At 41.5% G+C, this 121,813-nt stretch overlaps 3 protein-coding genes and 1 long non-coding RNA gene across 8 annotated transcripts; 2 read left to right on the forward strand and 2 right to left on the reverse strand.

The window, feature by feature from the left end:
- The first annotated feature begins 1,005 nt into the window (after positions 1 to 1,005).
- LOC107311078 lies at positions 1,006 to 7,895 on the forward strand. Its single transcript, XR_001553852.2, has 2 exons — positions 1,006 to 1,205; positions 6,612 to 7,895. It is a non-coding gene; the product is annotated as an uncharacterized LOC107311078 (long non-coding RNA).
- Positions 7,896 to 9,613: 1,718 nt separating this feature from the next.
- PACC1 (proton activated chloride channel 1) lies at positions 9,614 to 80,618 on the forward strand. Of its 3 annotated transcripts, XM_015857318.2 has the most exons (10): positions 9,614 to 9,706; positions 12,429 to 12,491; positions 47,745 to 47,908; positions 66,830 to 66,926; positions 67,857 to 68,066; positions 70,359 to 70,513; positions 72,016 to 72,158; positions 76,459 to 76,603; positions 79,020 to 79,124; positions 79,893 to 80,618. In XM_015857318.2, the coding sequence occupies exons 4-10, from the start codon at positions 66,887 to 66,889 to the stop codon at positions 80,052 to 80,054; spliced, it is 960 nt and encodes a 319-aa protein (XP_015712804.1). In that variant the 5' UTR covers positions 9,614 to 9,706; positions 12,429 to 12,491; positions 47,745 to 47,908; positions 66,830 to 66,886; the 3' UTR covers positions 80,055 to 80,618. The 3 variants fall into 3 exon arrangements, with proteins under 3 accessions (XP_015712804.1, XP_015712800.2, XP_015712803.1); XM_015857314.2 differs by lacking the exons at positions 9,614 to 9,706; positions 12,429 to 12,491; positions 47,745 to 47,908 and adding an exon at positions 62,741 to 62,888; XM_015857317.1 differs by lacking the exons at positions 9,614 to 9,706; positions 12,429 to 12,491; positions 47,745 to 47,908 and adding an exon at positions 62,774 to 62,888 and having other exon boundaries at positions 66,767 to 66,926.
- On the reverse strand, positions 59,229 to 62,838 carry NENF (neudesin neurotrophic factor). Its single transcript, XM_015857319.2, has 4 exons — positions 62,566 to 62,838; positions 61,992 to 62,052; positions 61,092 to 61,195; positions 59,229 to 60,687 (listed from the first exon to the last, which is right to left on the reverse strand). Exons 1-4 carry the CDS (start codon positions 62,737 to 62,739, stop codon positions 60,511 to 60,513), a joined length of 516 nt encoding a protein of 171 aa, XP_015712805.1. The 5' UTR covers positions 62,740 to 62,838; the 3' UTR covers positions 59,229 to 60,510.
- A 712-nt stretch (positions 80,619 to 81,330) lies between the features above and the next one.
- On the reverse strand, positions 81,331 to 117,458 carry PPP2R5A (protein phosphatase 2 regulatory subunit B'alpha). Of its 3 annotated transcripts, none has more exons than XM_015857311.1 (13): positions 116,566 to 117,458; positions 101,112 to 101,308; positions 96,612 to 96,713; positions 92,546 to 92,638; positions 90,585 to 90,715; positions 90,351 to 90,410; positions 89,128 to 89,236; positions 87,215 to 87,268; positions 85,070 to 85,120; positions 84,552 to 84,671; positions 84,341 to 84,468; positions 83,123 to 83,224; positions 81,331 to 82,509 (listed from the first exon to the last, which is right to left on the reverse strand). In XM_015857311.1, exons 1-13 carry the CDS (start codon positions 116,714 to 116,716, stop codon positions 82,377 to 82,379), a joined length of 1,431 nt encoding a protein of 476 aa, XP_015712797.1. In that variant the 5' UTR covers positions 116,717 to 117,458; the 3' UTR covers positions 81,331 to 82,376. The 3 variants fall into 3 exon arrangements, with proteins under 3 accessions (XP_015712797.1, XP_015712799.1, XP_015712798.1); XM_015857313.2 differs by lacking the exon at positions 116,566 to 117,458 and adding an exon at positions 116,061 to 116,199; XM_015857312.2 differs by lacking the exon at positions 116,566 to 117,458 and adding an exon at positions 116,052 to 116,199.
- Positions 117,459 to 121,813: the final 4,355 nt, after the last annotated feature.

Raw genomic sequence — 121,813 nt, forward strand, 5'->3', positions numbered from 1 at the left:
CACTTTGATGTGTCACCAGTCCTGGGCTTTTGTTGCCTTCTAGGAGCGTTATTATCTGTTCTTACCAATTGCCATATGCATTGCAGCAGCATTTAGCAGCAATAAAAATTCTGAGTGTGTTTCACTCACAAGCGAGAGTTTGATGCTAAGCTCTGAAATGGATGATAGTTCTTCAGCTGCTGAACTGAAGGCCAGGTTCAGCACAGGAATTCAACACACAGCTCAGCAGACTCTGTCCAAAGACCTTGCTCAACTCAGGACTTGCTGTTTAATGAAGAAATAAGAGAGCCTTTATAAATAATACAACTTATTTCTGCTAATGTGTTTTTTTCCAACATGTTTGGGATGATAGTGCCTGATATGGTACAATGTTGTGATCTTTCATTAAGATCATTATTGTGGCCATTTTCTTGTATGTAGGGGTTAACAATTCATATGAAGTATTGCAATTACTACTTCTTTTTTCCACTGAAACTATAAAAGCTTAAAATTTGAGTGGAATCTGAACTATTAAAATAAACCTAATGACCTTAAACCTAATATCCTTAAAGCCTAATAACCTTAAAAAGGCATGGGGAATAAAATTACTGTTTTGTCCGCCTGTTAACACCAACCTCTGGATGCCTTGTGGCTGTTCCAGCAGTGCCTAGCTAGTAAGCATTAGTGTCTACTGTACTGCACAACCAGCTCTAAGATACATTTCCTATTTTCTTTCTAATTCTAATGGACCTGGGATGTAGCAAATCATTGAAAACTACCTTTTTCAGTAAGTTTAGAATTAAAGGCTTCCTGTACTTAACCAGGAATGCAGAGGATTAATTGCACACTCCTTTACACCCAGATGAACCGTGAGCTTTGCTGACTGAAAACTCCTTGGAAGCATTCCACGCTGAATTGATTCTCCCTGAAGCAGCAGCAATAAGAGATGATGACTGATAAGAAAAGCTTTTTCTGGTACTTTAATGATGAGTTGGAAGAGTTTTCATCCCTGTATCTGCACTCTGCTTGTCATTTACTGGCAGGAAATGCCTTTCCCATCAGGCATTTTTACTGTTAAACGCTGGGAAAGCATAAAATATAAAGAATGAAGAGAAAAGGATAATCTCTGCTAAACTCACACTGCAGCAAACAGAAACTGCAGTAAAGGTAGAACCAGGATTGGACCCCAGGCACTGGTAGTGGGACTACAGAGACCAGAACTGGAGGTAGGTGAGCTGCTGTCTAGAAAGTTTGCAAGCTAAAGAAAAAGAGGAAAAAAACTAAGAAATTTCACCCAGGCAGCTGCAGAACAAAAAGGTGTTTTGATGGTTCTGTTCAGCTCTGTGTGAATTACTATATGTTTATAAAGGGTTATTTTGTTCCTTGATCTTCCTCGGTACCATCTCAGGCATTCCAGAGCTTAGATGCAAACTTAGGCAGACTCAGATGATGAAGATGTTAAACTACTGTAAAGAAACACGACAAAGAGGCTGATTTCTTAAGCTATATGTTCTTTTAAAGTAGATAGTATATGCCTTATAACTTCACTATATATTTGTCAGTGCTTCACAGGACTATTCAAACCACAGTTTGCACAAGCATACATCAAAAGATCTAGCTTACGCTACAGCTTCAAGAACCAGGTCAACCAAAGGGTGAATTGGAATATTGGTCAGTGCACGTGAGAGCATTTTGCTAATGATTTCCGGAGACAGAAAACTGTCCCGTGCAAGCAATCTCTAACAGGTACAGCTAGTTTGAGGAATTCTAATTGTTTAATTATTTAATTCTAGTACTTATCAAGACCTTTAAGAAACAATGAGGGAGTTTTTTTCCCTGATACAACTCCTGTGAAGTTCAGCGCAAGGTCAGCCCCAATTAATTTTGCAGGGCTGTGCCTGCAGTGGGAGTGGACTGCTGTCCAGAACTGCTGATTATCAGGTCAAGAGTCTGCTTGCTTTTGCAAATAAACATTGGCAGAGTTTTAGTGACTGTTTGCACATGAACGTGCACGTTAGTTTAAAAACGTAAAGACCTGTTTAACTAAAAATACCACGCTCCCCTTCATGTAGAAAAGAGACTTGGATATGCATTTGTATAGAAAAGAGGCTGTGATATGCCAAAAGGCAGCAAACGCCATGAGAGAGAGTAAAGATATACAAATAAAATACTTGTGGAAAGGGCTGTTGGGACTATTCAGCAGGTTTCACTGTGACTTTCGCTGTGTTCCATACTGGAGTTCAGTACTCTACTGCTCCACATTAAGGGAGGAATTTACAATGTTTAAGGGCTCGGTTTCCCATAAAGAAAAAATATTGTCTGAGTATATTTAAGTATATCAGTTTTTCTCATAAGTGAAAGCCGATCAAAGCAAAACGTGGTTTACCATCCCATTTTAATGATGTAGAGGGAAAGAGGAGGATAGAGGAAAGCATTTCCATACCGCTGCAGTTATTTCCTGCCCTTGTATAAGCCAAGATGTTCCTCTCAGTGTCAGAAAAGTTGTTAAATGTTTCATCAAGTGTGCTCCAAACGACAGCCATGTTGTGGCGTGGGTAGGGAACAGGCAACCACCGGCTCAGCCTGACATGTGCTCCTGAACTGACAGCTTTCATCACCAGGTAGCACGTGTTTCACACACGGCTCTTTTTCCTTTTCAGAATGCCCATTGCATGTATTTTCACAAGAGGTGATGTAAGAGCAGCACTCCTGGCTGCAGCCCAGCTCCCAGGGAGGTGACCGGCACTGCAGAGCAGTGGGTGGCCAGGGCAGGGCTGCCTCAGGAACTGTCAGTACAGGCCTGGGAACTTTTTCTCTATTGAAAGATCGGGCCCTTCAGAAAGTAGACATTTATCAGGGACCATTTTAGGATTCTTCCTTTCCTTTCAGGTTTTCTAGTATGTCATTGGGTTGCACTGGTACTTCAGACACAGCCATAAAGGCAGCAAAGGGGCTGCATGCTCACACCGCTCCTCCGCACTGAGCCCCTATCACAGGCTGTCAGCAGGATGGAGACACCGTCCTGCTCTCTGAACCCACTCCCATGAGCTGTGTGACAAGAGAACCTCTATGCCCTTTGAGTCTCCCACATAGTCTGTTCATTAAGCTGTGCTTCCTTGAAATGTGCTTGTCCCAAGTGGGCTGCTGACAAAGCTGGAGGTGGGAGAGGGTTGTTATAACCACACTTCTTCTGTCATCCCAGCCCAAGGCCTGTCCTTGTCTTTCTCTGCTCCTGCTGAGGCATGGAGCCCAAGAGGAAGATTATATGGTAGTGTTAGTGTTAGTGGCTGTGGTATACATGAGACTGGACGAGATAATGGTCATCAACTATTAGCATCACAGTGACTGTTATCTCAGTCACCTATCCCCCAGATTCCCCTCAGGTTGGCACAAGGGTCTGTCTCTTGGTCTCAGCTAATTCTGGCCCTAATTCTTCTTTCACATCATGGAGTGACTTCACTGGCTTCATTCTGGCTGCACTTAGTTGGCACAAAGAAGAGGGTTGGTCCTTGAGACCAGCTTCTGATAGACCTAGCATTCCAACAGCATATTCATTTATGCGGTAAGACACCTAAATATCTTGTGAGTTAGGAGGTGCAAAGTGTTCTCTCTGAGTTATGCCTCCTTCTACTACAACACAGATTATTTTAGATGTTACACGTATATCGTTTTCTAACTGCAGGCTGCAAGGCCACATTTCGTAAGCATTAAACTGGTAGCAGGGTTAGGGCAGGCCCTAATTATATTACAGTCTAATAGGGAAGCAGGCTGTGTCAAGTGAGAGGTCAGCAACGTATTTCTGGAGCACATCTCAAAGTTCACTCTGTACGCATCCTTTGCTTTTACTAGAACATTCACAGTCTGTTTGTTTCAAACAGGCAGCATCCCTTCTGTGAGCCTTTCCTGAGAGGCCTTTGGGACAAAGATGGTAGGTAGAGCCTCCAAACAGACATCAGCTGCAGAGCAATCTCCTGTTCTTTGTTCTCTCCCTCTCCAGCTCTCCTGCTATGGATTAGGTCAGCAGCTTTAAGGTGGACATGCTGTAGTAACCCAGACAGCAAACATCAAGTTCTAGAAGACCGTATGTGCTGCAGCTAGCAGTCAGAAAGCGATCTCTGTTTAGGCAACCTCCTAGATCAAAATAAATCTAATTTAAACCTTGTTAGACAATCAGTGGGACCTAACCCTGGTCTTACTTCTCCCTATTGAGTGTACAAAATCAGCAGCACCACCTTGTATTTCCATGAGGCTTTGTGAGAAAGGAGTGCTAAGGAAAGGAGCTCAACTGGAGATAAGGAGTCAGAGCCAAGGCAGAGATCTCACGTTTAGGGACCGGAGAGGACAAAGGTGCCCCCTGCAGCCCTGGGGGCTCCCACTGGGGAGCTTGGGCTGCTCCCTGCACACTGCAGGCACTGCTGGGAGCCACTTCGGGGGGAGTGAATAAGCAGAGTTTAGTAAATCTTGTATTCACAAAGCGTACTTCCAACCCAAAGTAAAATACAACTACCACAAAAGACCCTTAAAATAAACATCACTGCCATTTTCTTACGTGAGTATGTGGTTACTAATTCTGTTCTTTCTTTTTAGACTCTGAACTATGGAAAGAAATTGAACATCTTGACCTTGAGACACTTTCACGCATGCTTAATTTTAATTGTGCAAGTAATGGCAGTGGGTCCAGTGCTACTCATGTGTTTAAATTTCAGCACAGGTGCAGGTGCTGGCAGGTCAGGGCTTTAACATGGCAGAAAAACTAATGTCTCATTTTTCAGCATGAAAATGAATACGAGTTTTTAAAGATAAATCCTAAGGAACAGATTATAAAAATGAATCTGTATCTAGCAAACACTTCAACTGATTTATATATCTCGGAGAAATATTTTCATAATTGCAATTCTAAACATCCTGTTAGAGGCTTGGCTTTCCCAGCAGTCATGCAGGAAAAGGGAAATCAGGGATCTCCTCACATAATTAGCATCTATTTTCTGTCACTGAGCCTACGTGCTGCGCCTCCGCATCCTATGGAAACCATTCATGCTCCGGTGCCTTGCCAAATTCAGGCAATAGTAAAGCCCCCCTGTAGTCTTTCTAGAGAGTATAACAACTGCTAAGGCTCGTGCTGGAGATCTGACACACAACCCCATGGAGAGAGGAAGAAACCTACAGAGAGAGGGTTAAAGGAAGGAAAAAATGGGAAAACTCTGTTTTCTCTTCTTTTAGCAGAAGAGTCAGCATTTATTCCATTGAGGCATTTCAGCCCCTGCCCTGCCCCACACGGGTGCCTGGGATCCTCCTTGGCAGCTCTTCTCTTTCCAGCCCACAGACCCAAGAAGGCTGGCTGGCTCCATGCTGAAACAGCCGCTCTTCATCCTTGTTAGCTCGGTGCCTGTTGACACAAGCACTGGGGATACATCGCCATTGCAAACAAAAATATTTGCGGTTCATCTGAGGATTTCCCAGGTATATCCTAGCACATTTTTTTTCCTTTGCCAGGGTGTTGCTCTGATGCCAACAGCAGTGCTCCCAGGGCCTCCCCCAGGGGAGGAATATGGGGAATCTTATTTTGCTGCTGTTGGTGTGGGTATGCAGTCCTCATTCATTCAGCATTCAATTCAGTACTAATTCAGGCTAAGACATTATTGTCAAGATAGCTAATCTTATTATAGGAAACACTGAGCCTCTATGTGGGATCTCTACACCCCAGAAAGTCCAAAAATTAATGAGTTAATTTTTCCCTAACTCAGAAAAGAAACCCAACCTCAATGTTGACTTTTATTTGCTTTTTAAAATGGTAATGATTTTCTATACTGAACGACTGTCTGAATACTTTGATGTGAGCCTGGTTTAAAAATCAAGCTAACAACAACAAAACCCAACCAACCAGTAAGGGCAAGCTGTACTCAACAAGATCTTATCGGTTACTTCCAGCAAACTCCCCTCATCACCTCCTTCGCTCTGCTATTCTAAGTTAATTTGCAAAGCTTCGATAAGGAACAAAGGTTAAATAGTTGGGATTTGCACAGGTTCTGCGGTGCTGCCAAAAGTTGAATAAACATTACAAATAAATGCTAGTTTCTCCAAGAAGGACAAAGGCAGATGGTGGAGGCTTGGGGTGCAGCTGCCCTCAAAACTGTGGTAAGAAAAAATTCCTCTGGAGCCGGTAGCAAAGCAGGAGCTGGAAATGCAGAGAATTGCAGAGGTGCTGCTTTCAAGAGTGCATGATCGGGGGCTCCAGGTAGCTATGGAGCCCAGAACTGTTTTGCAAACAGTTCCTGTTAAAACACAAAGCTGTAACACATGAACCCACTCTGGGAATAATGGAGTATGTTTTTGCAGTCTGGGCTGAGACATAAGTTTTAGTAGCTGGGGATATTACTAATTACAAGTGGTGAAAATGCACATGAAGCCAGCCATTAGATTCAGATGGTGGCACAGCATGTTACGGTGGTGGACATTTATAGTTATAAAACTGTAGCCCTGCATGAGCTTATAGCAAAGGAGAGTCATTTCATGACTGCTAGGTTGTGCTATGGGAAATTATTTCTATCGATGGGACTTGGGTTGTTCTGTTTGTGTATGTTTGCTTTGGTTTCTGCTTAGTAATATTCTCAATATCTGTTAACTTCATTCAGGTTGCTCGTTGTAGTAGCAGCTGCCATTCAAAACCACCTAAACACAGCACACCATAGACCTCCTAGCAAGTAAGAAGAAGGGAAGCTGAAGATGCAGAACGAAGGTCACGGTCCCTAGGTCATACAGCATGGAAACCACTGCAGAGAAAACAGAAAGGCTCCAAGTCTTGGTCAGCTCTTCTGGCAAGTGTCTGGGTGGCATTGTCAGCACAAGATGCCACGGCAACCCTTTCTTCCTTCTGCCTTCTTCAGATACGTACAACTACTTTGTGACCAGTTCTGCTATTCATTCACTCTAAAAATCAGTGATGATAATCAGAGCACTGTTAGTGCCTGGTCATGGCAGAGTTTTGAGAGAAATTAAAATACAGGATGTGTTCGGGAGTTTCTCCCAAATCCTTTGAATCCTCCTGGAAAATAATCTTCCTACCAACAGTTCTGCTGCCAGCATATGCTTTCTGCATTTCACTCTCTTTCCCACTTGTACTACTGTGAACTGTATACTGACTGTGACACTGTACAGGAAAGTGATGAACTATTTTCAGTTTTAGTACCCTATGGACTCGTAGTTCATTTGTGTTGGTATTTCAGAATCAGACTTCTACCTTCACAGGCCAGTCCTGGGAGAAGTCAAGCGTACTCTGCTCTTAGGAAACCTGCGGAGCCGTGTGTGCTCAGCACACAACTAAGGCTGAACGATACCCAGCCTTAGCAAACAACCAGCTGAACAGCAAATGCCCAAATCATTCCAAAAAGGAAACCAAAACAGGCAGGAAAAAGATGGTAACTGTTTCTCCAGCTATTCTAACAAATTATCAGGAAGCCATCACTTCTGAAAACAGCACCTAACTCTTGAAACTAAGCACTAACATTTTCATTCATTCTTACAGTTTCTTTCTTTCTCCTGGCTTATACATTTCCCAAATACTTCTCCTAGCATTTATTCAGAATGCACTCATTGTCATTCTCTGAACCATTATCACCAGCTTTCTGACACGTCTTTCTTAGGAAGGAAGATTTCATCATGGTAACAGTACCCGGCTTTGCCTTATTCTTACTGTTTTCCTTCTTTCGTGTTATTCATGTACACAAGGTCCAAAATATTTGCAATATGATCTCATACTTTTTGTTGCTGTTTCATTTTGATCCTGTTTTCCTGCCTGGAAGGATGTGTGTCACTTGCGTTTTGAAACCAGCTCTGGTAAATACAGCCACTTCTTGAAAAGATCACTGCTTTCATGTGAGCACGACCTTTCCATAAATATACAAGTGGGAAGAAAACCATGAAGACTTCTTGTGTGAACTACCCACAGCGGGGCTCAGTCTGAGCCCCATTACAGCACGCTGCTGTTTCTGGATCCTTCCTCACAGTCCACAACCCATCTTCCAGCTGTGTGCAACATGAGTTCCAAAGAGGGATAATTGTGTTATAAGACTTTTTAATGCCCCAACTTACTTCAGCTGTTATCAGCAGCTGGTTACTTCAGCTAGCTGATATGCCTCGGTGCCTTGTAAACATTCTCTCTAGTATTGCACATTACTCATAGTTTGAAAATCACTTTGACTCCTCTAACATAATTATGTTAATGTCAGATGAGTCACAGAGAAACAGAAAGCCTGCATCAGAGCTGCACCTTAGTGCCAGTTTCTGAAGGCCCTGTTGGCACAGGAGAAGTAGGTTAGGGGGTTCACCGGGAAAAACAACTTTCATTTAATGACTGATGGGAGATGACGATCGTGACTCACCAGGAGGCGGTGTGACAACCAAATTCGGATTCAGAGAAACAAAACCAGAAAGAGAATAGGCTGCATGATTATGTATAAGAGCAAGAATGAAAAGTGCTGCATTTCTAAAGAATGACTTTTCTAGGAAAACGTCACAGATACCTGCTGAGCACAAACAGCTTTTTGACATTCATGACTTAGTATCAACCATAGTGGTTTATTTAAATTTATATTGTAATTAGGCTGCACTTCACAGTCACCCATCTCTAGTGCTCTGTTAGGTCTACCTCCTTGCTGGTTTAGTTAACACGAGTCGTTATTTCGTATCGCAGTGCGAACAGGCAGAAGCTCTTCGAGCAGCCCAGAGGGGCAGCAATGTGCTTTGTCCCACTGCAGGCAGCTGAAGGGACCCTTGGGGCAGGGCTGTCCCAGAGTACGGGATGGGGACACAGCCCTGCGGCAGGGGCCAGCACACTATAACCTCCGGCGCTTTTTGTATGCAATACAGAAGCTGGTTGCTCTGGTATTCCCCTAACAGGTCGGTACACGCTCAAATACCTATCGATATTCATCAGGCTGGCATGTGTGAGTAAGATATATCACCTCAGTGTAAGATAAAGGCTCTTTTATTATTTTTCCATTGATAAGACAGATACACCATTCCCAGAAGAGTTCAGTTCCCAACAGACCCACGGCGCCCTCACAAAACGCAGAGTCCCAGCTGAACGAAAGGCACAAGCTGCAATCAGCGCCCGCTCAGGTGAAGCAGAGGAAGCCTCATTCGGGCAGCGCTCACTCAGCCACAGCCACCTCCATCCCCGCTCGCATCCCCATCCCCATTCAGCAGCTCACAGCACTTACGTTTCCCTCTCGCTCCCTCCCTGAGCACGGCCCGTCGGCTCGCTCCCTCAGCCCCTCTCCCACCCGCCCCGACCCCTCTTATGAAGCTCCATCCCTCGTGCCCCGCTCCGTTACTAAATCGGGCTGGAGGCAGGTCACGCCGCAGGTGACTAACGGCGCCCTGGATGCCGGGTGACCTCAGTGCGGGGCCGCCGCATCCCCTCTCTTCTCCGGGGGGGGGGTCACGGCGCTTCGCTCCCGCCCCCTGCCGGCCGGGCCCCGACGGCTTCCCCCAGTGCAGCGGCTCGGTGCCCGCTCCCAGCCCGCAGCCGATCCCGGCGCTCAGCTGCTCCCATCCGTCACGGGCGGGGCGGGGCCGGGGGGCGCCGTCCCTTTAAGGCAGCGAAGCGTTCCGACCGCATCTCCCCCCCGACGGCACGGCCGCGTCATCGTTCCGGGAAGCAGATGGCGTCATGCCGTGCTCCCGTAGCGCGGGGCGGGGACTTGAAACAAAGGAACAGAAATAGAAGGTGAGGCCCGGGGCACGGCGGCCAAGCAGTGACGTCGTAGCTGAGCTCGGCCCGCCCCTCTCCCTCTCTCCCTCCCTCCCCCCGTACGTATCATAAAATAGGAGGCGTTACATTTGCAGCAACCCTTATGTAATAACGGTTGTGTATGTGAAAGAGTGCTGGGCCACATGCGGGTTTTTAATAGGCTTGGGTAGACAATACTTACTCGCTACTGTATTTCTGTGTGTCAAAGGCAGCTGTTACAATGATGCTTGGACCTTCTACCAGGCAAGAGATAGCTCTTTAGCTCGCCAAGGCTTGTGTCAGATGGTTTGAGCTCAAGGAGAATGTGACAGGCCTCATGAAACAGAGTCAGAACTCCACCATCAGTAAGTAGCCTCTGGGCCTTGGCTGGCTGAGGAACAGTGAGCAAGTGAAAGACCTGAGAATATGGTCAATTAGACAGTAAGTACCAATAGCCATGTCTATGGAAGAGCCTGAAAGTAGGTTAAAACTGCTTGAGTGTTCTGACTTCTGTCCAGTTAGGCTGGTTGCTCCTCTGTTCTTCAGTTGGAGGCAGACCTGGGAAGAAGGAGGAGAATGGTGGGGGTTGGAGTCAAATGATCTTGAAGTTCCCTTCCAATCCAAGCCGTTCTATGAGTCTTTTTTTGTATTTAAAAAAAATGCTCTTCTTAAAATTAGGGTTAGAAAATGGTTCTCTGTCAAACACCTGGATTGCTTCATCAGTTTCGGTGACAGACACGCAATAGCTGCTGGTTTTTCATTAAGCTGTTTCTGGTGACATGCTGCTATGAACACACCTCTCCAACAGAAAGCTGTTTGGTACACACGCAGTTGCACAGTTGCTCTATGTGCAAGAAAATGGCCCCAGGATGTACTGTTAGCTCTGCACTGCTCCCAGTGGGCACCTGCAATGCCTGCCTCTTACAAGGATGACTGTATGCCAACAAGGAAAGTCTTAGGAATGAGCTACCAGAACATCACTGCGAAGCTTACTGTAATTCTGAACTAACCTGCACTGACTGTACATCCCTGGCTGTGATGCGGTATCCTATTACTGGAACCTCTCTGGAAAATGGTTAAATAATCACCTTATCCTGGCATAAGTCCCGTACTGAGAAATGAAGTTTTCCTGAATTTTCCCATTTGCTTTCAGGCAGTGCTGCAGCCTTACCATTAGGAGCCACCTTCCTGGAAGCCCTTGAGCACCATGCGCTGTGCACGTCTTGCATAATAAATGTCCTCTGCAGCAGAACCACCGTGATTTATGGATCCTACTCATTTGCATTCCAAAATGTGACGTACTTGCTCAGTATTCTGAATGTCCTGATGGAGGTTAGTGAGGTGAACCCAGGCTGCCTCCAGGCATTTAGTGCTGCCTGTCACAAGCTGAAGGACAGAGATGCCAGGTCAGCAGCTGGAGGACATTGTCATAGAACAGTCCAAGGAGACCATTGGAGTGTCCCTAAAACACAGGCGCCATGTTTGTGGATGCCAGAAAGCATAGCTACAACAGGAACTTAAATTCAATATTTAGTTCTGTTAATAGTCTTCCTACCAGCCTTTTTGCTTTCCCGCAGGCAATAAATAGCAGCTGTTCTTTAAGTTCCACGGTGATTGAAGCTTCTCCTCACTTTTTAGTGCTAATCGCTCTTTTCTCCAGAAATATGTACTGTTTTCACAAAATCAGAGTGATTACGTGAAAAGTCTCTTTTGTGAGAGCCCGCCTTTCTCTGATCCAATTAAACAAGACATTTTTGATTGCATTCTCCACCCTTGCTTGCTATGTTTCCATGCCTTCTGAGTCTGGAGTCCATTTTCAAGGCAGACTCTGAGGAGCTTCTGGTGGAATTTAAGAAAGACTCGACAGGGCTCTTTGTTTTCAAGGAAGAGAAACCAAGAGGATCTCTTTTGAGTTTCCTTTAATTACAGGCCTGAGGGTAGAGGTAAAGGAGCAATCATTTTTGTTTCTCAATGTGATGTTTGTGATTTAGTTCTGCCTGGAGGAGTTGCTGATTTGTTGCTACACTGTAACTGCAACTTCCCTGCAGCTATAGGGTTTTGGCTGTGTTGCACTTCTGATTTGAGGTTGTCTTCCCTTTTCTGTGGGAGCCCTCCAGAAGGCACAGGGAGTTGTATCTGTGACTTAAACATTCATCGGTGCACTTCTCGCTCATAAGGATTTCTTTTTGGTCTGATCCAGAGCTGAACGTCAAGTCGGTTCTTGTGGTTTGGCTTTTTCATTCTAGAGAAAACATGATACGTTTGAAAGCATTTGAAATACCGTTTTCTCATTAGATCGTTAGGTTATGCAAGGTGGAGGACGGCAGTTACCCTTTAAGCTATTTATTAAGTTGTGGTTGTGAATCTAATGAGGGAAGATGAGATTCAAGAAAGGACATGATGAAAGTTTTGGTAGAAGTGGATACAGTCAGGGTGATGAAGGTGGGAGAGAAAGTTAATGTCAAAAAAAGGTTCACAAATCCTTTGGTGTGTGCGTTTCTGCTGTTGTGTGAGGGGCCCTTGATCAGGCAGAGGTACTAAGTCAGTACTCTGTAGTTTCCTTCTTTATGGCAGTCTTCTTCCAACAGCTCCAAATTCAGGAGTTTGTGACTTTTTGAGAAGTGTGGGAATTATTTATTCCATCCCTTTTGCGATAAGTTCTTGCCTTCAAGCAAGTGTAATCAGAACCATCAGTGATCCTGAGCGCTTTTCTTTACAGGTAGGAAGAGCAGTTAATTGGGAGCAAGGGTCTCACAAAACAGTCCACCACGGTTTGATTTAGGTAAGTCATTTAATACCTTCTGACAAATGGAAATGATGTTTTGTACCTTATAGCAATGTGGTGAGCATATCATTTAGAATGTTTATAATGTAAACAATGAAGATAAATAGAGATTGCACTTAAAAGGCCTTTTACTGCTTTTGACAGAGCAGATACTGCATCTGTGCAAAGTAAAACAATACAGCTATTCATAGAAGCTGCTGTAATCTCTCAAATAAATTTATGAAGCTTCCATATTGGAATTTGAATAACTGTTGAAAATAAGTCCCTTTTTGACCTCTGCCTTCAAAACTTGGTCAGATTTCAGAGTAATCAGCTACTGTAAATTAATCATGAACTGAAACGCACAAAGATATCATAACTTCTCATTTAACAATTTACACTCTGTAGTTCCATTTGAACATCTAGTCCATTCATAGGGTGAGTGTAGAGTTGTTGTCTGTATTTTTCAAGAGAGAATGAATTATAGAATTCATGAATGTTTTCTTGTTGCAGCTGCTCTCTGCCAACAGCATAAATCAAAAATTTATATCAAATATGACTCTTGATGCTCAGGAATAGATCAAGCACCACTGCTGCATTCTCTGTTCTAATCCTTCCTGTCCTTACCTCCATCCCTACCCTTAAAACAGTGTTTCCAGTAGTGCAGAGTGAAAATATTTCACTTAAATCTTGGTGCACTTCAGTACTTCCCTATTTCTTCCAAAACTCGCCATGTCACATTGCCCATTTCCACTCATTCATATTTTGTTTGCTCTGGCATGATATTTAGATTTATCTAACATTTCTAGTGGTTTGGAACTCTTTGTTTTCAACTCAAAGATGTGGATAATTTCATTACATTTATACAGAGACAAACGTAGCACACTGTGAACTGCAGTGGGAAACTTATTTTGCAAAGCAGGAACAGTTGTGTAAAGAAGTTTAAAACCAGTTAAAAACCCCTTTGTTTTTCCCCAGAGGCTCCTGTTTTTATAACTCTAGATTCACACATTCTTGGAACTTACCTCAATGCAACGTACTTGGCTTTGGGATGCCCTACCAAATGTAAGGAGTCTGAGACAGACTCTGTAGATCATGCCTGCCATTTTGAAACATCCATAATCAGTAGGGCACACTGTGTACTGTGAAACATCTGTCTTCAGTGAGCACCTTGCTTACATATCCTTCAGCTGTTACCCACTCACTTGTGTGTGCAGCAGCAAAACCATGCATGAGCTGATCTATGAAGGCGGCATATTTCAATATTACCAGCAGTAGTGCAGCATGTGGCTGATGCTGGAGGTGACAGTTGTTGCTCTGTGGGAATTTCACCTTTCTTTTTGTTAACTAACGATTCTGTGATGTGTCTTCCCTCTGCTCTAACATTAAAAGCAGTACAAATAATATAAAGCTGTCTTCCAAGTTGGGTGTGATTCTTTCCCTCTTGAGCAAGTGTCAGACTTCTCGCTCATTGGAGCGATGCAGGACCAGGTGTGTAGGTTTCTGTGATGGAGAGGGTGGTTTGTTTGTTCTTGGCTTCCTTTCTGCTTATGGGTTGATGTGTGAGCAAAAGCCACAGGTTTGGCTGCTAAAACACACAGCCTACACTGCTAAAAGTGAAGATCGTTGTAGAATTTGTTTGATTCCCTTTCAGTAACTATTTTTATGATAAACAAAATCTGTAAATTGAGATTATTGTCTGCTGCTTTTTTCTCCTAGTACCAGGGATGCAAATTCTATTTCTGGCCCATTGATTTCTGTTTGAACTTGACTGGCTTCTTCAAGCTGTGCTATCAAGCAGGGTCTTGTAAGGTTTTGTGGTAATGCTGTCTGATTTTGCATACTTTGTGTGACTGGGAGAATTCCCACAAGAGCTTTTTTCCTTCCTTCCTTTTCCCATTAAAGTCATTAATATGCTTTTGAAAATACCTTTCAATGATACTTGTCCAATTGTAAGTTTTCTAGCTTTTAAAGTTGCTTTCTCTCCTAAATAATAGTATTTTTAAGGAGAAAGCTGTATACTCCATAAATGTTATTCAGAGTCCTACTGCCAACTGTTTTTTGTTCCACTGTCACTTAGTCTATCGTGGTTTCAGTTGTGTCTTTAGAACACTGGATTGCACTGACTCTTAGTAGTATCACATGTGATACAAGCTCCTTGAAACTCAGAAGAAGAATATTCTCTAACAGTTATGCTGCGCCAAACGCAATATTAAGAAAATAAGTCTTGCTGTATAGAAGTTTTGCTTTAGCCTCTGTAATTCAGATTGGTTTTAATAACTTACAGCATAGTATCTTGCCTGCCTCCTGGGCAGTTCTGCCATCATTGATGCAGCCTTTGACAGCTTGAAAATGCAGGTAAAGAAATGAAGATTTTATTCTTTTGCCCTTTCATAACTGCTTTAGAGCCCTGCAGTTCATGATTGCCGTCCTGCTCAAATGCCAGTTTGTTCAGTGCTGAAAAGAAGCAGTCTTCAGCTGTTGAAAATAAACATGCATCTGCATTACAGCTTATTGTGATTCATTTTTGAGCTTGTTGTCAGCTCTTTGAAAAATATCTTTTCAAATGTAAAAAGATAGATCCTTGTTTATTTAACGATCCATTAGAATATGTTCCCGTGTCACTGAAACAGTGATAATGGAAAGAAGGAAAAACTGATGATTAAAGGCAAGATTTTAAATTTAAAGTTCATTGAGAGTGTTTTAGCATTAGCGGATCACATTCTGCGTCCAGTGAAGTAGAGATTACCAAGTACTTCTGAGGGAGTTTAGGAGAAGCTAAATGTGCTGAAATGGTCTGTTTTCACTCAGACTTGCAATACAAGGATTACATGTTGACGTGCATTTAAACCAATCTGGTGTGAATACTGAGCAGATGTTTCATGGGAACGTTGCTTCTAATAGATTTGAGCCATAAAACACAAGGTGACACTTCCTTAATCAGCATTTCTGATTTCTGCGTTGAGGACGTGTACATTCTCACAGATACAGTGCTCAGTGTTATTGTGCAGATTCTTGTTTGGTTACAAACTATAGTGATCTTGTGCAATGTTAAGTGCTGCAATGAAAATCTAGATACAAAATAGAGTGGTCATTTGTACGAGAGAAAATAAATCATGTTGACCTAAACTAAATAAGTTCTCTAGCTAAAATGACTTTCAGAAAGTTTTACAAACTGGGTTAAGTCTTGGTTTCTGTCCATTCTCACTGAGCATGAGGCCAGCAGCACACAGTTGATATGTCTGATGCAGAGTTCAAGAGTGACAGGGGAGAAAATGTAAGTCCCCCGATCCTTTTTTCCCCTCATGGAGGAGCTTTCAGAGGTGGGACAGTGCTGTTCCAATGTTAACCCCAGTGTACCAGTGTCAGATAGCCACACCTAGAGACACAGCTGGGAGATCATCATCTTCATATTGGAGGGCATTACTGTTGTAGGTGCTGGCTTTTATTATTTCTACTAAAAGGAGTAAAGGAAGTTCTACCTTCCCTCCACCCCCCACTTAATGCTTGACTATTCTACTGAAATCCTCTAGCACTGATAATGAACTTACCACATTCTTGTTAAAAACAGAAAATCCACAGAGTCTGGACAATTGATGACTATACATTTTCTCTTCAATATGAAGTAATGTTACCTCTTCAGTCATTCAATCACAGGAGTTTTGCTGTAGCTGTGTCTGGAAAAATGACTTTCTCCCAGTCTTTGCTTGGCTCTTAGATCTACTCAGGACCTCTTATTTCTCAGAGAATTGGATCATACATTTACTACAGAGTGTAGTAAATTAAAAGGGAACAGTTGCACATACGCAGAAATATTTTCTGTTCTCCCTTTGTTTGCATTAAATGATTCATGTAGAAAACATACTGAAAGCCACTTGTATCCTTTCTTGTATATCTTTGCATGCCTTTTCTCCAAAACCTGATGGTTTAGAGGAAGTCTTATAACATCTGACACTAAGGATGACCTTGAGGTTTTGCAAGATGTGCTGACAATTCTGAGTTAACGTTTTGCGTAACATTTCAATAACACAGTATGTCTTTCCTGCTTGCATCTGCTTTCAGAAAACTTCTGTTTCAGCATGTTGGAGTAGTTAACTTTCTTGTGAGTGGCAGTGTTCTAACAGGATATACATTGTGCATAGTGTTTCACTGTGTGCAGATGGATGCAGCTGGGAACCAATTTTACAGCGATCAGATTAGACTATTTCTGAAATACACAATGCAGGTATATACTATCTAGTAGTAGCAGCGTGCAGGCAGGGGTATGTAAGTTAGTTCTGTAGGAGCTCATGGTATATGTACATCATGGTATGATGTACATATACCATGTATATGTTTTTTGATATATCAGGTTTTTGATGTGGTGCAGTGCTGCTGTGGATAGCTGAGTTCATTTTAGAACTATGCCCAGACAATATACAAGCTCATATTAGATACTGTAAACTTATCTCTTACTTCTGAAACTGCAGAGTTCTGGGTTAGGAGAGGATAGAGGCAAAGAACACTTTGTACAATAAGTTTGCATTGTTCCATTGAGGTAACTTTGGTATGAATATAAGCAGGTTGTAGAAGTATAACAATAACTTGACTTTGTACACTGAGTCATAAATATGTAAGATGTAGAATAAAAATTGTACTTATGTGCTTGCATAGCTGTGCCTATGGTTCAGCTGCAAAAGGATATGTTAATTTAGTTAATGTTTGAGGCTGCTTTTTGTTAATATTTGCTTATGCATTCTTTTGTCTAACTGCCAGTGATGCCAGCCACTTGCAGAAGGACAATAGCATCTTAATTGACATCAGCTGGGTGGGTGAATTCCCAAGGTAATAATAGGTCAGCTGTCATATACAAATCTTCAGCGATGATGAAGGCTTTTAGCGCAGTGAGGCCTGGTGTATAAATTCTTACTAATGTGAAGCTGCAACAGCTGCTAGATTTCTTGGCTCTTGACTTTGTTTGTAGGTGTTCAGAAGTCTGGGAACCTGATCATTCTGACTGTGGATCAGCCTGGAACCTTAGTTCATTCATCTTTACTTAGCACCTACCCAAGTGTTCAATAGCAACTGTTCTGAGGTTGTTGGTGTTTTTTGTTGTTTATTTCATTTTGTGTCATGGCTTCTTTGATCCAAATGCTCTCAAAAGCAGCATAAGACCCTCATTACTATGATTAGCTGGCCATCACATGATATAATAGCAAGCAAATATTGATTAATTCTCTTTAGTTCCTAACAGACACCCACACATGGAGAACCATGAATGGCCATTGTCTCTGTTACTCACTTTCCTTCCAGTAATATCTCATTTTCAGTATGAAACCCTTGTTCCTTCACAGTATTACAAGTAAGTCACATAAATAAAAAGATCTTGCCACATAACTGGAGTAGTAGGGCTGGTATTTTCTAAACTTGGAACTTTCCCAAAATCTTGGTCACTGATCCGTGTGACATGTTACAAAAGTTGCTGATATCATTGTTTGGTTTTTTAAGCATGACTTTCAACTTGTAGATGGCTGAAGGCTGCCGCAGTCTGTAGGCGGAAGGGCACAAAGGACAATGTATTACATAGTGAAATGGAACTGTGACTCAGCTTTTGCCTGAAAACAACACTCAGTTTATTCCTCTTCTTCCTGGTTATCAAGAAATACCTCACAGCACTGGAACAAGGGAACGTTCTGCCTATTTATATGATACTTTCAAAACTTGCTGAAAATAGTGAGTCACAGAAAAGTGAAACAGTAACTAACAGTAGCAGTGTTGCTTTCTCAGCTATGAAATTTGTAGTAAGTACAGAGCAATTCCTCATCTTAGGGGCAAAGTGTCTCATTCTGCGTACACATGGTGCAAAACATTGGACAGAGGTGAAAACTTAACATTAAGTTTTCCTCTGATATAATACTGAAGGATAGCAGTAGTATATATGTTTTGGGAAGACCTAAGAAGTTCTGGTAATGGCAAGTGTTTTTCACACTTGGTTTGTGTTACCTCAAGTATCAGGAATGTAAGAACACCAGTTCTCATCAGCATCAAAGAAACATCTGCATGAGGCACAGTACCCATTCGACAACAGGACACAATGGGTCATCTAATGCAGTCCTATCGCTGCATCTTTCTGAGGAAAAAAAATGATTGTATCTTCTCTACATACTTCCATTAGGTCATGAAAGACTGCAATGATCTTCTCTTGTTAAAACCATATAAGCCTGTTCAGAGTGCTGCTTTGGCGCAGTTTAACTTCCCTCTGTAAGACTGAAGTACATGTCTTGGAGAAAGAGAAGGTTTCTTCATCTTCAAGGCCTTTCTATATGAGTCCCAGAATGGTAGGTGAAGAATCAGTAAAAAAAGCCTGAAGACAGAAAAATACATAAATATATTTTGCAATGAAGTGCCTGACCTTTACAGTATGGAATAAGAAAAAGAGTCAAAAGATGCTTCCCAGTATTGTATTGCCACAAACAGTATCGGTGCTGTTGTCTATCATTACAGCCAGACATGGTAACTTAACAAAGTCACTTGAAGCTCCACACATACAACCCTCCACTTCCCCTTTTATTAATCTCTAACACCTCTTTGGGTACCTCTCCTGCTAGAGATTCATCTGGCAGAATTTGTTCTATGAAGGAAAAGAAGTCATTTCTGGTGTTTCCCTTGTTATGTATCGAAGTACTCTTCCCAGCATGTAGCTATCCCCTGGGTAGTCCTTTCCTTTTGATTCCAGTACCACTACAGATTGATGTGTAGACTGGAAAACCCTGGTGTCATTTTTCTTTGAAGCAAGCGCCCACATTGACACTGCAATCACTACTGATGTTGGAAGCAACTTCAAACTGGTTCAAACACCATCCTCTTTTTACTCTTTTTGATAGGTCCTCACCTGTGCCAGCAAACTGCTTACGCCCACAGCTAAATTCCAGATCTGGTAGAAACACTGCATGAGGTAGATCCAGGAGCAGTTCTCACATGTTTTCTCTGCTATACCCTAACCTTCCTCTTGGCTGTAAAAATATTTTCTTGAGGTAGTGTGAGCAGAACTGGTCAAATAAGAGGTTGGAAATGTCTCTAGAGTGCCCTCTGGTGAAACTGGGGTGCCTCTCCCTCACACAGGATAAGGGTGGCTGCTAGGGGCTTCAGATATCAGCATGGTGCCTTTGGGCATCCTGTCTTACTCTGTGTGGCTGCCATCCATCATTAATCTCACAGGACAGAAAGGAAGACACATCAAAGTGGTGTGTTCTGAGCATTCTGGTCAAAAGCACAAAAAAAGATTTTACATCCCACTCAAGGACAAATTCTGAATGCAGCGCTCAGGAGTTGCCTCAGCTATGAGTGGAAGAGCTGTATCTATTTTGAGAACAGGATATGAAAAGGTGAACAGTTTTTCTCTTCTACATAGCACACATCCCTTGCCATCTAATATTTTGGAAATTTCTATTGCTCACTGAAAATAAAAGTGAGTCTAAGGAAACATTACATTATATATATATTAATATAACTGCGCATCTGTGACTTTTTCTGTAGTAGCAATACTTAGTATCTCTTGGATTAGTGTTTCTGTTGTCTTCAAGCCTAGGATAGGAAGTGCCTTGGAGTAGACTTTAGAGCACATTTTTGTTCTGTGCATTAATGTTGTTTTATTTCTCTGCAGGAGGCATGTAGAGAACAAAGCATGTTTTACAATGTTCTAGTGACACCTCAACTTGACAATTAAGTTTCTAAGAATTCCTAATGGAGTGAACTTTTTAATCTTCTTAGGTTTTAGTGTTTTTCTGGATTACGGTCAGCCTCATTTCCTAGCTGAGAAAAAAAGAAATTGGTAATAACTCTTAACAGAGATAAAAAAAAGGGACAAGAGCAGAAAGGTCTTCTCTTACTCCCTGTGTTCTCTGTCTCGTCTCATAGACAGCATAGCATCCTGCCTCTACATTCCTGATTCCTGGATGCAATTTGAGCACAGCAGTCATCAGAAGGGAGGTACAGTCAGAATGCTTTTCTGTAGAGATATCTACCTCTCTGGTAATATTTTTAAGGGCTGCATTATGTGCATGAGCTGGGAAATATGGAGAACTGCCCTAAGTTGTGCTACAGGCTGTACATGGCTCTGCCTGTTTCTCACATACGAAGATACAAACCACCTCTCTTAGATCCTTGTACCCTGTGCTGGCAGAAGAACGTGGATCAATCTGAGTTGGTGTGGAAAACTCAGGTATAGTGAGCAACCAAATATGAATTTGTTGTCTCCATGTGATAGGCTTTGCTGCTCTTAGAATTACAAGTAGGTCGTTTATTCTGAAGACTCGGGTGTGACTGTGAAAATCTGTGAAGCATTGATAGTGTATGAGCATTGTAAGCAAATGCCCACACTTCAAAGTGATGGTGTTAACAACAGCTGAGTTGTGTATATTGACTTCTGCCTGTCCTTTAATTTCCCAGTGCCATATCAAGCTATGTTTTTTATATACAGGTAAGACTTAAATTACTGTCAATATTTAACTTACAACTTGAACTAAGATTACAGCAAAACCAAATTTAGTATCAAAGAAGCCTGCAGGAGTGGCTCCTGGATCAAAATAATAGCTGATCCGACATGCCAATCTCATGTATGGGCCTTCTGAAGAACAAAACTCTTCTGAATTCTTATAAATACAAAGACAAACCCTAGGGAAGTGAGGTCACTTTTCATCTAAGCATGTAGATTGAATCAAGGGCTTCAGGAGACCTAGTTATAAATTTGATTTGCTTATCTTGTGTGCAAATTACTCTCTTTATTGCTATTGCTAAGTTTTCAATACCAGCGAGCTTCTGACCGCCTGAAGTAGACCATTTTGCCAACCATTGCTGAGCTCTGTGCTGCTCCACCTAGTTTGCTGCAAGTATCCTAGGAAATTGTTCCAAAGCTAGAACAGGCATGTCTAGGTGATACTGCAGCCACTGTTATGACTGCATTTTTAATTACTGGGAATTAATGTAATTTTTTCCTTTATGAGGACAACTCTTGGAGACACTACTCTTTTTCTTTGAATTTATTGTTTCTGTTGGTTGAAGATAAAAGCTACTTACACTAAAAAAGGACACAAGTCTTTTTTTTAACTAATAAATGATATATGCCAGTGTGAACACATCTTATATGAAAAAAAACAGTGTCGGTTGTACTTCACGCTTCTAGAACTCTTAAGAAATGAGGTACTCAGAAGGTCTTAAAGCAACTTTAAACAGTACATTGTGATGCATCTATCTTGAGTAATTCAGGATCTCTAAAAGCAAATATTTTTTTGTCAGATTATCTTACGCATACGTAGGTTTAGCCATGCGTAGATGAACTATTTAGTCATGTTGAGATGGACTATGGATAATTACACAGATGTTTTGTGGTAGAGAAGGGATAAAGTTAGCAACACAGAATATAAGAGTGGAATGGATCATTGAATTAATCTTCAAGGTATGACTTAAATTGATGAAAGATTTAGTTAAATCCTTAAATTCACTCATTTGCAACAGGTAACAGCAGAAAAAAAATAAAAAAAGGGTTAATAGAGTACTACATCATCTGAAATTTTCTAGTCTGAATGTAATCCGATCTAAAGACACGGTGACTCAGAAAAGTTTTATGTTAATTGAAACCATATACTCAGACATCACTTATCTGAGATACAATGTGTTTAGTGAATAGCCAATTTAAAGCCAATATAAATGACCACCAGAAAACAAAATAAGAAAACAAACCAACTGTTGAATGATGACAGCAGTTCTGCTTTATAAAGAGTGCTCTGCTGGGAACCAGTGGTATGGTAAATTTCCATTTGTTTCCCATGTGAAGAGAATCTTTTCCATTCCTTCTTAGTTGCTCATGTAGAGCCACTGTCTTCTATGTATGTCTCGTTTTAGCTCCTGGTAGCATGCACTGAGAGGTCTCACTTGCATAACTGAAATATAACTATGATGTACTGGAAAACTGTGATTTCTGGATTCTTTTTATGCCCTGTATTGGATGTGTCATGCATGTCACAGAATCACAGAATCATAGAACGGCTTGGGTTGGAAGGGACTTCAAGGATCATGAAGCTCCAACCCCCCTGCCTCAGGCAGGACTACCAACCTCCATATCTAATACTAGACCAGGTTGCACAGGGCCCCATCCAGCCTGGTCTTGAACACCTCCAGGTATGGGGCATCCACAGCCTGTCTGGGCAGCCTGTTCCAGCACCTCACCACTTCCACAGTAAAGAACTTCTCTATGACATCCAACCTAAATCTTCCCTCCCTCAGCTTAAAACAATTTCCCCTTGTCCTTTCATTGCTCTGAATGCTGAACAGACTATCCTCTGAAATGTTAATCCTGTACAGATAGCTCTTTCTCCTAGGTCAGCAGGACAGTTCTTAGAAGGACTTGATGTCATTATTCATTTTCTTTTTCAGCCTACTATTGAAATGGCCATGAAAGTGGGAATTTTTCATATGAAATGAGACAATTCTGTTCCACTTGACATCATCAGTTTAGATTTATTTTTAATTAATGCAGTTTTGTATGTGTTATCCCTATTTGTAAAATATAGTTAATTTGTCAGGTACAGTTCAGTGTACGTACAGGGCTATATTCAGGATAACTATCTTGGAACACATTATGTGTGTCTATAGTAACCCATAATTTTATCTCTTCTGCCAAGTTCTTCACAAAGTAATGTCAAGTTCATCATATTTTGCTCATCGAGGTTGCTTGACTTGTTAATGCACAAAGTGTAGCTAGCTTTGTTTTAATGTGTGCTGGTAAGACCCTCCACATGATACAGGGCTATCAGTGGGAGTGCTATTGATAGAATAGGATCAGATACTCTATAATAAATCATAGAAGTGTCTATATAGGCTGGGTACAAATTCCATATTCTAATCTCCATGTTTCAATGTTCGTATGTAATAGTGTACCTTGATATACAATCCTCTGTATTCATTTAGAAAAATTACAGTTTACATCCAATTTTAATTTCCTGCTATTCCAATGGATATTTATCTTTTTTTTTGTTAGTGTTAAATTAATTTCTCTAGTTTAATATTTTCTGTATGACTTTCTAACCAACAGTTGTATCATAAAGAAACCAAGGAAAAATACTGAAACCTACCTGGCACAGATAATGCATTTAGATTTCCCTGCAGATTGATCCATATTGTCACATGCAGACAAAACCTTTTTACAACTGATTTTTTTAAAATCAATATTTGCTAATATTACAGAACATGTTGCAAAAAGAGCAGTCATTTACAATAAATCTTTAGTTTTCAATCTTGTGTTCTAGTAAGACTCTTTGGAATGTATTGGGATTTTGTGTGACTCATTATGGTAGGGAATTCTTAATCTCAAATATACATTCTATGGTCCTTGGAAAGTACACTGTTGATTGCATAGGAGATGTCTGAGTTGCTTAATATATTACCAAACACTCGATTACTAAATAGTGCTTTATATAAATGAATTTTGCTTACAGAGAAATTCCATGCTAGATACAATTTACCACGGACTTAGAAGTCAAAGAGAAGACGTGTTCAAGGCCAGGTTGGATGGGGCCCTGAGTAGCCTGATGTAGTGTCTGATTTAGTTGTTGGCAACCCTCACAGAGAGGTTAGAACTACATGATCTTCAGTGTCCCTTCCAAGCCAAGCCAATGGTTCTGTATTTTATTTTTCTCAAATCTGTGACCTGAAATGACAGCAGAGGAGGGAGATACACTGTGCCAGAAGCACTTGTTAAAATCCAAAACCCACACAGAATAAATCTAGTTTCATATTTTGTTATGTGCTCTGTATGGGAGTTAGGCTTGTCATTCATGCTTGCAAATCAAGCATGTTACTATTATTTCTATTTTATGTGTCCCAGTCAGAAAGCTTGTGCTAACCACTGTAAAAACTGAGGAGATAAATCCAATGTCAAAATAGTACACAATTAACAAAATGACATGATTTTGCAGCAAGACCAGGAGAAACTGAATTATTCAGAGTTGGAATTGTGAATGGCTTTTTTTGTTTGTTTGTTTTTGTTTTCTATAGAACTTGATGAAGCAGAAGGTCTGGATTTGGAATGACACTTACATTAGATTTTGTAAACTAGCTCAATCTATTTCCTCTCATTACCAACCACTCTTATACCATGTCTTCCAAACTCAACAAGCAATCTGGATTGCATATGAATGCTTATGTCCAGCTACGCAGCTATGAATTAATCAGCTCCTGTTATCCCCAGTAACACTAGCATCAGCACAGTTCTTCAGCATAGAAGATTCCATGAGGGTATTATTTTAAGCCAGGCCTTAATTTGTTTGTAACATTTAAAATTGTCGCTGCTCTTTACAGTGATGTTGGTCTGAGGGTTTGTTTGTTTTCCAAGTTAATGAACTGAATGCATTCTTAAAGGTTACTGGGTTTAATGTTAGTTTTTGTATTTCTCATGTGTTTTCTTTATATAAATTATTCCTCCTCCTATAATCCATATATTTGGTAGTTAACTGTAGAAACCTTTGCTAAACTTTCTGTAGTGTGACTTTCTTTGCTGAAGTCACACCTCATATTTAGTTGCTAACTTCATTGTGCTTACTTTCCTGAATGCTTTGCTATGTTGGCTTAAGGATTTAATCCATTACCACACTGAAGTACTGCATTACATACGTAAGTTAAAAGACAAAGACCAATCTGGATAACGGTATGGTCCCAAACACCGAGTTCACCTGATGAGAACTGTGAGTTAATGGTGGTTCTCTGTGACAAGTTAATTTTCCCTCCCCGCTGCATTTCTTTCAGCCTTTGGAAGTTTGGACTTTTTAGGAAAGGAGCTAAAAACAGAGTCATTCTCTGAAGTACGTTCACTGAAGCACAGTGCTTGAGGTACTTGAGATTGAGGCTACACCAGTGCAGAGTAGACTGGGATGGTCTTCCTTCCATCAGCAAGCAATGTATATCTTATATATATATATATGTCATCTATAGAGCTGTATATCACTAAGCTTTTTGTTACCCGGGCTTTCCAAAAGATTTCCATGTTGCAGTGAGCTTACTGTCAGGGCTGACAAAATTCAGGAAATGTCTTCAGCCACATTTGTTAATTCTAGAGAATATCAGTGGTAGTTGGTGGGTGAAGTCTAACACTCAGGGCATTAATGTTTCTCTGCCAATAGTGCCTTATTGTTTAATAGAGCCGTACTGCTTCTTCCAAAACTTCAAGGAATGCTGTTGTTGCTGCTTTAAAATTTCCAATCGTAGCACCGTGGAGCATTTCTAGGTGACCAAGTGAAGAACATCAGGAGCCCACGCATCGGGCAGGAGAGCAGGGGCTTGTAGGGAAGGAAGGACAAAAAGTGGGGGAAGTTATGATTAGTGAAATAGATGGAGTTAGGATTGGTGAAATGACAATTCCGGTGGGATTTTTGTTTTCAGAAGCATTTTTCTTTATTTTTTTTTTTTTCAAATCCAGAATGTTCTGTTAGAATGAACAGGGTTTTTTTTGTTGCTGAGAGGCAGATGAGCTGCTCAATTTTTCCAGTTTTACAGCCAAGCAAGAACGAGCCTGAGGGAAGCGAGATTTACCGTTATGTCATTTACTAAACTGCAGTTATTAGTTCTGTATTTTCAAGGCTCCCTTGTTCAGGGAGTTTCCAGATCTGGAGATCAACATTCTCAAACTGATAAAAATATTCCAATCATAAAGTCTTGTAACATCTTGTACAAAGACCCTTGGAATTTACCGATTTACATGCTGCTCCATATGCACAGTTTAATTTTGCCAGTGAACTGTGGGAAGAAATACTGCCATTAGAAAAGCTTTGTTTGACTGGGGAGGAATACACTTAGCCACTAACAGATGGATCAAATACTTGTCGAGTGAATGCCTTGTCAATAACCATTCTATTATTTTAGCCTTTTGTTAAAAATTACTATTATTTTTTGTTTTTTAATTCTGGTGGCTCTATAGATAGACTGATTTACCAATAAGAATGTTCGTTTCTTCGGTTGCATTTCATATGTAACATTATTGTTTACTTTTGGAAACGGTCCATTTCTGACTTGTTGGCTGGAATGAATTGCACTGTTGAAAAATGTGAGTTGCCTCTGGCTTCATTACAGCAGGCTTGTGTAACCATGATCATGATGGCACCTCCATTCCATTTAACCTCCATCAATTTAAGCAAGGAATTCCGAGACTTGGTAAGCTGGAAAATGTGGTTATTCCTTCCATGGTCTTTTTAAATATTACCAGTTTGCCTTTTACATGTATAAAATATTTCTTAAGGATGGTTTATTAATTACATGTAGCTTAAAAGTAAGGACATGATATGATTACTTCCTGTTTCAGCACTTCACAGTGCAATAGTAATACACTGAGTACTGAAGGAAAATTTACAGCAAATTAACTGTACAATTATTCCTTAATGTATATGTTAACAGAAATTAAAAGGAAAAAATAAGTCATTCAGCCTCGCTTTAGGTTATGGTGCATATAATTTACTGATCAGGTTTACTTGGTTTTTATCACTATGCTTTGATTTTATCACATTTTGTGAGTCAGTGTCCATTAGCTTTGATGAAAACTTGGATTAGAAACATCCACTGAGCATATTTGTGTTCTAGGGATTGCTATTAAAAAATCCATATTTGGAATTCATACTTCTAGGAAAGTGGAGTTGAATGCTATGATATAGAGGTATCTTTTGGAAAGAAAAACCATTTGTGGTCAGCAGGACCATACCACTTCTTTTCAAGGCTGTAAATTTCAGCATTCTTAAATCATGTGTATATAGCTGACTAATTATTTCTGAACTTTCACAAACAAAATGATTGTGTAACACTGATGTGCAGTTAAACAGCTATTATATTTTGCCTCACAGGTGCCTATGTTTCAGTTTTAGTGAAGTAATTTCTGGATACCTTCTAAGTCAGTTGCAATGGTTGAATTTTTTGTATGCATGTATGTTTGAATATTGAATAGGTTTTTGACACTGCCTCCAAAAATATCCTCATAGGTAAGCTTAGGAACTTTGGAATAGATGAGTGGACAGTGAGATGTACTTAGAATGGACTGTCTGGCAGAGCTCGGAGGGCTGTGATCAGTGGCACAGCCAAACTGGAGGCCTGTAGATAGTGGTTGGTTCCCCAGGGCTTGGTACTGGGTCCCATCTTGTTCAACAACTTTGTCAATCCTAGAATCACAGAATCACAGAATGGCTTGGGTTGGAAGGGGCCTCAAGGATCATCAAGTTCCAACCCCTCTGACACAGGCAAGATTGTCAACTAGATCAAGCACTAGATTAGGTTGCCCAGGCCCCCATCCATTGTAGCACTGAACACCTCCAGGGATGGGGCATCCACAACCTCTTTGTGCCAGCACCTCGCTACCCTCTCAGTGAAGAACTTCACCCTTACATCTGATCTAAATCTTCCCTTCATGAATTTAAAACCATTCGCCCTTGTTCTATCACTATCAACCTATGTAAAAAGTTTTCCCTTGTGTTTTTGTCTCCCTTTAAATATTGGAAGGCCATAATGAGGTCTCCCCCAGCTCCTTCAGCCTTTCCTCATAGGAGAGGTGCTCTAGCCTTCTGATAATCGTCATGGCCCTCCTTTGGGCCCTCTCCAAAAGTATGACATCTTTCCTGTGTTGGGGGCCCCAGACCTAGACACAATACTCCACATGGGGCTTCAAGAGGATGGGATAGAGAGGGATGGTCCCTTCCCTCACTCTGCTGGCCACCCCTCTATTTTAGCCAGGATCATTTTCACTGCCCATGAGGAAGAACACTCCTGCAGTGTGCATTTTAAAGTTCTCTTTTAATGGAGAATTATTTTGTTCTTTGCTATGCTTTTTGTTTTATGGGTTGCAGAGCTTAATGGGATGTCTTGTGTTGGGATTCTAACATTAGCGTTATATGATTGCATAAAACTGTGCAGTGTTACAATCCTTGTTTTTGTAACACTAAGTATTCCTGAAAGCATAGGTTTCAACTGCAACCTGTGAAAACTCTTCTTCACTTAGAGGCACTAAAATTTCTATGTTTCTTTTTTGTTTGTTTGTTTGCATACAAATAATCATTGGTGTTCTGTGTCATTCCACAATTGTCAAATTTCTTCCCACTTCTTATTATGATGTGTGGCTGAGTTGAAAATAAGAACCCATGTCCTCTTCTGGGGTTGGAACAGAGGCTTCTTTATCATACTGTCAGCTGTTTACCTGAAGTTGTAACTCGGTTCCTTTAAATCCCAGCACTATGATGCAGCAATCTGAGTGCCGGAGATTCTGCTTCATTTTTGTCATAAAAAAATTGGATTTGGCATTTTTCTGTGACTGGAACTGTTTTAAGACATAATTTCTTTTTGTATTTAGACTTTCTGTAAAACACTTCATATGCTGTAAAAGATGTATCATCACAGAATTGAGTCACGTCTTTAATTGCAAATGACTTGAGCTTACTGCATTTTAGTGTAATTCCGTGATGTCCTCACCAAAGAAACAGCACATGATTATTTGTAAGCTTGCCATATCTGGAAGGAAATTTGATAAGGCTTTCAGAATCTGCATTGTAAGGCTTGTAATTGCCATGATCCAATAAGGGAGCCCTCGGTGGTGGCATCACTAGAGAGAGTAAGTGTGGTGTGACTGCTGCTGGCTTCTTGGATCACACTATCTAATGAAAGATTCATAAGATGATGCTTTGTAACAAGCATCTAATACTGCCACCAGGTCACAAGCTTGATTTCAGCCAATCAATAGAGTTCATCCTCCTAAAGGTAGCTAATGACAGCATGCTTATGAGAAATGAAATGCCCTGGAATCTAAGACAGCCTGCAGGTTCCTATTGTGTCAGCTTTAAAGAAACAGTATTCATTTTGTTAGGTCACCTAAACCTTGGAAAGAAAGAAGAAGCAGGGAGAAACTGCCAAGAAAACTTGTTAAAATTCTGAAACTCAAGACAACTGAACTAAGGGAATCCTGAAGTTAAAAAGAAATTGTAATTAAAGCTCTCTGGAATATAAAGGAAATAGAAAAAAACCTCGTCATGTATTCTTAGTGCTAATAGTATCTGAAATAGAAACAAGTATTTAATTTGACTTCAGGGTTCAAGGATCAGATGTACATGAATGTCTGGATTCTTAGTCCTAGCAACGGCTCACTGGCCCATGAAAGGCAGGGGGTCATGTCCACTTCTGTGTCATACTGACCCATCTGAGAAGAGATGAAAAGAGACTCCTGTTCTTGCACTTACAGAGAGACAGATAATTTTCTGTAACTTAAATGAGTCTCCAATTCATTTATTTAAGTATTTTTAAGCATTCTGCCCTCAGATGTGATCCCGTTAGAGACCAGGCAGTCTGAGAGCTGGGGAGCAAAATGATGAAACAAAAGCCAAGATTTTCTTCTGAAGTTCTCAGTAAAACCTTGCACCCATCAGTGAATCTTGCATCCATACTCCAATCTGAGCAGTATTGTACTGTGCAAGTGTTGGCAATGAGTTGTTTTAACTACATATGGAATAAGGGATGGTAATATATGAATAATGGAGCTTGACTTCTGAGTGATGGATTATTAGACCTCAGTTTTCCAAGCTGAAGAGTGGGAGATCCTTACTTTTCTAATTAAAAATCTATTCAAATTGTATAATGAAAGATTCTGATTTTCATAGCAATATAGTATTGTCCTCTGTGCATATATGGGACCATACTGACCTGGCTCCAGTTTGTACCTTAGGTACAAAATAGCATTACAAAATATGACAGTTTATTTCCAAATTGAAAATAGTATTTGTTTAAAATTTAGGATACTTGCTCTGCGTAGTAATTTCTTTCTTCTTAGCTAAGTAACATAATAAGGTCTACGAGTCCTAACGTTGTTTTAATTAACAATGTTGTGTTCCTTATACCTGGAACAGCTTGAAATTTGTCACAAATATCTTCATGATAGACAAAAATATAAATATCTATATACATAATATCAAAATATCTATACAGGATCTAGAGAGGCCAGTAGAATCCAGGAGAATATCTGTGCCAAAATCATTTTCCAGGAGCGCAGGTGCATCAGAACTCTCCCTGGCAGTGAGTAAGCAGTCTGTTTGGTGAGTAAGCCACTTTTAAAGCACTGAACAGCAATACTAAGAACAATTTCAGACCACTTTTGCGCTGTTGTAAGAAAGCTGTATGTTGTCATTAGATGATGTTTCTTAATGTTTGTCTTTCTAGTTTCTTGCAGTAGAGGTGGGAACAAATTAATCACCTCTAACTGCAATTTGAGCTTACGGTCAGATCTTTGCTTCAGAAAGTAACAAGTTATTTTTTTCCCTTTATATTGATTGCGTTTTGCTTCCAGGCTGCACTCTGATCTATTGCTCTCATGTTTCTTGGATTAACTCAGATTTCTCATGCTTTCTAATTCCGTTTCCTTTTCCCTGTTCTGGTAAATGCTTTAAAGTTTTAAATGTTTAAATAGAAGCTTTTTCCCATAAGGCTTGGAATTTGCCAGGATCCTTTCCTAGAAGAGCATCATGACCTGTTAGTCGGCACAAACACACAGGAGATGGATGCTGCTGTGTTCTTATCCTATTTGACTTACATTTGTGGCCTTGGGCAAGTCTCTAAACTACCTACTGGGGACCTATGAGGGTTTATTAAACAAGCTAGTGTGCCACGTAATGCTTAACATGGTCTGACTTGAGGATTACAGTACATTCACTGTAGGCCTTGAATATGGACAGTTTGGGGAAATTGTACTTTTTCAGTGATCTTGCCTAAAGAGCAATATTCAGATTCCTGATTCCAACAAAATGAGCGTTGTTTTCATGAAGCAACCAAATTCTGTCATTTCTGCCTCCCTTTAGTGGATGATGATGTTGCTTAAGTTTCCTATAAATCTTTCAGTATAAGTGAAGTTTATCTACATTTGTGAGGATCCATATTGACATAAATTTCATATCCATGGTCCTGGAATAGAAGATGGATAAAAGAGATTTCCAGAATACAAATGTGCTAAAACTGATGTCTGGAGAAAGTAGTACATAATGGTGGTTATATAAATTGTAATTATTTACTCATAAAGGATATTATAAAGGAAATATTAAAAGCACTGATTTTATTTAGCTTGTCAATAGTTTGATCAGACATTTTTCTTTCATAAGGCATTTTATCTACATCTTCAGCATCTATCTTATTAGTGTTTTGCTTGGGAGTTCAGTTCAGATTTTTTCCTGTAATTTCTCTGTTTTGATTTAATTTAATTTTTTTCTTGAATATTGATGAAAAGATCTTACACGCAGTACCTTTATTCTGATTAGCTCTTTGCATCCTGACAGAATATTTTAGTGCCACATCACAGTGATGGCTCATAGTCATCCTCTGGTGGATCTAATATATCCTATTCTTTTTCCTTATTTGTTATCTCCGGCTTGTCACAGGAATTCATAACCTTATGTGTATGACTATGCACTTCATCTAATTCCACTTTTTTTTTTGTCACTGCAGAGTTCCTCATTCTCTTTTGGTGTGGAACACAGTCTTTCTTTGTATTAACAGCTTATTATAGACGTAGCTTCTGTGCCAAGGTCACAAGGGAAAATATTAAGCATGTCCCAAGACTCAAGGAATTATCCCAGTAGTTTCTCTTCAGCCTGATGTTTTTTCTGTTTCCTCTTCAGCCAAGCTACAGAAATACCAGGGCATATATTCCAAATTTACCTGTTAACTTTATAAAAGAGCCTGAGGCATACAACCCATACTTAAGTGTGAAAATGGATCCTCCATCAGTGGTCAGAAAAGTCTCAGGTTCCAGAGATTCTTCAGGCATCTGTAGAGCAGTTCCACTCAGACCACAGTGCCATCACTACATTTTCCAAGCCAAACAGCACATTTGAATTGAACTTCTCCTAGCACAAACTGAGGCGATTCCCTCCCATCCTGTTGCTGTTACCTGGGAGCAGAGGCTGACGGCCACTTTGCTATAGCCTCTTTTCAGGGCAGTTGTAGAGAGCAACGAGGTCTCCCCTGAACCACTTCACCAGACTGAACAATCCCAGCTTCCTCAACTGCTTGTCATAAGACTCATGTTCCAGACCCTTCACAGCTTCATTGCCCTTCTCTGGATGTGCTCCAGGACCTTGATGTCTTTCTTGTAGTGAGGCCACCTGGGCACACTGCTGGCTCACGTTCAGCTGAACATTAGTCAATACCCACAGGTCCATTTCTTCCACACAGTCTTCTACACACTGCCCCAAGCCTGTAGCGTTGCCTGGTGTTATTTTGACCAAAGTGCAGGACCAGATACTTAGTCTTGTTAAACTTCATTCCATTGGTCTCTACTCCAGAGTTACAGCCTCTCCAGATCCCTCTGCAGGGCCTTCCTTTCCTCCCAGCCTGGTGTCACCTGCAGACTTACTGAGGGTGCACTCAATTCCCTCATCCAAATAATCAGTAAAGATATTAAAGAGTATGGGCCTTGATACCAAGCCCTGAGGGACAACACACGTGACCAGCCACAAACAGGATTTAACTCCATTCATCACCACTCTCTGGACTGGGTCCTCCAGTCAGCTTTTACACAGCAGAGTGTATCTGTCCAAACAACGGACTGCCATCTTCTCCAGGAGAACACTGTGGGAGGCAGTTTCAAAGGCTTTGCTCTTCTTCTTCCATGGTATATTGTCAGGTGGTTCCCAGAGGAATCAATAATGTTGCATTCTTAGTACAGAATGTCTCTTGTCTGTCTTACAGAGGAGACAAGATAGCCAGTTAAGTTTGTGCAGTTGGGCTGTGGAAAGGGTAAAAAATAATTCATCATTTTTATGAATTGTTGGAACTAAAGCCAATGATCAAGAATTGCAATGTTAACATAGCAGATGGTGTGACTTCTTAAAAGCCCGTTTGACACATTTTTGGCATGGCTAAGTTTCTAGTTGAGAAATTTTTGAAGCTCTTGAAGCATTAAAGCTGTCAGCTGGATTAAATGGCTGTTTAATGTTTTTAAAGAATAGTACTTTATCATAGAGATGCCTTTCCCTCCCTATGATTAATGATAAGTGAGCTGCTCCGGGAGAATACTGTGGTGACAACGTCAAAGGCTTTGCTGAAATCTAGACTGACTCTTTCAACAGCCTTTCCCTCAATCCATATGGCAAGTCACCTGGTCATGAAAGAAGATGAGGTTAAATATGCATGTGCTCAGGGTTTTATTGTGTCAAATCTTGATCTGCTAAGGATAGAGACTGCAGAACCTCTTTGGGCAACTTATGCCAGTGCTTGGCTGGTGGAAAACTTTGTTATTTCAAATTGGAACCTTTGTTTCAATGAGTAGTTTTCCTCTTATCCTTCTGCCATGCAACACTGCCATTAGATGCTCCCAAACCACCTCTTCTCCAGGCTGAACAAGTCCATTTCCTCTCTCCTCACTAAGCCTGTACTTCAGCCCATGACCATCTTGGTCACCTCTCAGTGAATTCAGTGCAGTTGATCAACACCATTTTCATGCTGGAATGGCCCAAAGTGGTTGCAGCATTCTCAGTGCTATTTCAAATGTGCTGAAATAAGGGGAATAACCACTTCTTAACCCTCTGGCCATGTGTGTGGTGATACAACCCATCCAAGTAGTTTTTTAACGATTATATCAATTCATCAGTAAATCTCTATTTTTTTTTTTTTTTTTTTAATTCAGTTAATACATCAAGTAACATTTTGTCATAGAAATGCATTTAAACCATGATACTTAGAGACCAGAATAGTCTGGAGGAAAGAAAGGTATGGATAATACTACAGCTTTTAAACCTGAATTTATTTCATTTATTCTTGACTGATTCTGAGATAAGAAAACTCTAAAACTGGGTGCTCAGTGGAACACTGTGTTGATGCTCCCAAGTTGGTGCTTTATAATGATGTCTCGAATCTAGGGAGCTTTGCTAACTCAGATGGAGTGCCTTGGGAGCCATGTCCTTTTTGAGCTCAGGTTTGCCTGAGAATCCAGTGCTCATACTTGTGTGCTGTTGCTTAGGTTTGGTGGACTTCAGCTAGCGGGTATGTTGGTTACCCTATTAAGTATCTCTGCACCTGTGTTCTGACTTATCTGCGGAGTAGGTAGACCACCCAAGAATGTGACAGAGTTATTGGCTTTGCACTGACAATAGTGTCTCACTAACTAGGTGGTTCAGCCTGAACATGTGTTTTTAGTTAATATTTTCCAAGGCAACCTCCTATTTGTATTTTGCAAGTGATTTGGCAAATAAAAATTGAGTCATTTGGTAAAGTTTTCTATCTGATGTCATTCACAAATTAAGCAGATGTTTAAATGACCCCGTTTACGTTTATAGTTATTTGCAATTGTAAAAATAAATGGGGAGGCAGGAATCCTTTTAAAACTAGGTCCTGAACATTTTGGTCTTGATTTTGCTTTGGTTGAAACTTCTGAAGAGCTGATTGCTAGTGTCAGTGGGAACAAGGTGGGGTGTGTTTATAGGATATAGACATCACATGACTGGTAGTGATGCAATGTTTTATATCACTCAATGTTAAATGGCTTGTCTAGAATCACTTTCAATATTATTTCTTGTTCTCTATATAGTTAAGTATGTTATTAGGGAATGTGTTATACAGCAAACTCAGTTTCAAAAATTCATTTTTAAAGCATAGAAGAAGCAGTGACTAAAGTCCTGTCAGACTCTATTGAATACTCACATGTATTTTATTGCAAACATAATATGATTATGCTGTATGTTGTCATAATAATTGGCAATGGTATGGAAGTCAGTCACTGAGTGCTTCGTTCATGTGGTAAAAGATGACAAGGGTTCCAGTGTTTGTTGGAAGAAAACCTGTTTTGCTTTGTGTTTTTTCTAAGTAAATTGGTTTTAAAATAATTTTCTGGGATGTATTTTTAAACCAACTATCTTAGGATCCAGATGGATTTATCTCTTTTTAATAAGATTTGGGACATTCTCCTTAAAAGTGCTGTTTGCTCAGAGCTGTCACAAAGACTGTGTTTTTTCCTTAAAACTTGATGCTAGAACAATGGTGGTAGGGGATACTAAGTAGTGATCAGCAGCACAGAAGGATATGTTAATTCAGATTAATTAGAATCCAGAGCTGAAGGGCAGTATGAGTCAAGAGTGAGTACATGAAAACTGAGTCTAGGTGCCAGCAAATAGTTTTAGGGTACTGAGGAGCAACAGCTTACCTGCTCATCCACATAGGTTTGGTGTCCTAATCCTACCTCATGCAGGCCATGTTGCCAGGCCCAAGGGCTGCCATGTGGCCAGAGCTGGTTGTTGTGTGTGAGTGGGGCAAAACTTACACTGCTTATGGCAGTGACCTCCCAAAGGGCAGGCAGGGTAGGTAACAGGAAAGGGGTATTTCTTCTGCTGCAACTTCAAGACATTTCTTACTGACCAAATTGCCAGTGTCATAGAGGACAAGACCCTCTTGAACAGCTTTTTTTCAAGGTCCAGACTGTATAAACCGTCGTGCTCTGCAGGATCCTGAGAGAGAATTTTTTGATGGCTGGTGCGCTCACAGTAGGTATGCATTTGCGTTATGATGGAATGAATTTCACCTCATACCACCTCATACAAACTCAACAGCTGAAAAAATGTTGCCTGTACCAACTTTTCATCTTCCATCAAATTCATATTGTAAGGCTCAACTACTTAGCTTCAGATTCCTGCCAAATCAGCACCAACACACACATACACACCCTATTCATCACCATTCTTTCACCTTTACATATATCCTACACTTTTGCCAGTTTGAGTCCCAATCCAGCCCTTGCTGACTTCATAGTACGTGTTATTGCCATGTGCTTCCTGCCTTCCCAGGCCTCCATGGCTTCTCTCATACTGTTTATGTGTCTGTCCTGTCTGTCTCTGTGCCAGTCATTTTCCATTTCCTCACTTGAGGCTACACTGCAAAGTCTCTACTTACCTGCTGTGGTATCATCTAGCGTATGATGAAATTGCTGCTGTCTTTCCTTACCAAGACACAGTGATATGTGCATGTGTATATATTCTAATACACAGTAAATTCTTAATTCATGTGTTAGAGTCACTGCAAACTGTGGATGTTCCAAGTGCTTTTCTCCTTAATATTCCAATTGCTATCTATATAGCTAATCATCATTTAGAAACAAAGTTGTACATGAAGACTCTGTTTACCCTTTGAGGTCTTGCTAAACAATAAAAGATGCATTAGCTGTAATGACCAAACAAAATTAGAGAAGGGAAGTTTTAGTAGAATACAAGGTATCTGAAAATTTGTTTTTTTTTAAACTTCTCTGAATTTATCTCAGTGTAATTTACACACTGGGATGGGAAATCTATTCATACAGCAGTGCCCTGTGCTGAAATTGGGACTGATTTACCTTGTAATTTAAACATTTATAAAGAATCCTAAGGTCTCCACCATCTCTTGTGACTTTTATCCACTCTGCTGCTTTAGCATTTGAGCATTTTTAGCCATGAAAATCTTGAAGATACAGCTGTACTTTGCCACATCTCTTTCTCTATGGGGAATAATAGAATGGGAGAGAAAAGATTTCCTGTACCAAAACCATTAATCAGAAATTGGGCCTTTTTGTATCCTCTACAGTGAAAAAAAAAATGAAAAGGGTAGTCTTCACATTTCTGGTATTGTAGGGTAATATGCTTGAAGGCACACAGCAGCCTAGCCTTAGGAAAATACACTCTTCAAATGTTCACAGCCCTTTTATGCCTGGTATCGGAGAAGGAAAAGAGCACGCAGAGATAGCTCTTCCTTCATGGGTCATTTTATTCCTTACAGCTCCCCCTTTGATACAGTTTTGCAAAGAGACTTAAAACTGTCTTCCTCAAAGTAACATAGCTTGTCAGAAATCTGAGAGATCGTAAGTTAGCTTCTGCTTCTTGCACACTGAAAAATGTTCAAAGGACAGATGCAAGGTCTGTGAACTTGGGTGTTGCACTGCTTCAGAGTCACGCTAAACTCTGTGCTGAAGACAATAATGCCATGCCCTTTCAACAGGCATTGTGGAAAGCGCTGGCCATCATCCTTCAAACACTATGGTGTTTGCATTTCTGTTGATCGTCTGTCCCAGAGCAAAGTTCAGTGGGTTGAGGAAGTATTGTTTAAGTGCAGTTGATCTAAAAATATATCAAAAGGAAACAATTGTATATGAACAAACTATGGAAAGTCTTTATATAATTCTGTTGATGTCTGTAAATATGTAAACAAGGAAGCAAGACCTCATGACATGGTTATTTCTGGAAAAGCGGAAGGTCTGACTGTGTTATTGCTGCACCATGCACAGAGCCAGGCGGTTGCTCTTGAAGAAATTGAGTGGAATTAAGTACCCCAAAATTAGAACTGTTACTTCATTCTTAGGAACTCGTTGCTCTGGGTCTCACCTCCATGCACATAAATGGCAGATCACATATGAATCTGTTTGATCGAGCTTAAGATCTCTGCTTCCCTCCCCACTCCCTTTTTAATCCAAATCCATTTCCTTTCCTTTCCTGTTCTGATCACAAGCCTGAGGATATGGTACTCTTCAGTGATTTATGGCAGATCTCAACAGAGCATATTCTAAGGCCAGTGATCTCTGCTGACTTCCAAAGAAGAAAGAGTGAAATGTACTTACTGCATATGCAGAGATAAATAAATCTGGAAGGGTCTACTAAGTCAGTTAACCTGCTTCCTGTGTTGTAGGTTATTATTACATAGTAGCCCCTGTACAGAATATTTGGTGTTCAATTGCAGCAATAAGCATCTACATATGTGTGCTGCTGCAGCCCTCAAAGCAGCATCCAGGCTTGAAAACCTCAAGAACTAAAGATGCTATGGAAAATTTGTGTGGCAATTGAAGTTATAGATAACTTGTTATTTAATATGCCTTATTTCACACCTGAACTTTGTGTTTACTCAAGGGCCCTCTCAGTGCCTGTATTTCTGTGACATATTAAGTCAAACTTGTTAATTTTTGTAACAAATGGACTGTAAATCGTCCAACATCTCACTGTAAAACATTTTCTCTTCATTTTGTATACTTTTTATATTCTATTTTGAAAAAACTAAGATGTGAAACTTGATGTGGTGTTTCTCTGTGTGTTTTACTGGTGTAACATGTAGTCGTATACATCTGTTTTTCTGTTCACCACTTATCTGTAATAGCAGCAGCATCTGAGATCTTTTATGCTACAAGATCAGCTGATTGTCACCTCTAATACTAAATACTTTCCAGACCATGTGTTTTTGAGAGAGGAGACTTGCCTGTGGTGGAGCTTTTAGGTCTGATTTCTGTGTTTGGTCGTAGTAGTGTGTGCTTAATTTGAGTGGCCTTCATTTAACTGATCCAGATCATTCTGCATGACTATTTTCTGCCCTTGTCTTCACTTATATTTTAATTAACCTCACAAATCTTATTATTATAGATGTAGGTTTTTATTTCCAAGTCACTGATGAAAATGTTAAGCACTAAAGCACGTTCATATTACTAGTCTTTGTTCATTATTACTTTTCTGCCTGTTTCTGTTGTTAGTCCATTGACTGTATTTTCTTCACGTTGTGTCACACTAATTTTCATGACTGGAATGTTGTACCCTGTTGAGTCAAGCACACTCCACAAATACACTACATCTATACTGTTACTTCTTTCTCATCAAACAGTGTAATAACTTTATGTTACAACATATGTTTGCCACACAACTTGTGACTGATATCATTTATATTCCCATACTTTATTTCTTTATGAAAATGATTTCATAATGGCTTTCCCATTTTATTACCTGGAAGTAGTGTCAGACTAACTGGCTATCAGCTCTGAGTCATCCTGCCAGCTTTCTTTGTGTTGGCACAAATGTGAGCTCTTTTCCAGGGAAATGGAATTTCTCTAGAATGCCTCAACTTATTAAAATAAAACGTGATTAGTTCAAGGCCTTTTACTCTTATTTCTCAGGTGTAAGGTGGATGGATTGGCTGATTTTGGAATGCTTGTTTCTAGTACCTGTTGTATAACATCCTGCTTGGTTAATAAGTGACTGGATAATTCTTTGTCATCACCATGTGACATGAGAACTTCTTTCCAAATACAGCATGGAAATATTTCTAATAGTTTTTTGTATTTTCTGCATCACTTTTAAGAATTTTTATCATTTCCATCTGGCAAAGGGGTTTGTGTTACTGCTACAAACTTGATAAGACTTTAAAAATCTTTCATACTGCATTGGTACTGTCAGCTATGGCCTTTTTGCTCATGTTTCTGGATTGTCTTGTCAATTCTTGCTCTTCGTGACTCCTAATTCATATGGATTATTGCTGTTTCTTTTTAATCTTCATTTATTATGTAGTATTTTTATTACTACCACTGGCACTTGGGTAGTGAAACAGGACACCATTTGTAGCCAAAATTATTCTGTCCTTAGCAACAATTTTGTGACCATCCTAAGAATTCTCCCTAAATAAACAACAGTAACAGAAAAACAACTGGCTTGATTTTTCCACTTGAGTTTAAGTCATCATTGTAACTTCTCTGCTAGGATACTTTAGTTGCAAGTTACTGACAGCTGTATCTCATGTACCACACTCATGGCTTTATGCTGGAGTGTCTCTGGTCTCTCCTACTTATTCTGCCCCTTCTCTGATGGGATTTTTTATTTTTTCTTCTTTCTCTCCTTTTCTTTTTTTCTTTAGTCTTTTTAAAAAAAAATTATTTTTATTAAAATCAGTTTCATCATTGTGTAATGTTCACTAATGATAATGGCATCGTACTGCCATTCTTTTCCACTAGTGATAATTCAATTTATTACCTCTTCCAGTCTCAATATGTAAAGCCTTGAAAAATGTCATCTTCTAGTACTTCTTACCACAATAATTCAGTGTCTTTGAGGGATGCTGGAGCACGCACTGTGTTTGCCTACTTACCATCTTGCTCAGGGGCTGCCACTTTAACATTCTCCAGCTTATCTCCAGCTCAGATTGGATACCCATGGTATGCTCCTATCCTCCAGGGCATTTCAGTCAGGCCACCAAGCCATCAATGTCACACCATGCTAACAGCTCACCTGTTTGCTGCCAGTGTTTTCCAACTGTATGGGAGCAATGTAGTATGCCAGGGGTGTGGAGAAAGAGGTAGTACTTGCACCATTCTCATTTAGAAAATTTATTTTATAGATATTCCTGCTTAAACCTGCTGCTAGCATGGGCTAAAGAGGAATCCAGAAGAAAAGAGTTATTTCTTTCTGTAGGTTTTAATCTCTAGAGAGCAGAAATACTGATAGATGATGAGCAGAGAGGAAGAGAGCTAAGAAATTTTTCCTGCACCTATTCCTTTATGGGCTTTCAATCTATTTTGTAATGAGGAAGGAGAAGAATACTAACTAAAAGAAAGAAGAATGTACTAATAACCTTAAATCTGGGCTTTTCTCTTCCAAATTCATAGTGTAGTACTCTGTTTAACTGGGCCTCTTATTGTACCTAATATTTTCCAGTGACAGATTCAAAACCCAGTGATGACTGAGTGTCATGCATTTAACCTGTGGCCTTGGAATGATTTAGTCCAGGTCATGCTGCTAAAGAAATCTTCAGATCTTATGAGTTCATAAGAACATTTATTTCCTTTCTGAATAAAGATCACAGAAGCACTTTGTGTAAAAACAAGTACAGTCCAACTGTAGCAGCAGTATTTTACTTGACATGATAAATACAGAAAAAGTGCTAAGAAAGAGTCACAGTGATGGAGCTGCAGTTTTTCTGAATCCAGACTTGTTTGGATGTTTTGAAAGAGAAAATGAAATTGTCACATGGCTGCTGATTACATAGTGAGTGAATTGTTTCTAACTGTGTGTGCTTGGGGAGATAGACTGTGCAGCTGGGAAATCCCCAGCATGTGACTGGTACAGCTGTGCTTGATAGCATGATTCAGCTTCACTGTAGACCTGAGTATTTCACCACATTGCATCTGTACCTGTGGGTGTCTGCTTGTTGCAGCATTCCAGTAACTGCCAAATATTTCTGGTCTTTCAAAGTTTGCATCAGTATTTGAACACCCAAGGTTCTTGAACTGTGTTAATCTTTCTTTTGTTGATAACAAATGAGTAAATAGAGTCCCAAGTGCAGCGAAGAAGAAATTTTTCTTTAATAGTGAATACAGTATTTTTAAGTCATTTGTACCTTGCTGACAAAGAACAGAAATAAACAGTTGGGAGAAGCAGAAGCTAGGACTTCTGCTTTTCTCCAAGCTGTTTTCATGCTTATCCATCCACATCTTGTTCCTGTGTTTTCTCCCCCTGTGACATCTTGTCAGCAATTGAGCAGGCGAGTCCTTTGGGATTGGAGCTCTTTGTTACTTGCTGGTACAATGCCAAGGTTAACAGGACTCAATTCCTTATTGGGTTTATAAGTTTTTTTGTAATACAAATTTTCTATTTCAGCTCCTGGTTTGTTGGATGACTCATCCTACCCTAGCATGTTACTGTGTGTGTCACAGCTGGAGGCACTTGGTCGTGCAAAGTGTCCCATATTCATCCAGGAAAAGAGAGATACTCCATGGCTTTGATGTGACCCCTGTTAGGGCTGCAGAGCTGCCATCCAGCTGCACAGTAGGAGGTTTGGTTCATTAATAATTGCAAAGCATCACTGTGATGACTTCGTCTGTTTTGTAGTCAAACTCTTTCACAATTCTGCTGTTTTCTGGAGGGTTTTTAACACACTGTGTGCTTCTGTTATTCTCCCAGCTATGAACCCATAACCCAACCTGATAGTGAGCAGTCATAATTGTGATGTTGCATGAAATCTCCTCTCCTTGGATTAGAAAATCAGTTATATGGTTTCTAAAATACTCTACTGTACAAAGAAACGCCACTTAGAAAAAATGCAGAGCTAGATTCTTTGTAGATCATTATATTCTATATTCATATATCATTTCCTTCTTTTTATATTTAACATAACTATCCCTTTATGAGACCTTTAGTGGACTGATACTTCAGCATTCCAAAGAATTCTCTTCTGTCAGTCATTTCGTAATGAAGAATAACATATGCCTTAGTTGATCTGTTTAACTAGTCAAAGATAGCAAGAAATGGCACAAATGTTCGGTAGAGCACGTAGTAAGCATTAGCACTGCAGCAAGAAGATCACGAGCTATTATTATTCCACCGATTTGTTGCTTTCTATTTTCTGTATGCTATATATTTCTCTGTACTCTTTGAGGAAGTAGTCAGATAAAAGGTCACACTGGCTTTATGGAAGTGAATCATACACTTAATCACTGTATGCGGTGTGTGTTCTGTGTATTTGGATTGTGCCTTCCTCCTTTAGTTTGCTGTCTGTTCTGCTGTGGGAACCAGACTTAGATGAATTGGGATGTAAATCAGTTAAGTAGGTATGGTGTTGCAACATAACTTTACGGACTTGAGTGGAAAATGATATAGTTTGTTTAATTTCCACAGATAAACCATAATTCACTGTTAACTTACGCCATAACACCAAAACCTGTGAGATGGGACTGAGATGAGGAGAGACTTGCTTGACAAAAAGTAGAATGCAGGGACTGTGCCCATCACTTTCTTGTCATAGGATGGAGAGCACACTCTGTTTCCAGATTTCCATGACTGTTTGCAAGTGTCAGAGTTTCAGGACGTGATACTTCCCCAGACTCACATTAAAATATGTAGAATGGAGTTGGGGTTGGGAACGGGGCCTTTGTGACAACCCACAAGAGCCAGAGAAGCAGCTTCTCTCACACTAGGTTCATTCGCTAGGTTTGGCAAAGCAGCCACAGCTGGGGCTTGGGGAGAGCAAGCAGGGAAAAACACATCCCAGGTAGAATTCTGAAGCAAAGTAAGTCACCAGAAATTTTGATCAGGATGGTGCAAGAGTCTGGTTTGGTTTTTTTTCGTTTGTTTGTTTGTTTGCTTTCCACAGCAAAGCTGACATAGTTGTGCATGCTGCATTCTGCTTAGTCGTTTGGCTAACGTTTCTTGTTCTCCATGGCCACCATATTGCATAACGTAGAGGCGTTTAACCAACCTCACATGCTTCACCACAGTGTGATAGGTCACTTGACATTATGAGGAACATTGCATAGTAATTGGGGACCTTTTCTTTCTTCTTCCCCCCAAAAGTAGACAGTTCCATGCTTGTGGTATCATGTTAGCAGTTCAGGGAAGTGATGCTTTCTTTTTGCCCCCAGAGCAGATACAACAAGTACTGTTATTCTGCAGGCTTTCATCATGCTGCCATGTCAGCATCCCAATTCTCACTTGGAAATGCAACTTTTAGGGCTGAAAAAAGCAACTTAGGCCAGCTTGGGTTCATTGTTCATTGTTACTGAACATTCTGGCTGAGCTAACAAAACATTAAAGCTAGAGAATTCCCCAAAAATTCCACTAGAGCAGACAATCTTGAGATATCAATACTGATGCCAGTGTGATCTTTATCTGCTAAAGGTTCTGCTTGGTACATGAGACAGCCAACAACTTTCATATAAATCATGTAGACCAAACCTTTAAAGCTGTGATCTAGCAAGGGCACTGTGCAGGCATGAAGCATCGCACATCTGGGTGCTGTTGTTGGGTATGAAGGAGGGAGACAGTCCTATTAGCAACACCTGTTATTCCTCTTAAAAGTAGTTGGAAACCAAAGCCTACCAAGGAAAAGTACCACTGAACTTTTCTCTGATTCTTACCAACAGAAAGCTCACCAGTTTCATTGATGCATTTCTGGTCTGAGGCACCTCGGGTTTTTTCTAATGACAAGTATAGGTACAGGTCCTCTGACCTTTAGCTGGCTTAATACCAGCATCCAGGCTTGAAAGTTGTGTGCTGTGCTAAGGGAGTTTGAGTTCAGTTTTCTCTTACTTAGTACACCTACAAGTGGAATGCCAGTCTGATGTGCTCAGTAATGAAAATAAACACTGAGTCGAACAAATCGAAGCACTGTTGGACACAAGGGCTCAGTTTAACTTTGGCGTCATAACTTTGTTCTTACAATGCCATCTTGAAGGTGTTTTTCAAAATGGAAGAAATCTGTTTTCCAGCCTTTCTTCTTCAGATAAAACAAGAAGCACAGAGTAAGTAGGAAGTTTATCTTGATATGCATAGAGAAAAGCTGAGTGAGAGTGTAGGTCTGTAACCCACTTTACCAGCTGGGGGCTCTTGTAAGCCATCTCATTTGTTTGGTTCCTACACAGCTGGAAAGAATCAAGCTCAGTAAAAGGAGTTGTTAGTTTTATCCTGAGAGCATAGCTGATAAATAAATTGGAGGGAAAAGAAGAAAAACAAACAAAGTGTAAAGTCAGTTCTAGTTTCTGCCTTCTCTCTGTGGGAGGTTTCTAGCCCTTCAGCTAGAGTGCAAGTACTCAAACAAGTTGAGTGCCTGTCTTTGGTACAGCTGTGAGCCCGGAGCTGTGGTGAGGAGCACATCCTGCAAACAAGAGTTAGAAATCTAAAACTGATCTAGCATCAACAGAGGAGGTTTCTGTGCTCCTAGCAGCAGAGCTGCAGGGGATGTTTTGCACTCCTTGCCTGGCTGCCCCATTCTGTTCCCTCTGTGGCAGAGGCTGAGCCAAGAGTCCCTGTGGTGTGCTGCAGGTGGTGAGGCAAGGACAGTGAGCAGGGTGAGCACAGGTTGGAATGATGATCATTAACAGTAGTCACTGAAGCTGGTAATAAAAGCTAATGATTATTTGTGAAACTGGGAATAGTTAAACGAGTTACTACATTTAATTAAAAATCTATGCTAGTGTCTTCTAACTGGAAAGACCTCCAGAACTCTTTATTTTGCTTAGGTGTCCAGGTAAAAGCGATAAGAGCTGAACAATTCAGATGGCACCAACGTTTAAATGTGTGCTGGCAGTGATTAAGGATCATGTTCAGCTTCTCCCTGGGGTGTGGATTCACAAATACTTCCTTCTCACAGTAGTGCCATCCACTAGCTGGTCCTTCTTGCTTGCTTCCCACCCTTACCTGCATGTTGTTTTGTCCCAATTTGTGTGACTGCGCAGTGATTTAGACAGGAAATAAATTCAACTTGAATTTATTCATTCATCTACTTATTGAGGAGTTATTTTCCTCACTACAATTTAGTTTGTGCGCATACCAGCGGCTATCCTGGCATAAGTAAGGCTGTGGTGTAAGGCAGAAATAAGCTGGAGGGAATGAGCTGTTAAAGCCAATACTGTTGCTGAAAGAGATGTTTGTGAGAATGCACCTTGTTTTGGTGCAGAGCAGCCAGAAAGAGGGTGTAACTGACTTCCCTAGGAACTGCTGGGTTACGTGTGGTCACTTGCTCAGAACAGAGACCTGAATTTGAGTGCCTGTGAACCTCCATTCTTTTCTGTAGTGGACTAAATATAGATCTCATTGCCTCTAAATTCTGTTCTGTTCTGGAGTTCAGTCCTAGGCTGAAGTGGATGTAAATCAATTCACAGATAGAAGGGAAAAAACAACCCCAAACTCACACTGAAACGTTCAGTGTGATGCTGCTGTTCCTCAGTGCAGTCATCTCATCCTTTTCCCCATTGTGCCCTGGGCACTGTTGCAAAGGGAGATGCTGCTAATGGCCCCTCGTGCTGCACAGATGTAAATCCCTTCTAGGTATTCACCTCCAATCTTCTGTTTCTTGTACTGTAAGTCACAGCACTTGTGAGCTTTGACAGCTGTGACACTGCCCATTCCCTCCTTTCCTGTGTGCATCTCATCTTTCCCAGAGCTGTAGTTCCCTTTCCCTCAGGTAAAGACATTTCTTGCCTTGCTTTTTTGAGGTATAATGCTGGAAGATTTTGCTCTTTATCAGGTGCTCACTCCTTACAGTTCTCACGGTGACTTTGTCATTTCTTATACAGAAGAATAGACATAGATGAACAGATTGACCAAGTACCTTGACCTCCATCAGAGCTCAGAATAGTTCAATAGCTCTCCTCACTTGAGGCCATTGCCCGAGTCATCCACATCTTAGCATGGGACTATTCCTTCTATAAACATCATTTGCTTGTTTTTACCCGTTTATGTTATACCTCTGTGGTACATATTTTTATTAATTCGGGCTAATTTGTTCCTTTAATACAATTACCATTTTTTTTCTTTTGATCTTGCCACATTCCTCTTTTTACGGATAGTCCTATTTCTCTGCCCACTGCTGCATTTCCAGTTGGTTACATTGTACTGCTCTCTAGTGGTAAAACACTGTTAGCTCGTATCAGAAGCAGGAAGCTTTCAGGCACTTCTTTATATTCATCACGCGTTAACGCTATTCCAGAAGAACCGTCGTGCTTTGAGAAGGTTGCTTAATGATAACAAGCATTTAGGAAGAAGTTTTTTAATCAAAGGAACTTTGTAACAAAATCGATTTTAACTGTGATAGTGTTACTTTGCTAATGCAATTTGGTTTCAGGTTTAGTTCTAAATTTTGTTTCACTTCCTCAGCCATTCTTCAGTGCTGTTTCTTGAACTTGCAGGTGGAAGAATATTTGTTGGAAAAGCACGAAACATCAAGTTAGATTTTAGATATTAAGAAGAAAGTGAGGCACTGGCACAGCTGCCCAGAGAAGCTGTGATGCAGATCCTTGCAGGCATTCCAGGCCAGGTTGGATGGGGCCCGGGGCAGCTGAGCTGGGGATGGCAGAGTGGGCTTTAAGGTCCTTTCCAACCCAAATCTTTGTGATTCTAAGTCGATAGATTTGAGTTGTTGCTTTTTTCAACTCTATAAAGTTTTGGCAAAATATTCAACATAATTTTTCCCTACTGCTTTCTGTATGGAGAGGGGAATGAGACTCTACTAATCATGGTGTTTGCATGCTATTGATGGAATCAAGATCCTAAACACAAATAACTTGCTATGTAGAAAATAGTACTGTATCACCACTTGTCAGAGAACCCTGTCTCAGAGATGGTATTTTTATATGTTTGCATAAAATCAGGGTGAGTTCTTACCATATGTAAATAACACAGGATTGTAACTTTTCCCTCACTGAATTACTACCTGTGATAATAGACTTCAAAGTACTTGGGGAGCTAAGGGGAATAAAATACAACACTAAAACTGATTTCAAACTTACTTTATTTTTTTGTATACATAAACTAGAATGTTTTGTTGATACATTTGGGCCTACATTAATAAATCATTTATTAATTAGTGTTTAATTGCTGATTTAACCTTTAAATTAAAACAAAACAAAAACAAAATCAAAACCTGATCTAAAAAGTAATGATAATTTCTAGTTTCTGGTGTCCATGTAAGTTTAATAATATACAAAACTAGGTGAAAATTCCATGAATTACTATGTTGATAATTAACCTTTTTTCCTAATAGGAAAAAATTCACATGGATTTTTATGCACTCCTTCTGCAAGAATAAACATAGGAAGAAAGAAACTCTCATGAAACCAAGTGCTAACTTCAGCCAGCATCACTTTTATCCTCCCAGTGGGGCAGAAATCTGAAGGACTTTTCATATCCAGAGTACAGCTCAATTAGGTAAGAACTGATGATTTTCACGAGTCCAAGACTGATCACAAGGTGTCATTGTTGTACAGTTACACTGCTAACTCTTAGATTACAGCTCAGTTACACTGCTAACTCTTAGATTACAGCTCAGAGCAAGCCAGTTTTGTTTAAACTTGAACACGAATTGCCAGTGACCATCAAGACAGATCAGTAGGAACGCAGTTGCCATTTGCCTTTCACTTACCTGACCCAAAATCTTACTGTAGACAAAAACACCTCTGGGCAGGCAAATTCTGAGCTGCATGGTCTTTATGTAGGTTCCCCACCAGGGCTGTAGTATGCCACGGCTTTATGCATTATTGAATTGCCCAGCTAGGCCCACTTGTTGCTACAGAGCTATTCTGGCATATAACAGCACATGTCATAAAATGGAGATCTGTTATCTCGTAGTGCCTGACTGACAGTGATGTAGCTTTCTTTCACGAATGGACAAGAAGACTGGGATTTACCTTTAAATGCTTTGAAGCAAGTGTTTTTGTCTCTGCTTTCTGATACCACTATCCTAGACTTGACAGATGGACAGGTCCTCGAGCTAGGTTGTTCTGAGGCAGCTGGGCAGTTAATATAACACTGCTTAAATCTAATTTGGGAGGTAGCCATGGTGCTAGGTGGGCTGCAGCTCAATATATCACAGCGTAGTGCTGTGTAAGTGTAAGTGAAGTGCTGTGGAAGAAATAGGAGTAATGGAAGTAACATAGTAAATTGCTGTTTGCTGAAGTGGGTTGCTTTGGATGCAACACAACTTGCTGATATACAGGCTTTTCAGATACTGATGGTCCACCACCACGAGGTGAAGATCAAGCCACTTAATATCAGTGTTTACTACAACGATTCTCTGGACTTCTCTGGTATCAGTAATGGCTAGAAAATCAATTTACTGTGCAAATGAAAATAAGTAGTACAGAATTGGAGAAAATATTTGAATAAAAGGTGGTAGATGTGAAAAGCACCCGTAGGCATGATGAGATGTTTAGAGTCAGATTCTGGACTGACAGAAACTGCTATAGTTCCATGGAATTTAAGATCAGTTCCATCAACTGAGAATCAAAATAACGAAGGAAGCTTATGAGAAAAAGTAAGAATCACACTTAGCATGCACGGAGACTGTCTGCAGGTGGCAGGAGGAATACTCAGCACTGGTGGCAGGAGTAGTTTCCTCTGGTTGTGTATCTCTTACAGTTGGTATAGGGATAGCTTCTTATATAGGCATGAGCATGGAGTATGCCAGAAAATCAGAGTTTGTCTCGTTAGATTAAAAATGCACTTAGGCGATCCAGCCACTGGATGTCTCTCTTGTTCTCCTTACAAGCATGAAGAGGGGCTCTCAGAACCAAGAATGTCAGAGATAAATGGGCCACTGTGGGAAAACCAGCTGTCAGAGATGCCCAGCTGACTGCAGTGACACAATGCCAGGCCTGGACTTGCCAACTTACAGTGTGTGAGGCTGTAACAGTAAGATATAAGCAAGAACAAGAGCTGAGAAATGCATTTTTCTTGTGTTACAACTGCGCGTCTTACCAGCCCCTTCTTTTCCAGTGTTCATCGCGACTGCATTAAGCATGCTGCTGCCAACAACTGAATATTATTTGAGAAAACAAGTTGAAATCAATTCTGTCTTTCTCAGTAGTTAAGATATATAAGCAAATACTTTGTTAGGCTGAAATAGTAAAATGCACCAGAGATGTTTTCTTTTTTCCTGCCAGGTTTTTTGTTCAAGTGGGTTGAAGTTGGCAGTAACTTCAGCTAGACAAGAACCAGATTTCCTTTTTTTCTGGAGGAGTGGATTCTATTTATTTCTCTGTTCTGAAAGAGAATTAGAAGAGACACATTCAGAGCTTCCCATGAAATTCTGTTCTGGAAAAATAAACATTAGCAAAGGCTTTTTTTAACCTGCGTGAGTGGAGGTACAGGTTCAGCTTCTTGTTTTGCTTAGCTGCATTTGAGCAAGGGAGATCTTTCTGTATGCACACTGTCTTGTTCATTTGAGCATCCTAAGGTGTCAGGAATTAATGAATGTGGGAATGGGTGTAAGAAATCCTTCTGAGGTTAGGAACCTCAAGATCTCTGGCTTCTATTCACACTGAATCAGGTAGTTCCATGTGGCATCAGAGCACACAGCATATAGTGTTCCAGAGCTCTAAGGAACAGGGAAGGACAGAGTCAGGCCTTAGGCAGTGATTTCAGGGCAGATGAACCTGAGTGCTGGGAGCATAGGGTTTCAGTGCTTCACACAAGATAACACAGGAATTTGGGAATTGGGAGAACTAGGTCACTTTCTCCATTCTTCCCATCTTCACACTTTTTTCTGTTTCATCAGTATGTTTTACATATTCTCTCCTCCTTATACATTAATACTATGTTTTACTTAAAAACAGAATAAAATCCTCGGTTACAAATTCTGAATGAGGAGAGCCTGATGTCTGTAGGAATTTTGCTGGATTTTTTTACTTTTCAGTATACATGAAGTGAGTTATGTAACTTTTTGCCTTGGTTGTTGGCCAGTGTGTGAGATCTATGGTTTATTTCTGTCAAAATATTGGTAGGAAGTGATCTGTCTTTGTGGACGTGTGTTGTAACCAAAACGGGATTATACTGCAGTCCTGTTTGCCTGAATGAAGCAGGAAAATAGACAAAAGGAAACAGCTCCTTTGGTGGTAATCCAAGCCTCTCAGGTCAGGCAGAACTCGGAAAACTCTCTCCTGTTCTCTCCTCATGTGTGTTCAAGATCATTCTACAGAATGTCTCATTGATTTCCATCTTTGCCTGCATTTGGTCTTCAGATGGGTTTTGCTGCCTTCTGTCTCAGTGGAGTTACAAGGGTAATGGAAGCACCTTTTAACAGCCCAAATTAAGCCTTAAACAGTGGATATAGCAAGTGTCATTTCTTACTGTCTGATGTAGGCAAACCTGTGTTTTGCTATACTGAACATTTTAACTCCTGGATTCCAGCATTTTCCAGTTAGTAATCCCTAATCCTCATCGTGCATCTGAACACCATAATCTGAAGTGGGCATTTAGTTCAAGAACCAGACTGTATGGCTCTTACCTCTGGCAGGGAAAGCCCTGGAGAGCTGCTTACTTTTGCCTCTTACCATGCAATTGGAAAATAAGCGTTCATTGCACCCCCAGAAATCAAGAATAAGCATCATCATAATATGTGATTTCTTTTTATAGCCTTCCACTAGATTTGGCAATATCTTCAGTGTTCATTATTTATCCTATACTGCATCTTGCAATGATATTTGAGCTGCTGTTGTTAAAACTTCTTGTAGCATGTATCTATAAAATCTCTGCAAAAGAAACTGTGAAGGGAAAGCAATAATGATGTATGCAGATGACTGCAGCAGGGCACTGAAGTTCCAGTGTGTTTTTATTCAAAAGCAAATGTCTAATTCAAAAATTGTGGATGGAAACTGCATCTGTAATTATGCTCACAAATTGAGAGGTCTGCTTTCGGAGCTTAATCTAAACAATATAGAGAATGTAGGTTTCTGAATGCTATAGGAAACATCAAAGCTGACCACACAGATTATGGTGGTCTAGGAAAAGGAGGAGGGATTGGGTTCTGAGGCAGTGAACATCAGCATAGCTCAGTTGAAGTTTTTTATTGATGTTCACAAGTTGAAAATGTTTTATGGCTTCAAGTTGCATAGAAACAAACCAAACCAAAGAAACTGTTATGAAAGCAACCGTCCAGGAAAGCATGGGGAAAGGGGAGTACAGTGAAAACAGAACTCTTTCTAAATTAAATTGACTTATTAAATGTAATAAAGTTTCCTACTGGGGAGTTTCTGGGAAACGTAGATTGAAATGTGAAGGAAGCTTTGATTGCTCTTTCAGCTGCCTTGATGGTATACTTACAGCAACAAATATATTTCATTTTTGTACTGCTTCTAAAAAAGCTTTCTAGATAAAAATGCCTGTGCTTCACAACCACCTTAAGAAGCATTTGTTGCGATTGTTGCTAAAGGAACAACTTAATAGTTCCATAAATACCAGAGCTAACAGGCTTCTAAAAAGAAGCAAAATTGCCTGTAGGTGATTTCCATTTATACAGAAATAGTTACTCTCTCAGCTTAAACTTTCCCTAAACTTTCTCCCTGGGCCTGTTACTTATTAGTGCATACTTTACTGTCCTGTCCCTGGTTCCTTTAGCTGTTTTGAATTAACTGTGGGTAGAAGCAATACTTAAAAGTACTCAAGGGAAAAACCTGATCTGACAAATTACAGAAGATAAACAACATTATGGATAGCTTGTGACTGTGATGGGATGAGAAACAGGCTGATGGGAAATGCTTCCTTTTGAAAAAGCAATGGCTGTGCCACATCATCATAAAGCTTGTGACTGATGTTAGAGAAAAGGGGAGATCTTCCAGCAAAGTGGCTTCCAGAGTAAAGTCTGAGGAGAAAGAGGCTTTGATTGTTATTATTTCTTTTGTTGAGCTGCTAATTGATATTCATTAGGAGGTGCTCCTCCCTTATTTTTGCTGTCCACCTGGAAAATGTATAACTCCTTAGAAAAGATGAGATGTTATGGTCTGGACTGAAGAGTGAGTTTGTAATCCCCTGATCTGCTGGCTTTTTTGGCAAATCCCCGATGCTTCACTGCAAGACACTAAAGAAAATAATTTCTTTCTCCTTCAGGAAGTACATAAGCTTTCCCACTTTTGAACTGTGATTAAACAAAACCATCACAGAAATGTAGATGGACAAATAAAATGTGGAATATTGGTCACAATATAAAATATAAATAAATCTCCAAGTTTTCTCTTTAAAATGTGTGCTGCCTTTCCCCACTACACTGGGCTGAAATAAGGAGGCAGGACCCAACTAGGTAATAAAGGCTGGCTCTGATCTTCTCTTATTCCCCTGTGACTGTTGGCATCCAAATTCCTACTACCTCTCTTGCTTAATTTGAGGTATTCTTCTCTACATTCATTCTCTTTCTCCCACTGATCTTTCCTGATTCTGTCAGCTTTTCAGTTTGTTCCATGATGGCGGGGTTGGACCTACTGTATATTTTGTACTGTGTGACAGGAGGAGCTGAAGTTCATCTTCCCCTGGATTTCTCAGGTGCTGTGTGATGGAATCATCTGGAGTGTTAATTCTGACTTGACTGTTCTGACATTCTTGATGAAAAACATGCACATTAAGATCATAATGTAATTATGGATTTTGCTTTTAGCACGAATATATTTCTTCTCAGTGACACTGAAAATGTTTGGTGCTCCCAATATCTGTATATTATTTTGACAAACAGGCAGAGAGCTATGTGTAATTTTAAGGTGGCAGTTTGTTCTGTGCAGCTTTAAAAGCAAGGATTTTCCTCCTCCCCTTTTTCCCCATCACATTGTATTATTAATGGATGCATGTGAATTGCCAGCTTTCCTGAAGCTTTGGCATACATGCTGGAAGAATAATTAACTGATCAGATTAATTTAATTGCTTAACCACATCATTGACTATCTGGGAGCACTGAATTCTCCCTTGCTCTTGCTTTATCTTTTCTCTAGCAGCTCTCCTTCTGTCTTTTACTTCATCCTGATAGTTTAAACAACAGAGCCTCTACTGTGGAAAACGCAGCATTCCAGGGGTTGTGTGTTTATGAATTAACTTCAGGCATTGTCAGGAGGCAGGATGCTAAGGCTGGCAGGTTAGTGATGGTTGTCATGAATATTAAATGAAAGAACTGAAAGCTCCAGAGAGATGCTTCACACAAATGTGATGTACGGACACAGCCAGCACAGACAGCTGGCTCTCTGTAGTCTGTCTCAAAAGGAAACAGCACTGAGACATATCAGGATAAGTTTTATAAACCTGAAGGCCAACTTGTAATGTATTGTTTGAAAGTTAGAGGTATTAATGATAGCTGGAAGCAGAAGTCTGCTTTCTGAAGTACACGTAGATAAATGACAGGTAAATGCTATCTGTGCTGTTCTCTTATTAGCTGTTTCAAAACATCTTTGAGCTTAGCACTTGCTAAGAGTCTTTAGAGGGGGGTAACCCTCAGTGTTGACATTTGTATCAACTCACTTGCACAGCTGCATTCCTGCTCCTTCCTCAGCAGTTCCTCCATTTCCTCCTTTGTTGTCTTCCTCTCTGAAAAGATCACATTGCAGGACATAGCACTGTGAATTACAGTTGTGACTATTCCCTGACAGGACAGCGGCTTGCTATTCGAAGTGTGCTTCCTCAGCTCCAGAGGGGTAAAAATGACTCTTGCTACATAGAAGAACTACTCCAGAACAGGAATAAATAATATTCAGAAAGTTTTGATTGAAGTAATAGTAGCATAGGTCTGGGGTGGTTCTGCTAACAGCACTGCAGTTACGTTATGTTTCTAAGAGGATAAAAGACTTCTGTAAGTGCAACATTCTGTACAGCTTAAAGAGTAGTATTTCTACTACACTGTAAGTTGGGGTGAAGTTCTTGACTGGTAGTTTTGCACATAAGAGCCATAATGGCTATGGTTATGTAAATTTATATCAACTTGATATGTGGTTCTCTGATTTTTTTCAGACACCAAAACGAACGAGCTGAAATAGCAAAGTAGATTTTCTCAGATAACTGCATGTTGGTGTGATCCATTTTGTGCTGCTTGTCTGAGTTTAAAAACATAAAGAAAATCTAAACTATTTTTAGGTGCAGTGAGTCAGTCTAAGTGCATTGATGGAAAATGATATAAATGAAAGGACAGTCCAGTTAGAGGAAGTTATGAAATGTAATGATTTTATATAAACATTTTGCAGAACTGATCTGGCTTTCCAAACAGTGCTTTGCAGTGGCTCATGGAGACTTCGCCACTCACATAGTGCTTCCTGTCTCTGCTGTCAGTTCAGATGCATTAAATGCAGAATGTATTTTTAATATAGAATTGTAGATGTATTTATGTAAGTAATCAGTGCAGTTCTTACACTGTTATGTGAATATGAATGGTGTGCAATTGGAAATAGAAGAGGCCAGCAGGTTTCTATCTGTGGGGGGAAAAAAAGCATCTGGTGAGATATTTTTTTCAGTTAGCATCAGGGCAACCCCTTGATTTATTTCTGCTGCTGTTGTATCGAACAGGAGTGGGAGTGACTTTAAGGGTAACATAAGCCAGATTCATTTAAAAAACTCAAAGATTGCTTTTGGTTTTCACAGTCATGAGAAACTTACACCCAAGCTCTCCGACACAGCATGCAGTGTTGCATGCTACAATACTCTGGAGTAATTGTTTGCAGCTATTTCCCTATGTATTAAATGTTCTCATAAATATATATTAGTTTGTTTAGCAGATACAGCTAACATAATATTCAGATAAGGGAGTAAATTCTTTAGCACGTTTTTGTTTCCAAGCAGAAAAGCTCCTTTAGATGCTCATAGAAGTTCATGTTAGTTTATCTTCATCTGCAAAGGCCACAAACTCTGGTTTGAGGGTTGGAGGCCCATTTCTTATTTATCTGAAATACCTCATTTATTTTAAAATAAAACAGCTAACCCTAGAAGATGAGAAGTTTACCTCTCACTTTCAGCTGCAGCTTCATTTGCTTCATTTTGCACATTCTGAATGTGTGATTATGCATCTTGGCAATGTTATGAAATACCTTCTATACAGTATCTTTAAGCATCTGAGTCAGAAGTACTGTTGGGGTTATCGTTCTTCCTACCAGTATTCCAACAACTGTCTGATGGGCATGGGCAAATTCCAAGTGATGACAGATGTGGATGAACATGAGCCCCGGTATCCAAACAACATTACCTTCTTCAAATGGCAGAAAGTTCCAGTATGGATAAAAGGTGAAGGGAATTCAAGGGAAGCATGAGATCATTTAACAGACAGGAAACCTGCAACTTGCAAAGCTGTAATGGAGCACTGCACTTTGATCTCTGTGTCCCTGCTCAGGAGAACTGCAGCCTTCTTTCTTAAACTAAGTGTCTTCTGGAGATGAAAGAACTGCAAGTTATGGGCTGAATAGCACTAGTATTTTGTATATTGATATATATTATCAATATTGTATATTGATATATAATATAGTATATTGATACCTGCAAGGTATCAAAGCCATATGCCTCTGTATTTTTGGAAATGAGACTGAGGATGTCAAGCAAGGAGCCAGCAGCCACAAACTGCTGAATCTCCCAGAGCTGTATCTGAGGAGGATGTCACACTTTTCCATTCTGAAGTTCAACCTTTTCTGTGAGTGCATCAGCAGGTTTCACCACTTCTGAACCTGTGCTCTCATGTGAGTTATTTATAACCTCCTGCTGCTTTCTGTAAGTAGAATTTTGCTCACCTGCTGAGGATTGTTCTATCCCACTGCTGTGCTGCTGCATCACATATTAACCTTTCAACAGCCTATTTTCTTCCAGCTCCAAGACATACTAGTCTTAAAGTTTGAGACCTCCCAGTGAATTGGGAAGGAAGTATTTAATCCTTGGCAGCAGCAACTTAATGACATATGTGGTATTCAGTATATAGAATCACAGAAGCTTATTACATACTCCTAAAACATCCCTGCAAAGCATTCCTTTTTAAAGTACGTCTAGGAGATGTACAGCTGAACAGTGGTGCTGTTCAAAGCAAACACTTTCCATTTTGTGTAACAATGTTTAGTCTTGAGCTTAGCTCAAACATAAAAATTAACAAAGGGCTAAATGTAATGAATGAAATTTCTCAGCATTTATCTGTGATAGTTACTAAAAGAAACTTTCAATTTAAAGTAAAGGGTAGATAGCTGCAGCCTCCTACATTGCTCTTGATCTGCCACAGCTCCTTTTGACCAGTTATGAGTTTAATCTATTAAGTTAGCATTCAGGCACAGTGGCTTGGTAACTACACTCCGGCATATCCAACACTACTGAATTTACTGTTTCTGCAAAAGAGCATAGAACAAAATGTAGGGACATTTTCACTTTAATCACCACCTACATCAGTTTGCCTGAGTACCGGAAAAGATGCCCTTTCCTTTATGGATTGAAGCAAATGGTACCTGTAGGCCTTTTTTATTCAAAGACTCTCCTGTCTAGAAAAGTAGTGCTGCAAGGCTTTAAGTTCAGCTTTACCTTCAAGCATTCCTATACATTAGGACTGTTTGAATTCAGTACATGTGACTGTTTATCATCAGTGTACTACTGGTGCCATTATAATCTCTTAAAGCCCAAGGAGAAATGCCAAGAAGTATAACCATCTCATATTCTGATTTTCTTGGATGGCTTATCTCTAACATGGCTTTTACCCAGATTTTTCTAAACTTTTAACTTCTCAGAAGGATCGTGTTTCCTGTCAGAAAGGTTAAGCCTCATGTCAAGCTCAAGACAGTGAACAGTAACCTGAAATATTCATTACAGGGCAGAATTTCTGATTGCAACAGCTACAAATAACCTATGGGAAACAGTAACAAGAATTGTTTATTCAGGAGTATATCCTGTGGCTCTGCAGTTAATCCAGCTGCAGAGCTCTATTTTTAATAGAAAATTATTGTGGATTTCTTGTCAACAGCCAAGCCAAGAAGATCTGAGCATATGTTTTGTAAACTAGTAAATTAGGACTTGCACCTTTGACTGAAAAGGAAGAAAAAACAAAGGAAACTATGTAAATATCAATAGACAAGGAAGGCTATGAGCTTACATTGTTATCACTGACCACGTTTGACTGAAATCAAAATGGAAAGCCCTGTTACCAGATTTGCATGTACTGCTTTGCCAAATCTACCTTACCAGTATAAATTGTCTTGTACCATCCTAAGACGTCTTCTTACTTTAGGTCTTCTGTGTAAGAGTTCTGACTGTTGTGTTTTGTTTTCTGTATGTTTTGTCACACCAAGATCAAAATCATGCCTATGCTATTAGAGTAGTTCTAGCAGCGATGTTTACCTATCATACACTTTGAGGCTGTTGATATGAGTGAAGGAAAAAAGACATTTTGATATAGCATTGTTTTTTTTTATTTTTTTCCCCTCAAAGTTGTCAGATACATCCTATATTACGTCTGCACCTCTCAGCATTCACAGATAGGGTTCTGAGTCAAATACTTTCTACAGATTTGACTACTAAAGGTCTTTCTTTGCTTTAATCAAGTCATTCACAGGCAAAGTCTTTGAAACTATCAGTTCCTCAGACAGTGTAAGTAGCTTTCAAGTTATGGATTCACATGCATTTTATTTTATCAGAGTATTCTTTGTGTTGCATCCATCTGTCATCTGAGTTGTGTGGCTCTATAGTATTTCCTGAATGGACATGAGCTTTAAGCAATAGTATACACGGATGATGGACAGCAAAGTGTGTAACTGTTACCATTACAGCAGTTCTAGGAATTTGAAAGTATTCCTGAGAATATCCAGTATTCATTTGAGAATATGCAAATACGAATCACCATGACTTGCACATCTTACAGATATGCAGCTTAATCCTGCTGAATGGCTGTAGGTGACAATCCCATTTCATAATTATGAATGTTCTGAAAAGCAGACTATTGTTTGTTAATGACTGAAATAAGGTATTTTGGTGCAGCTGTCCATTAAAACCTCAGATCATTCCAACACCCATGTTAAATCAGCAAGGTGCAGGTTAGAAGCACTGCAGCAAAAATACTGGTATTTGCAACGGAAGAAATGCAAGAAATTAATCACCCTCCAATGGAGCTGTGGGGTAGTAACTACATTACAGCAGGGCTTTACACAGTGAGCTTGTTTTGACTGCAATTTACAGATAGTGGGGGCAGTTGTCTTACTGGAATAATATGGAGGTCAGGGAAATGCAATTGACTGCACAACCAGTTTGCTTGTAAGCAAAAGAAATTTCAGAGTGCTGGCAAGTAACAACCTTGAGAAATCAAAGCATTGTCAGATTAACACTGAAAGAAATATTATGGAAATCTGAATACATACTCTTTATTTACAAAATTAAGGAAATGCTGGTGGATAAAGCAATAATGTGATAGTAATCACAGCAGCCCAATTACTGCAGCCTACCCCATAAGTAAAATGGAAGGGGAAGATCTGCTGGCAAGAGAACAGCAGTCATTATCAGCGAGTTGATGTGCACTGCCATAAGAAGAGCAGATATTAGATCAAGGAGCCAAATTCCAGCTACTGCTGGTGGTGTATAATCAAAAGGTTAGCAGTTATAATAATGACAGTAAAACAAAACCAATCATCTGAAGTGGTATTAATTTCATAAGTGCAAACTAACTTTTTTCACCCCAGAGCACCAACAAACAGAAGGGCCTCTGTAGAACCCTTCGGAGGGCTTCATAACTGGTGTAACGATAACATACAAAACAAGAGTAAAATCAGTAGCACTGTGAAAATAAGAATAAATATATAAAAAGTGTTTATTTTTTTTAAACTGGCAGCCAGCAGATCCTTTGTCAGAGTACAACATCCAAATCCTAAAGTGGAGAATCATGTATATACATTTCTTTCAAACAACAGCCAAAATGCTAAAGAAATAGAACAAAATATCTTTGAGGAAGTGGGAGCAGATGCTCAGTTTTACCATGACAAGTCAACCTGCTGCAGTGATTGAAAAAAATCCATGTGACAATTCACATTCCTCTTCATTACTCTAGGAGTCAGTGGTCAGCAGCAATTTATATAGTGCACACTTGTACTGTCCTCTTGCTTTACTGCATTTTTGCCCTTGGGGACCTGGAGGCTTATTTTAGATTAGAAGGAGAAACAACACATGAATGCTTTATCTCATTGCAACAACAACGATGACAAAGACAGAGTAAAAACAAAGGAAAACTAACAGAAATTAAAAATGAGACTTGAAATTGTCAGTATGAAGATGCTACGAATATACGTAGGATTCTAAAACACTGTAACAAACAGCTGCAAGAGTATGTGGTAAACAGAAGGTGATTTCCTTTTCTTTTTGCCCCAGAGAAAGAGTGGAGGAAGCTAAAAGGAAATCATATTGATCTAATATAGATGATATACTTGACTTGCTTTTTCAAAATCATAATAATAATAATAATAGAGTATCACAGTAGTTCTCGTGAAAACACCTATTTTTCCTGTAGGCTTTACACAAATATTCTACTGTAACTATGTTTTGAGAGCAAGTGTTTTTATATCCAGTGTTCTCAAACCTATCAAACAGTAAAGCCACGATGCCTTTTCAAGTACAAGCATCCATTACACCTCCTTATACACAGGGGGCCAATACTCACATGAAGCAGAGAATTGATGTTAGCTCATCCAGATAATTCATTACTTTTCCAAAGAATGAAAAGCAATTTGGGATTCACAAAAAGACCATTCATGTTTCAACCCTTAAAGGCTTTCTTTTTCTGCTAAGAAATGTAATTTTACGTAATGTACTTGCAAACAAAGAAATACAGGCAGAAAGAACATTCAAAAACATCCAAAAATTCCCATCATTCAGAGCAAAGATCCTGTGTATATGCCACTAATACTGTTTTCTTTCATATTTTCAGGAATTTGTTACAAAAACTAGCTATCAGCAATCAGCTTTCGGTTTAGGCAATATAGATGTGTACACACATATACAGTACATTGTGTTTTGCCTTTCAGGAAAGTATCTCATGCTTGTCCCCAGGCATTTTCCAGGTACAAAAACATTTATCAAAATTCATCTCTAATGTTGAAGTGTGGCTGATCTTCAGGCTTAAATTCTAGATTGGGGCTGCCATCCTCATTCAGAATTCTTCGAGATGTATAGCCAACAATTGGATATTTGGCTTTGTAAACATTATTGAAGACCTCATCCAGTGACTTCAGTTCCTCTTCTGTGAGTCCTGTCTAAATGAGATTGGGTCAAAGAAATAAAAATGAATGAATTTTTCCTCTTCTTTTGACTATTGTGAATCTGAATGTCAGCTTTTGGATTTATTTTGCAGAGCACAATTAACTGAATTGCTAGATTAACCTGTAATTTCTTTCTCCTTGTTCAACCCTACAGAACTTTAACATATTCAGCTCAAACAAAATGTTAGTTACCTTTCTTTTTTCTTTTTTCTTTTTTTTTTTTTGAAAAAGTAAATCAGATGTAAAATGAGCAACAGCCCACTGTCCCTTCCAACCACACTGCTCCATTCTCATACCAGCTAATTGAATGTTCTCATTCATCATCCTTCTGAGCTTCTCACGGACACCAACCAGCAGCACACAAAGCTAAAGAATGAAATTAATAGTCAGTTTCTTACTATGTCATGAGTAAGATCCGCTGGATCCAGAGACATCTTTGCAACTCCCCTTGTTGAATCTTTCCCAACCAAAGCATTGTATGGGGCTCCTTTTCCATAGAATTCTGTCAAACAATAACAAAACAAACATAAAACCCTGCAAAGTGATGATCTGATCAGCCTGTAATTTTCACCAGCCTATTTCACTTGTTAGTGGATTGAAACCATCACCTCAGGTCTAAGATTCCTCCTTCTAAAACTCATGTTTGTTTATCTCAGTCCTCAGAAAGCAGAGGATGGAGTTTAACACAACCGCTGAATTCCAGCACTTTAGGGAGCAATGCTTTATTTTCTTACAGACTGTTTGCAGACTCCACAATCTGCAGCAGCAAGCCTCATCTCGCTTAGGATCTGAGGATCATCAGATGCGTATACCCAAACAAGGCATATAATGAGCTTAGGACAAGCACAGCAGCAAGCCATGAAGGCTTGTTATGGCGTTAAGTTCAGTGGCCAGGAACTCTTGGTGCCTTCAAACATCAGTCTGTGATACATGTGATACATGCAGTGTGATACAGGCACATCCAAGTTCGCCTTGATCTGGCCAGTTCATGTGCCCAGAGTAATAAGACAGCAAGGACATGGGGAGCCTGGTAGATGTGTCCAGCAATTCTGCCATCAGCCTCAGCTGCCTGCACTAAGCTGTGGGTATGCAGTAACTGCAAAACAAAGCACATCCTGCAAACAACCTTAGTGTGGGAGGTGCCAGCAGAGGAAAGCTGAGTTCTTTTTAAAATGGAACACATATCTTCTTTTTGTTGCAATTGAACCATGGGTTTTTAACAGTCTGGAGATGTTTGAAAACAAATGACTGAATAACAGCACAAAAACAAGCAGGAGGGAGAGGAAAACCCAACTTGCCTTTTCCAGAGGTGACATCAAATACTACCCCCTTCACTGCCAGGTAAATGGGCTGTCCTTCCTGAAAGAAAGAAGTTGGTATGTCCTCAGTTCTTAACGGCAGGCAAAAGTTAATTACTTTAACCCCTGAAATCTGTACTTTCCATCCTTAGGAGAGGGTAAAATGCTCATTTGTTGGTTCTCAAGGGGCAGTCAACAACCTGGTACAAATGGCACATCTGTGTGTACGTGGGCAATGAGGTGCGTGGTATTTTCATACCTGGCCACTCTGAAGGCTCTCAGATACCACCTACTCGTGCATCCTTGTGTCAGCTACTGTCCATATGCAGCAGAATGAAAAGAAACAACAATGAAAATAGCGTCAGGAACTAGAAAGGAGGCAAAGAAAGGCTGCAAACTCCTATATCACAAGCAACTCCCTGCAAAATAAAAATAATTATTTCTCATCTTGAAGTTTTGCCAACTCCTCTACCCGACAAAGCGTTGCTAACGTGAAGTTCAACGACCTCGTTATGTGCACGGAGCAAGCAAGTCTCCCGTGCTCACAGCAGAGCTCCGCCAGGCCCGGCCCTACCTGCTGCCCGTCGTATCTGGCCAGCTCGTGCTCGGTGAACAGCCGCACCGGCACCTCGGTGCGCGGCGGCGCCTTGAAGCGCAGCTCCCGCTCGGCCGCAGCCAGCCCCGCCAGCACCAGCACCGCCATCAGCACGGATGCGCACAGCGGCCGCTCCGCCCCGCCGCCCGCCATGCTCACAGCCCCTCCTACGCTCCACACACCGCACTGCGCCTCCCAGCAGCGCTGTGGGGGCCGTCCCGGCGCCTGCGCGGCCCGGCTCGGTCAGGGCGGCGGGGATCCGTGCCATGCTGAGGCCGGAGCTGGCTGCGTCCTACACCGAGGTACGGCGCGGGGTGAGGCGGGGCGGGGAGCCGGCTCCTTGCAGCGGGGGCTCTGGCCGTGGGGTTCCTGCGGCATCCTGCGGGGTAAAGCAGCGCGGTGTGTCGGTGCTCGGAGGGCTGCTGAGGCGGGGCTGCGGCTGTTGGTCTCGGTGCCGCTCGTTCGGGTTCGGCTGTGGCTGTTGGTGTCGGAGCAGGAGGCGTTAGGAGGTGATGAATCGGTTGTCCGGCAGCAGGCCTGCAGGGACAGGTGCTTGTGTTGTTTAGGAGGGTTTTATCGAGCAGGAAGGCCTCGTATTGTAATTATCGGGATGACGTTAGCAACCATTAAGGTTGGAAAAGACCACCGAGATCACCTATTCTAACACCAGCCCACCCCCACCGTGCCCACCGACCACATCCCTCAGTGCCACATCTCCACGTTTCCTGAGCACCTCCAGGGATGGTGCCTCCACCGCCTCCCTGGGCAGCCTGTGCCGCTGCCTCAGTGCTATCTCTGAGAGGAAATGCGTCCTAATATCCAACCTGAACCTCCCATGGTGTAACTTGAGGCCATTCCCTCCCATCCTATCACTGTTACCCGGGAGAAGAGGCCACCACTTGCTTTCAGGTGGTTGTAAAGCACAGTGAGGTCTCCTTCCCCTAAGCCTCCAGACCGAACAATCCCAGTTCCCTCAGCTGCTCCCATGGGACTTGTGCTCCAGACCCTCACAGCTCCATTACCATCCTCTGGACATCTTCCAGGGCCTCATGGTGTGTAACGCAAGTAAGAGTTTAACTCATGTAAAAGCTTGTATTCAGGGGAGTGCTTGAGACAGTCACTGACATCACAGACACCTGAAAGCAGACTGAACTATGTGTACTGCCCTATGTGTCAGTCACCACCACCCAGCTCTGCTCCATGTGCCATGTCCCCAGCTCCAAAGTACCCATCTGGGCAGTGAGCGTTGTGCCTGCCCTAGCAAGGAGGGTGATGTAGCTGGAGTTATCTTCTCTGCATTTGTTTGTCCAGTGTGTGGGATGGGCGAGGAACTGCTGGGTCACCAGCCGGCTCCTGCCATTGTTTCTCAGTCAGCTGCATGTGCTGAGCACAGAGGATTGCTGAACAAAGCTCCGTTTCATGCCCTTCCTGCTCTCAATATCGTATCTCCCTGTCCTCTTGTAAGCTTAACTGCCCTGTGAGTTGTGTTCACTGTATGTTAGCACCATGCTTCACCTCCTTAACAAAAATAGCAGAGGAAAAGCCAGCCTGTGGGAGTAAACAAAAGAAAGTAACACCCCCGACGCCTGATAACTTCACTGATGTCAACTGCTGCAGCCTGGGGATTCTGTCCAGCTGCATGCAGTACTGCTGTGCTGGCTTCTCTGCAGCTCTGCGTGTGTTTCTGTGCTGTGGGGCCACAAGTAGTGCTAGCTTCTAGTTGGGCTTACTTAGCTCTGCTTCTTCTGAAGGCAGGTGTTTGGGATTTGCAGTGGAGATCAGTTGGTTAAGGAGAGGCTTTTGTGTCAGCTCAACTTACTAAGTACACCTGTGGCAGTGTGAGTTCTGCCTGCTTTTGACTATCTGTACTTCACTGGTGCTCCATGTGAAAGACAATAGCAGGACACGGGGAAATGGTTTTAAGTTAAAAGAGGGGAGATTTAGGTTGGATGTTAGGGGGAAGTTCTTCATTAGGAGAGTGGTTAGGCCCTGGAACAGGATGCCCAGGGAGGTGGTGGGTGCCCCGTCCTTAGAGATGTTCGAGGTCAGGTTGGACGGTGCCCTGGGCAACCTGATCTAGTAAATGTGTATGTTTGGTGGCCCTGCCAGGCAGGGGGGTTGGAACTACATGATCCTTGAGGTCCCTTCCAACCCGGGTCATTCTGTGATTCTGTGAAAGACGTCCATCTTAAGTAGAGATCATAAAAAATATGGTCGCTTACTGGTTTTCCTGTTTGTTTCTAAGTTAGAAGTTCTAAGCTTCTCCTCCTCCTTATTAGAATCAAGAGGATCTCTCTTGAGGTGTGACAATAAGTGTCGCCTGCTGCGTTCTTGTTTAAACCCACGTTGAGATCTTGCTGTTAGGAATAGAGCCTGCTTAACCCCCTACATGATGACAGCTGGTGAGGTGCGGGTGTCAGGGAACCCAGCTGGAGAGGTACGGGAGTCAGCTGAGACACTGCATGGACTTTGTAACTCCTGGTAATCTGTTTGGGTCAAGAATTTCCGTCAGTGTAATTCAGAGTAGCTTTTCAGCTGATGTAGCTAAAGTGGTGCAAAAGGCTCCGTGAATATTCTTCCTATGCCACAAGAGCTTATTTTAGATAAGGTAAACAAGTATTTTAGATAAGGTAAACAAGTAGAACTGACGTGGCCCTGCATAAAGGGGCAGTCCTGAGTTTCATTGATTTTACAGAGATTATTGGACAAAATATCTTCAGTCATACCCAGGTAAGTCTCCTTTAAAGGAGCTGAGTGTAGCCTATGATTTACCTGTGTATCCCGTACCTAATGCCAACATAAATTGTGCTTTGTTTTAAATGCTTAGCACGTGAATAACTGGTGAATGCTTCCAGCTCTCTTTGTATGGTGGAAACAAATAGAGAAATGCGTCAGGAGGTGATGGAGGCTTTGCATCAGCCTTCCGAGATGTGAAATTAATGGATTCTTTCCTCATAAATGCAAATGATGAACTATTAATGATGCAATGATGATAATTTTAGTACTGGAGTTGCACAAAAGAAAAGCACTTTATGGATACAGGCAGTTACTGTTCAGTTGGGGGTGTAAGGTTTGTTAGCATTCAGTGTGGTTACTGCATCAAGCGTGCACCCTTTTTCCTTGAAACAGGAACAAAGCTCATCTCCCTGAATTAGATATTTGATGCTGAGTGTTCAGCTGGGATGGGCACTGTGCACAGCATGATGTGCTATAAGCTCAGGACTCAGTTTATCGTGCTGCAGATTGTGTTGTTCCCTCCCATGAAAGACAGACAGGCGAGGTATACTTTTAACACACAGGAGGGGGACCAAAAAGATGTCAATTGTTTCCTAATCCCATGTGATCTTCTGATGTGAGGAGCTTCTGACTGATGGAGACGACGTAGCTGTTGGGACCCAGAGCTCTGAATAGCAAAACAAGGAAACATCAGGTCTCTGCTGGTGTGGAAACACTGGAAGGCCAATTAGTTGCATCACCACTAACGTAGAATAGTATTTACAGAGAGCTCAAAGAAACATCAAGGGTGTCTTAATGTCTTTTAATGACCCACTCAACTACCTACATAGCTGGGACTGCATCCGAGTTATTTGTCCTAATATCTGTCAAAATTCTATTTGCTTTTTACATACTTCTCTATATTAAGGGCTGCTGATGCTCTGTTTGTTAGTCTGTTGTGGTTTCTTTATGCCTACAATATGTTACTGAGTAACAGAACAGAGTTCCTGCCTATTTCAGAAGGCATCCCCTTAATTGGGGGTTCTTTGTGAGCTGAAACTGCCAGGGAAACAATTGTGTCCATCCTGAAGGTCGAGGTGATGTTATTCTTGAGGCAGCTGGATAGAAGTAGGTTAAATGCGGTGTGGAATAGGCTGCTCAGGGAGGTTGTGGATGCCCCGTCCTTGGAGGTGTTCAAGACCAGGTTGGGCAGGGCTCTGGGCAACCTGATCTAGTAAAGGTGTATGTTTGGTGGCCCTGCCAGGCAGGGGGTTGGAACTACATGATCCTTGAGGTCCCTTCCAACCCGGGTTATTCTGTGATTCTGCATGGCACTTAATTCTCAGCTCTAGATCTAAGCAGATGTGACTCCTGTGAAGAACTGGAACAGACACTGCGTGCTGTTGGACTGGGGGCATGGTTTTGTGTGTTTGGTTAGTTGGAGCCTCTCTTATTTGTACCATAGAAATTCCAGCAATTGCAAGTTGAGAGCATGTTTGGAAATTGAACCACTGTTTTAACTACACAGCTGAGTGAAGATGTGGAACGAGTATCTGAAAACCCAACGGATGAAGGAGAGGGAGAAATGGGAGTTGATGAAGATACCAGCTCTGCTATTTTACCAGGTAAGAACTGCTGACCCCAATATTCTGAGTTTCTGTGCCTGGGAAGCTGTGTCTGTGCAAGGTTGTGGGGTTTTTTGTTGGATTGTTTTGAATAAATGGGCCGATGCAGGCCAGATTTGAACATTAAGGTATGCCAACCTGAAATGAATATCCCCTAAATGTTTTGCAGCTGCTCAAGACAGACTTTTTGTTAATAGTGCAATTTGATGCATATTAATGACCTAATTTCCTTGGCTGACATTTTCTGGCAATGAAGTTTGGAACACTTGTGTGGCCAGGGACCTTTGTATGTGGTTGTGCGTTCAGTAGGAGCTACAAAAAGGCCAGTGTTTGCTGTGGTAAGGAGCAAACAGCAAACCCTGCCATTATAGCTGAAGGGCAGAGCGTGGCATGGCCTAAAAGGGCCTGGCTCATTAAATTACACCACACAGAAAAGTCATTTTAAAATGTGCCTATTTATTTCCTTCCACGGGTTTGGGTTTTATGTTTATTTTGCATGTTCAGCTTTATATCGCTCACAATCAAAATAGGAAGGTGTAACTTCAGTACATGAATTGTTTTCTTACGAGTACTGCCAAAAGAAGCTGAGAATGCAAAGGAGTGTGGAGTACGCGGTGTTTGTGTAGCTCTGGGTGTGTAAGTGGGACTAGCATGAAGATCTTCAGAGAATAAGCTTTGAAGGCGAGAAGGAAGGAATTGGGTCTGTTGTTTTTTCCGAGATGTAATTGGAAGGAGACTTTTTTTGTGAAATGTGAACTATGTAAGAGCACTGTTAGAATATTAGGGCTCTCTGCCGACATATATGCTTAAATCAAAGTGAGCTTAGGGTATATTTTCCTCTCAAGTGACTGATTTTTAAACAAACATTATGTAAATTCAGCCCCCAAATCTGCATTTCAAAGTTCTAATTTGTGTTCTGTTTGGTTCCAGATAGTGAACTGGGTACCAGTGCCCCTTCCTTGCGTTTCAGCAAGACCTGCCTGAAGAATGTGTTTTCAGTAATTCTTCTGTTCATTTATTTGCTGCTTATGGCTGTAGCTGTATTCCTTGTCTACCAAACCATCAGCGACTTCAGGGAGAAGCTCAAGCACCCTGTGATGTCTGTCTCTTACAAGGAAGTGTCCTTGTACGACGCACCTGGTAAGACTGGTAGCTAATAGAGTGGACAAAATTGTTCATATTTGTCTTGCGCTGTTTTACATTTTACTCAGCATTGATTATTTGGACCCTGAGTGTGTGCAATGCTTTGACACAGAACTTTGGGTTGCAGTTTTTTCATTGTGATTGACATTACATGGAAATGTTAATATTGTAGGTCAGATCTGGGGGGAAATATATGCGTGCCAGTGACATGGTATAATAACAGGGACAGTGGCTGTGGATGGTCACGCAACATTTGATAGACAGGAAGTGTTTGCACACTCTGGAATGGGCTCTCTTAGGGAAAGAAGATAGTTTCTGCCTAGAGAAGAGAAGGTTGCGGGGTGACCTCATTGCAGCCTTTCAATACCTGAAGGGAACTTACTCCCAGGAGGGGAGTAAACTCTTCAAAAGGGCTGACAATAGCAGAACACGGGGAAATGGTTTTAAGTTAAAAGAGGGAAGATTTAGGTTGGATGTTAGGGGGAAGCTCTTTACTAGGAGAGTGGTTAGGCCCTGGAACAGGCTGCCCAGGGAGGTTGTGGATGCCCCGTCCTTGGAGGTGTTCAAGACCAGGTTGGACGGGGCCCTGGGCAACCTGATCTAGTAAAGGTGTATGTTTGGTGGCCCTGCCAGGCAGGGGGGTTGGAACTACATGATCCTTGAGGTCCCTTCCAACCCGGGTCATTCTGTGATTCTGTGATTTCTCATGGAAGTGCTCCCCATACAGCACTACTTAGGCAGTGGAGCACACAGGATCCGTTCCAGGTTCCAGGATCTCACTCCTGCACTGAAATGTAGTAAAGAAGGGTTTTCCAAACCAACAGCAATAAAACAACAATAATAACAACAAAAATCAACCAAACAACCAAAAAAAAAAAACCCCAAACCTCCAAACCAACAAACCCAGAAGCAGTGCCACTTCCTACGTCTGTTCTGAATATTTTACCACTTGGAGGTACATCAGAAGGCAGTGACAGTGTGATGGCACTGCAGAGAACAGTGTTGGCATAAAAATGTCATGTGGCATCAGGAAACTGTATTGCAGTTTGCAGGAGGGATTCCTGCACAGAAGCATTTTTGGATCGTGAGTTCTATAATTGCTTTTAAAAATTATCTGGTAGCCATTTGCAAATAGAGCTGTGGTAGCAAGTGCAGCTCAGGCAGCATTGGAAGCCTTTTGTATGTTAGTTAGTTAGTGAGAGTAACATTCCTGTTTGAAGTGTTACCACGTCTTAAATATCACAGTTCCAGTAATTGTAGTTGTGAGGTGTTTCATGTTGTCTTTATTCTTACAGGTTTTTGTGGAATTAATGTAGCCTTTTGCTAATCTGCACATTAATGTTGCCTTCATTGCTCTGTTAAGGTAACAAGTTTCATGCGTGGAGCACTGAAGGAAGGAATAAAGCATTTTTAGGCTGATGTGTTCTGACTACTCTGACATCTCGCATTTTGGTGGACAGGTCATCTCAGTTGTGTGAGTTAATTGCACAACTCATAAATCATACTTTATTTTTTGTAGTTGGTCTAGATTAGCTTCAGGCAAGTTTGTTTCCAGTACTGAACGTGGCATAACAAGACATTTGGTTTGGGGCCTTGTATTTTGCTAGGTTTCTACAGCTGAGGTATTTGAGGTCTGAAACCTCTGCTCGCTGTTGGGTTGCAGACACAGATTTGTGGTATATACAAGTACATGGATTCACATAGAGGTGAAGTAGTAGCTGGTCAACTGAGCAATAAAAGTAATAAGGGATTGGTTGTCGTAACGTTATATTTTATGAATAGAAGATGCTAGATGTTTTGAAGAACATCTTTTCACTTTCATGAGATTAGTTGGTGGGCTTTATCTCACATATATAGCACATATGTTTTTTCCTTTTCGAATATCATGTACTAAATGGTAACATCTGAGTACATACGTGTTGAAGCACTTTGTGTCCCATCTAACTTCAGTAATCTCCTAGCTTACTTTGTGCTTTCCTCTTATCCAGGGCTGGAGGGACTGATTCCTTAGCTGCTTGTTAAGGAGCATGAGGGAAGCTTTGTAACTTCTGTGAGCTTTGAATTGCAGTAATTCAAAAGAAACCTGGATTTTCTTCAGTGCATTGCAGGACTTCTGTCCTGATGAGTGCAGCTGCCATTATTGTCCTGCTCCAAAAAAAATACTCAAGCACAATTTAATTTGATTGTGCTGCTGGATCTTGGCAGGACAGCTCAGTGTCCTGTGGGATTAAATCCAGAGTGAAAATCTATGAATGTCAGCTCTCTTCAATGTTTTCTCTCTTCAAACAGGTATTGCCTTTTACCCAGGAAAGGCTCAGCTGCTTAGCTGCAAGCATCATTACTATGATCACATTCTGCCTCTGATAAATCCAGGTCAGCCAGGAGAAATTGATTGCACCACGCAGAGAATCAACTACACGGATCCTTTTACTAATCAAACGATGGTAATAATACAACAGAATAAAGCTTATTCAGTGGGGTGTGGGGGAGTTCTGCTTGCAGTAGGGGAATTTGAGAGTAGAAATGTTTACGAAATGCTGAAAAATATCCTTGCTTCTAGGGTTGTTTTTTTTTTTTTCCTATTACTAAGTTTTCTTTTTTCCTCCAAACCGTCCCTTTATAGTTTTGGAAATGTAAAATACCCCAATCAGTTTGTGTACATGTTATCGATGATCAGCTGTCTGTGGCGCTGTATAACAAGCAAACCTGAACGGAACAGAAGTCTTGCTTTGCACAATTAAACTCACTTAATTCACCCTCTGAATGCGAGCACGTTCCTTGATATAGTAAACGTAATGCTGGAAGCAGTAGCAGTTTTGTCTTTTTTGTCACACTTGACAAATTCTTAGTTAGGCAACTGAGCATTTTATTGTATTTTAGCTCCATGTGCCAATAAGATAAGACGGTACATTAAATGGCAGTCTAAATTCCCCTTAAAAATGCAGGGATTCTGGCTTCTGTACAGATAAATGTTCAGAAAATGAAAGTATGAAGTGGGATCACTTGTGTCTAATCTGAAGTTATTGCAGCTTGTTCCTAAGAAAAACAGACACGAACAAAGAGTTTAGTTACCCCTTTGGTCACCTTTTTTTCATCCTCATGTTTTTCCTTCTGTCTAGTGACCAGTTCTGTCTGGGAAGAAGCTCCCAGCACGTTTTAAAACAACGTGCCAAGTCTAAATATTTAATGTATTTCGTTTCATTCTCTACTATTATTATTATTTCTCTCTTCATATTTTAATAACCTAAGGACCTGTATTTTATGCTGCGTGGTAAATTTGTTCACAAGCTTGCAGTCCTCCTATTGAATGGAGAAGCATTGAGGCAGACCTCTGAGCCATGCAGCGCCATGTTTGAATTGGTAGAGTGATTTTGCAAGTAACAACTTGCTGTCCAGTGTAATTCCTGCACTTTAAGCAGTAATCTGCCTGCTAGCTACCTTTTTTTTTTTTCGTTCCCTCCCTCCTTAGCAGCTTGCTAGAGGGCCATGAAACTGTGCCTCTTTCTCAAGGACAAGCCTGATATTCTCTACATCAGACTCCAAATGAAAATTGTTTTATGTCAAGAGCTGAAAGTTCCTGGACTGTAATGCCAAGAACTGTCTTGATTGTCCTTCTGCAGAATGCAAACTGCAGAGCCTTAGCTGGTAATTCCACATGAGCCCAAATAACAGTGATGGAAGTGGTGCAGACTGATGGAACTCGTGCAGATTTCTTAGCAACACTCTGAATTTTGACTTAGGGACTTCATTTTCTACCAGGAGCTGGAATTCTCATTTGCTTGGCAGGTGTTGTTTTTGGAAGTCTTAACCGGTCTGCTTACTAGAGATGAGGAGAAGCTCATTCTGTATTAGATTTCTGTAGAGTATCAGTGACAGGTGGCAAATTCATAAACAGAAATGAGGATTCCTCCTCTCCTACTCTCATTGTCTCTCTGTCTGCTTATAGAAGTATGCTTTGATTGTTCAAGGCCCTCGTGATGTGAAGAAGAAGGAGCTGGTGTTCTTGCAGTTTCACTTAAATGGAACAGACCAAGATTTTAATGCCATTGACTACCTTCTGTTTTCTTCTTTCCAAGAGTTTGTCAACAGGTATGTGGAGGGATGAGCCTGTAACTGCATTGAACTGTTATAGCTGGGGGTTTCAATAATGCTTTGTGTTGATTTGATGTCAGTGCCATTGAAGTGACTGATCAACCTTTTGGTTATTTTAATAGGGGTGGAATTAATCCTTGCTTGAACATTCTTGAAAGCCCTAACCCTTTTCCCACCTCGTGAGAAGCTTGATTTTAGCTTTTAATTTAAATTTGAGTTCTGATTTTCCTGCTGTGGTCCAGATGAAAAATCAGTCAAGACCCATTAGGCACAGTTGTACCTAGTAAGGAGCCTTAATTTGTTAATGGCCAGATGTAGAGTGGTAAAGGGCCTATGCAGAGAGAAATAAGGTGACGGACAGGAAGAAAAATAACCCATTATTGTAATGAAGCCCTTTTGAAGGCTTGGGCATATTCATCCTGGTGTATTTCCAACAGAGGAGCAAAGCCTGAAAGCACTCACTCACGGTGTTTCTGGATGGCTGAAGACCAGTTATATGAATTTGCTTTTTAGAAAGCATTTCTACTTCAATGAAAGAGACAAATATTAAGCTTAGGTTTTCTGGTACTTCCTGTAAATGCACGAAGATGCATCTGAACAGTGCGAATGTTCCAGGTATTTTGGGCAGTCAGTAGCAGGAATGGTGGGACTGATTCCAGCAAAGCGCACAGTTATTTCCGTGCTTTAAGACGTGACTGAGTGTCTGAGACCATCCCCAGTGGCTGACGATCAGAAGGGGTGGTTGTGTGGGGTCTGGTTGCTGTCTCTGTGCAGAATGAGGTATCTTACAAAGACACAAACTGGCCTGTGCAGACCCGAGTTCTGGAAGCTACCGTCCTGTTCTCATTGTATCAGTTTGCAGATAAGCCATTCTGAAGAGCTGTTTGTTTCCCACTTAAAGCCTGCATGTCCTGGTTAAGGTAACAATATGCAAAGGGTCTGCCTGCAGACAAGTCCTTCTGCTGCTTTCTGAAATGCTTGTATCGTATGTTATGCAGAGGTGGGTTAGATATGAAAAACAATGTTAAATGGTATTGCCAAGGTCCTAGCTTGACATCTGTAGTTGAGCCAGAGTGGATGAATCAGTAAGAAACATCTGTGAGCTGCCTGAAGAAACCGGGGATTGCAACATCCTTACTCCAGGTTTCCCAGATCAGACGAGTTAGATGGCAGAACTGATCCCTGAAGAGAAAGGGAAATGATGCTCTGTTCCTAAAGCTGCCGCCTTGTCTCTGCTGGGAGAGTGAAGACTGAGCCCGAGTTATGCTTGATGCAAAGGAAAAAGGTAGGAAATGGTGTTGTCTTTATGAAGGTGCATCCTTCGTGCCTGTTTGTGCACATAATAGGAATGTAGGTTAAGGGTGGTTTTGAACTAATCCAGATAATGGTAAAATTGGCAAAGGCACGGAGGCCTCCAAGTGTGCTGGTAAATGATCTGATTATCCAGTTGAAATAGAGAATCAGTTGTGCACAAGATGTTTGATACTGTCTCTCTTAAGGCATTCTCCAAAGCTTAGTACAAACCGTATGTCTTTGTCTTGTTCAGTATTGTGTATTGCCCTCTTGGTGTCCCAGGGCGCAAACAGGGCAGGTTCAGGACAGGCTGAAAACTGATCTTTTCTCCTGACTATAAACTGTAGGTGAAACGTCTTGCATTTGTGGGATCTGCTTCTTCTATTCAGCTTCTAGCAGGAGGGAAGATAGAAATGGCTTCTGGTTCCTCAGCTGATTCTTATGATGGGAAGTCTGGACTGATATCCTCAGAAACTGTTGTGTATTGACAATGTACCTTTGTCCTTTCATAGACTCTAAAAGAACTTCAAATACTGACCAGTATTTGGCTGTTGTTAATTACTTTTCCTGACCACGTCTCACTCATGGGTTACAAGAGCTTGTTGTTAGCACTGTGTCCAGCAGTGAATGTAAAGTGCTGTAGCGTTCCTGAAGATGTTGAGATGCTGTAGTTCTTCAGATATCATCATTACTAAAATGCACATGTTGGATGTTTGATCATAAATCGTAACCTGAACAACTGCCCTCTTTAAAATCGATGGGAAGAGTCCAGCTGTATCTGCGCCACCACAACTTCTCTGTGGGTATTATTATGTGCAGCCCATCTTTGCGCTATATAATAGTAACCACTGAAGACTGCTGCAAGCATCAGCTGTAAGCAATACTAACAATGGCCTCTATGCTCTTGTGCTTTAAGAATTTGTTGAGTGGCGAGGACTCAAGCAAGGCCCAGTTGTTTCTGTCAAGGGGTTTTATTTTTTGCAGCTCTCATGTTAAAACTGGATCACCAGCCTGTATGAAACCGGCCGTGTGTGCTGGCTTTGTTTTGGCCTCCACAGAACACTGCAGAATTGTGTGCTGTTGTCGGACTGTGTTGGAGGAATTACTGCCAATGGATTTTCTTCTTTTGTGTTTTTCTCTTTTCTTGAAGGCAGTGGCAGCTGCTGTGTGAACCACGTTGATCGGAGAAAGGGAAATAATGAAGCCCTTGCATGTTACCAAAAATGGGTAGCTAAGTATGCAAGTTCCTTTCCTGAACTGTCATTAGTGTAATACATGGGTTTAAGATGAAAATCCTCTAAAGATATTACTGTCAAAAGTACCGTTATTTGAGCATGTCAAATAACTTATGTGAGATGACGAATACCAGTCAGAACGGGGCAGAGATTATTTAAGGGTCTAAACAGAGCTTCGTGTTCACTTTTCTGTATTGCTGTGTGCAAAGAAATACGTGGTAATGAAGAAGAGCCAAGGCTTTAATAGCAGAACATCTGACCCTGTGTTACATCCCGTGTAATGGCGGAGAGTTTCCAGTTCCCCAGCAGAGGGGAACTCGGGCATTATCTGCCCTCTGCTATTATTCATGCACAGCTTCTGCATCTCTGCGCTGTCCTCCCTCCTTTGTTTTTGTCCTGACTCGATGGCAGTGGTGTTGGTTGTTGGCACACACAGGGAGATGCCTTCTCAGATCACTTCTTCACAGCTTCTCTTCAGATATCTATCTTTCAAGCCTACAATTACCATTGAAGGCAAAGTGTACTATTGCTGCCTGCTTACAGTGTGAGCTGTGGCTGTGATGTTCCACTCTGAGTCCTGACTTCCTGCCTCAATTTTCCATGTTGGTTTGGAAAGCTTTTCAGGGGTGCCATACTGAGTCATGTACTGGGCACATGACCGGCTGGCACAGTGCTAATGATGTGTGTTTCTCTGAGTGGCAAAATGCCACGCTATTCCTGGCTGCTGCTCTTCCTGAATATTGAGAGGGGCTGAAGTGGTTTGTCACTGGTTTGCATGGCACAGAGCAGTCAGGCATTGGCCTTTCCTCTCGTGTTTTGGCTACATCTTCACTATGGGTTTGGAGAGCTGCATCTAATGTTACAGAGAGATGAATATCTCCTAAATGGCGGAAGCACTCTGCAGTATCTCGATGGTTAGCAGAGCACTGTTTTTTCTTTCTGGAAACGCTTCTCCTTTCTATTTCTGTGTGTGGTGGAGTTCTGTGTTTGAGCCCTCCACCCAAAGCCCTGAGCTGACAGCAGTGTCATGAAAGTGGCTAAAATGACAGTACCAAGAAGCTCCAAGTAAATGGAATGGTTAATTCAGGGTGTCCTGTGCATTTAATAGAGACGGGGCATGTCTGGTTCCTACCCTAGAGCAACCTCGTTACTACTTGCAGGGTGAGGGATACTGGGAGATTTAAGATGGCGGAAAGTCACAGTATTACGAAAAGATATAAACCAATCCTGTTATTCCAGGGCTGCAGATATCTGTGATTGTGTATTGGGAAAACAGCTGTATTGCAGATAGGAGCAATTATGTTGTTCCTAAATTAATAGAAATATATTAAATGTGAATTTCATGGCATGTTGTCTTCATTGCAACCAGTTTATTTGCTCCCCACAAATGGGATGAAGCAGCTTGCTTCGGCCTGAGGTTATTCCTTCCATCTCTTGCTTCTTTGCATTGTGGTGAGTTGATAGCTGGGGTCCTGGCTCTCTTCCTCCCTCTTCCAGTGGAGACACATGAGCAGAACAAAGCTCCCCTGAAAAGCAGCACAGTCTGCAGGGGGAGGTGGAACTGCAGGGTAGCAAGGCAGCAGGTAAGTGCTAATATTAATCAAAACTTTCCTGCTAACAGTGTTTTAAATATGCTGAATTATAGCAGTTGATATTTCAGAGGAGTTTTAAACTCATGTTGAAGAGCTTGTGGGCTTGAGGTTCTGCTGCTGCAGTGTTCTGGCACTGCTCTGAGCGTGGTCAGCAGAGTAACATTCTTTCTTCTTTAGTCCAGAAAAGGCCGAATTCATGAAGGACTGTGAAAGTTCCTACTCCAGCTGGAAGTTTTCTGGAGGCTTTCGAACTTGGGTCAAGATGTCCTTGGTGAAAACAAAGGAAGAGGATGGCAGAGAGACTGTGGAATTCAAACAGGAGGTAAGCAAGCAAAGAAAAAAATCCATAGAGATGCTGGGGCGTTATGTGATTAAAAAGCTGGTTGCTGTCAAAGAGCAGGGTGCTTCTAGTCACAATTGGCCAACAAGCCAGTGCTTGGAGCAGGTAGCACTGTGAGCTGGAGGAAGAGGTGGGTGTGTTGGTTGGTTGTTTGAAGTGAAATGCCAGGAGACCGGCTTCTGTTAATGGCATCTGCTGAGCGGTCAGTCATCTGAACCGTCTCTGCAGTTACTGGAGTTCTTTCAGTGTGGAGAAGTTGTGTAAAGCTGGAGCTGATGAGCTCTGCTCTTGGTATGGAGGCACGTCTCAGGAAAAGCATCTCCTAACAGACAGGTGAGAAGTTTGAGGCCTTGACTGTGTCATAAGTGACACCTGTATCCAACACATGGGTCTGAAGAGACTGAGCAGCCTTATTTCGAGGTAGAGGAATTGAAAATGGAAAGCAGTACTGTTTAGGTTGCTACAAGGACTGATGTTAAAATGAAGACATAAACATAAGCTGAGTATTGATTATAACACTGCCATATCTGCTTTTTGTTTGGGATTGGGATTTTGATCTGTTAATTACCCTTAAGAACCTGGAGTAACTCAACTTCTTGCAGTATCTCGAGCTAGAAAGTATGCAGGTGGAAGATGCAAACTTAGAAATGAAATAAGTCTTGACTGCTCACAGTGATAGACAGGAGTGTGTTCTGAGTCTGCTACCTTGTGCCTGGTGTTGATGGGAGAGGCCTTCTATGGCAGAGCCTTGATGGATGATGTGACTGTGGGTGGGTAACCTCAGCTCTGCTGTGGGAGGGTAGGAGAATCGTGAAGTCCTGCAGTGTGGGCCTTAGTCTGGAGGAAAGGATGTCCCAGCCAGCTGATGTCTTACAAGCACTGACAGCAGCTGTCTGCCCTTCGTCATCTGCAGCCCTGTTTCACTTGCCACTTGTGGTATTTATGTAACGTTGGGTTTTATTATTTTTGTAAGTCTTTGCTGTGTGCCCATGTCTGAAGCATCTTGAAGTAGAAACAAAAGACTGACCCAGAATCAGGGGTGAGCTGTTTGTTACCACAAGCATCCATTTAGTCCGGCAGGTGGCTGAGCTTCCCAATCATCTGTGTGGGCTGTTTGTTTTATTAAGAAAACAAGGATGTAGGAATTGGTACAAATGTAAATTTCACGTTTCAGTTACCTATTAATAAATACAGCAGAGGTTGAAATAGTTCAGACTAATTGCACTCGCTGTTTGACAGCACAGTGTCTGCTCAGATGGAATAAGGAAGTTCATTGGCCTGTTAAATCTAAAACGGGGAGGCAGCGTACCAGAAAGCTGGATACAAATACTGGGTCAAACAGCTAGTCGGTCTGTGAGTAGAGCAGCAGCCATTACTCGGTGTTTTCTGCCTTCCCCACTGCCTTTAGTTAGCTCTGTGACCTGGTTTCCTATTGTGCAGTTTTCCTGAGTGAGTGTAGCTGGGTTGTTGTGTGCTGCAATAACTAAATGAGCCATAGAAGTGTAGGCTGAATGTTCAGCAAAGGGGTTTGACTAGAAAACACACGGCTGTTGAGACCCAATGCCTTCATTTCCCAGTTGTCACTCTTTAGCCTAGAGCTCCACGTGGCTGCAGCATCTCTGTGGTCCCCTAAGCTGTACATGTCACAGCTGCTGGGAGGTGTCACACAGCTCTGCACCACTCAGTGGTCGTTTCAAACAGGGGGAAAGCTTTATTCTGACAAGGGTGCTGTATGAGGGCATTTCCAAAGCAATTACTGTGCTGTGCAGTGGGTGGTAACTGGATGCTGCTGCAGCAAAGGGCTCTCAGTAGCTGTGTGTGCAGCTGTGCTCCAGGTGAAGGCTTTCATCTGCAATCTCTCACTCTTGAATGTTACCATACCTCCTTCTGCCCTCCTGCAGGCAGGAATAAATGAACAGAGCAGTCAGGCTCTGCTTCTGTTTTGCCGCTTGGATTTTTAAAGAGAATACGGACCTGTAAGCACATGGGGACAGAAGTGATCACCGACACCGATGGTGAATGGAGTGAGGCTTCCTATGCTGGTACATACCATACCAGCTCAGAGCTGTGCTGCAGCTGCAGCGTGTGCTATGGCCGTACCTTTGCTTGCTGACACAGCACAATATCAAGTAGGAACAGTGAAGCACTGCTATATATAACAGACGCCTTGGCTGCCTGTCTGAAATGGCAGTGTTGTATTAGGTGAGAAACAGGAAGTGAATGTCATCATGAAACACATGGAGGAAACTGACGTTCTGTGCTCTGAAAGCCTGACACTGCAGGCAGAGGAAGGCAGAACAGCTCTCATCACATTAGACGCCTTTTCTGGTGCACCGAAGACTGGATTGTACAACTGTCATCTGCGCCTTCTTCACCTTTCTCTTTTCTCCCTCCCCAGACCAGCGTGGTGAACTACATTGACCAACGGACTAAGCTGAGAAATGACCAGCTGTTTTTTGTGGTGTTTGAATGGAAGGACCCTTTTATACAGACCGTTCAGGATGTAAGTGAACAGCCTTGCACTTGATTTTCTTGCCTGACGTGCTGATGGTGTGTGTTTGTGTGTGTGATACCTCGGAGCTTCTGCATGGACTGAGGTAACAGAGTGAAGTTGGTTTTGAGATCTCACTCTGTGGGGCTTTGTTGTGTTTTTTATACATTTAGTAATAAATTGCCTGTGGGGCTTGAGAGCATCAGCTTCCTTCCTTGGCTCAGTGACCCCGCATTACCTTTGCAGCCAGAGGTGTGTGTAGCTAAGAGAAAGCACCTGCAGCTGTGGGATGGGCTGTGTGCCCCCACCTCCTTCCAGCTGGGAGGATGGCAGTGTTTACTTCCTCCTGCTGACACTGCAGCAGTCCGTGCTGCTGTGCTGGGTGGATCTATAATAGGGGCAACCTGGTTGCAAACCCTGTGGCTCAGCTTGTGACCCCGTGCTGCCGCCTCTGTGCTGTCAGTGTCTGGTACACGCAGCAAATCTGAAAGCTGTGTCACTTTATTGATGCTTAAACCTAAGTCCGCTGGCTGCATTCTGAGGTCCCAGGAGTCACCATTGTGCCCCGAGGTGCCAGAATTGCAAACTGTAAATAAGATTAACTACTCCTAAACCAAGCGTAGATAAAAACAGAAACTGAGATACTTGCTGTAGTTCTACAGAATCAGTTGCTGCTGTCAGAATGTGCGCTGCCAAACTCTTCCGTTTGAAGATGTTGGTTAATGTACAGGTAGGACGCACGCCAAGGCGGTTGAGAATAATATTTTCAATCTCTTCCAGATAATAACAGCAAATCCTTGGAACACGATTGCTCTTCTCTGTGGTATCTTTTTGGCTCTGTTCAAGGCTGCAGACTTTGCTAAGTTAAGTGTGAAGTGGATGATCAAAATCCGAAAGAGGCATCTGAAGAGGAAAAGTCAAGTAATGAACCACATAAGCTGAGACTCAAACTGCCCTGTAACCATCTGCAGCAGGAGGGACGGAGCAGAGCTGGAATAAGCTTCCATGGCAATGCAGCCAGCAGGTATGTTTCCTTCAGGAAAAACAGCTGCTGAAAGGAACAGCCTCGTGAACTGACGTCTGAACTTGTGGGGAGAGCTTAATTCTAGGAACGCTAGGAACAGCTCTAACAAACTCATCCTTTTCTATTCCAGATTTAACGAGTTGACCTCGTGTGTGGGGGGAGCGAAGGGGGTTTGCTAATGTAGCAGTTAAGATTCCTTAAAACAAACAAACAAAGGAACTGTTTTGGATGATGCTCAGAACAGCAGGCTGTGAAAGTGCTGCCTGAGCTCTGAACCCATATCCTCTACCAGAGTGCAGTTACTTCCTTGACTGTACTTAGTGGAAGGTAAAACCCAAACAACAAAACAGTCCGGCCTCCCCTCTCCAAAGAATGTTTAAAACAAACAAAATACACTGGAATTTCTACTACAGCATTTTTCATTTGAAGTGTATTGACTTGACTATTGAAAACAAATAAAGTAAGATTGAAACGAGCTGTCACATCCTTCTCTGAAGCTGCCTGCTCTCAGAGGAGCTGGGCTTTTACAGGAGGTACCGATCTGGACAGGAGTATTAACACAAGATGTTGGAGTTTAGCCTTATTTATGTATTTCTATCAGTCTACCTCAGGCAACTCAATAGTTTCAGAGAGAGACTTGGGCTGCTGCTCCTCCCTGCTTCTTGCAGTCTTTGCTAAGGTATTAATGGAGCCTTTCATCGGCCTGGCACTTAAATGTGATTCTCTGTTCTAAAGAGAATGTGCAGTAATGAGCTGTGCTGGGGCGGCAGAGTCCTTTTCTTCCTTATAAGTCCCTTGCTGGTCAGACGCCTGACGACTCGGAGCTGTGCAGTCTGCAGGGCAGCAGTGCTCCACTCACCACTGTGTTTGCTCTGAAAGGTCTGTTGCAAGAAGGGAAGCACGCTGTGTCATATTTTGCTTCTTCCATCCTCCACTAATGGCTTGGTTATTAAGTGGTAAGTAAGTGTACTCCCAATTTTTTTTTCCTCTTTGCCTTCTAAGGAAGTGTTCTGGGACAAAATGTACTAATTTACTTTCAGGTGATTCCCAGAGCAAAATCGAGGCACACACTGAGGTTTAGAAGCCACACTCTAAGTGCCTTGATGCTGCCAAGAGTGGTACAGGCCAAGGGTCGTTGGTAAGGGCCGTTCTAACACTCTGGTCTGTATGAGCACAAAGATGTGATTACAGCACTAAATACAAACATAAAGACTTTATTGAATGCTGCTCAGTTCCCCAAAGATCTTTCATTACAAAAGTTTTCCACACAACTGCAATTGATGAGATTGGAATGGTACTCTGATAAAAGATGTGAAAGGTACTTGATCAGGTGACAGACAAGACTTCCAAAGTCAACTCCCCACGAGGTGGGCTGCATTTTCTTTAAATAAAACAAGGACCTGGTTACTGACAGCCCTTCCTCCTTACTGAAAGGCAAAAAGCCCCTTTTTAGTATTGCTCATCCATCCACCAGGTGCTCCACCAGATTCTCCATCCAGGAGAACTGCGCTATTCCGCAGCCCTCTGTGGGCTGAGCAGGGCAATCACCGATGGGCTCTGTAAGCAAAGCTCCATCCTCAGCTGCAGCAGGGGGAAATTTTAAGTAGAGGCACTCACTGTGTGTAACCAAGTGCGTGGGCCATCCTGCCCTGTTGAAGCTGAGCTTCTCTCCCTGTTCTGTCTCACACTAAGTGAAATTATGCAAAAGTTACACGTGAATTCAGTCAGGAATTCATGCACAGCACCACCTGAGAGATCCTTCCAGTGCTGCGAGGGACGCTCTGTGTCTCGTGCTACTGGTAACGGACCTTGGTTTTATCTGAGAAAATACAGCACCGCTAGAAGCCTCCTCTATCATCTTCACCAAGGTATGCAGCGATGTGAAAAGCACATATAAAACAAGGAAAAAATGTACATAGCAAACTATACCACCTATGTGCAACACAATCAAAAATTCAAGTCATAATTCTCACCACTCCCGTAATTATTTCACTCATTAAGGATGATAATTCAGTTCTATGAAACTGCTGGAAGTGACAGATATCGATAATGAGACAGATGTACAATATGCCATGGTACTGACATCACTTAAATGCTGAATTGAAATTCCAATCTTCTCATTTACATTTAGCCAGAGGAAAGTCGGCTGTTCCTACTGCACTGATGAGGTTTATCTTGCAAAGTTGTACGTATCTCAAAAGGGTACAAAAAGGTGTTTGCCGAGTGGAGGCTCATTTCTTTTATTTGGCACTTGGATTGTGTGCATTGAGCACATTGTGAGTGCTGTTCTGATTCTCTGCCATCGCCTTCTTCAGCTTTAACTCCTCGAGCTTTCTCCACAGCTCCTCACGTTCCAATTCTTTCTTCTTCTCTCTGTGGAAAAGAGTCAAGTATCCATTTCAGGTGCGTCTTTAAGCGCAGTGTGTCAAAGCAGGTACCAAAACAACTGTAGCCTACACCCAGTAATCTGCAGCTTAAGGATTTTTCCCCAAAGCTATGTTCAGAGGCGTTCCATTTCATCCATTAAAAGCAAGCATACAGATTAGTAAAGATGAGCAGTAAAACACTAACTGTGCTCTGCCGTGAGTGTCAGCTGATCGCTGTAGTGTGGTTTTGCAGTTAGGAAACAAGAAAGATACTGAGCGCTTCGAGCCAGTGTAAGTACAACTGCTGGAAGGAGCCTTAGCTGCCAGCACAGCTCCAGCAGCGCTGCTGGGTGGCTGGTGGGATAACGGGTGTTTGAGCAGTGAGGTATTTTCCAGCCAACAGCCCCTGAAGCAGAGCCAGCACCAGGTGGCCCCTGCAGCACCTGAGCCCACTTCTCTCCCACCAGGTGCCACCCACAGCAGCAGTATCCACTGTGTGCTTCTACAGAACCCCGCAGCCTCAGCAGCTCAGTGCTAGATTTCAGCTGGCACATTGTAGGCATGGATTCATCATCACCAACCTTTTGGACAAGCAAAGAAAACAAAACAAACCCCGTTACCTTTGCCTTTCTGCTTTATAGGAGCTGGTAAGCTCATCGAAAAGCTGGCCGTTCATTTCCATCAGTGTTTTCAGCACATTATAGACCAGTGCCACGATGGTTCTAGAATGGAAGGAGCACAGCCATCAGAATCAGCAAATACTTCACTAAGCAACCGTTTGGTTTCCTTTTTGGACCCTGCGCTTTGTATTTAAGGTGCTGCTGTAAAGCCCAGTTTGTGAAAGAAAATTTTGTCCTGCAGTTCCCTCCATTAACAAACAAACAAGTATTTAACTTGAAACTCCCAGCTCCGGTCATCACCTAATGTATAACTGCTGGTACTGTGACAGCACTAGAAAGCCAATCAGTTCTGTCAGAAATGCCCACACCATCTGAATGCTGACCATCTCATGGTTTGAAGACAAAAGCTTACTTAGGTTACTGGTTTTCTGAGAGGAAAAGCCTGATCCTAAGTGAACAATTAAGATGACACTGGGCAGGTAGATAGAAATAAATCAGCTTCTCTGTCTGTTAAAATCAGAATAAAACCACAGGGCTGTACTTGCTTCCTGAACTTCCTGCCTTTAAAGGGTACAGTTAAGTCGTGTCTTTCACACCCTTCCTAAAGTACAGAGCACCTTCTGGCTGCAGCAGGGGGAAGAGGGTCACAGTTTGGAGCTGTTGAGGCCCACAGGCACTACTAAGGCTCCAAGAGTCAGGTGTCCTGTAGTTCCATTCAGGCTCAGCTGGTAGGTTTGCACTGACACAGACCACCTGGATCCATTCAGAATCATCTCAGTCTCTGAGGGCTCTCATTTGCTTAGACTGCATAAAGCTCCTGCCTCCTTGGGCTTCTGCCTGTAGAAAGCTCTCTGTGTTCTACAGATTGACTCAGTTGGGGGCACTGAGCACGGCCAAACTTTGCATTACTTTCAGATTTCAGTGTCATTATTTTGTCTTGCAAGTATGAAAAAAAACAAGTAGGAAATGTAATAACCAACACCTGAGATGCACCATCATTAGAACATCCCAATTCCCTCATTTTTGGAGTGGATTCCAGTCCTCCATCATAATGAGAACAGTGACACATGACATTGCTGACAATGACATCCATTTTAGCAGGTGTCATCCAGTCCCAAGGCAGACATGCAGACGTGTCTACAAGGGTATGGGCTCAGCTCAGAGCAGTGGGCTCAGTGCTGTGCACTCCCAGTACTGCAGACAGTGAGAGTTACTTACGGGTTCCAGTGTTCTTTGGAGATCTTGTACAAACTACCAAACATAATTGGTAGAATTTTATCGATGTTCTCCTCAATCAGACTAAGGATATATTCGTTATTCCAGAAGTACAAAGCTCTTTCTGCAACCTGAAATGCAAAGCTCAGGGGTCAGCAACCAGGAAACAAATTAATGCAGTTGATTTTGTGATTTATTATTATTATTATTTTACCTGAAAATGTGAACTTGACACACACTTGGATATTTGCTTAAATAAAGGCTCCTCTATTTTTTTGAATTGTGTCGGCTCTATTACATCTAAGATTTCTTCAATTTCACCTAAAAACATCACCTGTTTGTATGAAAGAAAAGACATCAACAAGTATGAGGATGGTTTATATTGACAGTGTGAACAGAAACAAAACACGGCTTAAACACAAGGATGCGCACAGGGCAGCGCCTGGGGATCCACAGGCTTTTCTGCAGGCTGAAAGAAGGCAGCCCATGGTGCCAGTGGGCTGGATGCTCAAAAATCCATTGCTCTATATGGTATCTTAATTGGAATGCACATCTAGCACAGTTTTAACTCCACTGAGTAGCATGACAAAGAGGAGCGCTCTATAAAGTTTCAAGAGCTGCAAGTCTTGCAAGATCTCTTGAGAAGCGCAGCAGAGATGTGGAGCACAGCCCGGCCGCACTGCAGTGTGCAGCACAGCTCAAGAAACAGAAGAGAGAGAAGACAAAACCAACCTCTTTCTGACTGCAAGTCTTGGGCCAAAATTTGAGCAGTCCTCTGATTACCTGTATGAGAAACGAGCAAGTTAAACCAGAGCACGTTTCTGTTACAGATCTGATAAGACGGAGGAGAAAAAGAACAAGTCTGTTTTTCCCTCCAGATGGTCAATAGAAACTGAATAAGGCTAAAAGCAATTCCATGAAAATACTTTGTCTCATTTCAATGTTTACCTTTTGCTTTTGTTACCTACTCCCACTGCACCACGTACACTCACTGATAGCGTGTCGATATCATCCAAGCACCCCAAAATGAAGCTCATCTCCCTGTACGCAGACTGCCTGTTCTCTTACTTGTTCCCTCCTGACACACTCTGCAGAGCACTGCACCCTGTGGGCTTTGCAGGACAACAGAGAGCAGTGCACAGACTGCACTAACAGCAAACAGGAGCCCTGGCTTCCACCGTACCCCTTTTTCTTCTATGATTTGAAGTGTCAAAGGCTGGAAATGATGGGAATTTACAAAGAAATTTATTTCAGTATCTACACTGGAAACTACCTCATGTAAGACTGCAAAAACCCTTTGGGAAATGTAATTGGAAAGCACGGCCCCTCAGAGGGGCAAGAGAAGAGGGAAATCACCTCTAGCAAAAGGAGCAGCAGCTGTTCCCCAGAACAGACACCTGACCCAGCACCCGGCCTGAAGCACCAGCACTGGCTGAAGAAAACCCAAACTGTGTGTTTCAGACCCAGAAACCACCTTCAAGCACTGAAGAAAGACCTCAGCTTTTTTGGGACAGCAGCACTTAACAGATCGTCCCCAACTGCACAGCTTCACCTACTACGTGAATGCCTTCCACAATGCCATTTTCCCATGGTGTTTTGCCTTCCCAGCTGGCTGTTTGGCTCCCAGCTGTGCGTACTGCCACAGGTGATGTGCTGACAGGGAGTTAATGATGTCAGGTCTCACCAGATTATATCCTGGGATATGCAAACTACAAGTCTGGCTGTCAGTTCAGATGGAACTCTGCACATGAGGACTTCATATTTTATATTTCTGAAGAACAAGTTGGTACACGTATGGTCTGCCAGCACCTTCCCTTCCTCCAGACAACACCAGGAAGCCAAAATCATTTCAGATGGGTTCATCTTCCAAAGAAAAGCTACTAGAACCGAACATCTCTGTAACCTGGAGCACGAATGTAGTGGTATTGAAGGCACAGAGCTGGGTCAGCTGCAACAGTCCGGTTTCCAACAGTGGGCAATGGGTGCTGAATACACTTCATTCCCTACATGGACCCACGTTCTCAGCTTGACAAAGTAACGATATGTTACTGCTATAAAGTACACGCCTCCACAACGTACCTATTCCTCGCTCATTAGAGGGAGTATCAGTTTCCAACTTGACCACGCTCTTACACTGAAAAGCTGGTATGTGCACATTGAAGTTCAAAGCCTTTTTTCCCAGTACTGCACAAACGTCGATCTGAATTCGTACTGTTCTCACAGCACAAAATACACACGCTCAACACTCCTCCCAGGGCTACGAGGTTCCCATAAAGCTGACTTACACCAGCAGGCACCTGCTACACAACTTCCGCACAAGGGCTGCACATTCAGCTTGATTCTCATGACATGAAATCCCATCCATGTACAGGCTGTGGCACTCAGCAGGGTTAGGTAATGAGCTCCTGTCAGCTCTGCACACATCAAGACCATCCTAAGGCAGACTATAAGCCATAGCTACATGAGCTCGGAACACACGTCCTCTGCACTGACCCCGAGAGACAGTTCCTGCCAGAAAAATGACAGGGAGGCGCTCATGGAGCCTTTGGATGGACTTAAAATACTGCTTCACCTACAGCCCAACAAAAATCCATGTGCTATTTCATCAGTGGCCCTATCAAGTTTTAACATCTACATTTCAAGCACTTCCAGTTTCTTACACCTTCACTTACTACTTGCTTTATAAAAGAAGTCTAAGTGAACAGAAACCACACTTTCAAACCTGGGACTTTTTCCTACACTTTTCTTCTCCCCTAAAAAACACCTATGGATCATAATGAAGATATCAGATAGCGCTGCTCTGCAGCTCCAGTGACCTGCACTGAAATACGAAGTTGAAATTAAAACCAGAAAAACATGTGACTGAAAAACACTTACAGGCTCTGTTAGAGTTGTGTCTTTCTCCAGGAACTGTACAACACAATAGGCGAGCTAGAAGGTAAGTCACACAGTTATTTAAACAGACACTGGTTGACACTGCAGCATAACTAAACAGCACAGCTTATCATGACAGCATTCAGAGCATGAACAAATAAGAAAGGATAAAACCCCAACGCTGTGTTCTTCCCCCTCCCCCCCCCTGCCCAGTGACTGCTGCCCAAGGGCCTGAGGAGTGATACTGCACATTCTATACTCACTTAGTGACACACTGGTTAGTTGCTTGGCACACAGTTAAGTGACAAACGACCATAGTTCTGCCATGTACAGAAGCCACACAATGATGGTTACACTTCTGAATTCTATCCAGATTGATTTTGAGAAATCACGGTGTGCTTCATCTCACAATGTGACCCAGACACAGAATTATTTCTGTGCATTACATGCCTGCTGCCAAACCTGAAATCAAGAGTTACCTTCTTTTCTTTCCTTTCTGAATCTGTTATCCTAAAACAGGCCATTACAATAAGCCTAACTTCCTGCTGCTGCTCATAAGGATAAGGACATGTATGTGGATTCAAAAAACAGTACGGCACACACAGACTCCACAAATTCCCATTAAGGCATTGCCGTGCCACTTATCCACTGTTCAAAGACACCAAAGGCTCAAACTGAAGCCAGCTTTAAGACTTCATCTTTTAAGGGCAGGCTCCTTGTGCTGTAGAAACACAGCAGTGAGGTTACACCTGCCAGACTGTGCTGGTTTGAGCATAACATGAAGGCAGAAACACAGCGATGGTTCTGCTCCTTCATTGCCAAGTGCTGCTTTAGTACAAAGCACTGCTGCTTTGTGGGATAGGCAAGCAGCCTGCTCAACAAACCAAATGCTGCTTTCCAGTATCCAGTACAGCTGAATTTAGAGCATCCTTGTAGGTACCAATGGACGAGATTCAACATCACAGAAAATGGACAGCTTGCAGTGATGATCTATCAAGGAGACAGGTACCTTTGGCACGTGACCAGCTCCTTCATTTCACATGGCAGCCTATCACACAGTAATAAACCTCAGAGACAAGTGATCTAATTAACTCCCAATTCTCATATACAGACTTAACTGAGCTCTCAATCCTGTTTGTACTCTATACAGTCATAATGATTTTGCTTTAATTAGAAACTCATTTCCTCATTTTGTCTATAAAGGAGCTGTATTAGCAGGCAGACTAAGTTAACAAAGCTATTTTTTAATTAGCCAAACTGAATTACTTGTAAGTTTACATCAAATGTATTCAATGTTTAAGTGCCGTTTGTCTGGCAAGAATATACATTATTCCTCCAACAAGATGAAAGGCCGCACTAAGCATGAGAATGGAAGTCAAATGAATAACTGCTGCATTCTGACAGCATGTCACGGATCTACATAATTTCTAGCTGAGCCATTGTGCATTTCTGCTGTTTCTACCCAACACCCTTCCCCCCCTCGCAATCAATAAAATAAAAATAAAATAAAAATAAAATAAAAATAAAAATAAAATAAAGCACTTCTGAAATAAGCACCTGGCCATGCTCAGGGTTCCTTGATACACAGCATGTAGGCTACATTTAAAAAGTGATAAGAGCACAGAACAAAGGCCTGGGATTAAATGAAGCTCAGTGTGACAGACCGCCAAACAAAAAGCTTCCCACTTCAGCTGATGTGAGTTCAAATCACTGTTATGTTCCTTCACTTTTAATACACGCTAAGCATTATCTCAAAATTAATGTTTATAAACAAGATCTGCATGATGTTAAAAAGCAAATACATTTACAAATAGCTCCAGATGCTGACACTGTAACGCACACTGCTTCAAACTTCCATTAGTTTAAAATGCAAATACAAAGAAAAGCACTACTCTTAAAAACAGGTGAAAGCTTACCTGTGCGTGAAACAAAGCTAGTCCCTTTGCAGTATGCATGGGAATCAGAACTTTCATAAGGAACTGTTTGTGTTCCGCTTTCAGTGGCAGTGCAAAACCATTGATAATACTGAAAACGTGAATAAGCAGGATTTACTTTTATGAAGAACTCAAAACAAAAACAAGATTTTCTTAGCAAGAAGTAAAGAATTCCTGTACATTCAGAAATGCCATTTCTGATTCTATTTCTAACCCCGGTAATTATGAAGCCATAAAATAACTTCACATATGCACAGCCTCTAAAGGTTTGGTATCGTGGCAGCCAGCTGAGAGAAGCAGAGTGGCAGCCCACTGACACTCAGGAGAGGACTTTCACCATCACCTCCTTCAGGTAAAATTATCTAAAGTAGGTTGCTGCCTAAGGATAAAGCTCATACACATCAGGAAGCTGATCCCTTTCATGCCGAATCACTTAAACACAACTTGCAGAGGAACAAAATAGATGGCATATAATTTAATTATTACAACAGCGCAGTTTGAAAATACGTTTTAAGTTTTCCCCCTAGAAAAAAAGCTTCCAAGTGGTCGTTGATTCAATAACCTTGTTGTGAGAGTCAGCCACAGAACGACAGCCCTTCGGGAAGGCCTTAGGTTTTGTTCCCCAGATTTTAGATAAACCTGAGCAAATGGAATCCCGTTTGCTTGGTTTCCATGATGACCGATCCCTTTCACAATCTGTTAAGCCACTTGTGGTTATAGTTTTCTACCATAAAACACACCTGTGTCAGCTTTGGAAAATTACTAAAAAGACACCATAAACAGCTTCCAAAGTAAGAATTAAATAACTGAATTAGTGACAAAAATAGTAACTGAGATACTTTCAAGGCTTTCATGAACACACTCTGAACAAAGTCAGCCTGCTGAAGTAAAGCATTGTGTTCAACTTGAGAGCTGAAGTTAACATTCATTTTCCAAAGCAAAGAAAAACTCTGATATATTCCTCAACAAGGGAGGACTCCTGAGAAATATTTTGCCTGCCATCTCTAAAACACACACTGAAAAAGAAGGATTTAGACTCGATATCCTAATTAGATGTTCACATGGTAACCCAGACAGGATTCAATTACATCAGTGGCTGCACTTCATCACTCATTACTGTAACAGTCTTCCCATTCCCAAAGCAAGGAAACCAAAGCGAGCATTGCCCACAGTATTTTGTATCTTTTCTGTCAGTTCAAACTTACCTTCCTAATATCTCAAGAAGTTCAGCAACACCATTGAAGTGCTCTGTTTCATATATAAACCTATCACAAAGAAAGACAAAAATGGAAGCAGATTCCAAGTAAATAATCTCTAACAAATTTTAGATATTTGAAAGGCAATCACAGATCCAACCCAGCTCTTTCAGTGCAGTCACAGACTACAAAGGGAAAAGTAGAATATTACTCGACCTGCACAGACATACAGACAGAGCATACCTGAGGAAAATGTTATTGATCTGTTTCCTGATGAATGCTCTTAAGCCAAGGAATTTGCCATAAATTCGATGAAGAACCGTCTTCAGGAAATCACGTTCTCGTGGGTCTTCACTGTCAAAGAGCTCCAATAACTTCAAAAATTAAATTGAAATGTATTACATTAGGAAGACTTACATTTTGTCATGCTCCTAATCGAGCTCAGCTTCATCTTTAACTTACAAAGTCTGCATTAGAAAAAACAGAACTGGTCTGACTTAATATTTTATTTAGATATCCAATGTTATTTTCAAAATCAGATTTTGAATAAAGCTGAGTTTTTAAGTGCACCCAGCAGTTTCACTTCTTTCATATTGAAAAGTCTGCATAGAGCAGACATCAACAAAGCCATTCCAACCATTACCCTGTCAAAATAATGATGAAATTTTAAGAAGGATATTATCAAATTTGGGGTAAGTGGTTTGTACTCAGCCTTCAAGAAATTAGAATGAAGCAAATTTGTGTCATACATTTATGATTTCTTAATTGAAATCTTGTTCTACCCATTTCGATATGCTACTCATGCCTTCAAGGTTAAACACAAGCATAATTCTCTGCAGAATCGTTTTGCGAGACAAGTCTATGATAAGAATCATGCACATTTCCTTGGGGGACAGAGAGGGAGACAGATGTTTAACAGAATGCAAATGCACTAAGAACGAGCTGGGGAGGGGAGGGAAATCACCAAGTACAAGTTTCTTCATTTCTGTCTGGCTCTAATGGCAGCATTTCCCCCAACCTGTTTGGTTTTGTTAAATACATTTTCCTCCCCACAGGAACTTAGCTCCAGCAATCACTACAGCCTCCTGCTTAGTCCAGATCTGCAAGCTCTCCAACACCTACACCAAGCACAGCAGGGACTGGGAAGTGCTGTTTAAGAATTGTGCTCATTTCATTTCCATATTCAGAAGGAATTTCTCAGGGTCACCACTGCACTTTCTCCCCACAGACAGCTTGGTGTATTTTGCACCATCTTTACATGAAACATCAGGAGCTAAAATACTGCAACACAGCTCTGAAGAACTGTACGCCAGTCGGTGACTTGGACACGCACATACCAATGCTCAGCAGCAGATTCAGGTTAGAATTTTGTATGAAAGTTGAACAAAACAGAGAAGAAGGGAACACCTACAAACAAGAACAGCAAACCCAAAGAAGCAAGCATATAAGCAGTCACTGAAGGCAGCAAGTGGAAGCATTCATCTACGTTTTCACTTCTCACTGCTGTACTGTGACAGCCTCTTCACACTCAAGCTTTAAAAAATGAGCATTTGGGCACAGTAAAAATCCCCAGTGAGGTAACCTTGGACAAGAAATGTTAGAGTATCACCCAGCCCAATGTGAGGTGTGACATCCTACTTCATTTTTCTTCATAGTTACTTCGTGCGGTGAATCAACTTTACACTATTTTCTCATGAGCTTTCTCATTTAATTTTCCTTCTGCATATAATACACCACAAGATGAGAATGACACCATCCAGTAATAACTCAGCACATGTTGGAACACATTTCACGTACATTCAGCTACTTATTCATCGGAAAAACAATTTTGCTGTAAGATTTCCCATCGTAAATCTCCACGAAGAAAACAAACATGAAAGCACTACACCAGTGCCATTGGCACGCTGCTGATTTGACTGGAGGTAAGTTACTAATCATTAAAACACAGCTTACATTAACAAAAAATAAAAATCTTGCATTGCAAAGCAAAGATGCTAATACCTGAAAACAAAGCGTTTCTGCAGTTGCTAATTACTAATTATTGTCTGCGCAGCAGACATTGTTTGGCAGAAATCACTGTTGAAACAACTGGAATTGAACCCTCTGTCAGAGTGAAAGCTTTTTAGTATCGCCTCATCTGAACAACCAGCAGTTATGCCTGAGAGGCAATCTTTAACTCTGAGGTAGGAAACCTGGCTACTTACCTGCTGTACAAATTTCTGGTCAATGAATCTCTTTGCAATGCTGGGCTGAAAATCCGGGCTTTCCAAAAATCTTAGGAAAAATTCATACACCAACTGCAAAGAGCAAAGTGAGAATTTTGAACAAGTCAGTAAGTGCACCGTGGTGTGGATCTTATCCCCTACTCGAGTCACTGGGGCTGTTCACGTACTTAACATCTACGCATGAAAACCGTCATGGCCTCTAGTGCAATTTACTGTAAGCACCAAATGCATTTTAATTCCCAGAAGATTCTAAGCTTAATAAATCAATAACCGAAAATACCACTCCACAGCAAAGTAGAAGTATTACACAAATTCACATTTCCTACTGCATTAAGAGTGCATTACGTAGAAATAAGTTACCAAACACTTCTAAACAGAGGGTAAAATTAAGTGTTCTAACAGCATCTAACTCCCTAAAATCAGATTCAGAAAAGTTTGCTCGGTGCTCCTGAAGACAGGCTTCAGATTTAAGCAACTAAAATGGTCACACTGATAAAGCTGAAGAAATACATACAAACTGTAGTGCTTAGCACGGCATTACATATTCTGTATTCTATACTCCAGGCACTCCATTCAAACAGTAAGACCTCCTGCAGATTTACCTTCAATATCCTGTATATTCTGCAGTATATTCTTTCTATTGACTTCAAGTCCCCAGTTCACTATGATCCCATACAGACCACAGACAGAGAGGAGATGGAGGCAGCAAAGGCCTGAAGCAGCAGAGCGAGGCACAAAAATGGCAGAGCACAAGTCCCACACTATTGGATTCAACACAAGTCCAAGACAAACTTGTGTATCCATAACAGTGGCAGGTGGGAGAGAACACATGCAACCTTCCAACTTATAAAACATAGTTCAGGCATCTCATAAGGAAAGATATCTTCAGATTAGCTGCATTCAGGGCCTCATGTTTTCAATGCCTATTTCTCAACTCAGGAATAGTTAAATTGTAAGCAATAATAGTAAAGCACACTTTAAATAAATACAAACATACTGCCTGGACTGCAGAGGTAACAGATAGAGGCACGTATTTCAACAATTTTCACTTAGAAGAGGTACTAAACCACAGCTAATCCATCTCTTTCAAGCTAGAAATTCGATAAATGTGTCAGTGGTTTGTACTGAAATGGGACACATGACCGGAAGGAGGTTAACAGGGTACCATGGGAATTCATGCTGGAATTAAATTTCATTGTGTATTGAATTTGTACAGTTCATCTTTCTATCAACGAACACAACAAGAATAGTTAACTGAAAGCTGCTGGAATGGAGCCACAATATTGGAAGCTATTGCTTGATTTAAAAAAAATAAAATAAAAAAGAACGAACATCAGGTTATCAGTAAGAAAAGGACAAGGTAGATACAGGATGAAACTAAATGACTACAAAGTCAGTCAAAGAGATAAGAAAAAGCTCTACTAAGGAACAGCAAGCTTTGAAGGTGAGAGAAGGATCGGATACTAGTTCTGATTATTAGAATGACAAAGTTTCGCAGCTACACAGCAAAGCCACAGCAATGACAAATGAAATGCTGGGATTTTCCAATAAGATAATGACAAAACACAGAGAGATGTGAAGTACCATACATGCTAGAGAAAACATTCAGACCTGAAAGGATACAGAGGAGCCACAAGAATGGCCATGGGCCAGAGTACCAATTGTTATGAGCCAAGACTAAATAGGTCTGTTTTGTTTACCCTAAAGGAAGGCAGGGAGGGAGGACAATTATGGCTCCTTTCCATAAATAGATATGGGAACTGGGATAAACACCCAGCAGAAGAACAAGGCTAAAGCATAATGCCCTAGCAGAGCCATGGAATAAATCAATATTAATGCCAGATTCTCAATATCTGATGACATGGCATCTCTCATTTCGAGTACAGAGAAGATCCATCAGTAACCATGTGAATGCTCTGAATAATCCAGGCAACTCCGGAAGCACCACTGTTGCTACCGTACTTAAAGAGAGAACTTTCAGAAAAAAACAAAACATTTAATGCTCAAAAAGCCACATACAGTTACTCAAACCACACTTAAAAATGTACAGATAGTAAAAGGAAGCAAAAAATCTTGAGATTCCTTGGGAAATTTAGGAAACTATCCATAGTGTCACAAGCTGTAATAGCCATTTCTGGATAACTCAGCCTCTTCCTTTTCCCCTACAGTAGTGCTTGAAAACAGAAGCACAATCCTAAGTACCAGTAAGGGGAACAAGGATGGGTTCTAGACACAACAGATACTGGCTACTTCAACCTTGGAAAAAAACAAACAAACCAACCAAATAAAGAGACCGGTGTGTTTAACCTTCCTGAGCACAACTGAAATGTTACCATTTGGAATACTAAATCATGGGGAGAATTGCTGGATTTAGTAGTTTCAGTTCTCCCAGTCGGTCTGTTTGGGTAAAAGAATTATGACAAATAACCTGTTCTATTTCAGTGATTCGCTGTTCATTGTTGTAGAGACCACTAGAACACTATTGCTTTGAGCTAACAATTCCACCATCTACCTACAGCTCCCTAAGCCCAGAAACACAGGGTGGTTCTAATGCCACCTTGTTCAGTCTAGGCTGGTTGCTACAGACACCTTGAATGTAACTTTAAAGCTTCGTCTTTCAAGTGACTCTAGTTTTTACTCAAGGTCTATGCTCTTTTGTAGTGACTACACTTGCTGCTAGTAACTAACTACGTTATTATCTGTAATGTTATGTTACAGTGAAATAACAAATTCAAGAAGACAGAGAACAGTAGAGCCAGAAAACTGGCTATGTGACAGACAACAATTCTACTGTTCCAGGATGGAGAACTGAAGGAGAACTAATAGAGAGAAAAACACAAGCTACTTCCATTGTGCTGCACTGAGCAAATCTATTCCGAGGACCAGAATGATCAACTGCAGGAGCAGGAAATCCACAATCAGCAATCAGATAGCCTGGCCAAAACTCATTTAGAAAAGGGCAGAGGAAAAAGCCAAAAATAAAATTTCAAATGATAACAAACACCACAGAACTCTTCCACTTTCTCATAGATGAACCTAAAGCACAAAGTGAAACGGTCACAGAAACAACAAGACTTTTCCCCTGTAAGAACTATAGTTCACTCATGTCCTAAAATGAACTGAGCAAACATTTACAAATTTTATTCCTGGGAGACAGGAGCATTTGGAAGTCAAATGACGCCTCTCCAGACTTCAGGAGATATTTGCATAGCCTTTGCGCAACATCCCCCCCACAGGGGATACACATGCCCCATGTAAGGACATAAAATATCTTCATGCAGTATTTTAAGGACAGAGGGTAGCAGACAGCATATGGATACTTAGCAACTATTGATCTACTCTCTATTAGAAGTTGCTACACATCTGAGTACCCGATATCTGAACATGGATGATGACATGTGATTTAGGATTGTTCAGCTTTTAACAGATAATTGAGAAAAAATATCACCAGTAAATCTATCATTGATACAGAGATGCCATAAAAATCACAAGATTGATAGAGGAGAACAACAATAGAATAACTAACCTTCTGTTAGCAAACAATGCCTATATTGTAAAGATCTTGAACAGAGGGAGTGAAGAATGAGGAGATATCTAATTCTTGCTCAAAAGACAAATAAAAGCTACTGCTCTGTTTTTGTTATTGTGACGACAAACTGAATTGTTTACATTCACTTAATATTTTATTGAAACCATACAAAAATTCATCAGGTGCAGAAAACAAACCTCCTAAATAAAGAACATAATTACCCAGAACATCCATACATATCCATATATCTTTAAGACATATAGATACACACACCACACTTTAACACTACATATCACTCAAAACAAGGAAGAGTGTTTAAACAATTTGGAATGCTTGTGTTTTGCCATATTCCTGCAAGTAAGAAAAACACATTTTTCCCTTTTCCAAGTATAAAAACCTCAGTTATGTTTTTATAAAACCACTTCTGACTTTTGGTACCAAAGGTACAAAATTATTCAGATATCTATTCACAGTTTGTGCCTTAAAAGGAGGCTTGACAATCAAGGAATCCCATACCTGTATGTGGGGCCATGAGGCTTCAAGAGTTGGCTCATCTTCTTCTGGATCAAAATCTGGGTTATCACTAGGTGGAAGTGTTCTGAAAATATTAGAACTAATCTGAAATAGAAAAAAATACATATTAGTGGAATCAATTCTTCGCTTCCACAGACCACACAGAGTAAGGTACTGCCTTTGTCTTAAAATTACACAAAGTAACACCAGCTAAAGAAAAAAAAAATGACCAACCTTTCTTTACACTCAAGATGTTCTTCACTCTTAAGAAAAAACATAAGAATTGCTTACAGTTTTTTACCTTCAATAATTTCAAGAAAATTCAAGGTTTTGGGAAGTCAAGCGTAGCTAACAATTGTAACCTTTTGATCTAGCAAAGTAACTTTGAAAAACTAACAAAGATGGCTACCACGTTGCTTTAAGTATGACCTAGTCATGTCAAATCAATTTCAAGGGAACTGATTTAAAAGGAGGTTTTTTAACTGTACGCAGGTCTGGATAGAAGACCCATCTTTCAGATGTCAAAAGAAAAATAAATGTCATGTCATCTGCCAAACGCAACACACTGGATTTTAAATCATTTCAACATGAACAATAGAGAACACAAAGTTAATTTCATTTCTGCATTTTCCGCAGTTCTCTCAGGAACACATTTAGCCCAGTTTTTCCAATTAAATTTCAAACTCATTAGCCTTTTCAATCAAATCTGTTTCAAATAGCTGCTATCCACCCAACCCTACTAAACACAAAAGAAAGAGCATTTGACAGTTTGCAGCAAATGCTACTGCACAGCTTCCATGGAGTCTCCAAAGTGTTTGAAGGATCTTGCAAAAGGACACAAAAAGATCCAGAAGTCACCCAGCTGGCTCTGCACAGAAGAATCAGCTGCTTCATTAAACAAAATACAAAGCTATTGCATACACTGACTTCTCAATTCTTCCTATGCCCTTCATTCCATTCCCTGTTACTGTCTCCTGCTGGCACACATTAAAGCTGCAGACACTGCAGCTCTAGACTAGAAGGTCAGTGATGTTCTGTATGGATGGGCATCGGAACGCCATCTCCTCACAGCTCTCCGCACAGCAGGAAAGAAACACTGCAGTTTGTTGTGTGGTCTTGTAAAACATAAGGGACACGAGTAAAATTGGCTGGGGTGGGAGAAAATGGGAGCCTGAGAGAATGCGGATTTTCATCAAACCCAAAAACCAAGTCTTGGTTCTGTTACTTGACAATGACTACTCCTATCAGATATGCAAGAAGGTAACCACGAAAAACATTCAAACCAATCCCCTACCAAGGCTCACCTACATCTGCCTGCAAGACTTCTGGTAATGTCTCTTGAAAATGCACCTGTTATTTCTAGATACATCCTGCCAGACGGAATCGGTTAACCTTTTAGCACAGAGCTTCAGTTTCCATACAGAATACAACAATTTTGAGACACAGAGTAACAATTACCAAACATGTCTATGTTGCAGAAAAATAGCAACTTCTATTATTTAAAACAGCCCTTCTCATTCCTAAGTAAGGGGAGGGTATTATCCCAAAACAGTGATTTTAAACACACAAACCATAACAGAGTTCTACAGGCTTTTCTAGCTCCATCAGCTTTTACAGAACCCCAGCAACCTCAGAAACTACTGTAAAGTGGCCTCTGAAAATGTACCAGTTGAAGCATTAAGATAAAGCATTTTTTTATTATTATTATCAGCTCTGAAATAGAAAAGAATCTCCTACTTCCCACTGCTTCCCAAAGAAGCGATCATCTGGAGAGACACCAGATTCAGTTCTCATTTCACAGCATGCAGATAGTGATATGTGATACCTTTTGAAATTCGGAATACACTGCTGCTAGGATAATCCATAATCCATTTACATTAGATTTCTATGTGCTGGTGTAGAATGAAGGGAGGTTGGTAGACAAACGAGAATGAAGCAGAAATGGGGGCTGGAGGGATGTTTCTGCTGTGCTCCCAAACTCACTATGTTTTAGAGCTTTCCAAGTTCCCACTGATTTAAAACTCATAGAAAGATTCATTATGCTAAACTCTAATTTGCTGTTATCTTCAGAGTACTACCAAGAATGTCCAAACTGAGAAGCTGCTAGTTTTAGACAACCTAGCAGGGAGCTGTGCTACCCCTTCTAAACTACCTGCATGCAAAATTCTTCCTCACATCTTAAACCAAAGACTTCAGAAACAGAATTTACATAAAAGTCAGGCTGCCAGGGACACCAAAAAATAACTGACAGCATATGCCCTGCACATCTGGCTAAACAGATATACATCATTCAGACCTTGCTCCATCCTTGGCAGCCTGAAAAGATACCGCTATCATTTCAACCAGTGCTCTGCACCTCAGAGCAGAGTAGGGTCACTTTCACAAGGCACAAGTGTGGGGTGCTGGCTAAGCAGCTGTCACAGTACCAGAGTTCATGCCGAGACAAGGAATGCTAGGAGACCTCCTCACCTGCACAGATCTCAGCTCTGGATACCTGTAAGGGATTACTGACTTTGCCTCACCAAAACACAGGTAATTCCAATGAAATTACCTTCACCTCTGCTCCTGCAGCTGACTCATCGCTCACCTCAGATGGTTCAGAGAATCAGAGATTCAGGCTGTGATTAACAGTTTCCCATACACCTTCAAACTATGCAAAAACCTCCAATTCTTTTTCTTTTAATGCATTAACACTGAAAACAAATGCTCGACAAAAATAAAGATACTTTTTTTTTTTTTTCAAATCTCATAGAAGCTACAAAGAAAGGCCTCAAACTTGACACACATGTTATTTGTAGATTGGGATAGACCCATCCAGGGCTCTTTCAGAAAGCTGGTACTTAGTCCTAATTCATAGCAAAGACCTTTTCTGCTGCCAGTTGCCAGGGAGACTAGAAATACTGTTCAGGCTTGGAGAGGTCTTTTGTCTCAAGCTCTGAAAAAGCTCTCATTGAGCATTTAAGGCCTTCTTCATTTTCTGTCATTTTAAGAGAGAAAAGGAGATGGAAATTTCTTGGAAGGAAGAATAAGCATCCACAGAGCCCAGTCATTTGCACAGCAACAATAACCTCAAAAGAACAGCCTAACACAGTATCTCCAAGAAAGGGAAACAACTCCAGTATAAAAGGAAATCTCTTCACCCTTCAGCAAGTATGATAGGCTAGTTAGTGTACTCTTTCTTCTAACAAGAGGCTGAAGAGGACACAGGCAGAAAAGGGTTCAGGCTTGGTGCCACCAGCAGTGGGAAAAGAAGAAAAAAAAAGAAAAGCCAAGAAATAGGTGGACATTCTCTGTCCCCTACAGTCTTGGATAAAAACCATTTAGTATGGAAACACAGCACCTCTTTAAAAACAATACTACACACACACAAAAAAGCGTCCTAGATCTTTTGTAAAGCTTAACAAGTATCCTGTGAAACAGCCAAAACAATCAGCAGAGTTTCAATAATCTGTTTCAACAGTCTTAGCCCTTCATTATAATGGTACAGTTCCTGTGCTTACTTATAGTAAAGACCGTCCTGCTGCTCACAGAAAGAAAAAAGCATTGAGGGAAAAAACCAACATGCTTCAATGCTTCAGCATATAGAAAATGATAAAAGCTGCAGGCGGTGTGCTTGAAACTGTTCTGCTTACCTACTCCACAGTTACTTCTGAGGTCAGCAACGTGCACATGTAAGCTTAACCAAAGTTTACACAACTGTGAGCCTAAGCACAAGGGGGATTCAACACGTCCTTTTTTAAGTTCAGATCTTTAGACAAATCCATTCTGGCAATATTCTGAAACATTTTTCAAGTCCTTCAGTTGTGTTCCCTGCACTCATAGTATACATACACATAGTAAAATGACCTCAGTAGCATTTTAAAACGTGTATTAAAAATCTAGCAATGTCAGCAGATAATGGGCACATATTTTGTTGCTTATTCAACAAACCATTTGCTAAAATGCCACAGTACAAGTCATTCTGTAGTTTACAACTCAAAAGAAGCACTTAAGCTTATCCAGCGCAGCTCTCTAAGGCCCAAACAGTACTAACAAACAGCCACAGTGTGTATTTACTATATACAGACAGTTTCTCACACTGATAAACCCTTCTGTCAACATTAGCACCCACAAGAATCCTTACCAGAAGACTTCATGCTACCATTCCACTGAGATTCTTAAGTAAACAAGGACAGGTAGCACTGAAATATTTCCATTTTCTGAATGAGAATGACTTCAAAGCATACACAAAATGCAAACACCTGCAATATACCAATTCCTTCATTTTAATTACCCTAGAAGCATCGTACATAAGCTAATAAATAAAACATTCAAGTTGTGTTGCTTTTTAATTTTGTTACTTTTTACGAGCCTTTCTAAATAATCCTGTAAACCAAGATGCCATTAACAAATGATACTGTGTTTTATAAGCAGAAAAAACCGACAGCAACTCTGAGTTAGATGCCATCACAACTGTAAACCGGTTCATTGAGGACACTTCATTCAGTTCCAGACTCTACTTACCATTTTCACTATGTCAGCATAAGCTGATTCAACAATCACCCCACGATTCGTTGAAACATATTCAACTAGTTCATTCAGTGTCGCTCTCTTAATTTCTTTGCCTCTCAGGTCTGAAACAGAGTCCATGAAGTCAAAGACGACGCAACACTGCTGCAACTTCTGACAAAAAAGATCTTGCTGTTCATTGGAGGTGGCATCTGTAGAAAACCAAAAAACAACAAACACTGAGGTCCACAAAAGGAAATTCAGTTCACTAAAATTTGCATAATCTGTCAGATTTGCATAACCTGTCAGATTTGCATAACCTGTCAGTATGTTGTACAACCAGTGAATTAATAAGCGAAGCAATACTGTGAAAAGAGAAAGACACTCAAAGTATCTGTTTAAGTATGTTACAATGGCTCATCATTCCAAACTTGTATTTCATGGAATCCCAAATGAATGCAAGGCAGTAAATGTATATATAGAAAACAAGTGAATTAACTTTATTTGAAATGCACAGGCTTCAGTAAGTACCAGCTCTCCCTCACCAAAAGTCACATACACAAGCAGTGCATCATACTAACCTCTCATTCATCCGATTTATCTCATTCTGTTCCCTAATCCTTTATTATATAACCTGCTTAAACGCTGTAAAATCAGCTTTGAAGGAACTTTGTCTTTTTTTTTGTAACCCCGATGCAACATACTTCACATACTTTTGATACCATGTGATGAATGTTTCCCTTGAGAATCAACTCCAATATCTCAAAAGGATTAACCCCAAATTTTGACATTTCGGTCTAAGTTATTTATTACAGTCTTAGTCATGTAAGGTTCTACAGCTTCTTTTGGCCTATTAGAGCAATGTGTTTGTCTACAACTTGGCATTTTCATTTTATAGTGTGGGTTCTCTAATAGCCAATAAGCAAAATTCCTCCATTAGTATTTCACGCTAGCTGTACATCAGCTAGATTACTGAGTAATGTGTACTATATAAAATATAACAAACCCTGACAATGTTTGAAGGCAGCCATGGCTTTAACTGAGAGATCAGATGAATGTCACAGTGCCCAGGACAATGCTGAGAACCCAGGTGCCCTTTGTCTGGCTTTCTTTTTTTTTGAGTTCCTTGAACTGTCAGGCTTCTTCTCAGCCACTCCAGCAACACAGCACCACCTCATCTATCAGTCATTGGGATTCCACTTGTTCTGGTGGAAAAAAAAAATGTATTCCCTATTTAATCTGGGAGTAAGGAATGCTTTTCCCCCATAAAATGTCCAAGACCTGCCTACATGCAGACAACCTAATCCCTTAGTTTCATTCATCCCCTGTAGTATTTGTTTTAGCACTGCCGCTTCATCAGAATGAAGAAGACAAGGAAAAGACAACAGCCCTGTAACACCACTGAAAATCTTAAGCCTCATTTTAAAGGTTGGCAAAACACAGAAGGATCTCATGCTTCTCTTTACCATTCTAGGATTATTCTAAATTAGCAAGCTTTAAAATTTGTAAGTTTAGTGACTCAAACACGTTTTGCTGATGTCAGTTCCTCAAGTTTCTCAGCAATCACCTTCCATTTCCAACAGTCAGCAATGGTTTTCACATTCACATCTGATAGAATCCTTTCATTTCCTTGCAAAAAAAGAAGTTATCGCTAAAATAGACTAAATGCAAAATCCCAAGTGCTTGCTGTGTTCCACCATCAGAGCACTGTACTGTCTTCCCCTTTGCCATCTGACAGTGAGAGTCCTATTACCTGAGCACAACAGCTTCAGGGATCTTATAAGAAAGCTGACGGTTATTATTCACTCGTAAAGAACAATCCATATTATTGTACAGTAATTCTGATACTTGGACCATTTCTTCCGGAGAAAAACTTGCAAAAGATGCTTGTTGCTCACAGATATCAACAGTTCACACGAAAGAAAAGATGTGAATCGTTCCTCTGTGCAAAATAATGAGCATCAGCTGTAAAAACATTTGTAAGTTACATAACATTTCAGCTCAGATCTTCTAATATTCTGCAGCAGATTGCATGAGTAAGTGCTGTATCATAGCAACAAAGCAATAACAGTGACATGCCGAGGAGAAAATCCAAAAAGCTGAGCTAAAGGAACCGACACAGGACGCGTTTATTTCTGATAGTAACCCCAAGCACACAGCCAGCCTCAGGACTCACATCTCCTCTAACTCTGCCTCACTACAAACCCAGCTGTATTCCACATTACAAAAGCCCAGCAGCAAGAGGCAGCACGTGTTGCATTTGGTTGATGGTCAATAAAATGAAGCCTTATTCAAAAACCAGTAGATGTCACCTGAATACTTGCAATAGTGGTAAAAGCAAATTCAAGTCCTAACGCTGAAATCAACTAACAGGAATTCAGGAAAAATAATAAAATCACTTATTAATTTCCCTTGAATAGCAAAGAAATCTCCATATTAGGCACTTTAATTTAGATATTAGAGAAACAGGGATTGTATCTCTCTGACCACACACCAGTCCATTCCATTAGCAATCCAATCTAGCTTAGCTAGACATTTCTCCAGATGAAAAACCGATTCATTAATCAGTTTTGTTCCTTGTGCCACTCAGAACCAAACTGAAGGAGGTATTTCCTTCTACACATCTATTTTCCACAATGACACGGGGAAATCATATAAAAGTGACTTCTGCAAGAGATAAAAACGATGTGCAACCACCATAATCAATAAAGTAAGATGACAGGCAGCTCTGCTGGATCAGCACTACTTGCCTCCAGTGCAGGACCTGCTTGACACACAGCACACCTATGCCAGGAATGTTAGGAGAGGTGCAGCACAGCACACATATCCCAAGAATGTTAGAAGAGATGCCCTGGTAAGCCCCTGGGATGTGGGAAAGCTCCTTTGTCAGATAGCCTTCTGACCTCCTAACGCCTTGTCCTGAACTCTGTTTGACTATCAGCACAAGAGAATCTAGGCACTACCACAGTAAAGTCATGTTGCAATAGTGTATTCCAGTTCTGTGAATGAAAACCTGCGCCACCTAACTTCAACACCACCAGAGCTTGTAGCTTTAGTAGTTTAACAACCGGCAGGGTGATTTTTAAACTAGTTTCATTTTAAATTCTGTGTAGATTTATACCATCCATCTGAAGTCAAAGACAGCTGCTTACCCTAAATAGCATGAGGGCCATACACTACAATGCAGGTTCAAAGCAGGCAGTGGATGCTTCAAGAAAACAGCCTTGTTGGCAGGCTGTACTTTGAAGTGACAAAATACAACAAACCCTGAATTCTATTACCAGCACGTTCCGAAATTGCTGTATGTTGTTGGAAAAGTCACTTAAAAGAAGGGCAGGGAGGAGAGAAGGAAGAAAACAAAACACAGGGAAGTCTAAAGCACAAAAACAGAGCAAAGACATTTAATCCTGCTTGGAAGTGTGTCATGACACATACATTAATAATAAAAACCAGAAAATGGCCTACACAACATCTGATCCAGGTGATCAAAATCCAATTGCCTCGGCTTTGTTTTCTAGAGGCTGCATGGTAGAAGCACAAGTCAGGAAATTCTTTAAATCTATTCCTATATCCGTTGAAAGGCTGTTAGTAGATCTCAGGTACTTGGGAAGGCAGTAATGAAATTTTAGGCAATTTGATTACAGACAGTAGCCATGATATCAATAAACTAAGTGTGTTAATACTTGTGAGGTTAGCAATCTAAGTCTGAGCAAAGTACTGAAAAGTTAAATATATTCATTTATATTTAAGGAGGATACAACAAAAATATAGATAGGGACTTGACAATCGCTGACCTACCTCAGCAGCACTTAACTGGAGACAACACGAATGTATCAGTAGCCAGGAGCTACAGTGACATCTTCTCACAGTATGTTTATTTCATATGTTTACAGGCACTTCTCTTGGAAGGAAAAGAAGGATACTTCTCCTTTCTAAATGTAATTGTTTACCCAAGACCTCCTGTGCAAAGCCGCAGAACTTAACACAACCCTCGCTGCAGCAGAAGCAGGATCTAAACCCACAAACGCTGCCCTCCCAACTACACAAATTGGAAATTCAAAAACTTACCTTCCCCAGCAGTGCAGAATTAACTCACTATGTGCAGCTGTACTGAATAGTGGAGGGATTTGCAAACAAAGAATGAAGCCTTAATGATAATACAGCAAGAGAAGCACATGTACTATGGAACATGGTGCTTGTTTTTATTTTATTTCCTCACCTCATTAGAATATCAACGTTGCTGTACAGTCTGCTCTTTCCAGAGTAGAAAGAGGCTGTTCTGGTAAACTCTGGTCTAACCCATCTAACTCAAGCACAGGGAGTTCTGCCTAACATCACTGTAACATTTATTTTTGTCCTGTGAAGTTCTTGCGTGCACTATTATTGCAATCTGAAGCACCTGAAAGGCTGCAGCGCCAGTGTTTATGTTACAGCCATGGGAAGACATCGTTAACAGAGTTTTGGTGCAACTGATGTTACAAGAGAGGACAGAATATGCTTCCCAGTCCTCAGAAGCCTATGCCTGCAGCTTGACAGGCGGCAAAACAGCTAGCTGACAATGACAAGGAGAGGTCTCTCTCCTCCTTACTGCCTTGTCATGTACTCATCCTTTCCCTCCTTTGCTTCCAGTCACATCTATCCCTCAACACTGGCTCTGGAATTTGTCAGACCCTTCTGTGCGTTGCTTTAACTCAATAACATGGCCATATTAGTGAAGTTAAATGGCTTCTGGAGGGGTCTGATGATCACCAGGTCCTGCACAAGGGTAGAAATGGGAGCAAAAACTCCTCTCTCAGCTGCATCAAGCTGTTACTTCACTGTCTCACTTGTAACCATATCCTCCAACCTTACAGGTAGGACGGAACTGAAACATCTTAACTACACATTATTTCCCCTCCTCCTCTCTCCCAGACAGCAAACTTTAAACATCATTTTAAAGAAAGATGCAGCCCCTGCACGAAATGTCACAGCACACTTTGCTATACTGGTGCTCTAAAATATTCTTATACTATAACCTTATAACTGTAAGAGACATTCCCACAGTTTCAGCCCTTGGTAGCTCAGTAGCCCAGCTAGGGCTACTCAGACCAGAATTATGCACCATGTTGGGTATCCAAGGAATCTTGTCATCGGTATTTTTTCCCCCCCATACAGAAATATATTGCCACCGAAGGAATAAGTGCCATTTCCTAACAGAATTGGGTTTTTTGTTTCTGTTTTTTGTGGCTTTTTGTTTTGTTTTGTTTTTTAAATGCAGAGTTTGGCAGCCTTTTCCAATTACCCACAGCCCTACAGTAGTCTACAGGCCTTGCTGGAATCCTGGAAGGAGCTGCCCTGGGTGTTTTCACTAAACACAGCTCAGATTTGCAAGTCAGATAAGAGAGTCAGATAAAAAACAACATTATATACCTTAAGAGTTAACAAGCTCTCTTCCTGAGGAGGTGGTTCAGAAGACAACAAAGCAGAACGCCATTCTCAAATATTATGATACACAAGTTTTGCTTACAAGAATATTGAGAATTTAAGATTAACTCCTTGATACATCCTATGGCAAAAAGTAATTCAAAAAAACCTCACACTATATAGAGATAACAGCCTATGCTGACTTTTACTCACATACTTTATTCTGGCTTTATAAGTTAGCTAGGAATTCTAGGCTATAAGAAATGTTAAAGTTGTTAACTAAAAGCGCTACTCGAAGGTTATCTTCTGTCCAACAGCAGCACTGCTTTGCAGCAAGACTCATCTGTCACTCCATGTGGCCAGCAGTTGACCTTAACAAATCAGTCCAGAAAATCTGAAAAGCCTACGTTGATCCAACAACATCTGTCACAAATTTTCTCTGCCATGACTCCTTGGAGTGATAGTAAACTAAAAGTGTCTCCGATCTAAATTGTTTCTACCATCTTCCAAGCACTCTTATAATCTCATATGGCTAAGGCCTCTTACAATAAATCCCTTGACTTTAATGAGAATTTGACTCAAATGAGACACTTCAGACAATAAGAAAGTACCCAGCTGAAGTGCTTTCGTATTTAATAGCCCTATTTTCTGCCACTTAATTATGGAAGACAACATGCAAACAAATGCAGAAGGTAATAAACTGCTCACATGGTTAAAGATAGCAAGACTCTAGTGACCAGACCTGCCACAATTCATCTCATTTCTTCCATAACATTCTCAAAAGGAGGGATTAAAACCATACCAACTCCTTAATACCAGTTGGTACAGTTTTTATATAGATAGAGAGAGAGATGTATATATAGATATATACACGCACACCCCTACATACATATATATATATGTGTGTGTGTGTGTGTGTGTGTGTATATATATGTATATATGTTAAAAAATAAAGAAGAAAATCTACCAAACCAAACACCATATCAACCACTGGAATGGGAACATGGACCATCCTATCACACTAAACTCATCTTTGACAAAACATACAATATGAACCTTACAAACTTTTCCTCGAGAGCATCACTCATTCAGACCCTAAATGAAAGTCAGTTGCATGCAACAAATAACTCCACAAAACCAAAACCCAACAAAACCTAAGTACCATACATGTGTATACACACTGATATACATACACACACATATATACAGCTGACGACATCACACAGTTGAACCGATGTTGCTTATAACAGAAATTACCAAGAAGCTGAGGAATTTGCATGTGGTTAACTGCACACAAGCTTCATTTGGAGCGATACTATGCATTTATTATAGAAGGCAAAGATGTTTCACTTTGTGCAGCTGAAGTATGCATTTTCACAGACCAGTTATGCAACTCTTCTTGACTTTGAAGCAAGCTTTCTTGCATCAGTAAGACAACCTGCATGTTCCCCAGTGCGTTCTCTTGTTGTTGGCATACACTGCTACTACATTTGCTGTGTTCATTTTAAAAAGCAGCAAGCAGTGGTGATGACTGATCACGTGCCAGGATGGGCCTTTCTTGAACCTACCCAGAGGTTCCAGCAGTTTAGCATTCTCTACTGCATGCAAACACAAATAATGGTTTCACTGGCTCAGTGAAGGTGGAAAGGTTTGTGATTATTATGTAATATTCATCTTAAAATAATTTAGAATAGGAAGCCTGCTTCTTTATTGAAGACAGTGATTAACTGTGTTAATTTATATACACCATGAAAGTAATGCCTCCTATTCTATTATGTTGGCCCACAGTGCCAGAGGCAGATGTTGCTGGTACAGCTGTAGAAGTTGAACCTTCCCACCAATATTCCATTACACGCTGTTGCTGTGTGACAGACAGCAGCAGAGGGGCACTCTGACACAACAGCATCTGACGTGAGAGCGTGTATCAACCAAAGACGTGTCACTGAATTTCTCCATGCAGAAAAAAAACAGCACTCACTGACAGTTATTGATCCTTTCTGAACATTGATGGAGAGCAAACAGTGGATGTGAGCACCATGAGGTGCTGGGTGGTGCATTTCAGCGGTGCCAACAGTGGGTCAGCTCTGCTGCTGCAAAGTGTTGCAAGCATGGTATGCAGGCTCCTGTTCATCACGGGCAAAAACGCATTGCTAATGGTGGTGACTATGCTGAAATAGAGGGATTTTTTTTTTTGTAGCTGAGAATCTGCATTATCAAACAGTTACTGTGTCGTATCTGCTGTAGTTGCAATGTAAATAAATAAGAGGCATTACTTTCAATGCGGCCCATGTATACAAGGCCTAAGACAATTCCTTTTTCCTGAACATGACCCTGGCAAGCAAGAAGGCTGGGCACTCGTGCCCTATGGAAAAGGAAATCAAATACAAACCAAGTCCCTAAGACAGCCACATCCAAAAGATGAGAAGGGAACAATCACTGTGGTTCTGCTGGTTCCTTTAATACATACTGCACCAAAGTATGAGAGCTGTTGTCAACTCCACAACAGAATTCTATAATTATGCTTTCTCCCAAACACAGTTGCTTTTAATGAAAAGTTATTTATTTAAATCTATGTGTTTGACACAATGTAGGATTTTCATATGTCATTTTGAAGATGCAAAACAGCCCTTAGGGTTATGAAGACCAGGAATGTTCTACACCTCCCCAGCTTAGAATTAAAGTAATGGGAATGCTCTGCTCGCTGCTCCCCCCTCTTTGAACAGCTGTACTACTCCATATGTCCTCCACGAACCACAGTACAAAGCCATCTGGAAAGCAGGTGACAAGATGGTGAGCCACACCAACTAAGCACAAATTTCAGCTCAATAACCACCATACAGTACAGCATTAATAACATCCTCAAATTCACAAAAACCAAAGCTTTGCTTGACCAGAAGCTCCAAACAAATTCATTTGCACCTTCTAAGGCTGAAAGGATAGAAAGTGTGATTACTATTTGAATAAGGCCCCCTTTTATTAACTCGAATGTACTTTAAAGTCTGTTTTCTCAACTTCTTCCCCAGCCATTTGTCTGCCTGACCCAACAAATTAATTTTCGAATAAAATGCTGAAGTTACTCAGCCAGGTTATGTCAACTGTAGCAGTCAATTTTCCAAAACCTGAAGAAATGTTCTTATCATGATCACATGGTAAAATCATCACTGAGTGCAATACAAAACTGTTCTTTGCAAAGCAAGAAGGTAACTGTTAAGCATTACTGCACAGAACTACACAATCTCATTTTACAGTTAATTTAGCACTTATACTGTTTTAAGCACATGAAGAGGATGTATAGGGGAGTAATGCAATAGGAACAACAAGGAAAACTCTCTTCTTTCTTTGATTGCCTCTGTAAACCAGTGTGGAAGTTACAGGTATTGGAGTAATTCCTTGCATAAATACACACTAATAATTGGCTAAACTTGTGTCTCTTGATTTCTCAAACAAATAAGATGATACTTAATAACGATATAAGTGTAAAAGTAGGAAGAAATGAAATTAAACTATACTGGATACAAAGGTGAAATCCTGGTCTTGCTGTGATCAGTGACTTAACTTCCACTGACCTCAAAAGGAATAGATCATCGTCTTGAGCAAACAATTATTCAAGCACTTGCACCCATTTCACTTAAACTAAGCTGAGTTTATTTTGCTCCTGCTTCCTCCTACTCCTAAGGGAAAACCCTCAGAAATACAAATCATTAAACCTTCCCGACTGCATTGTGGGACCCGGCCTACGCCTCTCTAGGGGGCTCTGACATTTACATCTTAATCTGGCATCTCAGAAGACTAATAAGTGTTTGTTTGCCTACAGAAGCCACCAGCGCTAAATGATTTGCTCACCCCACCTCCTTTCTCATTTCTTCTCAGAAAATATCCTGAGCAATTTCCACCCCTTTTACTCAGAGCATGTCAATAATATTCATCATATAATATGCTTATGGCCCCATTTACATCAGTTTCTCTTAATCAGTAATTTGAAAAAGTAATTCTCAACATACTTCAAGTTTTCCTAGTTGTGTTTTGCTAACCTTTACATCCTCAAGAGTCTCACTTGATGAACCAATTCATCTGCAATCAGTTCCTGATTTATCAAGCAAAGGCCCTATGCTAGTGAAACTTCAAAAGTCACTCTTCAGAGTCACAGAAGGTTTTCAGAACTCCTTGGTTACAATGCTAGACTATGTAGAAACAAGAATTGGAATGGTATTTCCAGGAAGTTTCACAGCCAGCCTCTGGCAGAATAGGAGTGCTAAGACTCTAAATTCCAGCCTAGGTGCACCTGCCAGACAGGAAGGCTCAGCCACAGACCCTTCTGCCCTCTCTTCCCACTTGGCATCTCTAGCCAGCCTGCTGCTTCCGATTCCAGACCACCATCTGCAACACACCTGCACGTTTAGAGCTCAAGACTGTTGGGTTTTTTTGGTTGGTTGATTTTATCTTGGCTACATATAATGTATTTTTACTCTAGCCTTAGAAACAGTTTGAATTGTTTTTGCTGAAACTAAGAAAATCAGCTTGAGGAACAGTTCCAAATCAAACTGTCCATACTTGGCATGGAAAACTTCAGTTCAAAGAGTTCAGCAACGCTGCAAGCAGCTGAGAATAAGGTCTGATGAAGGAAAATTGCTGGTGATTTAACTAAGAAGAGTTTGGCCTTTAAGTCTAAAGAATACCACTGAGAGTGACCAGCAGCTCAGCAAAACTTAACAGAAACTGTTTCAGTGACGCTGTGATAAAAACTGATGATACAAACATTAAAATAAGCTGCCACCGTCAGTCCAGTTTTTGGAAGAGTGTTTAGCCAAGACACTCTTATACAAGAGCAGTTATTTACCACTTATTTGTCTAGATAGCCTGTGGTTCCAGCCTTCAAAGTTCACACACTGTTCTGAGACTACAGATGTAATTTTTGTCCGCGCTACAATGGCACAAGTTGAATTTTACACCCTTCCCAAGGGAAACATCTTGTCTCATAACAACACGACACTTAACCCTTCTACACTGAAAGAATATCAATCTGCCCGGAGCAGGTGGTACAACGCCTCTTCAAAAACACCAATTTTAAGGAATGCAGATATTAAGAAGAGTTGCTGATTGACATAATCTTCTTTTGATCTGACAGCCAAAGTAGTAATTCTGTTTGTATTTCCTACAGCAACTGCCACTAAATGCAGCACCTGCAAAACTAATATCTGACTAAACTAGAAAGCAACGAATATGGAAAAAGAAACGTGATCCTAAGCTGGCACGCAGAAGATGTGAAAGATTTAAATAGAAAAGTTCATGTGAAGACTGTCAATAGGCTCTATATTTAGGAGTTGTTCTTGATGGAAGAATATTCTAAGACCAAAAATTCAAGTCTAAGGATAAAAAAGGTCAATTTGTTAAGAATTACAGACCCAATGTTCCACTCCATAAACTAGAAACAGTTCCTTAATATAGGAAAAAAAAATTAAACAGCACATTTTTTATGGAATTATATTAGACTACTAAAAGAAAGGGGGAAAAAAGCACCTTTAATCTCCTTTAGCTATTACAGGTTGTCTGTTTTTCAAGACTGCAACTTCACTAAACAGAAGCTCTATCTGCCCCACTGTGTGCCATGTGGAGACTGAACCTAGGAGTTCTTTGAATATTCTCCACCAAACATCTTCACCTGAATTCACCTCTTAGGGAAAAATGTAGCTGGGAAGATCAGAGCTGCAAGCGGTGCTGGACACAAAAGGTGAAGGATGGGGCACTATAGGAACTAGCATTGAATTATCAGGGATTTAGAAAAACACCACCACAAAACAGTGCGAGCTCAAGGGGCACAAAACTGCCTTGAACTTACAAATATTTGTTAGGGCTGTAATAAAAGCAAACCATTCTAAACTATCTGAAAGGTATTTTCCTTTTGGGAACAAAGGCAACTTAATGTTAGCATGAATCAAATTCCTTTCAGCTGTTTTTAACTCCATTTATTTTTGTCACTCTGAAATACACACTGGATGACTCAAAGCATCAGATGTTTAAGGTCCAAACTGCCCCTGCTGGATTTAATAGGATGAAAATTATACCCATAAGCAAGCTTACTTATTAGGCCTGCCTATAATGTTTCCACAAAAGCTTGACTTGAACACAGCACCTGGTTCTCAGTCAAATCCAAGCTCCCACTAGATGGTTTAAATAAGGAAAATCCTACCGTTAGCACCTATTCTGAGCCCCATCCTTGGATGCTAAAACGACCTACTGGAAGGACTTTTAACAAACGTCTTATCCCAGACTATTTCACCACTACAACCTACAGCCCCACAGAGATTCTTACAACCAACCCCGGCCTACAGCTGACAGATTTTTGGACCGCTTTCCAGCTGTTCTGCTGCAAGGGCCAGAGTTTTCTCTGTGGGGAGATGGTTTAATTTGGAAGCGAATACTAAGAATTTCTTTTAATAGTTTTGTATTTTATGTGTGATATAGGAAATAAGCCTGTAGTGACATGCACTTTCCCAAATGGATCTTCAGTACTGAGAATGATATCAGGAGACATTTATTCATTCCAGCTGTACTTGACAACTTTGGTAACACGAAAAAGGTCTGCTTGCTTTAAGGCCTGACAGACCATATTAATTGCGTTAAACAAAAGCAACAAGCTGTATGTTTTTAGTAAGACCTTTTTCTTTCATTACATCAGTTCCCATTTTCCACCTGTATTTCTACATACCTCAAAGATCATAAAATATGTGTAGTTACATTGCCATTAGTCAGACTGAGTCCCAAGGTCAGGCTATTTTCTTTCCTCCAACAATGAAGCTGACTGCACGTGCTCTCACAGCCTTCCAAAACAAGTCACTAACCAGACAACACTACCACTCCTTGCAGTGGTAAAACAACACTCCCTGCACCAGATTTCTTTAAGCCCAGCACTCTTGGGATTGCCCACTAAGTGACCAAATCCTGCTGCTAACAAGCGCATTATTCTGGCTGCAGGTTTGCAAAGGATTTCTATTAAGTAAACCAGCAAGTAGAAAATGAAAAGGAGCAATATTAGTATGTCACAGGTCTAACCTTTTTCTTTTCTTTAAATTCTCAATCTTCAGTCTTACTTATTCAGCTTAAGTATTACATTAAAGTGCAGCTCTCCTAAGTAACAAATACAGAGGAAGCTTAACTGAACAACAGATTCCTCACTCATTGTAGATGTCCTGACTGAGCTTTTATCCAGCAATGATACATAATATCACACGAACAATCTTAATGCTATTAACCAACATGAAGTATTGCTGCCCTCCCCTCACCCTCACAAACTCCCTTAAGTTACAACTCTGTACTGTATGGGACCTCTGCTATTCACAGACGGGACTTCTCCGGGCAGTGACATCACAAGCAGCCAAATTAGGGAATCCTGGTGATACATAAAAACAGTGCGATTCACTCCAGAATTATGTAAATAAAACCATCTTTCTACAGGCTTCCAAACAGTGCTATTTAGAACCCTCCAAAAGGATGTTACACAACCTGGTCTGTCTATATTAGCAGCAAACAAGAAACAGTCCCTATATGAAAGGAGGGGGAAAAAATCTACCCAAGGAGATATTTAATAAAGTGAATGGTTTATTTTTCTTTTCTTCTGGAACATCCTTCCTCCCAGTAAGAAAAGTATACAGGTATGACAAACCTACCTGGGAGTTTTGGAGTGCTTTTTATCATCCTGACAATTCTCAGACAAGAATATATATAATAGAAATCAGACAGAGTATTTCACAGTACTTCAGTACCAAACTACTTTTTCATCTACAAAATGCTACTTTCCTCCCAGAAGAGGCTTCAAACACCCAACATTTATTTGAAGATATCTGAAAAAGCAAAAGGTCTCAATCTAATTTCTTAAGTGTGTGCTGAGCACTCTCAGGCATTAGGATAATGACTGTACTTTCCTTTTTCGGCCCCTCCCTAGGAACATTGTCTACTCAGCTGGTAGATGACATTACAGCATCACAACTATTACTGAGTCTCACATTGGCTTTAAAGAATAAAGCAGAGCTTCATCTTCCTGAGACATATGTGACTACAACAAGAAGTTCCACAAAACCGTATGTTTATGGAGAACACTTTTCTTCCATTAGTTCCTGTGGTTTGAGGCCAGTGGAGGTTCGAGAGGGGAAGGAGAAAGGGAGTCAGAAGAAAACACCCTACATCCTTAGCTACATTCACTCCAAATCTAAATTCCCATTATACGCAAGCACCACAGTCCCAGGGACAAAGCATGCAGCAGGGTGCTGCCCAACTTCCTGATACAGGACTAAGTGGGATACTGTAACTCCTAAAGCATATTTACCCTTTGTTTCCTGAAGCAGATTTGGAGGGCGAGACTCTGAATGTAAACCATAAGGACAGCTGTGATTTTCCTTTAAGAATTTAAGGCAATTCAAACAGCCATAGAACTCTGCTTAACTGAACACATTCCTGTGAGAGTTTATGGCCTCGGATTTCTAAACAGTCGAGCTGCTGATGCCGTGCAAACTTTCTCCACACAGTAAGCAAAGAGCTGTAAAACTGCACTCACTAAATTCAAAGACGTAATCATACAAAGTTTAGGGTTTTTTATGTTGAAGCCCAGCAACAAACGTGAGTATTTAGCTGACTGAAGCTGGAAGTGCTCCCTGCCTGGAGTATGAACGCTCAGCTGTTTACTGCAGCAGGACCCAAACTTTCTGAAGTCTGCCACCTATGTGCAATATTTATCAAGTGCTTTTACGAGGTCTTTGGAGCAGCTTTATTAAAACGATCTTTGAGGGAAACAGGCTGTCTGAACAGCACGTGAATTTGTCTGTCCTTGTTAATTACTAAGAACAAGTTTTGACATACTAATAGCAGAAAATCAATCACGATCTCAAAGAAATTATTTTGGTTGTAAATCCCATAGATCAGGCTACAGTACCAAGATGGGAAAGAACTTCACAAACAAATAAGCACCAGGAAGAACAGCTCTCTTGTTTAAGCAATAATGGGCACAACCACTGCAACAAAGAATATCAATAATTCCAGAGCTGCCTTCCTGCCCAAACTTATTTGCACTTAATAATATTTCTGCTAATGACCAGATCTACAATTCATGAACACCCACCATTTAGGAGAAGGAAGAAAATACCCTGAGATCTCACAGCCGTGGCTGTCAAACCCATAGAAATGAACCAGAAAGGAATCAGTTATGAGCTAGGACTAAACTTCAGCTGGCCACGCTGCACTCAGCCTTCAGACATTTGCTGCAAATCACCACGTTTTTTTCCCCCCATCATATGATACTGCTTTAGAAACCAGCAGATTTTATTTGTTGGGTAACACTGAGGGCAAGGTAATCTCACCCTTATTTTCCAGATCCTTGTCAAAGACTTTAACAAGTTTATATTCTCTGTCTAATCACTATTTTTCTAACTTGAAGAGGATTATACAGAACTTCAATGAAACATCCAAAGGTGTGGAAAGCTGTAATTAACTTCCGCTTCATTTTTGCTATTGAGAACCGTGTGCTTTCTGATTTCAGCTTCACAACAAATTATAAACTCTTACTCGTTTTACCGTCAACGTTTAAACCCCTCATTCACTGCGCCCAGGAGGGAGACAAGCCCTCGCCGTTCCACCAAGGCAGGCAGCGGGTTACCCACACGGCGTCCCAAAGAGATAGAGCAAAGAACACAGGGGCCAAACGCGAACTCTCCGCTAACTCCGGGCGTTATGTCACAAGCGCAGAGTTCCTTTGGCAAACCCCAAATGGGAGGAGCCACCGCTCTCTCCCGGCCCGTAGCACTCTATCCCCTCGCTCCTCAACTCAGCTTATCGCCTGCATTTAGTGCGGCACGACCTCTCCAGGAGCACCTGCATGGCCAACCCTCGCTCCTGGGTGACCCACAGAAGGGGAGGGATAGCGGGGGCAGTCGGGCGATAACCGTCCCGCAGGACGCTTCTCGGAGCACGAGAACGGACCGCCAAAGCGAGCCCGAGAGCGAGGAGGAGCCGGGGGAAAGCACGGGGAAACGGCTTGGGGGCACCCTACGGGAACGGGGCCGCGGGGGGACGGCGGTACCTTTGAGCTGGGGCAGGGGCGAGAGCTCCACCTGGCTGCTCTGGCTGCGGAACTGCGAGGAGCCCTGCGAGCGCTTCTGCCTCTGAGCCTTGCGCACCGATTTCCGTGTGAAGCCATCCACTTTCTCCGCGGCAGAGATGGCCGCCGACATGGCTGGGCGGTGAGGCGGCGCGGGGGGACGTCGCTCTCCAGAAGCATATATTAAAGCGGAGGGAGAAGCGGGCGGGTAAAAAACGGGGCTCGGGAGGAAGAAAAAAATTTAAAAAAATAAAGGAAAAAAAAATATATAGAAAAAGCAAAGCTCGCTGCCCCCCGCGCACAGCCCGGGCTTGGGGCGGCCGCCCGAGGGGACCGAGCCTCCTGGATCCGGGCTGCGCCTGGCTCCCGAGTTCCTGCTTCCCTCGCAATTTCCTCTCCGCGCCGAGCCGGCTCCAGGGGAGGCGGGGGAGGGGGGAGAGCGGAAGGGGGGAGGAAAGGGAAAAACAAACAAACAAACCCGACGGCAACTTGGCCCGGCGGGGCGGCCGCTCCGCAAACTTTCCGGCGAGCGGGCGGGCGGCCGCTTCTCCTGCTCAGGGCCGGACCCGCCGCCCGCCCGGCCCGGCCCGCTGCCGCCTGCCTCTGTCGCTCCTCGGCTCCGTCAGCCCGGCCGGCCGCGCCGATCCCGCTGTCATCGGCCGGACTGCCCCGCACCGCCCGGGGAGGCTGTTCCCACCCCCCGCTCCCCCGTCGCTCGCTTCCACACGCCCCTTCTCCGCCTTCAGCCGCCTCCACGAGCCCTGCGCGCCTCCGCCGTCATGCCGAGTCCCGTCGCTCCGCCACGGCCCGACGGCGGCTCCGCGACTCGGGGCGAACGGAGCGAAGCCGGAGGGAAAGAGGGGAACAGCGCCCACGGGGCCACACGGAGCCGCCGCTGCCGGGCGGTGATGGACGGCACCGAGAGGCCAATGGGGACAAAGAAGCGTGGAAGCGCCACCAGGGGGAAGGGGCGGGGAGCTGTGGGGCGGCCCTGCATGTGTTCCGGCCCCCGGGGCTTAGTGCTGCTTCTCACACGGAGCCGCGGTGTGGATGTAGAGGCTGCGAAACACGAGTTGTTTAGGATATGTGCTGAACTTCTGGGGGTCAATAGGGAGTGAGCGAGTGCTCCGTGCTGTGGGCTCGGGGTGATTGCAATGGGCTGCAGGGGATGGAGCCTGACCAGAAGGTGCCTGTGAGGCCAGGATACAGCGAAATACGGCTCCGAGCTGAGGGGGAAACTTTAATCTGATGTCTCTGTTACGATGTGTTTCAGAAAGAAAAATGCAGTCCTGCTTATGTGGTTTGAGGTGAAGTTCAGTGGGAAGCAACAAGCGTGTGAAAATGGTGTGCCCAGCACAGAGGTGAGCTGCCCAGGCTCATTGGTGGCTGTGAACAGCCCAGCTTTTGATCTGCAGACATGTGGGATGCCTTAGTGTGTAGTCATTTGGGTGCAGAGGAGCTTCTTAAGACATAATTCTAGGTACCAAGTTGACAAGTGAGCATTTTTAGCATCTAAAATCGCAGATGCGACAGTAATTTCAGTAGGATGCAAATGCTGTCAGGTATGCTTAAGTGCTTTCATGAGGTGGAGCTTAAATAGCGTATAGAATCCATAAATCAAAAGCCATGTGTAGGTAGTAGCTTTATGCCTCCTCAATAGAAACCACTGGCTGTATTTCCTTTGGTCATTTTCTCCTTTCTCAGTTCCTCTGTCAGCACTATATCTACTAATAATATCTTTCTCCTAAGTGTATAGACCTTAAACTGCCAACTCTTTGTGCTCTTTGTGGTAGAGGCAATCCTTGCGTTCCTCACCTGGTGAATTCACATTGCACTCTGTGGCCCTTAGATCCTATGCAGGCAGCACTAGGGGCCAGGCCGTGCGTGTGCTCCTCTGTTCCTGCCTGCCCTCCAACAGCTGTCATTTTCTCCTGCACCCATTTTTAGAAAGTGACACGGTCCCGTGTGTCCTGAATGCTGTTTATTGGCAACTCAACCCTTGCTGCCTGTTCCCAATATAAAAGTACCTACCGTGAAGCTTTATCTATTAAATATTTTTGCAACGATTAATAAAAAGTTTTATCCAGGTTCCGAGCAACATCAGAATGTTTCCTGTGATTCCAAGTATTTTCTCCGAGGCTTTGGGATGGTTGCCATGTTGTTTGAAACAATGTTGTAAAGTAGTGGCAGTTCAAATTCTGATGCAAAGCCCTAAATAAATAATAAATAATAAATAAATAATAAATAAATAGAAGGTTTAGCCTTGCAACGATGAGATTTTCGTATCAGTTGCACTGGAAAACATTTTCAGGTTGTTTCTTCATTTGTCACTATTATCGTGTCAGAAATATCAGTGAAATCTGAGTCAGCCAAACAAAAAATATACTGTTTGGTTACCTGAAATAAATGAGAAGTGCTTTGAGCTATGGTGTTTCCTGATGTCTCTTTAATACAATTCTTCAGTTGGGGTGGGGGAGAGAGGAGCATCAGCTCTGTGGACCAGCTACAGTTTCCCAAACTGAAAAGGTAATATTTGAATTGATGAATGCTTCAATAAAGTGGAAGTTTGTGTTGTATGAGGCCATTTGAACAAAAAGGGCTGTGAATTGTGTTTGGGGAAAAGGAGAAAACAGAAGAGAGCTGTGGCTGGCAGTCTGAAATAGCTGCATTGGAGAAGGCTGCAGATTACCCTTCCCTGCTTTCTGCGCTTGCTGCTTCTTACACAGCTGTCTGAGCTGCTTCTGAGTCAGCTTCTGAACCCCATGATTCCTAGACTGTATTTAAGGCATACAGCAATGATGCCAGGTTATAAGGTGCTGGCTCCAAATCTAATTCATAAAAGTCTGTGGTGTCCACAGCGAAAGCTGTGAATAGTAATTTTATGCCAAGCTGTTCCTGCTCTTCAATCAGACCCTTCAATATGCACAAAAGCACCGATTCTGCAAAACCTTGTTTGTGTTCCTAACTTTACTTAGAAGAAAACTCATCGTCATTCATGATCCTTGTTCAGAACAGAGCTGCAGCATTTTTAGAACAGATTTAATTAAAAGTCACATTTGCAGTTGTTTTCATTTAATTACAGAGATCTGTCCCCTGTATCTTCTTACCATCTTTTTCTTCAGCAGTCAGACCTTTGGAAAGGTGAATGGGAACATGATTCCGCAATGCTGTCCAACTTGGATAGGAAGCATGGGGCTCTGAGGACCAGGTTGTTGCTGAGCATTTGCTGCAGGAAGTACTACTGGAAGTGCTGGTCTGTCCCTGGGGTAGTGAGGCCCTACAGAGGGATCTGGACAGGCTGGAGAGCTGGGCTGAAGCCAATGGGATGAGGTTCAACAAGACCAAATGCCGGGTCCTGCACTTTGGCCACAACAATCTCAGGCAGCGCTACAGGCTTGGGGCAGAGTGGCTGGAAGACTGTGTAGAAGAAATGTATCTGGGTGTATTGATTGATGCTTGGCTGAACATGAGCCAGCAGTGTGCCCAGTTGGCCAAGAAGGGCAATGGCATCCTGGGCCCCTCCCTGCAAGAAAGACATTGAGGCCCTGGAACGTGTTCAAAGAAGGGCAACAAAGCTGGCGAGGAGTCTGGAGCACAGGCCTTAATGAGGGGCAGCTGAAGGAGCTGGGATTGTTCAGTCTGGAGAAGAGAAAGGCTCAGGGGAGACCTTATTGCTCTCCATAACTACCTGAAGGGAGGTTGTAGTGAGCTGGGGGTTGGCCTCTTCTCTCATGTAACTGGTGATAGGACTAGAGGGAATGGCTTCAAGCTGCACCAGGGGAGATTTAGGCTGGACGTTAGGAAATACTGCTTTTCTGAAAGAGTGGTCAGGTGCTGGAATGGGCTGCCCAGGGAAGTGGTGGAGTCACTGACCCTGGAGGTGTTCAAGGAGCACTGTGTTGAAGAACATGGTTTAGTGGTGGATGGTTGGACTGGATGGTCTTGTAGGTCTTTTCCAACCTTGGTGATTCTAATACAGAGAATCATATAGTTGCTAGCAGGCAAGGAGTGAACTATAGTTTTTCTTTGCTGTTCTTCTGTACAGGTGCTGAGAGGCCAAGCTTCAAGAAATCCAGTTCTTCTGAGAGATAGTGGGGGGAACAGTTTAGTAAAGAAGATGCCACGAGTATGTGAGCCCTCAGCCAGGAAGGTTTGTGGAGAAAGGCTGTGAAGACTTATTTTGATTTCCTTCTTAGAATTTTCAAGGAAAATCCATGTTTACTGCAGTAGTGCTTTTAGTCACTATTGTGCCATCCTGCCCATTTTTCAAGATATTTCAACTGACTTAACTTAAAATACTTCCTGGGTTAAGACTGTGCTCTTTCAAGTATACGTGAAATTAAGTTTAAGCACTTAAACTGTTGTGGTAAAACCAAATGAGCTATTCACATATGACAGGTTGAACTATGTTCTGTGATCTGCACTGGCTAGTCACTGTGCAGCAGAAGACTTCCTAAGTCTTCTGCCTGATAAATCCTTAAATAATACCAAATCAATTATCTCAGGGACCATCTGCCACCTTCCTCCCAGAGCAGGATTCTGGGATTGGAAACCAGAGATTAGTTGGCAAGACCTTCTTTTTAAGGGTGCTGAGTTAGATTTCCTTCCACATACCTCTGAATACGTCACTAAAGTCTTTCCAGGCAAAACTATGTGCAAGGGTATGTGCAGGCAATGGACTGTTAAAAGTAGCTCTGATTCATGTTGTTATTTTAAAAACCTTTTAATTACATCTTCTGTCATGCAATCCAGCATCATTGGGCTACAGATAAAAGATAATTGTAAGAAGTTTGTACACAAGCACATACGTACACTCGGACACCGACTGTCATAACTCATAGGCCAATGAAAATATATCCCAATGAAACTAACTCCTTAATTCTGTTTGTTTTGAATTATCATTTTGAGTGGAAACAGTGCTGTCTGACAGCACTACGGGAGCCTGGCTCAGTAAGATGCAAAGCACCCCTAAGGGACATAGGTTTACAACCAAGCTTTCAAAGTCAGTTAGCATCTTTTCCATAATGGCATTCCCTTAGCAAAAATTTACAGCACATAAACATGCATATATATTAATCTGTTACCTGTGTTGTGTTGTATAACATATTTGAGTATAAAATGGGGAGTGATCTTTTGTAAGAATGGATTCATAGTATTTCTAAATGTAACAAATAGCACCTCCATTCACTAAAACAAATAACAAAACAAACCTGAAACCATCACCAAAGAA

Source organism: Coturnix japonica, chromosome 3, assembly GCF_001577835.2.
Source record: "Coturnix japonica isolate 7356 chromosome 3, Coturnix japonica 2.1, whole genome shotgun sequence".
Classification (NCBI taxonomy): domain Eukaryota; kingdom Metazoa; phylum Chordata; class Aves; order Galliformes; family Phasianidae; genus Coturnix; species Coturnix japonica.

Excerpts from the sequence above, each read along its gene's own strand:
- NENF (XM_015857319.2), bottom strand. The coding sequence starts at position 62,739 with ATGGCGGGCGGCGGGGCGGAGCGGCCGCTGTGCGCATCCGTGCTGATG. Across the intron at positions 61,196-61,991 it reads TGATGTCACCTCTGGAAAAG|AATTCTATGGAAAAGGAGCC; the intron begins GCAAGTTGGGTT and ends ATTGTTTGACAG. Across the intron at positions 60,688-61,091 it reads CGGATCTTACTCATGACATA|ACAGGACTCACAGAAGAGGA; the intron begins GTAAGAAACTGA and ends AATCTCATTTAG.
- PACC1 (XM_015857314.2), top strand. The coding sequence starts at position 62,853 with ATGCTGAGGCCGGAGCTGGCTGCGTCCTACACCGAG. Across the intron at positions 66,927-67,856 it reads CAGCTCTGCTATTTTACCAG|ATAGTGAACTGGGTACCAGT; the intron begins GTAAGAACTGCT and ends GTTTGGTTCCAG. Across the intron at positions 70,514-72,015 it reads CTTTTACTAATCAAACGATG|AAGTATGCTTTGATTGTTCA; the intron begins GTAATAATACAA and ends GTCTGCTTATAG.
- PPP2R5A (XM_015857311.1), bottom strand. The coding sequence starts at position 116,716 with ATGTCGGCGGCCATCTCTGCCGCGGAGAAAGTGGATGGCTTCACACGG. Across the intron at positions 101,309-116,565 it reads GCCCCTGCCCCAGCTCAAAG|ATGCCACCTCCAATGAACAG; the intron begins GTACCGCCGTCC and ends GGTTTTCTACAG. Across the intron at positions 92,639-96,611 it reads CCTCATGGCCCCACATACAG|TTGGTGTATGAATTTTTCCT; the intron begins GTATGGGATTCC and ends TGCTCTTTGCAG.